The 118,898-nt window shown below is 46.6% G+C and overlaps 2 protein-coding genes across 5 annotated transcripts; both read left to right on the top strand.

The window, feature by feature from the left end:
- The first annotated feature begins 20,327 nt into the window (after positions 1 to 20,327).
- BSND (barttin CLCNK type accessory subunit beta) lies at positions 20,328 to 27,219 on the top strand. The gene is made up of 4 exons (XM_073642619.1): positions 20,328 to 20,809; positions 22,618 to 22,706; positions 24,271 to 24,504; positions 25,757 to 27,219. Exons 1-4 carry the CDS (start codon positions 20,633 to 20,635, stop codon positions 26,175 to 26,177), a joined length of 921 nt encoding a protein of 306 aa, XP_073498720.1. The 5' UTR covers positions 20,328 to 20,632; the 3' UTR covers positions 26,178 to 27,219.
- Positions 27,220 to 29,600: 2,381 nt separating this feature from the next.
- On the top strand, positions 29,601 to 116,753 carry PCSK9 (proprotein convertase subtilisin/kexin type 9). 4 transcript variants are annotated; one of them, XM_073643408.1, is made up of 15 exons: positions 29,602 to 29,760; positions 101,364 to 101,479; positions 101,616 to 101,804; positions 105,154 to 105,345; positions 105,713 to 105,836; positions 107,186 to 107,319; positions 107,482 to 107,623; positions 108,000 to 108,196; positions 109,663 to 109,846; positions 110,408 to 110,578; positions 113,234 to 113,382; positions 113,712 to 113,889; positions 113,979 to 114,160; positions 114,751 to 114,805; positions 115,182 to 115,347. In XM_073643408.1, exons 3-14 carry the CDS (start codon positions 101,625 to 101,627, stop codon positions 114,799 to 114,801), a joined length of 1,884 nt encoding a protein of 627 aa, XP_073499509.1. In that variant the 5' UTR covers positions 29,602 to 29,760; positions 101,364 to 101,479; positions 101,616 to 101,624; the 3' UTR covers positions 114,802 to 114,805; positions 115,182 to 115,347. The 4 variants fall into 4 exon arrangements, with proteins under 4 accessions (XP_073499505.1, XP_073499509.1, XP_073499506.1 ...); XM_073643404.1 differs by lacking the exon at positions 114,751 to 114,805 and having other exon boundaries at positions 29,601 to 29,760; positions 115,182 to 116,753; XM_073643405.1 differs by lacking the exons at positions 29,602 to 29,760; positions 114,751 to 114,805 and adding an exon at positions 95,522 to 95,694 and having other exon boundaries at positions 115,182 to 116,753.
- The last annotated feature ends 2,145 nt before the right edge of the window (positions 116,754 to 118,898 follow it).

The following is a 118,898-nucleotide window of genomic DNA, read 5'->3' as shown; positions in this document are numbered from 1 at the left end:
ATTGTGCTTTTACCTTCTCGTAACAATTATTTTTATATATTGGCTAAAAACAGGCGATTCAGACTAGTATCAGCTTTCTTATTATGTTTTATTTCAAAGTTTTATTTATTTATATTTATTTCATACATTGTGCCCCCCATAAGGTCATAAAAAACCTTTGAGGGGCATTCCATCATTTAAATACGTTTTTATTTTTGCTGAATTCCCCTGTAAATGGGGCCTGTATGTTCGGCCTTAGTTACAGGGAAAACGCAGCCTCCTGCCTTCACTGTAGAGCTGATCCTGGTCTGCTAACACCCAGCAGCTTCTGCTCCTTTCTGGTATCCAGTGGTCATATGATTCCTGGGACCGGAGGAGGAAATTTTGTTGCTCTTCCTAAACTGTATACATAGCAATCGTTCAGCACTGTGCATGCAGGAAGGCAGAGACTATAATAAACCATCTCTGCCCTCTCTGATAGCTGGTTCCCCGCTACTGGAGCTGCTGACATTGCTCTAAAATATCTTTGCAGAGTCATGTGTGGACCGGCACCACGTTTCAAGACATTTTGCGGTCCGCAAGTAATTAGCCAGGTGCACAGTAATAAATACAGCCACAGTGAACCCTAAACAGTGCTAGACGAGAACAACATAACAAAGATAGCTATAGTACCCCCTTAATAGTGTCACCCACGAATACCATAGTAAAGATGGCCAAAGAGTCAAATTGCTCCTTTATGACAGTCACAGGCATTAATTATAACATAAATACAGCCCTAATACCAGAATTTAAAAAAATGCCCCATAAAAAAGACAGTTAAAGTGACCCCATGTTTCAGATTATGCCACATAGTAGAGATTGTCAGAGTGGCGCCATAATAGTGTTAACTAGATGTCCTAAAATGAAGACAAAAATATTCTCCATAACAATGTCAGCTATGTACCCCACCAAAAAAGCCTTGCATTCACCACTAAGAAAGCTACCATTGAGGGTGGCGAAACGCGTGGCTTCTTCTTTCCATATGGTCCAGGTCTACCCCACCTCTCCTTACTCTTAGGGTCATTTATATAAGACAACTGTGTTTGTGCATTGAAGTTTAACTGTTTCACGTGATTGTTCATTTCCACAAATTAACTCTTCTGTAAAAGAAATTATCTGGCAAGTACTCGCTAGGAGAGGTGGCTATGATAAAAGTCAATGTCCGACCCTTATTTAAAAACTTTGCAACATGACCAGGGATAAATGCCAGAAACTCTTCTGCAGACAGCATGTTTCCTGTGTTTGCCCCTCGTCAGTGACCCCTCCTAGGTGGTACTAGTGAAATCATTTCTTTAATTTTGCCAGTGAGCTAATTTGCATAGCGTCTCTAAAGGTATATTCACATTATCTGTTTTTGATTTTTTTAGACAGCTCCTCTAAAAAAAAAAAATAGAGGAAAAAGCGGGTTACAAAATGATCAAAAGAATGGACCTATTCATTGTTATGTAGACATGACTTGCTTTCCATATGTTCAGTCTTTTGAACGTCTTTTAAACGCTCAGGCTCTCAAAGATGCTAAACTGTTTAAAGAAGCGAGCGAAACAGTCTTCAGGAGTTTTCCACTAGGAAGACGCTCAATACTTTGTAGAAACCAATGGGAAAGCTAAAAAGATGGCCGGGCGTCTTTTTGAGCATTTAGTCAGTGTTTTTGCTTAAAAAAAACCCGATAGTGTTTTCTTCATTGTTTAATGGATTTAAAAAAAAAATGATTGGAAAACATAAGTAAAAAGATGGCCAAAAAAATTGCAGGAAAAAATGCTCCCATCCCAGAAAATAGCTGGTGGAAATTTTTTTGAAAAAGCGTTCAGGAAACAACTAAAAATGCTTAAAAAAAGACACTTCAGGTTTACAAAACTCCAGAGAAAAGGAGCGATTTCTGAAGCGTCTTCTGCTTGAAAAACGACCTGAAATAGACACAGTGTGAATAATCCCCTACTCCATACTCAGTTTGTCTCTTTAAAGTGAACCCGTATTCTCCCCATATTTCTACAAGCTTTCACTTTTTGATTATTACTATATTATGGATATTGCTCATTGATACATGTTGTATATAAGCTCAAGTCTTTGTTTTGTTCACATTTTTTGGGGATTTGTGTGGACACATTTATCCACATTAAAGGGGAAGGGGGAGGCAAAATGGGGGATATTCTTATTAGGGCATGCACTCAATGGTGTGTTGGTCATAAATAGTTTTGCGGTTGTTTTTTAATTCTACCTTTTTTGTATATTTTCCTCTATTGTATCACTGCTGTGTAGGGAATTGTTGCCCTATTCACTTGAATGTAGCCACTGCAGCAGTTGGCCGGGACCTCCCTGCACTGAAAAAAACTGTGCAGCACTGAAGTGACACTGTGGCCCCTTCATTGTAAGGATCGGCTGAGAGCTCACACATCGATCCCCTGGCATTCATGCATTATCTAGCTATATGACATCACTCATAGTTGCCAAAATTTGTGTCTTGAGCAGCATTTTAGTTCCTCTTCAGCCCCGGCCAGAAACGCACATTTATCGGCAAGAATTATGTAAACCATTTTCCCTTTGGCCTGATACACTGCAAATTTCCTGGGATTATTTTTGAAAAATCAGGACAATTGGACAAATTCATGATAGTTGGCATATATGCACCTCTTTATAAAATGGAAATAATCCTTAAAGAGAACATGTCCCTTACCATCATTTTTACCTGGTATAAATGCCGCTGTTGTCCTGAATCCGGCACTGTTTTTTTTTTGTTCCTGCTCCTCTCCGTTCCTAAGGTATGGCCCCTTTAGTTTTATTTTCCCTGAAATAATTGCAACAATCCAAATATATATTTATGGTAAGGTCCTCTATAAAGGATCTATGCACAGTCCATAGTGCGGAGGTATACTTTTGAAAAATTTCCCAATGTACTGTTCGTCCTTCATAGTCGAAGATGACCATGACTTCAGGGTTTAGAGGAGGATCAGTGGATTTGGGTCTGGAGGTGACTGATGAGGCCAATCCTGGCTCTGAAGTCTCACCCACATACGTGACCAAAGTAACTAGATGTGATCGGGACAGTAGATACCGCTTGAGCCTTGCGCACAGCTTTCTTTTTGCCTCAAAGATTCTCCTATCTTCAGCTGCACGTGCTCCTGAGGTGATCCTGCCTCACCAAGCTGAACGGTCCAGGGCAAGCTTTTCCCATTCATTGATGTTGCCTCCAAGGTTTTTGAGAGACACTCTAATTCAGTCTTTATAACATTTCTTCTACCCCCCGACTGCTCCCTTTCTCTGACACAGTTACTCGTACAGCAGTTGTTCAGGCTACCGGCTGCCTGGGACCTGGCCAGCCCACCTAGCTTAGGCTTTCAGCAGTAGAGTGTAAACGCTGTAGTGTCCAGATTGTTAGAGGATTGCCGTGTCGGGGACATTGTCTTGCCACCTGATGTGGAGAAGCCTGTGGAGACAGCTCCGGTGAAAGTGATTGAGGTGTTTGGCATGCCCACTGTAGACAGTCCAGGTCTCACTGGCGTAGAGTTGGGTGTCAAGGACCACCGCTCGATGAACCTTCAGCTTAGTGGTAAGGCCCCTTCGCTCCCAGACGTTCTTTCGCAATCTCTCGAAGGCGATGCTGGCTTTAACAATTCTATTGTTGACTTCAGCGTCTATGTTCACTACGCTGGAGAATGTGCTGCCCAGGTAGATGAAGTTGTCAACTGCTTTGAGATTGTGTTCCATAATATGTGGCTGATGGTATGGTTTTCCTGGAGCAGGTTGGTACATAACGTCGGTCTTTTTAGTATTGATAACAAGACTGAAGTTGTCGCAAGCTTGTGAAAATCAGTCCATATCACACTCCATCTACTGCTCTAGGCTGGCGTTGACTGCGCAGACATCAGCAAACAAGAAGTCACGGATGACAGTCTCATGCACCTTTGTAACAGCCTTCAGGTGTCAGGGGTTGAATAGCTTGGAGTCAGTCTTGTACCTGACATGGATTCCCTTTTCGCAGTTGCTAAAGGCGTCTCTCAACATGGCAGAAAATAGCATACTGAACAGGGTCGGGGCAAGTACACAGCTTTGTATTACGCTGTTTGTACCTAGGAAGACCCCTGATTCGTCTCCATCATTCAGGACCTTCACCATCATACCATCATGGACCTTGGGTGGCCAAACTTTGTCATGATTTTCCACTGCTGACTGTGTCAAAAGCCTTGGTCAAGTCGACAAAGGTTATGAAAAGATCGCTACGTTGCTCCTGGCACTTTTCCTGGAGTTGATGCGCAGCAAAGACCATATCTGCTGTCCCATGTTCAGCACGGAAGCCGCACTGGCTTTCGGGTAGTAGACCTTGCTTAAGGTGGTGGAGGAGGCAGTTGAGCAAGAGGCGAGCCAGAATCTTCCCAGCAGTGGACAGAAGGGAGATGCCTCGATGGTTGTTGCAAGCTTGGCAGTTTCGTTTTTTCTTGTAGATACGGATTATGCTGGCATCTTTCAGCTGTTGAGGAACCTGTTCATTTTTTCCACATGCACTGGAATAGTTTAGTCATTATTTGTATCAGTATAGGGCCTCCTGCTTTGTATAACTCGGCAGGTGTAGCATAGTTTCCTGGCACTTTGTCACAAGAGAGTTGTTTTACTGCCTTTCTGGCTTCATCTTTACTGTTAAGAACATCGAGGTCCGTGTTGACATCTATCTGGGGCAGGCGAGCAATGGCCTGCCAAGGTATACTTTTGGAAAATTTCCCAATGTCTACTCCCGACATAAGGTTTCAATGTACAGTGGGTACTGAAAGTATTCAGACCCCTTTAAATTTTTCACTCTTTTTTTCATTGCAGCCATTTGGTAAATTCTAAAAAGTTTTTTTTTTTTCTCATTAAAGTGCACTCTGCGCCCCATCTTGACTGAAAAAAAACAGAAATGTAGAAATTTTTGCAAATTTATTAAAAAAGAAAAACTGAAATATCACATGGTCATAAGTATTCAGACCCTTTGCTCTGACACTCATATTTAAGTCAAATGCTATCCATTTCCTTGTGATCCTCCTTGAAATGGTTCTACTCCTTCATTGGAGTCCAGCTGTGTTTAATTAAACTGATAGGACTTGATTTCGAAAGGCGCACACCTGTCTATATAAGACTTCACAGCTCCCAGTGCATGTCAGACCAAATGAGAATCATGAGCTCAAAGGAACTGCCCAAGGAGCTCAGAGACAGAATTGTGGCAAGTCACAGATCTGGCCAAGGTTACAAAAGAATTTCTGTATTACTCAAGGTTCCTAAGAGCACAGTGGCCTCCATAATCCTTAAATGTAAGAAGTTTGGGACCACCAGAAGTCTTCCTAGACCTGGTCGTCCAGCCAAACTGAGCAATTGTGGGAGAAGAGCCTTGGTGAGAGAGGTAAAGAAGAACCCCAAGATCACTGTGGCTGAGCTCCAGAGATGCAGTAGGGAGATGGGAGAAAGTTTCACAAAGTCAACTATCACTGCAGCCCTCCACCAGCCAGGCCTTTATGGCAGAGTGGCCAGACGGAAGCCTCTCCTCAGTGCAAGACATATGAAAGCCCGCATAGAGTTTGCTCAAAAACACATGAAGGACTCCCAGACTATGAGAAATAAGATTCTCTGGTCTGATTAGACGAAGATAGAACTTTTTGGTGATAATTCTAAGCGGTATGTGTGGAGAAAACCAGGTACTACTCATCACCTGCCCAATACAATCCCAACAGTGAAACATGGTGGTGGCAGCATCATGGTATGGTGGTGTTTTTCAGCTGCAGGGACAGGACGACTGGTTGCAATTGAAGGAAGCATGAATGCAGCCAAGTACAGAGATATCCTTGATGAAAACCTCTTCCAGAGTGCTCTGGACCTCAGACTTGGCCGAAGGTTCACCTTCCAACAAGACAATGACCCTAAGCACACAGCTAACATAACAAAGGAGTGGCTTCAGAACAACTCTGACCATTCTTGACTGGCCCAGCCAGAGCCCTGACCTAAACCCAATTGAGCATCTCTGGAAAGACCTGAAAATGGCTGTCCAGCAACGTTCATCATCCAACCTGACGGAACTAGAGAGGATCTGCAAGGAAGAATGGCAGTGGATCCCCAAATCCAGGTGTGAAAAACTTGTTGCATCATTCCCAAGAAGACTCATGGCTGTACTAGCTGAAAAGGGTGATTCTACTCAATACTGAGCAAAGGGTCTGAATACTTATGACCATTTGATATTTCAGTTTTTATTTTTTAATAAATTTGCAAACATTTCTACATTTCTGTTTTTTTTTTCAGTCGAGATGGGGTGCAGAGTGTACTTTAATGAGAAAAAAAAATGAACTTTTTAGAATTCAACAAATGGCTGCAATGAAACAATGAGTGAAAAATTTAAAGGGGTCAGAATACTTTCCGTACCCACTGTATGTCACTGCATAGGCATGTGTTGCTGACACAAAATTGTAAAACAAGTATATGTATATATATATATATACACCGTATTTTGCGGATTATAAGACGCACCCCAAATTTTGGGGAGGAGAATAGGAAAAACCAGTGCGTGTTATAAGCAGCTTACCTAGGGGCCTGAAGTGTTTGTGGACCAGGGTCCCAGGTGGAAGGGTCGAGGCAGGAGTCGAGAGATCACTGCTGCCGGAAGCTTCTACCTTCCAGCAGAGGCAGGAGTCGGAAGATGATTGCGGTCCCCATACTGCGGTCCCATTGCTTGCAGCCTCCTTGCTTGCGGTCCCCATGCTGCGGTCCCATTGCTTGCGGTCCCCATGCTGCGGTCCCATTGCTTGCGGTCCCCATGCTGCGGTCCCATTGCTTGTGGTCCACTTGCTTGCAGTCCCTTTGCTGCGGTCCTCATGCTGCGGGCCCCTTGCTTGCAGTAGGTGTCCGGTGGTGCAGGGGCTCCGCCGACCTTTTGTAAAAGCCAGATCCCTGCACCTTCCATACTGACCCATGTGGTGGTCTCCGGGAAAATGGTCAGATTGAGATCTCGACACCGAGATCTCATCTCCCGAGATCTCGGCTCCCAAGATCTCAATTTTCCTGTATCTGTAGTGCTTTTGGGTGTGATGGAGTTTGATGGAGAATTATGTTTGGAGAAATAATGAATGGACTATAAAAATATAAAAGGACTTAGATTAGGGAACATGACAGACCGCCCTAAACAGATGTGTTTCTAGGGAGCACCTAAAACTGTGTAAGTTGTGGTTCGTCCTAATTTCTTGGGGTAGAGCATTCCAGAGAATATGTGCAGCTCGGGAGAAGTCTTGGTTCCGGGAGTGGGAGGTACGGATTAGTGCGGATGATAGTCGAAAGTCGCTTGCAGAGCGTAGAGAACGGGTAGGCAGATAAACAGAAATGAGTGAGGAGATGTAGAGGAGTGTGGAGAGCTTTGTGGGTGAGAACAAGCAATTTAAATTGGATCCTATAATGTATGGGCAGCCAGTGAAATGACTGGCACAGAGCGGAAGTGTCTGAGTAACGATTAGCCAGATAGATGACCCTGCCTGCAGCATTAAGGATGGACTGGAGAGGGGAAAGTCAAGTGAGGGGGGGGGGGGCAATTAATAGAGAGTTACAGTAGTCAAGGCGGGAGTGGATCATGGCAACAGTGAAGGTTTTTGTTGTTTCCAAGGTGAGAAAGGGGCGGAATCTAGAGATTTTCTTCAAGTGCAACCGACAAGATCGGGAAAGAGATTGTATATGGAAGGTGAAGGAAAGATTGGTGTCAAACACAATGCCCAGACAGCGCTCCTGCTGGCTCGGAGTTATTGTGGTGCCACATACGGAGAGGGAGACGTCAGATTTAGGGAGGTGAGTAGAAGTTCAGTTTTGGAAAGGTTGAGTTTCAGACAGTGAACGGACTTGATGTTGGAAATTGCGGCCAGACAGTGACTGTATAGCAAAATATATATATATATATATATATATATATATATATATATATATATAGTATTAAATAAGTATTTCAATGTATACCACCATGACAGAGACCAAAAGGATGCTCTTTTGACCTCTATTGGCAATGTGAAGCACTAGGGATACACTTCACCTATATGCCAGGAGATTTGCCTGGAATAAATGTCAAATATTGTGCTGTAGGGGGAGAGAGCCTAAATTCTCTACGCAGCGTGGTGCCTGAACATACATTATCTCACCAGCAGATGGCACTCTTGTGTCAAGCAACCCTATTGTGGTTTTATGTTCTTCTTAGGCTTTGAGTAGAATGAATTTGTCTGTGGAGATCTGTAGAGACCGGTTCTCTCACAATACATGTTGCTTACGCTGAATGACCAGCATAACAGCATAAAGGCCCCGTCACACTTAGCGACGCTACAGCGATCCCGACAACGATACGACCTGTCAGGGATCGTTGCTGCGTCGCTATGTGATCGCTGGTGAGCTGTCAAACAGGCAGGCTCACCAACGATCAGGGGAGCAGCGACATCGTGGAAAGAATCTTTCCACGATGTCCTGCTCCTGGTTACCAGCCTGCTGAAGCAGGAGCAGGCTGGTAACCATGATAAACAGCGGGTTACTAGGTGCGCGTGTGCCCCTAGTAACGCGCTGTTTATCATGGTTACCAGCCTGATCGTTGGTCCCGCTGGTCACACACAGCGATGTGTGCTGACCAGCGGGAGGGCAACGACCAAAAAATGGTCCAGGACATTTTGCAGCGATCAGCGACCTCACAGCAGGGGCCTGATCGCTGCAAAGTGTCACACATAGCGACATCGCTGGTGAGGTCGCTGTTGCGTCACCAAAACCGTGACACAGCAGCGATCTCGCTATGTGAGACGGGGGCTTTATTCTTTATTTTTAACTGGAGCAATTTAATTCAGAACACTCACAAATCCAGCATCTCTTATGCCAAATGAAAATGGAAACAATGCATACAATTTTAAAATACTTGAATGGGTTGTTCCCTACTTTAAAAGTTAGTGGGTACGGGAAATTTATAAAAAAAGCAACAAAAAAATGCTGTACTTACCTCTTGTATGGCTGCTGTCCTCTGCCATCTACTGGCATAAATGGGTAGAGGAGCAGTCCAGAAGATAAGTACAGTTTTTTTTTTAAATTAAATTCCCCATTCTTTATCAGTCAAAGTGGCCTTTCGCCCTGTTAGATACCACATGGTTTCATAGGATGTTTTTTTTTTATAATGGTGGAGATGGCAAAACGTCCCTCCCCATTGTACAGACTTTATAGGAATTAACAGATGTGTGGAATCCATAGATAACTCCTCATATTTCTAGTGGTTTGGGATGGAACATATGATTAGTTCGGAGCTCTGGCATACACATTAGATGGTCGGCCAGCAGGTTTTGCCAACTATACAGAAATTCTTGGACAATCCGTACCAATAGGGCACTTTTTCCCCCTGTCCATAAAAAAATTAGATGCATCCATAATTTTTTGACGCTGGAGAAATCCGTACAGATTATTCTGACTAAACCTAAGATAGAAACAAAGTGAGCATATACCCTGTTGTACGTAAGCAAAACGTAATGGTACATTTAAATAACATAGGGTACTTAGTAAACAATGTTTTTGATGAAAAAAAATCGTAAAAGCCATCCCACTGCATCGAGGTGTATCCAGTCCTATACTGTCTCTAATATTACAACCTTACCATGTGTCAAAAATGACATCAACATGAATAAGGACAAGAGAAGGACTGAGGCCCAAGTATGAACACCCAACCAGGGGACGTTATATAAATGTAATGCCCAGTTTAAAGACAAGGGAGGCCACACCTTTGTTTGTACTGAGCACAAAAACCTAAAGAAAAACCAAAAAAATGAGCTGGAGTATATGTTGGTATGAATGCAACGTACAGGAGCATGTTCACACTTGCCATTAAATAGGCGAGGCTGAGCAGGGACAGAGTTCCTGGAATGAGAGTGCTAGACTGGGCAAGAGCTGCCATTACACTGGAGAAATGAGCACCAGAAAGATTTTACCTTTACTTTGCCGTCTTGCAACAGACTGTGCGGCAAATGCGCTTTATTTCCTCTGCGCCAAATGCTAAAGCTGAGAACCAGCTAACCTTGGCTACATATTATTACGTATGTAAGAATTTGTCTTATGAAACCACCTAGCTTCTGAGCCCAAAGTGACTGTAACCATGCAGCATGCTTCCTTTTTGGAGTAAAGTTTGAGTTCTGAACTATTGGCACAATTTCTCAGGGGGGTGCGCTACAAGTGCCAGTGCCTTGGTTAGCAATCCCTGTCTCAACCACCTTATACCAGCAAGCTTCTTTTTAACTGGAATCCTCCAAGGCTTTTGCATCCCCAGTAGTGATGAGTGAGCGGGGATTGCCCATGTATGGCAGGCAATCCCCGCATGTTTATTGGCTGTCTAACACCTGCGAAACATGCGGGACGGGGACTCGAGCATGGCACTCCAGCACCCGCGATACTCGATGCGTACCCGAGCACCCCAACGTGCGATCGAGTGGCGAGCACGCACGCTCATCATTAATCCCCAGCACTACAGAACCAGATTTTCCAATGAAAGACTGCCATCTGTCTCATACTTTATGAAGCATTCTTACTGGAAACCAGCATTTAGCAGTGTGAATCTTCTTACCCCTGGGACAAGCAGTGTAGAGATCTAGCTGAATATGTACAGTACAGACCAAAAGTTTGGACACACCTTCTCATTTAAAGATTTTTCTGTATTTTCATGACTATGAAAATTGTACATTCACACTTAAGACATCAAAACTATGAATTAACACATGTGGAATTATATACTTAACAAAAAAGTGTGAAACAAATGAAAATATGTCTTATATTCTAGGTTCTTCAAAGTAGCCACCTTTTGCTTTGATGACTGCTTTGCACACTCTTGGCATTCTCTTGATGAGCTTCAAGAGATAGTCACCGGAAATGGTCTTCCAACAATCTTGAAGGAGTTCCCAGAGATTCTTAGCACTTGTTGGCCCTTTTGCCTTCACTCTGCGGTCCAGCTGTCCCCAAACCATCTCGATTGGGTTCAGGTCTGGTGACTGTGGAGACGAGGTCATCTGGCGTAGCACTCCATCACTCTCCTTCTTGGTCAAATAGCCCTTACACAGCCTGGAGGTGTGTTTGGGGTCATTGTCCTGTTGAAAAATAAATGATGGTCTAACTAAACGCAAACCGGATGGAATAGCATGCCGCTGCAAGATGCTGTGGCAGCCATACTTGTTCAGTATACCTTCAATTTTGAATAAATCCACAACAGTGTCACCAGCAAAGCACCCCCACACCATCACACCTCCTCCTCCATGCTTCACGGTGGGAACCAGGCATGTAGAGTCCATCCGTTCACCTTTTCTGCGTCGCACAAAGACATGGTGGTTGGAACCAAAAATCTCAAATTTGGACTCATCAGACCAAAGCACAGATTTCCACTGGTCTAATGTCCATTCCTTGTGTTCTTTAGCTCAAACAAGTCTCTTCTGCTTGTTGCCTGTCCTTAGCAGTGGTTTCCTAGCAGCTATTTTACCATGAAGGTCTGCTGCACAAAGTCTCCTCTTAACAGTTGTTGTAGAGAATGTCTGCTGCTAGAACTCTGTGTGGCATTGACCTGGTCTCTAATCTGAGCTGCTGTTAACCTGCGATTTCTGAGGCTGGTGACTCGGATAAACTTATCCTCAGAAGCAGAGGTGACTCTTGGTCTTCCTTTCCTGGGGCAGTCCTCATGTGAGCCAGTTTCTTTGTAGCGCTTGATGGTTTTTGCAACTGCACTTGGGGACACTTTCAAAGTTTGCCCAATTTTTCGGACTGACTGACCTTCATTTCTTAAAGTAATGATGGCCACTCGTTTTTCTTTACTTAGCTGCTTTTTTCTTGCCATAATACAAATTCTAACAGTCTATTCAGTAGGACTATCAGCTGTGTATCCACCTGACTTCTGCACAACACAACTGATGGTCCCAACCCCATTTATAAGGAAAGAAATCCCTCTTATTAAACCTGACCGGGCACACCTGTGAAGTGAAAACCATTTCCGGTGACTACCTCTTGAAGCTCATCAAGAGAATGCCAAGGGTGTGCAAAGCAGTCATCAAAGCAAAAAGTGGCTACTTTGAAGAACCTAGAATATAAGACATATTTTCAGTTGTTTCACACTTTTTTGTTAAGTATATAATTCCACATGTGTTAATTCATAGTTTTGATGCCTTCAGTGTGAATGTACAATTTTCAAAGTCATGAAAATACAGAAAAATCTTTAAATAAGAAGGTGTGTCCAAACTTTTGGTCTGTACTGTATATTAAGGGTGATATGATGTTGATGGCCAGGTTTTGACTTAGGACCTCTCCAACACTCATCGCCTTCCATTGGGGATGTGACAGCTAAAGGAGTGTCCATGATAATCACCTGTATTTATACTCAATAAATGGGACCTGCTGTCTGCTCCGGACAAAGTGCCGTCATGTTCATTATTTATGGTGACAACAGTGGAGTTATCAGGAAACAAAAGAAAGTGTTCAGGTTAACTGCTCCACACGACGTCAATGTTATGTAATGGTTGTGGCTCAATATATACAGCTTAGTAGGATTTATGCAATAGAAAAATATTATGAGCAACTTTATAATTCCTAATTACGTTTGTTAAAGCTCAGTAAGGATCCTAGCTCCCAAAATAAAGAAGCCAAGAGAAAATCTGTTAAATAAAAATTGGCAAAGTGTTGCATGATATTTGATGCTAAATTTAACACTTCCCTTTAGAGCCGTTTTTCCACTTTTTTACACCTCTTACTGGAGTGAGAATTATTTTAAAAGTTGCAATTAATAGAAATAACTTCTGAACATCCCCTAATTAATGGGACCATAGAAATGAGAAAAATAAAAAAAAATTGATGACCGGCGCTGCTCTTCAATACTGATCAGCAGCAACAAATGGCTTGCATGGAATATGAATACTGCAGCTGATCAGCAGCCGTTGATTGACTACAGCGCTTAGGTGACATCCCCACCAGATATTGATGCAAGGAAACCAATGGGGATGGCGGAAGCGCTGACTACAGAGGAGCCAATCTGGGAGGTTTCAATATTTTTTTTTACTTTCCTTCTAGTAATAAAGGGTTGTACTAAGGTGGACAACCCCTTTACAACCCACTGTAATGGTGGACAACCCCTTGAAAAGTAGCAAAAGAGGTGTAAAATTACAAAAAGTTGCTCATTTTTGTACAAAATAACCGACCAATTTATTTTTTTATGCACCGTTTAGATAAATTGAATGCAATTTGCACCATGTATTATAGCTTTTAAATTCATGGATCCAATATTAATGATAAGTACCCCCTACCATATAATGGAAATCGCCTCCTGATCTACCATAAATTCCTGTTGGCCTTCAGTCCATAGATCGGGCAGCAAATGGCACACATAAACATTACTGTGTAATATGTACAGTTTTGTGTTGTTTTTTGTTTATTCTGTATCCTGTGATATTTCCAATACCAGAAGTCATTATGTGACCACTCAGCCTGATCTAAGTGCCAGGTTGTGGCTGAAGGTCATAAGTTACGGGTGAAGGTCAATACTTGGAAATTCAGAGCATTATCAGAATATTTATGAGTGCGTTTATTCTTCAGGTCACATCACAAGTCCTTATACTATAGCGTTGGGCCACAGAAAATCCTCTAAGAAATATCCAGCAGCAAATTATAATTAAACCCCAGAAACTGAAAAATGGCCAATTGTACTCATGTAGAGTGGACGTCCATCACTGTTGATATGGTGGGTTTGCTGCGGATTATGTATTGGAAATAAAGGACAATAAACTTGGGCATGAACAGTCTTTTCAATTTTAATGGGAATTGTTTAATGTGTCATTGAAATTTAATGCCTTATCTTATTTCCATAGCAATTTTTGTGCCTAGGATGGAGAAAATATTTGCTGTGAGCCTTTTTAGGGTGCGTGCTGACGCACAGACACGGGGAGAAGATATATAAATTTCGTATTCCCCTTACTTAATACCTGTGAATATCACTTTAAGAAAATGTTGTTTGTTTTTCCTTTTTTTATTTGTTTATTTTTTTTAAATATACTGTTGAAGCAGTGTTATTTATGTTATGTATATAAATCCTACAAAAACTCTGAAGCAGTAAGCCATAATATAATAAATTATTTTTTATTTCATCAAATGGACATACGCATACACAAATTCTTTTTTATATTATGGCTTACTGCTCCAGAGTTTTTGTAGGATTTAGATATTGTCGTGGAGTGCCTTCTATTTTCCTTTGTTTAGTTATTTATGTTGTGTTTGTGCAGTGTAACATTGTGCCCTATGTTGATATTGCACCTTTTTTCCTATGTGTAGTACATACCCTGTCAGAGTAGCTGGGCAGCATAAATGTTTTTGGCTGCCTGTTTGCAGGAATAGTGGCCATATCAAGTACGGGTCTAGGAAGAGCCCAGTACTGACATGGCTATAGGCAGATTATAATGTAGGCAATCTGGGCTACAACCCGGGCCCAAGGCTCCAGGGGGGCATGGCTAGATTGCCTTCATTATAATATTTTGTGCCGGGCAGGGACCCTTCCTGCAGTTCCGCTGCTGGCAATAGTGAATGGCAGCCTCTGCACAGCTACAGGGTAGCTCTTGTCGCCTTCTTTCTGACCCATCTGGCGCAGCAGTGGGAGACCACCAGTCAAAAATAAACTTTTTACTGAACGACAACTTGGTGGGGAATTATGTACAACAAGTAGCATGTACACAGCTTGAGAAATATTTCCTTCACAATACGAAGCATTTTTACACACAATCTCAGTTCCTTTCTCCTAACGCACTTGTTTTCTGCCTTCACTGTTTCACCTTCCTTCACCACCACCCAGCACACTACTACAGTCCAGTCTGTGAGAGTCCTATTCTCAATCTGCGATTCTGCGTCTTCTTTCCCCTCAGGGGAACTAGTTGGACGATATGGCCGATGCTTAGCTTCTCTGCTACTGATGCCTTGGAACTCCCTCCAATGGCACTCTCTTCATCTCACATTCTCTGTCCCATTCTGGCCCGTTACCTCTCTGATTCATAAACTTGGGGCTGTACTGCAAGGCGTCCTGTCCCAGGACTGTCTCCGGTTGACCATTCTGTCCTTTTGTCAGTTTTCCTTCCTTTTCACTCTGATTCACGCTAACCACTGTCTTGGTCTCTCACTTCGGGATACCTAGGTCATGAGGAATTGCTTACTGTCCAGACCTTAGGTCTGCTTCTGGCGCACACTGGGCCCTATCTGATGTCCTGACAGGAAACTGTCTCTGTCCCTTCACCTTAGCCCTACTGTTGGACAGAACACAATAACAACACTATTAACACATGTCACAATTCACATTATACACCATAACAGTACTCGTGTCTACAAAGGGGAATGTGGGCAGTATGTCCATCTCCTTGCAAAGTCACTGAGCGATGCAGTGATCTGGGACCATACTCTCATCACGAAGACTATTGGGTGATGCACATTTTTACACAATCATATCAACGGCTAAGTAATTTCATGTGGGAAGTGGCCTAGCAGCCCATATCCTTCATATAGTATAATGCACAGCCCATAGTCATCCATAAAGTATAATACACAGTCCATAGTCCTCCATATAATATAATGCACAGCCCATAGTCCTCCATATAGTTTAATGCACAGCCCATATCCTTCATATAGTATAATGCACCTCCCATAGTCCTCCATATAGTATAATACACAGCCCATAGTCCTACATAAAGTATAATGTACCTCATAGTCATCCATAAAATATAATGCATACTCCATAGTCATCCATAAAGTATAATGCACCTCATAGTCATCCATAAAGTATAATGTACAGTCCATAATCCTCCATAAAGTTTAATGCACAAGCCATAGTCATCCATATAGTATAGTGCATGCCCATAGTCCTTCCCTTCATAAAGTATAAAGCACAGCCCATAGTCCTCCATATAGGATAATGCACAGACCACAGTCCTCCATATAGTATAATACACAGCCCATATCCTTCATATAATATAATGCACCCCCCATAGTCCTCCATATAGTATTTTACACAGCCCATAGTCCTCCATAAAGTATAATGCACCTCATAGTCTTCCATATAGTATAATGCACCTCATAGTCATCCATAAAGTATAAAGCACAGCCCATAGTCATCCATATAGTATAATGCACAGCCCATAGTCCTCCATATAGTATAATGCACCCCCCATAGTCCTCCGTACAGTATAAAGCACTGGCCATATCCTTCATATAATATAATGCACCCCCCATAGTCCTCCATATAGTATTTTACACAGTTCATAGTCTTCCATAAAGTATAATGTACCTCATAGTCATCCATAAAGTATAATGTACAGCCAATAGTTCTCCATAAAGTATAATGCACAGCCCATAGTACTCCATATAGTATAATGCACAGCCCATATCCTTCATATAATATAATGCACCCCCCATAGTCCTCCATAAAGTATAATACAGAACCCATAGTCCTCCATAAAGTATAATGCACCTCATAGTCCTCCATAAAGTATAATGCACCTCATAGTTCTCCACAAAGTATAATGCACAGCCCATAGTCACATAATGTATAATGTTCAGCCCATAGTCCTCCATATAGGATAATGCACAGCCCATAGTCCTCCATATAGTATAATACACAGCCCATATCCTTCATATAATATAATGCACCCCCCATAGTCCTCCATATAGTATTTTACACAGCCCATAGTCCTCCATAAAGTATAATGCACCTCATAGTCTTCCATATAGTATAATGCACCTCATAGTCATCCATAAAGTATAAAGCACAGCCCATAGTCATCCATATAGTATAATGCACAGCCCATAGTCCTCCATATAGTATAATGCACCCCCCATAGTCCTCCGTACAGTATAAAGCACTGGCCATATCCTTCATATAATATAATGCACCCCCCATAGTCCTCCATATAGTATTTTACACAGCTCATAGTCTTCCACAAAGTATAATGTACCTCATAGTCATCCATAAAGTATAATGTACAGCCCATAGTTCTCCATAAAGTATAATGCACAGCCCATAGTACTCCATATAGTATAATGCACAGCCCATATCCTTCATATAATATAATGCACCCCCATAGTCCTCCATAAAGTATAATACAGAACCCATAGTCCTCCATAAAGTATAATGCACCTCATAGTCCTCCATAAAGTATAATGCACCTCATAGTTCTCCACAAAGTATAATGCACAGCCCATAGTCACATAATGTATAATGCGCAGCCCATAGTCCTCCATATAGTATAATACACAGCCCATAGTCCTCCATAAAGTATAATGCACCTCATAGTCATCCATAAAGTATAATGCACAGACCATAGTCCTCCATAAAGTATCATGTACCTCATAATCCTCTATAAGGTATAATGCACAGCCCATAGTCATCCATATAGTATAATGCACAGCCCATAGTCCTTCATAAAGTATAATGCACAGCCCATAGTCCTCTATAAAGTATAATGCACAGCCCATAGTCCTCCATATAGTATAATGCACAGCCCATATCCTTCATATAATATAAGGCACAGCCCATAGTCCTCTATAAAGTATAATGCACCCCCCATAGTCCTCCATAAAGTATAATACAGAACCCATAGTCCCCCATAAAGTATAATGCACATCATAGTCCTCCATTAAGTATAATGCACCTCATAGTCCTCCACAAAGTATAATGCACAGCCCATAGTCATCCATAAAGTATAATGCACAGCCCATAGTCTTCCATATAGTATAATACACAGCCCATAGTCCTCCATAAAGTATAATGTACCTCATAGTCCTCCATATAGTACACTGCTCAAAAAAAATAAAGGGAACACTTAAACAACAGAATATAACTCCAAGTATATCAAACTTCTGTGAAATCAAACTGTCCACTTAGGAAGCAACACTGATTGACAATCAATTTCACATGCTGTTGTGCAAATGGAATAGACAATAGATGGAAATTATTGGCAATTATCAAGACACACTCAATAAAGGAGTGGTTCTGCAAGTGGGGACCACAGATCACATCTCAGCACCAATGCATTCTGGCTGATGTTTTGGTCACTTTTGAATGTTGGTTGTGCTTTCATACTCGTGGTAGCATGAGACGGACTCTACAACCCACAGAAGTTGCTCAGGTAGTGAAGGTCATCCAGGATGGCACATCAATGCGAGCTGTGGCAAGAAGGTTTGCTGTGTCTGTCAGCGTAGTGTCCAGAGGCTGGAGGTGCTACCAGGAGACAGGCCAGTACACCAGGAGACGTGGAGGGGGCTGTAGGACGGAAACAACCCAGCAGCAGGACCGCTACCTCCGCCTTTGTGCAAGGAGGAACAGGAGGAGCACTGCCAGAGCCCTGCAAAATGACCTCCAGCAGGCCACAAATGTGCATGTGTCTGCACAAACGGTTAGAAACCGATTCCATGAGGGTGGTATGAGGGCCCGACGTCCACAGATGGGGGTTGTGCTCACAGCCCAACACCGTGCAGGATGCTTGGCATTTTCCACAGAACACTAGGATTAGCAAAATCGCCACTGGCGCCCTGTGCTCTTCACAGATGAAAGCAGGTTCACACTGAGCACATGTGACAGACGTGACAGAGTCTGGAGACGCCGTGGAGAGCGATCTGCTGCCTGCAACATCCTTCAGCATGACCGGTTTGGCAGTGGGTCAGTAATGGTGTGGGGTGGCATTTCTTTGGAGGGTCGCACAGCCCTCCATGTGCTCGCCAGAGGTAGCCTGACTGCCATTAGGTACCGAGATGAGATCCTCAGACACCTTGTGAGACCATATGCTGGTGCGGTTGGCCCTGGGTTCCTCCTAATGCAGGACAATGGCAGACCTCATGTGGCTGGAGTGTGTCAGCAGTTCCTGCAAGATGAAGGCATTGAAGCTATGGACTGGCCCGCCTGTTCCCCTGACCTGAATCCGATTGAGCACATCTGGGACATCATGTCTCGCTCCATCCACCAACGTCACGTTGCACCACAGACTGTCCAGGAGTTGGCAGATGCTTTAGTCCAGGTCTGGGAGGAGATCTCACAGGAGACCATCCGCAACCTCATCAGGAGCATGCCCAGGTGTTGTAGGGAGGTCATACAGGCACGTGGAGGCCACACACAATACTGAGCCTCATTTTGACTTGTTTTAAGGACATTACATCAAAGTTGGATCAGCCTGTATTTTGGGGGTGACTCCAAATCCAGGCCTCCATTGGTTAATAAATTTGATTTCCATTGATGATTTTTGTGTGATTTTGTTGTCAGCACATTCAATTTTGTACAGAATATAGTTTTCAATGAGAATATTTCATTCATTCAGATCTAGGATGTGTTATTTGAGTGTTCCCTTTATTTTTTTCAGCAGTGTATAATGCACAGCCCATAGTCCTCCATAAAGTATAATGCACCTCATAGTCATCCACAAAGTATAATGCACAGCCCATAGTCCTCCATAAAGTATTATGTACCTAATAATCCTCCATAAGGTATAATGCGCTGCCCATTGTCATCTATATAGTATAATGCACAGCCCATAGTCCTTCATAAAGTATAATGCATAGCCCATAGTCCTCCATAAAATATAATGCACCCCACAGTCATCCACAAAGTATAATGCACCACTTAGTCATCCATAAAGTATAATGCACATCCAATAGTCCTCTATATAGTATAATGCACAGCCCACTGATTTAAAAAAAAATACTCTCCTCCCATCTGCTCCCCCGCCGCACGGCGTCCTCTTGTGGAGCCGGCGGATGACTTCAGCGTGCAAGCAATGGGAGCTCATGACGCCACTGCCATGCGCCCCCAGTCTCGTGCACGCCGATGTCGGCTGCTGGCCTCTGATTGGCTGGCAGCTTATTTTGCAATACACTTCAACATCACACATCCAGTTGAATGCTTCTGCTGGCGCTGGCGGGCCCCCACCCACATGGGCCCAGTTGCAACCTCTGTGACCGCGGTCTTTACACCCCTGCTAGTCACATATTCGCAAAAACCTTAGCGGTCTGCAACATTCACTAGAGGACTGATCAGTATAGGACATGTCTCCATTTTTTTTCGTGTGGACAATTGGTCCCTATCCACAAAAATTACTGACAGCACATGTACCCAAAAAACTGACATGGGAAATTGGCCTTAATGAGATTATTCTAAAAATAAGCCTAGATGGATCTTTGATAAGACAGCAGCATAAAAGCACATACCAATTGATCGCATTGTATACATATATACATATAAAAAAAAAGTGAAAACTCCTGTAAAGATTTACAGAGGTACAATTTAATATGGCAGAGGTGCGCAGTCATTCATTTATATACACAACAGGTTTAGGTGTAGACATTCCTGGGTATTTATACCTCCAGGGAAGGTGAAACAGAGGCGGGCAGCATCGCTGGAGTGGAAATTTCAGGAGACTATTTGCATTCATTTCAATACTTTTTAGAACTGGCTGGATCAACTTTGGTCAGGACCGGTCTAAGTCTGATTGTGGAAACTAACTGTAGATCAGCAAGTACAGCAGGAACGCACTGCCTCTGTGCCTGTCGCTTTAATTCCATCTTTCTTACTTGGACGCCTTCACTTTTAATAACCCCTAGGGAAACTTTTTTTTTTCTTCTGGAGAATATGGCAGAGGATAAAACATTCCGCTACGGGCTCATCGTCCTGGGATTTTTCTTGATAATGATTGGCATGTTCATTATGAGTGTGGATAAACCCCAGATATACATCACATTCTGCTGTGTGGGGGTCCTACTGGTGTCTGTAGGGATCACCTGGAGCATCTGTCAGTGCTACCCCAAGGTAGGAGCACAGTCTCATATACTATTGAGCTCTTGATATTTCTTGTATGTTTAAAGATTTTAGGGATGAGCAGTAATATTAGAAGAGAAGCTTCTTTTTATTTGTAAATATTATAACTTTAGAGACACTTTATACCTTTTTTTGTAGTAAGATAACCTATTAAAGTTTACCTGTCCTTCCAGGTAACTTTTTAGAATAATCTGTTGTGTTTGTGAAAATGGGGAATCCCACCAAGGACAACATCTGCAAGGAGATTGTATGTTCTCCTCCGTGTTTGCGTGGGTTTCCTCTGGTTTCTCCGGTTTCCTCCCACACTCCAAAGGCATACTGATAGGGAATTTAGATTGTGAGCCCTGATGGGGACAGAGATGATGAAGTCTGTAAAGCGCTGTGGAATTAATGGCGCTATATAAGTGAATAAAATAAATAAATAACATTATTTCTGCCCATTGTATGACTTGTATCCAGCATTTGTCACTAGTTTTCCCTTCTGCAGGTTCTACCTCTACAATTATCTCTGATCTAGTGGATGAAGGCTAGCTGTTATGATGTGTCCCGTGAACAAAGTTTGTTGAAATGAGAGTGACCATTTAAAGTCATAATAAGATTCAGAGACCGTTGTGCACATGCACACATAATAACACCAGTTGATTTGTTACAACCAAATCGCCGTATAGTTAAATGTATAAAAATATTTAGAGTTTTTACATTTTAACTTTTCTGTAAATGTTTAAACTTTTAATAAGGTGTGATATCAATTTCCAGTGCGATACAACCTGTTTGTGACACCTGTTAGGTCATCTCTCTAGTTTTTGTTATTCGTGCACATGTTGTAGGTACCAACTTGCATCTGTTTCAGTTGTGTAATATAGGATATGTCTGTCATAGGACCTTATAGATTAATAACTCTTTTTTTTATATAAAGTCACAGTGTTTATAATCAATGTACTGTTACTTTTCTGTGACATTATCCAACTTTTGTGACTGTGCACATAATGTGACATCACTGTGTGCTTTATTACCATACGGTTACATCAGTGTGTGCAGTATTTTCACACTGTGACACCTCTTTGTACAACAACCCCTTTTTTATTTTTATTAACCCTTTTTTTGTGTGACATCACTGGGTGCGCTATCCCCATATTCTGACATCACTGTGTGTATTATCCCCATATTCTGACATCACTGTGTATTATCCCCATATTCTGACATCACTGTGTGTATTATTCCTGTACTGTGACATTACTATGATGCCTATGACTTTTCAAAGTTTATTATCCATGTACTGTGACATCACTGTGTGTTATTCCATATGTTTATTATCGCCATGCTGTGACATCACTGTATCCATAATTCCCATACTGTTAAATTAACTTGTATAATAACCATTTTGTTATCAATGTGCTGTGACATCATTGTTTGTTATTACACTTATGTGACAACATTATCACAGTTCTGTCATGTCTATCCACATAATTTGACATTACTGTGTGCATTATTCCCATTCCATGTCATCACTTTAATACCTATGACTTCGCAGTGTTTGTTACCCAAGCACTGTGATATCATCGTGTCTGTTATTTCTTGCAAGTGACATCATGTTTTGTGTTCTTCTTGTGTTTCCTACCTCGATATTGTGACATCACTGTGTGTATTGTCCACGTGGTGTGACATCATTGTGTGCATGATTTATTAAAGTGCAGTAAAATAATTTTACTACTAGCAAAAAAATGGCTAGACTGCAAATGTTTTAATTTTTTTTTATTTCTATATATGTATATTTTTTTTTTTTCGGAATATTTTTACAGATCACATTTGTCCCAGTGGATATGGAAACTGTCCCTTTCTCACAGAAGTCTCCTGCATTTGCTAATCCTGAAATCCCTCAGAAGCAGTGGTATGTCTCTAGCCGGCTAAATGATGAACTTTACATAATGTATTCCTACAGATTATTCCTCATGTCATTTACTCCAAGGTCAAACATTATTACGACGTGTAAAATGGAAACTATGTAGAAGTTTATCTAGCAGGCACATCATATTAAACCGGGGTGAAAACAAGGAAGTTTATTATCAGAGATAATTCAGGAGAAAGGTGGTGTGTATAGAATAGAAACATGATATGATGACAGCAGAAAATTTCTGCTATTTAAATAGGACCTGTCATTAGGTAAAAAGTGGGCAGTTTTTGCTCTTATTTTATTCCCATTGCTCCCCTGAGTTTTCCATTTTTTACTATTTTATAATCCGCCACACTGTTCCAGAGATATGGAGCTTTTTTATTTAGTGCTAATTTTTATGCCTTTTACAAGAGGACGTGGGTCACCGTCCCAATCATACAGGGAAAGACAGAGATGGACATATCATTGGTGCAACCTGTGCAGCTGCACAGGGGCCCAAGAGGTAATGGGGCACAGTTCAACCTCCAAAATATGTGGAATATGTTAATAGTGTTATGTTCTGCTACCAGAGCTAAGGAAAGAGAGGAGATCTGTCCCTACGATAGAACTCAGCTTAATCCCTACGATGTAACAGGGAACCTGATCCTGCGATCAGACCTGCTAAAGTCCTAAGCTAGTCTGTACGGAGACCTATAGATGTGGGGAAGGAATCCCTACAAGTACTAAGGACTGGGAGGAATATGGGACACCTCCTAACAGAAATAGTAGCAGACAGACGAACAAACAAAATATATAGAACATAGAGGTCAGTAGACCAAGCAAACTAACAGAGCAAGACACAGAGCACAGGCTAGCTAGAAAGTAGATATACAATGAAGTCCAGCAAAGCCAGAAGGGCGGAGCAGGATTAAATAGGCCAACAAGGTCATGTGACCAGCAAAGGAAAAAAAAACCTAAGAGCAAGGTTCTAACAAATAGGGGGTCACATCATCAACATGTGGAGAATGGAGAAAGTCACCATTTATCAATAGCGGCAGAAAATTTATTTATCCGTGGCTAGACTTCAGTCGTAACCTGAAGCTTCTGTCCCCCAATGTAGCATCTGGAACAGGTCCCCATCTACGATACGACATTTATAAGAGTGATGTGTCTTCTCATGTTACTTTAGGGTCACCTTGATCACCAGGACTCTCTTTGCCCCTAATGCTACTGCCCTTAACCACCTATGAGTTAGCAGAAATAAAACAAGCTACTTCAAATTTTGCAATTGCCAGCATAAAAAATTTGGCACCATAGAAACTAGGAACCCCATGGGCTGGTATAAGCATTAGCTAATAGTTTGCACTAATTAATTAGTGCACATATTTTTGTCCAAAATCATTTTCAACCTAGTGAAAAATCTCAGCAATATTTTTTTCCCATTTACCTTAACCTGAATATTCAAAAAAATATGGCTGATTTAGGTCAGTTTTAAAGTTTTGCAATAGGCACATGGTAGTGTTTAAGACATGGGTTATATGATAATGCTCTGGACCATTGTTCTGCATTTATGTCTTATTAGGGCTACCACACCTTACACAAGCAGTAAAGATGCTGCGAAATATGAAGCCTCTCTACCATCATATGAACAAATTAACATCAAAGTGGAGGAGCCCGGAGAAGACGACTTGGTCCAATCAGTTCCTCCATTACTGCTGTCAAAATTGGGGGATTCACAGGCCAAGGTAGAAGCCAAGGTGGAGATACACGGGAACTCAGTCTGCAAAGAGGAGCACGAGATGGTCGAAGCCAACTGGTACGTAGCAACAACTTACTGGAAAGTTACTGGAAAGTGATCATGAACACAAAAATCTCTATTATCATACGTGACAACAAGTACTGACGAATTGAAAAACAGTACGTTTTTTTAAAAACTATTTAAAAATAAAACTTTTCTTTATACACAGATACATTTAAAACATATTTCGTATTGTCACATCCGTAAAAGTCCACTCTATCAACGTATTACTTAACCTGTAGGGTTAATGACATAAAGGAAAAAAAAGAAAACTGGGTAGAAATGTAATTTTCCGATTGCCGCCCCCCCCCCCCAAAAAAAATGCTATAAAAAAACATTGTATCTACCCTGAAGTAGTACTAATAAAAGCGACAGCTCGCCATGCAATAAAGAAGTTATTTCAGAAAATGACACGAAACCAACTTTTTTAACAAAGTTTTGAATTATTCTCACCTCTTAAATAAATAAAACAAAAAAAACTATAAGTTGGGTGTTTATGTCATTGTACAGACCAGGAGAATTATGTCTCTAGGTTATTTCACCCAAACAATAAATGCCGAAATAAAACAAACAAAAAAAAAACAACAACAAGAAAATTTCACTACACTTGAATTTTTTTTCCCTCATTTTAAAGGGATTGTCCAGGGTTGGCACGAAAGTCTTAAGTCACCCTATGTGACTCCAGACTTGGTGCGTTCTGTCAGGATTCTGCAGTTCCAGCGTCGGGAGCGGGCTGTCATGTGATCGCAAGTATGACGTATTCATACTTCCTGCCACATTCGTACTAGTCATGCGCAGCATCGTCTAGTTGTAATGTAACCGGAAGTATGTGTATCTCAAACTCACATGACCACCCACTAACGCTGGCACTGGAGAATCTGTGCATGCTATAAGGATTTGCAAGTCTGCAGTCACATAGAGTGATTGCAGACTTTCATACCAAACCTGGACAACCCCTTTAAGTTACAGCTTTTGGAAGAAGGGAAGGTAAAAACAAAAGTGCAAAAACAAAAATTGGCCACAGCTCGATGGTGTTAATCTGCAATACCAGCACATCCTCTGCTAAAAGAATGGTCTAGCTCACGTTAATAAGGGATCTCAAAAGATTCCATAACTTCCTTTAATCTCAATGAAGGAGTGCACGTGTGATCGACTACATGACTGCGAGGCATTTGTTGAGTTCCCTCACTAGATCCCAGACATAGAAAGACTCTCAGTGATATTTCCTTGTAAGGTCCAATCTTGATTGATTATTTTTTTCTCTCTGTAGCCACTCTGCACCCCTTGTCTGTCTTAAAGAAGACACCAACCTAACAGCATCTGAAGATGGCAGAAGTAGTAATTCATCTCTTCACAGCTGTGATGATTGGCAGAATGACCGGCCGATAATGAGGAACTCTCTGCCTCAGCTACAAGGTCCGATCTCTGGAGAAGGAATCGACCTCATTGATGAACCTGTACCAGAAGGAATCAAAGTCCAATTGTCCCATAAAGTAGTCCATCCCAAGGTGAAACATGAAAGCTATTTATCTCCCCACCATGATGACCATTACATCAGTAAAGAAGAACCAGTAATTGCCTCCTTCATGCCGGGTCCTACCCATGACTCTGAGATTGATGACCTCTACTATGGATTGAAGGATGAGACGGAGAGTTTAGTGCTCGGGGACGAATCAGACTTTGATCATTGATGATGACCAGCTCAATGGACGCCTAGATCATTTTTATTTTCAAAAGTCAGGCTCCCGTCACAACACATGGCAGAATTTATAGGGGGCTTGAGTATTTATTGTATCCACTGTAACTTTTATACACATGACTAATAAGGATCGTAGGCAAGATAATTAGCCAAAGTGGCAAGTATATGACTAGATAATTTATAGGGAATGTGTCATCAGAAAATGACCTATTATATTATTATTACTATTAAATTAGGTTTCTGTGTTATATGCATTAAAAAAAGTCAATATATTTTTTTTTTCTTATCACAAAACAAAATTAGTAATCTTGCAATTTTCACACTGGCCATGGGGGCCTTTTTTAGACTCCTATTGATTCAGGAAGAGTTTTCAGCAGGCTCTTTATGATCACAGGCAGGATTACAATGATAGGTCACACCTCTATATATAGCAGATAACACAGGATCCACCAATCACAATAGGTGATGTCTCAGCTGACCTGCTCCCTTTGCCTTCACAATAACCTTTGCACATCCTCATTAGATGCTTCAATACAAAATATAGGGTTTGAGTCTGTTCATTGTTGCTAATGTGCATGTGCATTTCCATAACAAAGCCCCAGTGGCTAGTGTTTTTTTTTAAATCAGAGATAGAAAACCCCTTTAATTCTCTAATAAGGTATTTGAAGGTGGGTTTTCTAAATTATACAACCCCTTTAAGTCCATGACCTTTATTGTATATATGTTAAACATAACTTTCTTTGTTATTAGCGGAACCACTTTATATAAGGAGATTACTACGCAGATGGCATAAAATGTAATTGTCTGCTTTATAGCCTGAGAGTCATTAAACAAATAATATATATTATAAAATATAATAGTAAAAAAAGTAAGAAAATATGTTGTAGAATTAAAAAAAATAATAAATAATAACTTAGATATAATCAAAAGAAAAGTATGCCCAGGGTGGGACAATTGTTAATGTTAAAGGCTCACAAACTGGAGAAAAATAAAATAAGTCTGTTTGGTCTTTTCTGCTTTTTTTGGATAATTTTAGCCAGATTTTAAAGGTAAACATACTTTCAAGTCACTTTTCAGTATGACTTGTATCCTGCATTTTCACCTCTGCTGCCTCTATCTCTTAAAGGGAATCTGTCACAAGATTTTTGCTACCCATCTGAAAGCTGCATGATGTAGGGGCAGAGACTCTGATTCCAGCAATGTGTCACTTACTTGGTTGCTTGCTGCAGTTTTGATAAAATCAGCTAAGCATGCATGTTTATGGAGAAACACAAAGGATAGTTGTAAAACTTCTGAAAGTTATCAGTATGGCTAGCTTTAAAGTTCTTGATCATGGCAAAATTGTGAGCACGAAGTTACTGTAGGACTACATTTATAGACCCACAGTTTTTTCATCTGCTGCCATATGGTATTCTTACACAATAATTACACACTGACACTATTATCAGCTGAGATTTATCTACTTGTAATGTAGGTAAATTCAATTGAAACTGCATTGCATTGTGGGGGCCTCTCTGGATGACTGAACATCTCTGCAGGAAAAACAAGTGGTGCTGCTCTCATGGGGAAAGGTTTGATGTGAGATAACCTCCACACAACACTTCATTAAATGTGTGTTCATAGTAAACACGGCCCTGACCAAGCTGTGCCCTTCATGTTGGGTGGATGGGACAGTGAAGGTGATGTGACTGGGGCTTGGGTTGAGAAGATATGAATGTTGCAATGCAAAACAAAAATAGCATGTATGATATTATAAAAGATGTTCATCATTATGAGCTATATTCATGTTAGCATTGGCCAGTGTAGTGTAACTATAGGAGGTGCAGAAGTCGCAGCCGTTGATGCCACAGGGGGCCCTTTGGCCCCTCTACCAGTTGTAGATGTCCAGTCCCTAACCATAAATATGTATTTTTTTACCTGTTCTCCTGAATCTGGCAATGTTTCTCTTGGATCCTGCATCTCACTGCTCCTGAAATTTTTCCCTTTCTTCTCTGTATATAATTCTATTCTTTTTTACAAAGAAGGTATATTAATTTATAAATTAATATAATTGGGGGCGCATGTCGTTCCCATGGCAGTGCCACAAATTTGTTAATAAAATATCACATAAATAAAAGTATGTAAAGGAGCTTTCTAAGATGCCAAAAATGTCTTGTCAGTCTTGAAAAACCTCTTTAAAGATTCACATAAATATATGTTGTTGTTTTTTAAATCTAATCTAAATACCACAGTTTTCCTGAATCTGGCATTGTTTATTTTTTTATTGGCTGAGATATGGGTCCATCTTCCCTGTGTGTAAATTTAGTCTTTTTAATGAAGTGGGTGGGGTACTCAAGAAGATGCCCACAGAAAAGAGTTGTGGACCTTGCCTACTTGCGAACATGAGAGGATTTATATACAGGTAATAGGGGGCCATATCTCAGGAATGGATAGGATCAGAAGCAAAACAAAAATAATGCCAGATTCAGGAGAAAAGGTAACAAAAATACATATTATGGCAAACAGCACTATAAATAGCAAAGAAATAAAGATGTGTCATGTGTTGTCTAAAGTCCTGTAAATGGATTGGGGGGGAAATAATTTCTTTGATTTTATTTTTGCTGACTATATAGCCTACGTTATTTCATATATAATCCAAGGTTTTTGGGTAATGAGACATAAAGAATTAATTGGGTATATCTACTTGAGGAACACACAGCCCTGGAGAGTGTATGCCATTTTCCTTGCCGAGATTTGAAAAGAAAGAAAATATGATTGGTTGCTGTGGAACAGGTAAAGGGGTCCCCAGGTTTGGATCTTTATCTTAGAATGATTTCCCAACCCAAAGAAGTGTTGATCTGAGAATGCTTTGCTACTGGGACCCCTTTTCAATCATGTGTTATTTCCCAACAGTAAGTGTCCAACTTCCCTACAGCGCCTCTGCAGGGGAAATGGGGTATTACTTTGTTCTCATTAAAATCAAGAAGTTGTTCATATGCGCATGTGTCTAGTCCTTTGGAGTGAGAGACACTCTTTGTAGGATTTCTTCACTCTCCACTTATTTCACTCAATTTTTTTTCTAATCTGTTTTTTATTTTCTGATGATATGATGATTGCAATATATTAATAGGATAAAAATGTTGTTGAAAGTGCTTCTTTAAGTTAAATTTATTAATCAAATACAATTTTCTATGTTTTTTTGAAAACGCTACAGCATTTTAGAAAAAACAAGGTTTAATAAGTACCCTGGTGTAAAGATGGAGAACATGGCGTAACACCCCTCTGAAGACCTCTGTTGCTTTAATGTGTGCAAAATGTATTGTATTGCATGTTTTTTTCCTCCTAGAGGCTGCAGTTCCTGTTAATCAGGGGTGACAGGGTTAATTGTAAGGCCGGCCCATAGATGGGGAGGAGTAATAGGGAACTGGGTGTTAGTTCCTGGTTGAGAGTCAGTTGATAGTTGGTAGAAAACCACAGAAGATATAGGATTCTCAGAGCTGTATGCGGGTGTGTGCTAAAGATAGCCAATATTGTAGAGAAGTAGCAAGCCTTATCACAAACAAGCAACAGGGATGGCAGAATCACTTCACAGCAAGGCAAGTTGGGGAACCTAATAGAAGAGTCTCAGAGTGCAGGTGAAGTGTTAGCCAGACCTGGAGATCTGCAGTGAAGGCATACGGGGTCAGCCAGGCTGGAGCACGTCAGTAAGGTGGAAGCTAGAGAGAGCTCCCTTACACCTTTTCTTACACATTCCATTTAGGGTGCTGTGGTCACAGCGAGACACATTGACCCTTGTGAACCTGTACCAGGAAGAGGGAGATCCCCAGCGTAGAGTGCTGTACGCCAGCAACGTTCACAAGTTATGTGCCGCTGTCTATAACTGCCATGTACATGCCTCTGTCCTGCGAGACAGAAGAAAATGTATTCAAGAACTGTACTTGTTACTATCTGTATATAGTTCCAACAACTTGTAAAGAAGAGTTTATGTGGCGCCCCTGAGGGTTCGGTCGCCACAGAGGTACTGCATCTCACCCAGAGGTGTGGTATCTCACTCTCAGGTAAGGAAGGAGCACAGCTCGGGACCCTAACACCTGCATCCAACACATACCCACAGTGGGGGTAGGGCGAGATTGCTACTAAGGGAGAGCACAGTCCCGGGTCCCTAGCTGTTGGGAGGGGCTATGTAGTGGGTGTGGGTGGAGGAAGTAGCTTAGGGGAGCACATGAAGAAAGGTATAAATAGAGAAGCCATCTTGTTCAGTAGAGTTCAGTTCAGTTAAGTCCAGTCAGAACAGTCTACAGGAGAGGAGAGGAGCAGGGCTCTGCAGGAGCTCTATTCAGGCAGAGGGCCAGGGGTACGGGCAGTGCTGGAGGCCACCCGTACGCCCAAATCCACCAGGAGGTGGAGGGGTCAGGCCACACAAAGGGGACTGGTCCCTCAACTAGCGGGAGACTGTATGTCTCAACTAGAAACCAGAGGCTGCAGTATTTCAAGTCCTGCAGCCAACAGTCCATATCAGTCTCACCAAGAAGGTAGCCATAGAGGACCCCGGGGATGGAACAGACGTCGCCCGACAAGGCTCGCGGGTACCGGATTGGGACACTTGGTATGAGGTGCAGGGAGATGGCCAGAGAGAGAACACACAGAAGGGGGTTCCGCTAAGTACTCCGGATATATCTGAGGATTGGCTGAACCCCTCCCTGAGTAAGCGCAGCACGACGAGGGAAGTTACATTGGTACCTGTAACTTGGACTGCAAAAACCGTGAGTAAATACCCTGAGGACTGCTCCCCACTGTCTCTGTGATTATTATCTGCGCCATCAGCCTTGCACTACAACGCCCAGCATCACCTATAATAACATCTACACTGCCCTGGAGCTAAGCTCTACCTGTGGAGAGCCACACCAGCTTTGCTGCACTAACATCAGCTCCAGAGGACCTGCTCCGCAGCGGCGGCTCCCTTTAGCCGCATACCACAAGTGGCGTCACGAACTCTGTACATAAATCCCCTATAAATATTCCCCTTTTGATTGACCACCCTGGGTCACGGACCGGGTCACCGCCACTGTGACATCTCCCCTAGCAACGACCGGCCCGGCACCGAGTACCCCACGGCCCAGGGTGCGCGTCATTTATTTTTCTAAAACTGTCTGGTTTATTCTCCAAGAATTTGAAGAGTCCTTAGCTTCACCGTGACACGGCAGAGGTCACCTTGAGAGTGACGTTAAAAGTAAAGAACGTTAGTGGACACACACAGGGATCCATCTGCTTGGAGGTTAGGGCTTCCAAAGAAAACCTCAGCCAGGGAAGTACTTTACACTAGAAGCTGAAGAATAATGATTTGGGTGGGTAATTGATGGCTTCTCCCGTCCTACCTAGTCTAGATTGACAGGTCCCTCTCTATTTGAGTATAGGGAGAGACCTTAGACCTGTCAATCAAGTTGGGTGAGGAGAAGGTGTTACAGGGAGAATGGCATAAAGTCAGGCACACGTCTTTGTAATCTATGACTACATTGTAGTAGTGTTTCATGTCTAAAATCCATGCTGTGCTGGTAAGTAATAGTAATATTTTAAAAATGGTAGAATGAGGAGACAACAGAATAACATGGCTGTGATTTTAGTATAAACATTTCTATTACATGATGGAATCTCTCTGGTGTTTTCCGCAAAACAAGGACTGATTGTAAAACACTGCTTTGTAATATGGAGGAAAAGAATGTCTCTGGACGTGTACCCAAGTGTATATAAAAATATCTTGACCCAATGAAAAGGTAAAACGCCACTTATTAATCATGGGTATAAGTAGAATCTGCGCTGGTCCTAGTGGGGCTCAGTGGTTAGAGGCAAATTGCAAAAAATGAAATGGAGATAGAGGTATGAATTTAAATAAAAACTGTTTATTTATCAGACGATTGGGTGAAAAAACTCTAGGTTAAAAAGTGGAGGCTTGGATACCCTCCTGGTAGGTAACAAGTATGGGGATTCATACCTCTATCTCCATTTCATTTTTTGAAATTTGCCTCTAACCACTGAGTCCCACTAGGACCAGCGCAGATTCTACTTATACCCATGATTAGTAAGTGGCGTTTTACCTTTTCATTGGGTCAAGATATTTTTATATACACTTATACCCATAGCCTTTCCTTCACGCAGCTATTGGTTACTGCCCCTATCCGCAGCAGGTCCAGTGGGCGGATTTCCAGTGCCTCTCTCTATATTACTGCCACTTAATTAATCCAATATCCAATCTGATTCTCAGGAGAATACACTAGGGATAAGGTCCTATAGGAAAGATTAAACTAGTACCCATTATAGTACCAGGTCTTGCCACACAGGACAAAAGTGTCTGCTGTTTGTTTCACCATTTACCTACTAGTCAAGGGTTATTCCTATCTATAAGGGCAGGTGCAGACAGCCGTAGGTTCTCTCATCAGAGAGAATAGAGTTGATTATGCAGAATTTGATCAGAGTGTGAGAATAGAGTGATCCAATTCAAGGGCCGCCATCAGGGCATTACTGCCCTTACTGGCGTATGGGGCACGGTGAGCGGAGGGGCCCGGACGGGGCCCCCCCTCTGCTCACCGGGCTCCAGCGAACTGAACTTGCATCCTCGGACGCAGGTTCACTTTAAATCTATTACAGTTAACAGCCGCCAGCCAATCACAGGTCGGCAGCTGACGTCAGTGCACACATCGCCGGAGTATGACGTCACTGCCGGCCTGTGACTGGCTGGCGTCCACACTTCAGATGACGAAGAAGAATCGCAGTCTAGTTAGAGTCAGGAGTCTGATAGGACACGAAGGAGCAAGGAGCCAGGGACTGGAGCTGGAGTTAGCTCGTCCTGGCCAGTGTACACAGAGGACCGGACACCGGAGTCCGAGGCTATGGGGCCCTTCAGGCCCAGCAGCAGATACCGCAGGGCAGGGGATTGCAGGTCTCCTGGCCCAACAGAAGCCCGGAGGCTCAGCCACACGAAAGGACCAGTACCGCCACAGAGGAGCGAGGAATACACGGGATCCGAGTCACCAGCCATACGGGTGAGCACAGCAAGTCACACTCAGGGACGTGGGCTACAACACAACTATAAGCGGGATAGCCAAAGAGTACAGTCAGAACGGCAGGCCTACAACTCCACCTGGCCAGGGGAATTCTAGGATTGCTCCCAGACTGACCAGGCCTTCATCCCTAGCAAGTACTCCCGTTGGGGCCTATATAATTGCCACCAGTAAAGACCCTAGGACTGCACTGCAAAGACTCCGTGTTATCATTACTGATCCAGACACTATCACCACCATCATCCATACACGCTGCCCTGAAGCTCCACTCTTCCTGTGGGGAGTCACATCACCTTGCTGCACACACCATCAGCTTCAGTGGACTGCTCCGCAGCGGCGGTTCTCAATAAAAGCATCCCACAGGTGGCGTAGTCGGACTATATATAACCGAGACACATAGACTACCCTGGTTTGACCACTCTGGGTCACGGACCGGGTCACCGCCATGATGACTACAACCCCCAGCATCTACAAGGCCCGGCTCCGGGTATCCCCACGGCCCAGGGGGCGCGTCAACTTTGGCGTAGTCGACAGGATTACATGCCCGCTACCACCGGGTACTGCGAGCCTTCACAGACTGTGTCGCATACCGTGGTGATGATTTCCCGCCATCTGTTGCCGTTTTCCCACCATTGTCCGCCATTTTCGGGTCGCCGCGCGTCAAGAAGAGGGTCGTGATCGCTGAAGACGCGCGAAGTCCAAATCCCCGCCCCACGCACTGACGCAGCGCCAGGTCCTGGAAGGAGACACAGCGAACGCTGACGTCAGACGCATGCGACGCCAGGTCCTCAATGGAGATCATCACCTGCGGAACTGCGGCCTACGGAAGAAAAGAGAAGGAAGGTAGGCCACGGTTCACTGGGGAGGAGGAAAACCCCCGATATGGAGGGAACTTCAACCACCGGCGTGGCCGCTGCCACGGTAATGCCATTCACCATGCCTTATATACCGGGAGCAGCGTGGTTGCCCCAGTACTCAGGAGAGTCGTACACCCTGAGTGACTTCAAGGAGAGACTAAGCAGTTTATTTAAAGTATACCCCCTGTCCGAGGAGCAGAAAGTGAGCATCCTTATAGGCCAGTTGATTGGTGCAGCCCAGAGAGAAGTAAATTCCTGGTCAACCAGAGAAAAAGGGACTGTAAAAGAGATACTGGCCCGCCTAAAGGACACTTTTGACACCCGTACTACAGCAGAGATAAAGATGAAGTTTTATGGGTGCAAACAATGGGCACAGGACAGTGTACGGGACTATGCTTTAAACCTGCAGGAGGCGCTGAGGGCCATCAAACAGGTAGACCCTGACAGTGTGCGTGATGAAAACAGACTGTTAACTGAGCAATTTAACATCCGGGTGCTACGAGAACCAGCACCAGGTGGCGCTACAGCTCACCGGCGCCCAGCTATCACCTACCACCAGGAGGTGGCACCCTTTTCCCCGGAGCCTGTAGGAGCTGATGCACAGACTCTGGACAACGCCCCGTCTACAGACCTGCACCTTCAGGTCAAAGAGTTAACTAAAAGTGTAGCTGCGCTAACCAAAACTGTGCAATCCTTGCAGGTGTCTCCCAAAGGAAAGATCCAGCTGGTTTCCAGTCTGGAGGACGTCCCGTGGTGCCGACAGAAGAGGATTCCACCATCCACAGGGAGGAACAGCGACCGCTACGACCAGGACGGACAACCCATCTGCCACCGCTGCAACCAGCCAGGACATTATGCAAGGTACTGTCATTTAAACGGGCAAAACCTGGGGCAGAGGGCCAACCCCCAGGCATAAGACCACCAGGCCCATCAAGCTGGCGAGACAAATATGTGGGAGGACGACCGGTCCTACCTGTCGTGCTGGACGTCTTTCCAATGAGGGCGTTGCTGGACACTGGATCCCAGGTGACCACCATCCCCTACATTCTTTTCAAACGGTACTGGACTGACTCTGACATCACCCGCCGTTCAGATGAACATTTGAGCATTTATGCCAGCAATGGTCAACCCGTACCTCAGGTGGGGTTCAAAGAAGTGACCATAAAGGTTGACAAAGTTGAACAGCCAGCACAAGGACTGATTATTGTCGACATTGATCGCCGAGAAAGTCATCCCATGATAACCTTAGGCACTAATGTCATTGAAAATTGTCTTGCAGAAATAATTGTCTTGTTACAGCAGGTTGCGGAGACCGCCAGTTCCAGCCAGCAGCGGATTCTACAAAGAGAGATCAGAGCCCTGATGAAAAGACAACAGGTAGAACTGTCTGGTGGTGAGATTGGCAGTGTTAGGATGAGTGACCCATTCCCTATTGCCATGCCCCCAAGAATTGAAATGCTGATATGGTGCCGGGCAGCCATCGGTCTAAGGGGTAGAGATTGCCAGGCCCTGGTAGAGCCCGTCTACTCTGACAGTAGGCCCACCATTTTGACAGCCAGGGGGGTGGTTGATGTCCGCCATGGGAGAGTGCCAGTCCGCATCCTGAACATTGGGGAAAAAGAAGTCCATTTGCACCGGTATGCCACCCTAGCCAAGCTTTTCACCGTCAATCAAAATTCTATAAAGACAGTGGAACCCTTACCTCCATCCAAACAGGCGGAGGATAATGGCTCCAAGGGACAGATGGAGGACTGGTGCCAGAAGCTGCATGTGGGCACTGACTCCACCCCTCCACACCAAAAACAAGGAGTATACCGGGTGGTCCAGGAGTATGAGAGGGTCTTCAGTAAACACCCACTCGACTTCGGGCAGGTAAAGGGGGTTCAACACCATATCCCCACGGGAGACCATCCACCCATTAAAGAAAGGTACCGGCCTGTACCGACAGCACACTACCAAAATGCCAAAGGGATGTTACGAGAGATGAAGGAGGCTGGGGTAATAAGAGACTGTTGTAGCCCCTGGGCAGCTCCATTAGTTCTTGTAAAGAAAAAGGATGGCACAATGAGAATGTGTGTAGACTACAGGTAAATTAACTGCATAACTCATAAAGATGCATCCCCGCTACCCAGGATAGAGGAGTCACTAGCTGCATTAAAATCTGCTAATTATTTCTCTACTTTGGATCTTGCTAGTGGGTATTGGCAGGTTCCTGTAGCAGAGGCGGATAAGGAAAAGACCGCATTCACCACCCCGATGGGCCTCAGCGAGTTCAACTGCATGCCATTCGGGCTCTGCAATGCCCCAGGAACCTTCCAGCGGTTGATGGAGTGCTGTCTAGGACATAAGAATTTCGAGACAGTCCTCCTGTACCTGGATGACGTCATAGTATACTCCAAGACATATGAGGATCATCTGAAGCACCTGGCGGAAGTGTTTGAAGCCCTGGCTGGCTTTGGCCTGAAGTTGAAGCCATCAAAGTGCCACCCGCTGAAGCCCAAAGTACAGTACTTAGGACATGTGGTAAGTGCTGACGGTGTAGCAACAGACCCCGACAAGATCACCGTAATCATGGACTGGCCGAGACCTTCCACCATCAAAGAAGTGCGGCAGTTCCTCGGGTTGGTAGGCTACTACTGAAGGTTTATACCTGGCTTCACCAAGATGGCGGCACCTATGCAGGACCTCCTGATAGGCCAGTCCAGAAAGGCCAAGAACCAGAAACCACCATTCAAATGGGACAAGCTGGAAGATGAGTCCTTCACCAGGCTGAAGATGGCTCTCACAGGAGACGAGGTCCTGGCCTACCCTGATTATGGACAGCCCTTCATCCTTCACACAGACGCGAGCAACGTGGGACTGGGAGCGGTGCTGTCCCAGATCCAGCAAGGCAGAGAAAGGGTAATAGCCTACGCCAGCAGGAAGCTCCGACCCACCGAAAGAAACCCAGAAAACTACAGCTCCTTCAAGTTGGAGTTCCTTGCTATCGTCTGGGCCGTGACTGAGCGCTTCAAGCATTATCTCGCCTCCTCCAAATTCACTGTGTACACGGATAATAACCCGCTGACACACCTGGACACTGCAAAACTTGGTGCCCTGGAACAAAGATGGATGGCCTGACTGTCTAATTACGAATTCACCATCAAGTACCGGGCTGGGAACAAGAATGCAAACGCAGATGCGCTGTCCAGAATGCCTAACTTGCCAGACGGGGGAGAAGACCCGGAGGAGCTGGAAGAGATAGAAATCCTGGCGTTCCACCGCCATGGGATAAAGCAGTGCTCCCATTTAGAGATGAGCGCTGTTCTACTCGAACTGTTCGCCAATCTCAAATTCGAGCTGTTTTGGGCGGTGTTCGAGCCGTTCGGCGAACACGAACAATTTGAGAAAAATTCGGCTGTTCGAGGTTATGTTCGATAACTGTTCGTGCACCAAAATCATAACTGGATATTTTCTCAGTAATGATGAAAATTAATGTTAATACGCAGTTTGAGTGTACAGCGGGGCGGGGGGAGGGGCAGGGGATGGATCTCTGCAGGAACAATGAAGATCTCCATTTTTTTTTTCTCTTTCTCGCATTTACAGTGGGGAGGTGCAATCTGTCAGCCTATCAGCAGCGCACACACGGAGCGAAGTGCTTTTTTTCACACAAGCAAGGGCATGTGTCATTGGCAGTGTATGTCACATGTCCTTGCCCTATAAGACCAAGCCATTTTCCCCGTCGCCACCATTTTCTCACTACTGCAGCTGCGTGTTAGACGGCACCGCTGTTGCTGTGTGCGCTATACCTTGTTAATTTCAAGCCAATTTTCGGACAAATCTACAGATAGCTTGGGAGTAGGGAATAGTTGTGATTGCAGTCCTTTTAAGGACTAGATTACAGCATTTCCTACGACTTTTATCAGGCAGGTCTGTGCTCTTAAATAGATAGATTGTGGGAGTAAAGACTAATTGTAATTGGAGTCCTTTTCAGGACTAGGTTACATCAGTTCCTATCAGTTTTTGCCAGGCAGGTCTGTGCCAGTGCTGTGCAAGTTTTTTTCACAGCATTTGGCTGAATCTAGCAAAGCTAATCCTTTTTGGCCTATTGCAGAGTGTGTTAGTCAGTGGAGTAGCCTATCTGTGTTGCAAGATATACCACCTGTGTATAGAATACCAATTTTTTTACTGCACCTAGTGAAGTAAAATCTTTTGGGCATAGCATCATTCTATTAGTCCATCTATACTGACCTCCATCAGGTTGCAAATTGAATATATTTTTTTCTGCATCTACCTCTGAAAAAATATTGGGCTTCTAGCTGTGTGTGGGACTTGTTCTATTAATCCATCTATACAGACCTCCATCAGGTTGCAAACTGAATATATTTTTTTCTGCATCTACCTCTGAAAAAATATGTGGCCTTCTAGCAGTGTGTGGGACTTTCTCTATTAGTCCATCTATACTGACCTCCATCAGGTTGCAAATTGAATATAATTTTTATCTGCATCTAGCTCTGAAAAAATATTTGGCCTTCTAGCAGTGTGTGGGACTTTCTCTATTAGTCCATCTATACTGACCTCCATCAGGTTGCAAATTAAAAATAATTTTTATCTGCATCTACCTCTGAAAAAATATTTGGGCTTCTAGCTGTGTGTGGGACTTGTTCTATTACTCCATCTATACTGATCTCCATCAGGTTGCAAACTGAATATATTTTTTTCTGCATCTACCTCTGAAAAAATATTGGGCTTCTAGCTGTGTGTGGGACTTGTTGTATTAGTCCATCTATACTGACCTCCATCAGGTTGCAAATTAAAAATAATTTTTATCTGCATCTACAGTACCTCTGAAAAAATATTTGGGCTTCTAGCTGTGTGTGGGACTTGTTCTATTAGTCCATCTATACTGACTTCCATCAGGTTGCAAATTGAATATAATTTTTATCTGCATCTAGCTCTGAAAAAAAATTTGGCCTTCTAGCAGTGTGTGGGACTTTCTCTATTAGTCCATCTATACTGACCTCCATCAGGTTGCAAATTAAAAATAATTTTTATCTGCATCTAGCTCTGAAAAAATATTTGACCTTCTAGCAGTGTGTGGGACTTTCTCTATTAGTCCATCTATACTGACCTCCATCAGGTTGCAAATTAAAAATAATTTTTATCTGCATCTACAGTACCTCTGAAAAAATATTTGGGCTTCTAGCTGTGTGTGGGACTTGTTCTATTAGTCCATCTATACTGACCTCCATCAGGTTGCAAATTGAATATAATTTTTATCTGCATCTAGCTCTGAAAAAATATTTGGCCTTCTAGCAGTGTGTGGGACTTTCTCTATTAGTCCATCTATACTGACCTCCATCAGGTTGCAAATTGAATATAATTTTTATCTGCATCTAGCTCTGAAAAAATATTTGGCCTTCTAGCAGTGTGTGGGACTTTCTCTATTAGTCCATCTATACTGACCTCCATCAGGTTGCAAATTAAAAATAATTTTTATCTGCATCTAGCTCTGAAAAAATATTTGGCCTTCTAGCAGTGTGTGGGACTTTCTCTATTAGTCCATCTATACTGACCTCCATCAGGTTGCAAATTAAAAATAATTTTTATCTGCATCTACCTCTGAAAAAATATTTGGGCTTCTAGCTGTGTGTGGGACTTGTTCTATTAATCCATCTATACAGACCTCCATCAGGTTGCAAACTGAATATAATTTTTTTCTGCATCTAGCTCTGAAAAAATATTTGGCCTTCTAGCAGTGTGTGGGACTTGTTCTATTAGTCCACCTATACTGACCTCCATCAGGTTGCAAATTCAAAATAATTTTTTGTCTGCATCTAGCTCTGAAAAAATATTTGGCCTTCTAGCAGTGTGTGGGACTTTCTCTATTAGTCCATCTATACTGACCTCCATCAGGTTGCAAACTGAATATATTTTTTTTCTGCATCTACCTCTGAAAAAATATTGGGCTTGTAGCTGTGTGTGGGACTTGTTCTATTAATCCATCTATACAGACCTCCATCAGGTTGCAAACTGAATAAAAAAATTTTCTGCATCTACCTCTGAAAAAATATTTGGGCTTCTAGCTGTGTGTGGGACTTGTTCTATTAGTCCATCTATACTGACCTCCATCAGGTTGCAAATTGAATATAATTTTTTTCTGCATCTAACCCAGCCAATAGTTTTGGCCTAATACCACAGTTTGGCCACTCAGCTCTGCTCGGTTCCCATCCATTGTTTTTTTGTGCAAACAACTCCAGAGTTGTGAATTAGTTAACCACCAAAATGAGTGGAAAAAGGCCTGCTGCTGGTGGAAAGGGGAATAGGCGTGTTGGGAAGGGGAAAAAAGGTTGTGTCCGTGGGGTAGGTGTTAAAGCAACAGTAACATCTGCAGAAGAAAGACCATCTTCCAGCCAAACTAAAATGTCTACTTCTTTTAGCGGACAATGTGATAAGATCCCTTTCTTACGGCCACGCCAATCGCTACAAATTCCAGATGAGGCACAAAAACAGCAGGTGCTTCAACGGATATCAAGTGCTCCTTTAAGTGGGCTCTCCTCCACATCAACTTCAACATCACAAATACTCCAGTCCTCAAAGGTGTCACCCCAATCGCACTTGCTTCCTCACAGCTCCCAAATCTCCAGCTGCCCGTCTGAGTATGAGGTAGAACAGATGGTTGAGTCTGCAGAGCTGTTTACTCATACTATAGCCTGGGAATCAGAGGTCGACTCCAGCGCTTCTGTGAATCCAGACGAGGAAATGATCTGCACTGATGCCCAGAATCTTTATGAGTCGGACCAGACGCAGAAGGTTCTGACCATAATGTAGACCCTCATTCCCAAACTGTAACTCCTGTTGGTGGAGACAATGAGGAAGACGATGATAAGACTCAAATACCTGATTGGAGCGACAACTTTAGTTTTTTGTCAGGGCAGGAACAGGTTGGCTCTGAGGACGACGGGTGTGATAACGCACAGGGTGATGATGATGAGGTTGGAGATCCCACTTACTGTCAACCCACAGTCAGCCAAGAGATGAGGTCAGCAGAGGAGGTGGAGGAAGATGCTAGTGACGACGAGGTCAGGTTGCGCCTTCCTGGACAGAGACGTAGTACTGGAAGCACGTCAACAACTGCATCCTCAAACACAACTCTGCCTCTCACCACAAGTCGTGGTGGCTCTTCAGGTCGCATGGGTGCTAAGCCTTGCATAGCCTGGGCATTTTTTCAGATCGATAAAGATGACCCAACTCATGTTATCTGTAACATTTGTCAGCAAAAGCTAAGTAGAGGCCAAAAAATACATAGTTTGAGTACTTCATGCATGAACCGGCACATGGACATGAAGCATAAGTTGCAGTGGAAAGCTCAGTGTGCTACAATGCGGCCTAGCCGGCCGGGCCAACCACCGTCTGCCATATCTTTTGCATCCGCGGCCTCTTCATCCTCTGTGACTGGGGAGACAGCAGTCACACCTGTTTTGGGGCGCAGACCTGCCACCTCTTTACCCGCAACAGCCAGCGTGATTGGCAGGTCATCATTTTCTTTGGAGGTGGTTGAGCGCTGTCCGACATCGATAGCACCACTTTGGATCAAGGCAACCTAACATGTCCGCCTGCATCTTCCTCACAGACCGGCAGTTTGCCGGGGACACCCTTATCAACCCCGTCTAAGCACAATAGCCAGCCCTCGGTCCCTCAGATGTGGACAAGTAAAAGACCATTTCCTCCTAGCCATGAGAAAGCTAAGAGGTTGAATTTCACCATCTGCAAGCTCTTGGCTACAGAAATGCTGCCTTTCCGCCTGGTGGACACAGAGGATTTTCGAGACCTTATGTCCGTCGCAGTGCCCCAGTACCAGATGCCCAGTCAGCACTACTTCTCAAAGAAAGGTGTGCCTGCGCTCCACCAGCATGTCGCACACAACATCACCGCTTCTTTGAGAAACTCTGTGTGTGACAGGGTGCATTTCACCACAGACACTTGGACGAGTAGGCATGGACAGGGGCGTTACATGTCGCTGACTGGGCACTGGGTAACTATGGTGACAGCAGGACAAGGGGCTGCTGTCCAAGTCTTGCCGCCCCCACGAGTTGTGCGTCAATCCTCTTTATGTCAAAGTTCCTCCACTGCTTCTGCCTCCTCAACCTCCTCTCGGTCTTCCACCTGCACCCAAAGCCTGTCTGGTCATGCCACAAGCTTTCTAACTGCGCAGAAGGGATCCTGCACACCTCCTTACTATGCTGGCAGTAGGGCTCAACGTCATCAGGCGGTTTTTACATTGAAATGTCTGGGAAATGTGAGTCACACAGCTGAGGAGTTGTGGTCAGCTCTGGAGAACCAATTTCATGAATGGTTGTCTCCACTGGACCTGAAACCAGGGAAGGCTGTGTGCGACAATGCTGCAAACCTGGGTGCGGCCCTTCGCCGGGGCAATGTCACACACGTGCCTTCTATGGCTCACGTGTTGAACCTGGTTGTCCAGCAATTTTTAGCCCACTATCCCAGACTAGATGGCCTTCTGCAGAGGGCACGGTCGCTGTGTGCTCACTTCCGCCGTTCGCATCCCGCAGCTCAGCGACTTACATCTCTACAGAAGTCGTTGGGCCTGCCACTTCACCGGCTAAAATGCGATGTGCCTACCCGGTGGAATTCAACTCTGCACATGTTGCAGCGACTGTGGCAGCACCGACAAGCCCTGGTGCAATACGTTCTGACGTATAGCCTGGGCCAACGAGATCCAGAGGTGGGGCAAATCACGCTGGAGGAGTGGTCTCAGATCAGGGACCTATGCACCCTTCTGCACAGTTTTGAAATGGCGACGAAGATGTTTAGTGCTGACGATGCCATTATCAGCATGACTATTCCGGTGATTTACATGCTGGAGCACATGTTAAACAGAATTCGGAGTCAGGTGGTGGCACAAGAGGAGGTGGAGGAAGTAGAGGAGGAGGAGTTGTATGCGGAAGGGCTAACATCTGCAAGGTCCAGACGGTCGGCAGCACCAAGGCGGCAGGCATGTGAGGGTGGGGGAGATGGTTTTACCAGGGCGCATGGTATCAGCCAAACTAGTGAGGAAGGTGCAGGAGCCCAGGAAGAAGTGGAGGACGAACTGATGGAAGACTCATCAGATGAGGGAGACCTTGATCACATTTCTGTTGTGCGAGGTTGGGGGGAGAGGACAGAGGAAGGAAGCATGATTGTTACCTCGCCACCAACACAACAGGGACTTGGTGCTCCTGGATGCGCAACACACATGAGTGCCTTCTTGCTGCACTACCTGCAACATGACCCTCGAATTGTGAGAATTAGAAATAATCCTGACTACTGGGTTGCCACACTGTTAGATCCCCGGTACAAAAGTAAATTTGCAGAAATTATTCCTGCCATAGAAAGGGATGCACGCATGCAGGAGTATCAGCAGAGACTGTTGCAGAATCTTACATGTGCTTTTCCACAAAATACCAGTGGTGCACGTAGTGAATCTTACAGTTCTAACTTGCCAACCGTGGTCTGTATGGAGTTGTTCAATAAAGGGCCCAAAATTAAGATAACATAGATGGGAGAGGTCTCTATGAATAGGAATTCCTAAGTATTTGATACCCTTTGAGGGCCAGGCAAAGGGAAAGTTGGACTGGATGGAATCCTATATGGATTTGGGGAGGGAGACATCGAGGGCCTCAGACTTCGCTGCATTGATTTTAAAATTTGACCATGTAACAAAGTGATCTATTTCAGCCATAACAGCAGGGATGGATATATGTGATTGAGTGATATATACTAGGACATCATCAGCAAATAGAGAGCACTTGTACTCAGTGCCTCCCACCTCAATCCACCTAATATTGGGGTTATGGCGAATTGATGAGAGCAGGTGCTCCGTCACTAGGATGTATACGAGAGGGGACAGAGAACATCCCTGCCTTGTCCCATTGGTGATTGTGAAAGGTGATGAAAATGTTCTGACGCGCCCCCTGGGCCTTGGGACACCCGGAGCCGGACCCTTTTTGGTGGATGCTGGTGATTGTAGTCTCCGTGGCGGCGACCCGGTTCCGTGGCTCAGGGCGGTCAAACCAGTGGCGGAACTATTTATGTGGTTTTGATGTTTAAATGTCCGACTACGCCACCCGTGGATTGCGGTCAGAGTGAACCGCCGCTCCAGGGCAGACCGCTGAGGCTGGTGTTGTGGGTGCAGCAGAGCGTAGCATAACTCCCCACGGGAGGAGTATAGCCTCAGGGCAGTGTATGCGGAGGATGGGGGTTGTAACATACCTGGCGGCGTCCTTGCATAGTGGTCCATTTCCCACTGTGCAGGAGCGCGCACTTGATCTCCTGTCCGGAATGTCTCTCTGGCTTCCCTCCATGCTGTCTGTTTGTGTCTGTCTCTGCTGCTTAAGGGCGGCGCCCGATCACTTCCTGCTTTTTGTACCTGCTGTGGGTCACTCCCCTTGTGCGTCCTCAGCCTATTGCTGTCTGACACTTGGTATATAGCTCAGCAGCTCCCTTCTATCCCTGCCTGAGCATAAGTGTTTTCCTTCAGTGTGTGCTTGCACTCTGAAGGTGCCAGGTCCCGTCTTTGTTTCCTTGTCTGCCTTTCCTGGAGGCTGTATTTCCAGGCCTGTCTGAACTAAGTCCTGTATTTCTCCTGCTTTGCGGTATTAGTTCCCGTGTCTGAACTAAGTCCTGTATGTCTCCTGCTTTTTGTATCAGTTCCCGTGTCTGAACTGAGTCCTGTATGTCTCCTGCTTTTTGTATCAGTTCCCGTGTCTGAACTGAGTCCTGTATGTCTCCTGCTTCGCGGTATCAGCTCCCGTGTCTGAACTGTGTCCTGTATGTCTCCTGCTTTGCGGTATTAGTTCCCGTGTCTGAACTAAGTCCTGTATGTCTCCTGCTTTGCGGTATTAGTTCCCGTGTCTGAACTGAGTCCTTTCTGTGTTCTCTTGTCTGTCCTGTCTGAACACGCTCCTTGCCTGTTCGTTCCGCCTTCTAGTGGCCGATTTCCTAGACCCGCTCCTGTTTCTGGTCTGTCCTGTCTGAACACGCTCCTTGCCTGTTCGTTCCGCCTCTCTGGGGGCCGTATTCCCAGACCCGCTCCTGTATCCCGCTGCAGTGTCGGTCTCCTCCGTACACTCAGTTCCAGTCTGAACTCTCTCCTGTCCTTTACCTGTTTTGCCTCTATGTCCGTTCCCTTCCTTTTTCTGCAGAGTCTGAACTCGTACCTAACTCCTACTTGTTGCTTCTGCAAGTACTGTGTGAGTATCTGGCTCTGTCTTTCCCTTCCTGTCTGTTCCGTGTGAACAGAGCCCTGTCCTCCCTGCTCAGCCTTGTCTGCACTCTAGCTGTGCTTGCCTGTAACCCTCTGCCTGTATTGTTCCTGAGTCCCGGTGTGTACTGGGTCCTATCCCGCCTGTGTTCCTACCTGCTAGTGCCTCCCTGTCTGCACTCTAGCTGTGCTTGCCTTTACCCCCCTGCCTGCATACCCGCCTGCCTGCATACCAGTCGTGCCTGCCTATACCCTCCAGTCTGTGTGCCAGCCTACCAGCCTGTTCCTGTATTTCCCTGTGTGGGTCAACAGCCGTGTCCGGGGTCTGTCCTGGAGTAGCACCTGGTCCCTCTGCTCGGTTCCTCCTTGGTGCACTGGCGTCGTATGCCGTCGTGCGACCCTGGTCGGATCGGGTGAATACTTAGTCACGCCCCTCCAGGCATTCACTCTCCGGCACGGTCCAGTGGAATCACTACCAATCACACGCACACGCCGCTTAGCCCGGGCGTGTGCATAACAGCATGCTCAGGCCATGGTTCCCGTTGAGCCCCACGGCCTTCGCCCTCTGAGAAGTTTTCCAGCGAATATATGCATTAAAATGAATAAATAATTTTTTTTTCTCTTAGCTGAGTTCCAGGCGAAATTACGCACCGTCCAGATGGATCTATCAGCTCTCGTTCCTGCGGATCCGCCACGTTACTATGGGGATCCAAGACAGTGTCGTGCATTTGTGGAGCAATGCATGCTACACTTTAAGGCCTACCCTCTCTACTTTCCTTCCGATTGGGCTAAAGTGGCCTTTATGATGTCTTACCTGGCGGGTGATGCCTTGGAATGGATCAACCCCCTATATGAAACACAGGATCCGATCCTCCGGGACCTAATGGCCTTCCTGGTGGCCTTTCTAATGGTCTTCGATGATCCTAACCCGGAGGCTCCTGCTGAAGCTTCACCTCCCAATATCCCGGAGCAGCCCCGATGGGTAATGTGTGTGGGTAGCGCAATAGTCCTCCAGCCCAATGAGACTACTGCCCACCCAGAATCCTCACAGGGTGACTACGCTTTCCAGAATACTTCTCTCAACCTCAAGAGGCAGTCCAGACGTGCTAGACGTAGAGGCAAGCCGTCACGCCAGGGTCTGTCCTCCCTGAGACCTCCTGACCCCAACCTTGAAGTCCCTACTGAAGCTTCATCTCCCTGTATCCCGGAGAAACCCCAATGGGTAATGTGCGTGGGTAGTGCACCAGTTCTCCTGCCCGAAGAGACTTCTGCCCATCCAGACTCCACACAGGAGAACTTCCTGCACCCGGCATCAGATGCTTCTCTCTCTTTAACCGGTGTGCATGTCCAAGGATGCTCCAAAGCTGTGGTTACCTCTGAGTCTGTGCACCTCTACTACCTGGCGGAGGATCCCCTGTTGCCTCCTGAATCCTCCGGGATACCACTCGATGACAAATGGAGAGAGACTTCTCTACACCCGGTACTCAATACTTTGTCCGCTTCGTCCTGTGAGCCTGACAATGGGTACCCCAAAGTGGTAGTTACCCCCGAGTCTCTACACCCCTCCGACCAGGCGGAGGATCTCCAGTTGTCTCCTGAACCCTTCGGGGTGCTACCTGGTAGCGAAAGGACAGAGACTCTCCTATACTCTGTACCTGATACCTCGCTCGCTTCGTCCAGTGAGTCCAACCTAGTGTACTCCGAAGCAGAGGTTACTCCCGAGTCTCTACACCCCTCCGACCAGGCGGAGGACCTCCAGTTGTGTTCAGAACCCTTTGGGGTGCCACCTGGTGGTGAAAGGACAGAGACTCTCTTATACTCTGTACCTGATACCTCGCTCGCTTCGTCCAGTGAGTCCAACCTAGTGTACTCCGAAGTAGAGGTTACTCCCGAGTCTCTACACCCCTCCGACCAGGCGGAGGACCTCCAGTTGTGTTCAGAACCCTTCGGGGTGCCACCTGGTGGTGAATGGACAGAGACTTTCCTATACTCTGTACCCGATACCTCGCCTGCTTCCTCCAGTGAGTCCAACCTAGTGTACTCCGAAGCAGAGGTTACTCCCGAGTCTCTACACCCCTCCGACCAGGCGGAGGACCTCCAGTTGTGTTCAGAACCCTTCGGGGTGCCACCTGGTGGTGAATGGACAGAGACTTTCCTATACTCGGTACCCGATACCTCGCCTGCTTCTTCCAGTGAGTCCGACCTAGTGTACTCTGAAGCAGTTGTTTTCTCTGAGCCTCTGCACTCTTCTGACCCGGCGGAGGACCTCCAGTTGTTTCCTGAATCCTCCGGGGTACCACCAGATAACAAAGAGACAGTGACTTTTCCTCATTATGTACCTGATAACCCGTCTATTTTTTCCTGTGAGCTTGACAAGATGTACCTCGAAGCAGAGATTACCCTCAAGTCTCTGTCCCCCTCCAACCCAGTGAACGACTGGTCCTCGAATTCCCTGCGGAAGATTCTGGCAGGTCTGAAGAAGAGGGGGCGTAAGGGGGGAGGTACTGTAACATACCTGGCGGCGTCCTTGCATAGTGGTCCATTTCCCACTGTGCAGGAGCGCGCACTTGATCTCCTGTCCGGAATGTCTCTCTGGCTTCCCTCCATGCTGTCTGTTTGTGTCTGTCTCTGCTGCTTAAGGGCGGCGCCCGATCACTTCCTGCTTTTTGTACCTGCTGTGGGTCACACCCCTTGTGCGTCCTCAGCCTATTGCTGTCTGACACTTGGTATATAGCTCAGCAGCTCCCTTCTATCCCTGCCTGAGCATAAGTGTTTTCCTTCAGTGTGTGCTTGCACTCTGAAGGTGCCAGGTCCCGTCTTTGTTTCCTTGTCTGCCTTTCCTGGAGGCTGTATTTCCAGGCCTGTCTGAACTAAGTCCTGTATTTCTCCTGCTTTGCGGTATTAGTTCCCGTGTCTGAACTAAGTCCTGTATGTCTCCTGCTTTTTGTATCAGTTCCCGTGTCTGAACTGAGTCCTGTATGTCTCCTGCTTTTTGTATCAGTTCCCGTGTCTGAACTGAGTCCTGTATGTCTCCTGCTTCGCGGTATCAGCTCCCGTGTCTGAACTGTGTCCTGTATGTCTCCTGCTTTGCGGTATTAGTTCCCGTGTCTGAACTAAGTCCTGTATGTCTCCTGCTTTGCGGTATTAGTTCCCGTGTCTGAACTGAGTCCTTTCTGTGTTCTCTTGTCTGTCCTGTCTGAACACGCTCCTTGCCTGTTCGTTCCGCCTTCTAGTGGCCGATTTCCTAGACCCGCTCCTGTTTCTGGTCTGTCCTGTCTGAACACGCTCCTTGCCTGTTCGTTCCGCCTCTCTGGGGGCCGTATTCCCAGACCCGCTCCTGTATCCCGCTGCAGTGTCGGTCTCCTCCGTACACTCAGTTCCAGTCTGAACTCTCTCCTGTCCTTTACCTGTTTTGCCTCTATGTCCGTTCCCTTCCTTTTTCTGCAGAGTCTGAACTCGTACCTAACTCCTGCTTGTTGCTTCTGCAAGTACTGTGTGAGTATCTGGCTCTGTCTTTCCCTTCCTGTCTGTTCCGTGTGAACAGAGCCCTGTCCTCCCTGCTCAGCCTTGTCTGCATTCTAGCTGTGCTTGCCTGTAACCCTCTGCCTGTATTGTTCCTGAGTCCCGGTGTGTACTGGGTCCTATCCCGCCTGTGTTCCTACCTGCTAGTGCCTCCCTGTCTGCACTCTAGCTGTGCTTGCCTTTACCCCCCTGCCTGCATACCCGCCTGCCTGCATACCAGTCGTGCCTGCCTATACCCTCCAGTCTGTGTGCCAGCCTACCAGCCTGTTCCTGTATTTCCCTGTGTGGGTCAACAGCCGTGTCCGGGGTCTGTCCTGGAGTAGCACCTGGTCCCTCTGCTCGGTTCCTCCTTGGTGCACTGGCGTCGTATGCCGTCGTGCGACCCTGGTCGGATCGGGTGAATACTTAGTCACGCCCCTCCAGGCATTCACTCTCCGGCACGGTCCAGTGGAATCACTACCAATCACACGCACACGCCGCTTAGCCCGGGCGTGTGCATAACAGGGGTGATGGTGCAGGGCAGCAGCAGTAACGACACGGAGTCAGTGATGCAGTCCAGGGCCTTTACTCACAGTTCTTATTATCCAGACCACGTCTGCAGGTAACGGCTGCCCACGTCGTACTGTGCTCACCAGGTGAGGGGCTCAGACAACTCCCAGATAACTTTGGAGCGCTTCACAGGACCCCCTTTGTGTGTCTTTTGTCTGGCCTTTCTTACCAACCCTTCTGTCCGGCTGCCTCGGGCCTCCTCTTGGTAAACTTGGCGCCAGTTTCCCTGACCCTATGTGGTGCCTTCCTAGCGGGTGTAGCGAGGGGCTGCGCCACATAAAATGTCACAGCCTCCTGTTTCTAGCTGAGGGTCGTTTCCTGCCTCCACTAGTTTCGGGGACCGGTCTCCCCCTTTGGCCTGACCCCTCCACGCAGGTGGATTCGGGCGTGCGGTGGCGACTCGCCCGTCCGCACCCCTGGGATCCCTTCGTTCCTCGTTCCTGGAGCCTTCTCCGCTCCTCTTCCTTCCTTCTCCCTCTTCCAGGCCTGGGCCTCTGTTACTAGGCCCGCCTCCGGAGCAGAGCTCATGCAGAGCCCCTGCTCCCTGCCTCTTCTGCTCAGACTTCTCTGCACTGAACTAAGATGGTGCCCACCTTTTATACTCCCTTCCCAATGCACCCAGGAACTGCTTCCTCCCTGCTCCTGCACTACAGGGTTCCCCTTCCTCAGTGTTCCCTCCCCCCACTCCAGCCAGGGACAGGGACTGTCGTGCCCATCTCAGGGGCATATTGGTCGCCCTGCCCCACGGCAATGTGGTGTAATGCATGCAGGTGTCGGGTCCTGATCCACACTACATCCTTACCTGAGAGTGAGATATCACACCTCTGGGTGAGGTGCAATACCTCTGTAGCAACCGAGCCCTTGGGGTGCTACAGTTCCATTTATCTTCAGCCTAGGTGACGTATTGTGATACAGGGCCGTGATTTTGGCTATAAAAGGGTCCCCTAGACCCCTACCCCAAGCTTTTTAAGAGAATCATATATGGCGTGCCAGGAGACTCTATGGAATGCTTTCTCAGCATCCAACGAGAGTATCTAATTCCAAATTTTTAACTGCATCTAGCCCAGGAAATACTTTGTGCCTAGTAGCAGTGTCTGCTAGTCAGCGGATTATCCCGGCTGTTAAGCAAGCTACACCACCTGTAGTTTGGACACTTAATTTTTTCAAATGAAATGCTTCGGGACCACGGGATACTCAGTGAAGAGCATCAGGAGGCACCCCAAGGCATAGGGGCTGGGACTGGCAGTAGGATGCCTTGCGGTGGACAGCCGAGCTCGATCCTTATAAAAGCTTTTTAACTGCAGCAGCTTTAGTGGACGCTACTGGAGCTGGAATTATGCGGCTGCTGGCATGAGACTTGCCCTCCAATAGATCCTTGTAAATGGATTTAAAGTGTATTCATTCAAATTAGAGAGACAATTTAAATTAAAAAGCTTAGAGCTGCCTCCACCACAGGGGGGCTCGCTCGACCCACCAGCGGACAGGCACCAGTATTGGGAGAGGGGGGCTGGCCGTCAGGGTTCACCGCGGCTCTGGCACAAACCCGGTGACGCGGAGGTGGCACGGGCAGGAGCGGACTGAACATGTCGGCTTCTCACTTTTTGGATTTTAGAAGGGCATGACATGCCTATATCTGTGTCTCCCCCTCCTTTTACTCCTCCACCTCTTTTCTTTTCGCATGACTATATGTACTTGTCACTTTTCCATGTGTTAGTTGTGTCTTCTGAGCAGTTTGTCAGCTTTTGGACACCTTTGAAGGTGTTTTCTATGTGTTTCTATGTGTTTTTGTTTGCCTGCCATTGGTTTTAACGGTGTTCGAAGGTGTTCGACGAACCGAACCGAACTCGAACACTACGGGGGTGGCTCAACACTACTCCCATTGTGTGAAGAACAGGTGCTCTGCCAACAGAGAAGCCACGTTCAATCCATTGCCCCACCATGGATGGGCAGAAACACAAGACAGTGACCTGGCTGTCCGCCTAGTCAAAGACTTGCTGACACAAGCTGACTCATACCCTGATTCAGATGCTCCAGAAGAGACCAAACAGCTGTGGAAAGAAAAGAGCAAGCTGTTCATCTATGAAGGGAAGCTGTGTCGAAGAACTGTCAACTCCCGGACACATGAGCTGGTCTGGCAGGTGGTAGTCCCGAGGCGGGATGCATCTATGGTCTTGAAAGCGTACCACGATGGAGCAGGATACTTCGGATGGAAGAAGCTGGAAGTCCTGCTACGTGAACAGTTCTATTGGGCTGGCATGAGGAAATCAATCGAGAGGTGGTGTCGAGAATGCGGACCGTGCAACCTGAGAAGAAAAGACCGTGACAGCCAGAGGGCTCCCCTGCAGCCCATCATCACCAAGCAGCCACTCGAACTGGTAGCCCTGGACCATGTGAAGCTATCCCTGAGCAGGTCAGGCTATGTCTACGCTCTCACCATTGTAGACCACTACTCCCGGTTCCTGGTAGTAGTGCCAGTCAAGGACCAAACGGCTCAGACAGCAGCCAGAGCTTTCCAACATCACTTCTGCCGCCCGCATGGTTACCCAGAATGTGTGCTAACTGACCAAGGTCCGGCATTCGAAGCAGAAGTGACGCGCCCCCTGGGCCGTGTGTGGGAGAATACCCGGAGCCGGGTCTCTGTGTAATGCTGGGGGTTGAAGTCTCCGTGGCGGCGACCCGGTCCCATGGCTCAGGGTGGTCAAACCAGTGGCGGATCTGTTTCTTTGGTTTAGTAAGGTTTAAATGTCCGACTACGCCACCCGTGGATTGCGGTCACTGAGAACCGCCGCTGCGGGCAGACCGCTGAGGCTGATGTTGTGTGCGCAGCAGGGGGTAGTATAACTCCCCACGGGAGGAGTATGGCCTCAGGGCAGTGAGTGCAGATGGTGAGGGTTGTGATGCACGGCCGCAGCAGAAATGACTTAGAGTCCGTGCAGTGCAGTTCAGGATCTTTACTGTTGGTAGTGAAGAAAGCCCTGCCGGGAGTACTGGCTAACATTAGAGGCCTGGTCAGTCTGTGAGCGAACAAGAGTCCCCCTGGCCAGGTGGAGGTATAGGCCTTCCCGTCTGACTGCACTCTTCCTGGCTACCCTGCTGTAGTCATATAGTAGCCCACGTCCCTGAGTGTACCGTGTGGTGCTCACCCGTAAGGCTGGTGACTTGGAGCCTTTGGTGCCTTCCACTCCTCGATGGCGGTGCCGGTCCCTTGCTTGTGACTGAGCCTCCGGGCTTTCTATGGCCAGAGGACCTGAAATCCCCTGACAGGAGGTTTCTGCTGCTGGATGTATAATCCTCACTACCTCGCCCTCCGATGTCCGGTTCTCTGCATCTTTCTGCCAGGACGAGCTCCGCTCCAGTCCCTGGTCTTCAGCTTCTGGCTCCTACAGAGCTCCTTGCCGCTGCTCTGTCCCTTTCCCTGGAACTAGACTTCTCTGCTAACCCCGCCCCAGATCCAGTTTATAAAGGGCAGGTTCCTCCCCTCCCTGGACTGGGGCAGGAGGCGTTGCATGCAAATGTACTCCTGACCAGGAAAACCTATGCTCGCTCTCAGACATGGTATTTCTACCACTGTGGCAACCAGGCCCCTGGGGTGCCACAGAAGTATTCCAGGAATTCTGCAGCCTGTACGGCTGCAATAAGATCAGGACAACCCCTTATCACCCCCAAACCAATGGGATGTGTGAAAAGATGAACCAGGTGGTGATAGACCTACTGAAGACATTGCCCCTGGAGGAACGCAGTCTGTGGCCAGAAAAGTTGCCAGACATGGTGGACTTCTACAATCATATCCCAGTGAATTCCACCAACTGCACACCTGCTTACCTGATGAGAGCAAGACCTGGTAAGCTGCCCATCGACCAAGATATGGGAGTCTTAACACCAGAGACCGTCCCACCAGATGCAGATTGGGATACTGAGCGGCAGCAGCAATACCGCAAGGTACAGGAAAATGTTGAAAGAAGTCTGTCTCAAGCAAGACAAAGGCAGGAGAAGACTTACAATCAACATGCACCTGCTGTTCCCCTGTCACCTGGAGAGCAAGTCCTAAAGAGGAAGAGGCGACTCCACAAGTTGGATGACCAGTGGGAGGAAGAGCCGTACACCGTTCTACCCTCAAACCATGATAACACCAAGGTGTGCTTCATAAGTAAGGACGGAGGTGAGACAACAGCAACAGTTTCCAGAGACCACCTGAAGAAATGTCCCGAGCAGTTGCAACACGCTAAAGAAGACCAAGATATCCCTCAACCCGCAGAGGAAGTGGAAGAAATGGTCAGCACAGTACTCGGAGAATTTCCACGGTCGTGGACACAAGTAAATAATGCAATAGTTGTGCCAGTCCTTACATTTCTCCAATGAGCCCCTGAAGAAGCTGTAGAAGTCCCAGTAGAGTTGGAAGAACCATTGGCCCCGGAGACAGAAGATTCCTCATCAGCAGATCAGGAGAGTCTACCCTCTGCTAGTAGCGAACCTGTCGTGCCCACGGTAAGCCAAAGGATCCGTAAGAAGCTGCCCAACCTACCAGAGACACCTCCAAACACCTGTAGTGAGGTGAACATTGAGCCCACCACACCAGGGGTAAATACAGGGGACCAAGGTAGAACACAGACAGTGTGTTACGTAGGTCTACCAGAATCACCAGAGGTCAGATCCCTGCTCATTGGAGAATTTAAAGTGTAATGTATAGCTGTATTATTGCAAATGTTGTATATGTGTGTATTAAATATGTTCTTCCAGTTACCCGACAGGGTCCAAAAAGACTTTCAGGTTATGGACAATGGATAACCAAAAACTTTACCTTGTAAATAGTTGCACCTGTAAAGTGCCCCCCTTTGTGCCAGACCACAGAACAAAAACCCGTCGAGGTGGCCGAAGACGTGGTCCAACATCCGGATCATCAATGCCCTGTAGCCACCCCAGGGCCCCCGTGGAGGGTTTGGGATGGGTCCCTCAAATTACATCTTCAGTGGAATGGACACCTGGTTACGGATGATACCGTGACCTATAAAGACTGTAATGTTTATAATATTCTAATGTACCTTGTTTATTTTTACCTGTTATTTTTGCAAAATATGTTCAGTCCCGGAGTACTGAAATTTACTAGGGGGGAATGTGGCACCCCAGAGGGTTTGGTTGCCACAGTGGTAGTAATACCATGTCTGGGAGCAAAACGGGAGTTTCCTGGTCAGGAACACACATTACATGCAACACCTCCTGCTCCAGACCAGAAAGGGGAGGATCCTGCCCTTTATAACTGGGTCTGGAGGTGGGGTTAGTGAGTCTAGTGAGAGTCTAAGTCGCAGTCTAGTTAGTGTCAGGAGTCTGATAGGACACGAAGGAGCAAGGAGCCAGGGACTGGAGCTGGAGTTAGCTCGTCCTGGCCAGTGTACACAGAGGACCGGACACCGGAGTCCGAGGCTGTGGGACCCTTCAGGCCCAGCAGCAGAGCAGGGGATTGCAGGTCTCCTGTCCCAACAGAAGCCTGGAGGCTCAGCCGCACGAAAGGACCAGTACCGCCACAGAGGAGCGAGGAATACACGGGATCCGAGTCGCCAGCCATACGGGTGAGCACAGCACGTTACACTCAGGGACGTGGGCTACAACACAACTATAAGCGGGATAGTCAAAGAGTACAGTCAGAACGGCAGGCCTACAACTCCACCTGGCCAGGGGAATTCTAGGATTGCTCCCAGACTGACCAGGCCTTCATCCCTAGCAAGTGCTCCCGTTGGGGCCTATAAAATTGCCACCAGTAAAGACCCTAGGACTGCACTGCAAAGATTCCGTGTTATCATTACTGATCCAGGCACTATCATCACCATCATCCATACACGCTGCCCTGAAGCTCCACTCTTCCTGTGCGGAGTCACATCACCTTGCTGCACACACCATCAGCTTCAGTGGACTGCTCCGCAGCGGCGGTTCCCAATAACCGCATCCCACAGGTGGCGTAGTCGGACTATATATAACCGAGACACATAGACTACTCTGGTTTGACCGACGTGGGTCACGGACCGGGTCACCACCACGATGACTACAACCCCCAGCATCTACAAGGCCCGGCTCCGGGCATCCTCACGGCCCAGGGGGCGCGTCATGTGCATGTCTGCATACTGTGTGTGTGTGCATGTCTGCGTACTGTGTGCATGTGCGTCTGTATGTCTGCGTACCGTGTGTGTGTGTATGTCTGCGTACCGTGTGTGTGTGTATGTCTGTGTACTGTGTGCATGTGTGTCTGCGTACCGTGTGCGAGTGCATGTCTGCGTACTGTGTGCATGTGTGTTTGCATGTCTGCGTACTGTGTGCATGTGTGTCTGTATGTCTGTGTAAGTTGTGTGTGTGTATGTCTGCGTACCGTGTGTGTGTATGTTTGCATATGTGAAGGATGAGGGGGCAGCCTGGGCTCTGTGTTGTACAGCTATATTTCTCCGCTGTATCTGTGCATCATGAATGGTGGTATGTGTTAAAGTGGCCCACTGAGACTCTTTCGCCCGGGACCCATGAAAACCTGGAGCTGGCCCTGAATATACACTGTATACTATGTATAGAGCTCCTGTGTATAATGGCATTTATGGTAATATTAGTATTGTGTTTTTTTTTATTAATGATCAGTAATGTAGTATTCAGTCACTATGTGATGGTAATATGTGGTCTGGCCATGGTGTGGAGGTATTTGTTCCTTGAATGTGGTATTATTCAGTCACTAAGTGGTGGTAATATGTGGTCTAGTCATGGTGAGTTGGTATGTGTTCCTTGTATGTGTTATTATTGGTAATTTTTTAAAAATTTATGTGACACATTCCCATAAACAAAAATATATCAAAAAGAGTATTGGGCATTTTAAGAAATGTTTAATAGGGTATAGTAAGGCCCAGCAAGAAGAGTCTCCTTGTCGTGGTGGCGGTCTTTTGGCCAAAACAAAAGCTGATGGCTATGTATATGATGTGGTGTTCAATGGGAACTGTTAATGTGTGATTGGTGAGAATGCAGTGCATACCTGCGTACCGTGTGTGCCCATGTCTGCGTACTGTGCATGTGTGCCTGTCTGCGTACCATGTGTGTGTGTATGTCAGCGTACCGTGTGTGCATGTTTGCGTACTGTGTGCATGTGTGTTTGCATGTCTGCGTACTGTGCATGTGTGCATGTCTGCGTACCATGTGTGTGTGTGTATGTCTGCGTACCGTGTGCATGTCTGTGTACTGTGTGCATGTCTGCATGTCTACATACCGTGTGCGTGTGCATGTTTGTGTACTGTATGTGTGCATGTCTGCGTACTGTGTGGATGTGTGCGTGCATGTCTTCGTACCGTGTGTGTATGTCTGCGTAATGTGTGTGTGCATGTCTGTGTACCGTGTGTGTGCATGTCTGCATACCGTGTGTGTAGATGTCTTGCGTACTGTGTACATGTGTGTCTGCATGTCTGCATACCGTGTGCATGTCTGTGTACTGTGTGTGTGCATGTCTGCGTACTGTGTGGATGTGTGCGTGCATGTCTGCGTACCGTGTGTGTATGTCTGCGTACTGTGTGTGTGCATGTCTGTGTACCGTGTGTGTGCATGTCTGCATACTGTGAGTGTGCTTGTGCATGTCTGCGTACTGTGTACACGTGTATCTGCATGTCTGTGTACCATGTGTGTGTATGTCTGCGTACTGTGTGCATGTGTGTCTGCATGTCTGTGTACCGTGTGTGTGTGTATGTCTGCGTACCGTGTGTGTGTGCATATCTGTGTACTGTGTGCATGTGTGCGTGCATGTCTGTATATCGTGTGTGTATGTCTGCGTACTGTGTGTGCGTGCATGTCTGCGTACTGCGTGCATGTCTGCGTACTGTGTGTGTGCGTGTGCATATCTGTGTACTGTGTATGTGCATGTCTGCGTACGTATTGCGTGCGTGCATGTCAGCGTACCGTGTGTGTATGTCTGCATACTGTATGTGTGTGCATGTCTGCATACCGTGTGTGTGCATGTCTGTGTATTGTGTGTGCATGTCTGCGTACCATGTGCATGTCTGCGTACTATGTGTGCGTGTGTATGTCTGCGTACTGTGTGTGCATGTCTGTGTACTGTGTGCATGTGTGTGTATGTCTGCGTACCGTGTGTATGTCTGCATACCGTGTGTGTGTGTATGTCTGCGTACCGTGTGTGCATGTTTGCGTACTATGTGCATGTGTGTTTGCATGTCTGCGTACTGTGCATGTGTGCATGTCTGCGTACCATGTGTGTGTGTATGTCTGCGTACCGTGTGTGCATGTCTGAGTACTGTGTGCATGTGTGCATGTCTGTGTACTGTGTGCATGTGTGTCTGCATGTCTGCATACCGTGTGCGTGTGCATGTTTGTGTACTGTGTGTGTTCATGTCTGTGTACTGTGCGCATGTGTGCGTGCATGTCTGTATATCGTGTGTGTATGTCTGCGTATTGTGTGCGCGTGCATGTCTGCGTACTGCGTGCATGTCTGCGTACTGTGTGTGTGCATGTCTGTGTACTGTGTATGTGCATGTCTGCGTACGTACTGTGTGTGTGCATGTCTGCGTACCGTGTGTGTATGTCTGCATACTGTATGTGTGTGCATATCTGCGTACCGTGTGTGTGCATGTCTGTGTATTGTGTGTGCATGTCTGCGTACCATGTGCATGTCTGCGTACTATGTGTGCGTGTGCATGTCTGCGTACTGTGTGTGCATGTGTGTGTATGTCTGCGTACCGTGTGTATGTCTGCATACCGTGTGTGTGTGCATGTCTGCGTACTCTGTGTGTGCGTGTACATGTTCGTGTACTGTGTGCATGTGTGTCTGCATGTCTGTGTACCGTGTGTGTATGTCTGCGTACTGTGTGTGCGTGCATGTCTGCGTACTGCGTGCATGTCTGCGTACTGTATGTGTGCGTGTGCATGTCTGTGTACTGTGTATGTGCATGTCTGTGTACGTACCATGTGTGTGTATGTCTGCGTACTGTGTGTGTGCATGTCTGCGTACTGTGTGTGCGCATGTCTGCATACTGTGTGTGCGCATGTCTGCGTACTGTGTGCATGTGTGTTTGCATGTCTGCGTACCGTGTGCATAGGCATGTCTGCATACTGTGTGTATGCAAGTGCATGTCTGTGTACTGTGTGCATGTGTGTCTGCATGACTGCATACCGTGTGCATGTCTGTGTACTGTGTGTGTGCATGTCTGCGTACTGTGTGGATGTGTGCGTGCATGTCTGCGTACCGTGTGTGCATGTCTGCGTACCGTGTGTGCATGTCTGTGTACCGTGTGTGTGCATGTCTGCATACTGTGAGTGTGCATGTCTGCCTACTGTGTGCATGTGTGTCTGTATGTCTGTGTACCGTGTGTGTGTATGTCTGCGTACCGTGTGTGTGTACATATCTGTGTACTGTGTGCCTGTGTGCGGGCATGTCTGCATACCGTGTGTGTATGTCTGCGTACTGTGTGTGGGTGCAGGTCTGAATACTGCGTACATGTCTGCGTACTGTGTGTGTGTGCATGTCTGTGTACTGTGTATGTCTGCGTATGTACTGTGTGCGTGCATGTCTGCGTACTGTGTGTGTATGTCTGCATACTGTATGTGTGTGCATGTCTGCGTACCGTGTGTGTGCATGTCTGTGTACTGTGTGTGCATGTCTGCGTACTATGTGCATGTCTGCGTACTATGTGTGCGTGTGCATGTCTGCGTACTGTGTGTGCATGTCTGCGTACTGTGTGCATGTGTGTGTATGTCTGCGTACCGTGTGTATGTCTGCGTACCGTGTGTGTGTGCATGTCTGCACACTCTGTGTGTGCGTGTACATGTTTGTGTACTGTGTGCATGTGTGTCTGCATGTCTGTGTACCGTGTGTGTATGTCTGTGACGCGCCCCCTGGGCCGTGGGGTACTCGGTGCCGGGCCGGTCGTTACTCGGGGATATGTCACAGTGGCGGTGACCAGGTCCGTGACCCAGGGCGGTCATTCAACAGGGGAATTATTTACAGGGGATTTATGTACAAAATTCGTGACACCACCTGTGGTATGCGGCTATGTGGAGCCGCCGCTGCTGTGCAGAACCTCTGGAGCTGGTATTAGTGAAGCAGGGTTGGTTCAGCTCTCCACAGGTAGATCTTAGCTCCAGGGCAGTGTAGATGGTATAGATGATGCTGGGCGTTGTAGTGCAGGGTTTGATGGTGCAGCAATAATCACGGAGACAATGGGATGCAGTCCTCAGGGTCTTTACTCACGGTTATTGCAGTCCAAGTTACAGGTACCAGTGTAACTTCCCTCGTCGTGCTGCACTTACTCAGGGAGGGGTTCGGGCAACCCTCAGATAGCTTCAGAGTACTTAACGGGACCCCCTTCTGTGTCCTCTCTCTGGCCGTCTCCCTGCACCTCATTCCAAGTGTCCCAATCCGGTACCTGCGGGCCTTGTCGGGCGACGTCTGTTCCGTCCTCTGGGTCCTCTATAGCTACCTTCTTGGTGAGACTGATATGGACTGTTGGCTGCAGGACTTGAAATACTGCAGCCTCCGGTTTCTAGTTGAGACATAAGGTGCTCCGCTAGTTGAGGGACTTGTCCCTTTTGTGTGGCCTGACCCCTCAACCTCCCGGTAGATTCAGGTGTACGGGTGGCCTCCAGCACTGCCCGTACCCCTGGGGTCCATTCCTTCGTTCCTGGCGCCCTTCCCGCTCCTCTCCTTCTCCTTCAGTCCTGGGCCTCTTCTCAGGTCCTCCGCCTGAGCAGAGCTCCTGCAGAGCCCTGCTCCACTCCTCTCACTGTAGACTGCTCTCACTTCTCCCCTCAGACTGAACTGACTAAACAAGATGGCTTCTCTATATATACCTTCCTCTCATGTGCTCCCCTAACTACGTCCTCCACGCACACCCACTACATAGCTCCTCCCAACATCTAGGGACCCGGGACTGTGCTCTCCCTTTGGAGCAATCTCGCCCTACCCCCACTGCTGGTATGTGTTGGATGCAGGTGTTAGGGTCCTGAGCTGTGCTCCTTCCTTACCTGAGAGTGAGATACCACACCTCTGGGTGAGATGCAGTACCTCTGTGGCGACTGAACCCTCAGGGGCGCCACATACCCCCCTGGTAAAACACAGCACATCCACGGGCTGGAACAGAGTAAAAACAGGGTATGTTACAGACATGCAAATTTTTAGATGCATTACATAGAAGATCATAAACATAACATCTTATCTTCCCTTTATGGGAGGCACTTTTTCTTGAACGTTACTGGTTACGTTTTTTATCAAAACATTATGAGACTTTTTAACAAACACATTTTTCTTTACACTTATAAAACATTTCTTCACATAAAACATTTTTCAGATAAAACTTACAGGTTACAGCATAATCTGCAACCGGGTGTTCATTTTCTTTATTAAGGTGCAAACCTGCAACCATGAGCATGAGGGACCCGTCCGAAAACCCTCAATGTCGGCCCTGGGTGTGGCTGCAGGGCATAAGTGATCCTGGTGTTGGACCACGTCTTCGGCCACGCCAAACGGGTTTTTGTTCTGAGGTCAACTTTGTATATATAAAACCAATAAGGGGCACTTTAAGAAGCGCAACTATTTACAATGAAGAGTTTTTGGCTGCTCACAGTACTCAGCCTACAAGTTCTGGTACCCTTACCGGGTAACTAAATGAACACACATAAATCAGTCAAACTTGCAGTGTCTCTGCCATACCTTTCCAGGTAACTATGTACAAGCAGCTTTTAGAGAAAACAGTTCAGCAGTGAGGTTCCCTCCAGGGAGGAAATTCCTGATTTCTGCAGGCTGACCCAGCCGGGTCTTCAGTGTGGGGCTGCGGGGGCATGTCTCTTTTCTTTGCCACTCGGTACACTTGAAGGGCATACCAACCGTGCTCGCCCTTGTGACGGGTAAATGTGACATATTCACCTGGTAGAGGTTTCGGCCAGGATGCCCCTGTTGGAGGTGGGGTTCTACATCCCGCCGGTTCACGAACACATCTCTGTCGGTGTGCGGTTCCCTCACAAAGCCCCACCCGGCGTCTAGATCGAATTTGACAACTATCCCCTCCAGACGGGGACTAGGGGTGGCAGCTCTTGCTTGGCGGGCCCGGGTTTTGGCCGCCATGTTCCGGCCTTCATCCGTTCCCACCGCACCTGTCGGTCGTGACGTTCCCGCTCCAGCTGCAGGAGCTCCCTCCTGCAGTGCTCTTCCCTCCGGAGGGCCTGCGTCTCCCACGGGAACCCCATGAGGTCCCCTTCCCGGTTATCCCACCGGAACTCTTCTCCTCCTGGGCAGGTAACCGGGGGTGCAGGCGCAGGTGCTAGCGGGGGTCCTTGCTGGTCCTCATATCGGGCGGACCCAGTCGTAGGTTGTATTTCCATAGACCTACTCGGGTGCGGGGGCAGGTGGCTCCGGTAGGGGGCCCAGGAGCAGGTCGGTGGAGCAAGCACCTGGGAACGGGGTTTCCGCCAGAGGGTCTGGGAGCCAGTCAGAGAAGCAAGTGCCCGGGATGGGAGATTCCGCCTGGAGACTGGGGAGCAGATCAGCAGAGCAGGCGCCTGGGGTTGAAGGTTCCGCCAGGGGGCCCAGGGGTAGGTCAGTGGAGCAGGCGCCCCGGATCGGAGGTTCCGCCAGGAAGCCCAGGAGCAGGCTAGCACTCTCAGCGCCCGGGACAGGGAGTCTCTCCTTACCTGCTCCCTCTGCCTCCTGGCTCCGTTCAGGTTCCTCCGGGGCTGGGGCGCTACTGGTGGAGTGCAGCGCTGGCTGCTGCCGGATCATCAGCTTCTCCAGCAGCTCCTTTTTCCAGCCGGAGACGGCATCCTGCTGGGCCCGCTCCATCCTCTGGCCCAGCTCCTGAATTTCCGCCTGGAGGAATTCAGTATCCTCCAGGGATAGCTCTGCCATGGCCTCCTCCAAGGTAAGAGGCCCTGCTGTCTGTTGCGGACCATGGATGGGAGCTGGCTCCTGACTCTCCATCCTGCCCTCCGGGTGCGGTCTGTCTGGACTCCTGGAGACTCCGCCCTGTCTCCCAGGTTTCTTCTCTCCTCTCCCCTTTCAGGGGCGGGTCCATGGCAACTTGCTGTCGGACACACCTTGGGGCGGCCCCCCCAGCTTGATAGACACATCCACATACATGGTCACTGTTGCTCGGGGTGGGCCTCGCTTTTAGCGCCATTCTGGAACCCGGCCCACAATGGGAGGCGACTCCTTGTTGTCTTTTGGCTCGCACATAATGGCGCCCGTTCTTCTGGGGCGGGCGCCACATTCAGTATAAAACACAGTCTCTAGGCGCACAATACCCGATGATAACGGGTGGGTTTGACGCGCCCCCTAGGCCTGAGTTGTGCAGGGGAACCCGGAACCGGGCCTGTTGTAGAATGCTGGGGGTTGTAGTCTCCGTGTGGCGGTGACCCGGTCCTTGCCCAGGGTGGTCAAACCAGTGGCAGTCTTAATGTATAGCAAATGTCCGACTACGCCACCCGTGGATTGCGGTCAGTGGGGACCGCCGCTGCGCTGCCGACCGCTGAGGCTGATGTTGTTTGCGCAGCCGAGTATGGGATAACTCCCCACGGGAGAAGTATTGCCTCAGGGCAGCTAATGTGAGAGATGATGGGAATGATGGTGTGAGGGTCCCAGTGCTAATGGTGCTGGTGCGGCAAGGAATCACAGAGACGTGAGGTGCAGTTCAGGGTCTTTACTGATGGTACAAGGCAGACCCTCCCGGGAGTACTGGCTAGTATAAGGGGCCTGGTCAGTCTGCGAGCAAGCAGGAGTTCCCCTGGCCAGGTGGAGTTGTAGGCCTCCCCGTTTATCTGCACTCTTCCTGGCTACCTTGCTGTCAGCGGTTACAAGTAGCCCACGTCCCTGAGTATACCGTGTGGTGCTCACCCGTATGGCTGGTGACTTGGGGCCATCTGTTAGCCTCCGCTCCTGGATGGCGGCGCTGGTCCCTTCTTTGTGACTGAGCCTCCGGGCTTCTATGGCCAGAGGACCTGGAATCCCCTGCCGGCTGGTTTCTGCTGCTGGGTATATATCAGTCCCAAAGGCCTCGGACTCCTGTGTCCCGTTTTAGTAACTTCAGCCAGGGCGAGCTATATCTCTGCTCACAGCCCCTGGCCTTCAGCTGTTGCTCCTACAGAGCTCCTGTTCTCACTTTCCCTCTCCAGGCTCTGACTGCTCTGCTTGTTCTGCAGGCTCTGTCTCTCTCTAATCCCGCCCCAGACCCAGTTTATAAGGGCAGATTCCTCCCCTCCCAGGTCTGGGTGGGCCGTGTTGCATGCTTAGGGCTCCTGACCAGAGAAACCTCCCACTTGCTCTCAGACATAATATCTCTATTACTGTGGCAACCAGACCCCTGGGGTGTCACAGGTTCATATCCTGTTCGTGACGCCAAAGATGAGGCGCCCCCTGGGCCGTGGGGTACTCGGTGCCGGGCCGATCGTTACTCGGGGATATGTCACAGTGGCGGTGACCCGGTCCGTGACCGAGGGCAGTCTTTCAACAGGGGAATAATTTACAGGGGATTTATGTACAAAGTTCGTGACGCCACCTGTGGTATGCGGCTATGTGGAGCCGCCGCTGCTGTGCAGAACCTCTGGAGCTGGTATTAGTGAAGCAGGGTTTGTTCAGCTCTCCACAGGTAGAGCTTAGCTCCAGGGCAGTGTAGATGGTATAGGTGATGCTGGGCGTTGTAGTGCAGGGTTTGATGGTGCAGCAATAATCAGGGAGACAATGGGATGCAGTCCTCAGGGTCTTTACTCACGGTTATTGCAGTCCAAGTTACAGGTACCAGTGTAACTTCCCTCGTCGTGCTGTGCTTACTCAGGGAGGGGTTCGGGCAACCCTCAGTTAGCTCCGGAGTACTTAACGGGACCCCCTTCTGTGTCCTCTCTCTGGCCGTCTCCTTGCACCTCATACCAAGTGTCCCAATCCGGTACCTGCGGGACTTGTCGGGCGACGTATGTTCCGTCCCCTGGGTCCTCTATAGCTACCTTCTTGGTGAGACTGATATGGACTGTTGGCTGCAGGACTTGAAATACTGCAGCCTCCGGTTTCTAGTTGAGACATAAAGTGCTCTGCTAGTTGAGGGACCGGTCCCCTTTGTGTGGCCTGACCCCTCCACCTCCCGGTAGATTCAGGCGTACGGGTGGCCTCCAGCACTGCCCATGCCCCTTCGGTCCCTTCCTTCGTTCCTGGAGCCCTTCTTGCTCCTCTCCTTCTCCTTCAGTCCTGGGCCTCTCCTCAGGCCCTCTGCCTGAGCAGAGCTCCTGCAGAGCCCTGCTCCACTCCTCTCACTGTAGACCGCAGCGTAAACGCTTGGGAAAAGCTTGGTAAACCTTCCCCCATGGTCTCCAATGCAATTCCGCACTTTCAATGCCCATGCTGTGGATTTTTCAGCAGCGTTTATGCTGCGCTCAAAAATCCGCAGCATGTCCATTAATTTTGCGGAAGCGCTGCGTTTTTGCCGCCATTGCCTTGCATTAGAACGCGCCAATTCCGCAAGACTGCATTTGTACTTGCGTAATTGGCGCGTTCTAATGTGCGGATGGTACCCGGGTGTGGAGGACAGGAGACTCTCCTCCGGACCCAGGTACCATAAAAAAAAGAATAAAATAAAAAATAAAGATAATATTCACCTTCCGACGGTCCCCGGACTCCTTCTCTTCGCTTGCTGACAGATCGCGCAGGACTGAAGGACCTGCGCTGACGTCATAGTCATGTGACGGCAGGTCTTTTCAGCACAGCGTACTGCGATCTGCTGGCAGCCAGCACAGGAGCGCAGCAAGCCTGCAGGGGCCATCGGAAGATAAGTATTGGTTTATTTTTTTATTTTTAACCACTCTCTCGGGTCACACTATATAAATCCATGCTATTTGTATGGATTTATATAGTGTGACCTAGTTGTCACAAGCACTTTCCAAGTGATGCTAATCGCTTGGAAAGCGCTTGTCAACCTGCATGCGGAAATGGCAGTGAATAACGCTTCATTTCCGCATGTCCCTGGCAGGAAAACACATGTACAATCCGCATGCGTTTTTTTCTGCCAGGGAGATGCAGAAACCCTCAGGAAAAAATCCTGAGCATTTCTGCATCGTGGGCACATAGCCTTAGGGTCCCAAGCTGTACTCCTTCCTTACCTGAGAGTGAGATACCACACCTCTGGGTGAGATGCAGTACCTCTGTGGCGATTGAACCCTCAGGGGCGCCACATCTGCGTACTGTGTGTGTGTGTGTGCATGTCTGTGTACTGTGTATGTGTGTGGCACCCCAGGGGGTCTGGTTGCCACAGTGGTAGTAATACCATGTCTGGGAGCAAAACAGGAGTTTCCTGGTCAGGAACACACAACATGCAACACCAGAACAGAAAAGGGGAGGATCCTGCCCTTTATAACTGGGTCTGGAGGCGGGGTTAGTGAGTCTAGTGTCAGGAGTCAAGCAGGACACTGAGGAGCAAGAAGCCAGGGACTGGAGCTGTGCAGAGCTCGTCCTGGCCAGTGTACACAGAGAACCGGACACCGGAGTCCGAGGCTCTGGGACCCTTCAAGCCCAGCAGCAGATACCGCAAGGCAGGAGATTGCAGGTCTCCTGGCCCCCAGAAGCCCGAAGGCTCAGCCACACGAAAGGACCAGTACCGCCACAGAGGAGCGAGGAATACACGGGATCCGAGTCGCCAGCCATACGGGTGAGCAGCACGTTACACTCAGGGACGTGGGCTACAACACGACTATAAGCGAGATAGCCAAAAGAGTACAGTCAGAACGGCAGGCCTACAACTCCACCTGGCCAGGGGACATCTAGGATTGCTCCCAGACTGACCAGGCCCTCATCCCTAGCAAGTACTCCCATCGGGGCCTATATACTTGTCACAAGTAAAGACCCCAGGACTGCACGGCAAAGACTCTGTGTCATTATTACTGATCCAGGTACTATCACCACCATCATCCTTACACGCTGCCCTGAAGCTACACTCCACCTGTGGGGAGTTACATCACCCTGCTGCGCACTCCACCAGCTTCAGTGGACTGCCTCGCAGCGGCGGTTACCAATAACCGCAATCCACAGGTGGCGTAGTCGGACTATTTAAACCAGATACACATAGACTACCCTGGTTTGACCGCCCTGGGTCACGGACCGGGTCACTTCCACGGTGACTACAACTCTCAGCATCTACAAGGCCCGGCTCCGGGTATCCCCATGCCCAGGGGGCGCGTCAACTTTGGCGTAGTCGGCAGGATTGCGTGCCCGCTACCACCTTGTACTTCACAGACTGTGTTGCATACTGTGGTGAAGATTTCCCGCTATCTGCTGCCGTTTTCCCGCCGTTGTCCGCCATCTTCGGGTCGCCGCGCGGGAAGAAGAGGGGCGGAACCGCTGAAAACGCGCAAAGTCCAAAGCCCCGCCCCACGCACTGACGCAGCGCCAGGTCCTGGAAGGAGCCACAGCGCGCGCTGACGTCAAACGCGTGCGACGCCAGGTCCTACAAGGAACTGCGGCTTACGGAGGAAAAGAGGAAGAAGGTAGGCCACGGTTCACTAGGGGGGAGGAAGACGCCGGATATGGAGGGAACTTCCACCGCCAGTGCGGCCGCTGCCGCAGTGATGCCATTCACAATGCCCTATATCCCAGGGGCGGCGTGGCTGCCCCAGTACTCAGGAGAGTCGCACACCCTGAGTGACTTCAAAGAGAGACTAAGCAGCCTGTTTAAGGTATATCCCCTGTCCGAGGAGCAGAAAGTGAGCATCCTTATAGGCCAGTTGATTGGTGCAGCCCAGAGAGAGGTAAAGTCCTGGTCAGCCAGAGAAAAAGGGACTGTAAAGGAGATACTGGCCCGCCTAAAGGACACTTTTGACACCCGCACCACCGCAGAGATAAAAATGAAGTTCTATGGGTGCAAACAACGGGCACAGGACAGTGTACGGGACTATACTTTAAACCTGCAGGAGGCGCTGAGGGCCATCAAACAGGTAGACCCTGACAGTGTGCGTGATGAAAACAGACTGTTAACTGAACAATTTATTGAGGGTTTACTGCCCAGCACCCACCGAACCCAGCTGCGCATAATGGCTCTGCAAAACCCTGACTTGGACTTTGCTCAGTTTAAGGACAGGGCCATCCGGGTGCTACGAGAACCAGCACCAGGAGGTGCTACAGCTAACCGGCGTCCAGCTATCACCTACCACCAGGAGGTGGCACCCTTTTCCCCGGAGCCTGTAGGAGCCGATGCGCAAACTCTGGACAGTGCCCCGTCAACAGACCTGCACCATCAGGTCCAAGAGCTAACTAAAAGTGTAGCAGCACTAACCAAAACTGTGCAGTCCTTGCAGGTGTCCCACAAAGGAAGGATCCAGCTGGCTTCCAGTCCGGAGGATGTCCCGTGGCGCCGACAGAAGAGGATTCCACCATCGAGAGGGAGGAACAGCGACCGCTACGACCAGGATGGACAACCCATCTGCCGCCGCTGCAAACAGCCAGGACATTATGCAAGGTACTGTCATTTAAACGGGCAAAACCTGGGGCAGAGGGCCAACCCCCAGGCATAAAACCACCAGGCCCACCAAGCTGGCGAGACAAATATGTGGGAGGACGACCGGTCCTACCTGTCGTGCTGGACAGCTTTCCAATGAGCGCGTTGCTGGACACTGGATCCCAGGTGACCACCATCCCCTACATTCTTTTCAAGCGGTTCTGGACTGACTCTGATATCACCCGCTGTCCAGATGAACATTTGAGCATTTATGCCAGCAATGGTCAACCCGTGCCTCAGGTGGGGTTCAAAGAAGTGACCATAAAGGTTGGCAAAGTCGAACAGCCAGCACAAGAACTGATTATTGTCGACATTGATCGCCGAGAAAGTCATCCCATGATAACCTTAGGCACTAATGTCATTGAAAATTGTCTTGCAGAGATAATTGTCTTATTGCAGCAGGTTGCGGAAACCGCCAGTTCCAGCCAGCAGCGGGTTCTACAGAGGGAGGTCAGAGCCCTGATGAAAAGACAACAGGTAGAACTGTCTGGTGGTGAAATTGGTAGTGTTAGGATGAGTGACCCATTCCCAATTGCCATGCCCCCAAAAAGTGAAATGATGATATGGTGCCGGGCAGCTATTGGTCTAAGGGGTAGAGACTACCAGGCCTTGGTAGAGCCCGTCTACTCTGACAGTAGGCCCACCATTTTGACAGCCCGGGGGGTGGTTGATGTCCGCCATGGGAGGGTACCCGTCCGCATCCTAAACATTGGGGAGAGAGAAGTCTATTTGCCCCGGTATGCCACCCTAGCCAAACTGTTCACTGTCAACCAGAATTCTATAAAGACAGTGGAACCCTTGCCTCCATCCCAACAGGCGGAGGATAACGGCTCCAAGGGACAAATGGAGGACTGGTGCCAGAAGCTGCATGTGGGCACTGACTCCACCCCTCCACACCAAAAACAAGGAGTGTACTGGGTGGTACAAGAATACGAAAGGGTCTTCAGTAAACATCCACTTGACTTCGGGCAGGTAAAAGGGGTTCGACACCATATCTCCACGGGAGACCATCCACCCATTAAAGAAAGGTACCGGCCTGTACCCCCTGCACACTACCAAAATGCCAAAGGGATGTTGCGAGAAATGAAGGAGGCTGGGGTAATAAGAGACAGTTGTAGCCCCTGGGCAGCTCCATTAGTTCTTGTAAAGAAAAAGGATGGCACTATGAGAATGTGTGTAGACTACAGGAAAATCAACCGCATAACACACAAAGATGCATACCCGCTACCCAGGATAGAGGAGTCACTAGCTGCGTTAAAATCTGCTAACTATTTCTCTACTTTGGATCTTACTAGTGGGTATTGGCAGGTTCCTGTAGCAGAGGCGGATAAGGAGAAGACCCCATTCACCACCCCTATGGGCCTCAGCGAGTTCAACTGTATGCCATTCGGGCTCTGCAACACCCCAGGAACCTTCCAGCGGTTGATGGAGTGCTGTCTGGGACATAAGAATTTCGAGACGGTCCTGCTGTACCTGGATAACGTCATTGTTTACTCCCAGACGTATGAGGACTATCTGAAGCACCTGGCGGAAGTGTTTGACGCCCTGGTTGGCTTTGGTCTAAAGGTGAAGCCCTCAAAATGTCATCTGCTGAAGCCCAAGGTACAGTACCTGGGGCACGTGGTGAGCGCTGACGGTGTAGCTCCAGACCCCGATAAAATCACAGTAATCAAGGACTGGCCAAGACCCTCCACCATAAGGGAAGTGCGGCAGTTCCTCGGGTTGGTAGGCTACTATCGAAGACTTATTCCAGGCTTCACAAAGATGGCGGCACCCATGCAGGACCTCGTGATAGGCCAGTCCAGGAAGGCCAAGAACCAGAAGCCGCCATTCAAATGGGACAAGCTGGAAGATGAGTCCTTCCACCAGCTGAAAATGGCCCTCACGGTGGGCGAGATCCTGGCTTACCCTGATTATGGCCAGCCCTTCATCCTCCACACGGACGCAAGCAACGTGGGACTGGGAGCGGTGCTGTCCCAGATCCAGCAGGGCAGAGAACGGGTAATCGCTTATGCCAGCAGGAAGCTCCGGCCCACAGAAAGGAACCCTGAAAATTACAGCTCCTTCAAGCTAGAGTTCCTCGCAGTGGTATGGGCAGTGACAGAGCACTTTAAGCATTACCTCGCCTCTTCCAAGTTCACAGTATTCACGGACAACAACCCGCTGACAGACCTGGACACTGCAAAACTTGGTGCCCTGGAGCAGAGATGGATGGCCCGACTCTTCAATTATGAATTCACCATCAAGTACCGGGCTGGCCGCAAGAATGCCAATGCAGATGCATGATCCAGGATGCCTAACTTGCCAGATGGGGGAGAAGACCCAGAAGAACTGGAAGAGATAGAAATCCCCGCTTTCAACCGTCATGGGATAACTCAGTGCTCCCACTGTGTGAAAGACAGGTACTCTGCCACCAAAGAGGCCACGTTCAATCCCTTGCCCCACCACGGCTGGGCAGAAACACAAGACAGTGACCCGGCCATCCACCTAGTCAAAGAGTTGCTGACACGAGCCGACTCATACCCTGACCCAGATGCTCCAGAGGAGACCAAACAGCTGTGGAAAGAGAAGAGTAAGCTGTTCATCTATGAAGGGAAGCTGTGTCGAAGAACTGTCAACTCCCGAACGCACAAGCTGGTCTGGCAGGTGGTAGTCCCGAGGCGGGATGCGTCAATGGTCTTAGAAGCGTACCACGATGGAGCAGGACACTTCGGGTGGAAGAAGTTGGAAGTCCTGCTACGTGAGCGATTCTACTGGACTGGCATGAGGAAAGCAATCGAGAGATAGTGTCGAGAATGTGGTCCATGCATCCTGAGAAGAAAAGACCGTGACAGCCAGAGGGCTCCCCTGCAGCCCATCATCACCAAACAGCCACTAGAACTGGTAGCCTTGGACCACGTGAAGCTAGCCCCAAGCCGGTCAGGCTATGTCTACTCTCTCACCATAGTAGACCACTACTCCAGGTTCATGGTAGTAGTGCCAGTGAAAGACCAGACGGCTCAGATGGCAGCTAAAGCATTCCAACAGCACTTTTGTCGCCTGCACGGTTACCCTGAACGGGTGCTTACCGACCAAGGTCCAGCCTTTGAACCAGAGGTGTTCCAGGAATTCTGTAACTTGTACGGCTGCAAGAAAATAAGGACCATAGGCGGATTATAATGAGGGCAATTCGGGCTACCGCCCGGGGCCCGTGAGTTCAGGGGGCCCATGAATTGCCCCCATTATAATTCGCAATTGCATGTTTGTTGTCACCGCCGCAGCCACATATAGTTTAATCCTGGGCCCGCCCTGCCACGTTTCAATTGTCACCGCCGCGGCCGCAGGTGCTTTGATGCTGGGCCCGCCCTGCTGAATGACGTCTGGCAGGATCCAGCATACATAGCGCGGGCGCGTCTGACATTAGCTGTAGTCACGCCTACCGTCACTCACGGTCTGCCGAAGAGGAGCTTCATGGTGGTGCTTGCCGGTTTCCACCTTGCACCACTCGCACACACGCCTGTGCTGAGAAGAGTGAAGACTGAACAAGTTGCCGCACCTGCATAGTCTCCTGGCTCCCTCAGTTCTACTCCTCTCCTCAACTGTCTCTGGAGTCTGGCTGCACTGGATGAGGGTCTGACTGTTACACTATAACCTAATTTCCTAGAAAGTACAGGCAGTGGTTCTAGGAAGCAGTATTAATCAAATTTTTAAAATGTGTGTGAGTGTATATAATGAAGAGTATGGGAGCGCATTGAAACTACATGAGACAAATGCTCCTGCACACTCTGTTTCCCTCAACCTTGAGATGGAGGGTCGCATAGTGTGCAGGAGCATTTGTTTCATGTACTTTTAGTTTACTCCCATCCCCCACATAAGCCACATTTTATGCACAACAAGAAAAAGCCCCTTGCCCCTAGGCCTCTTTCACACGTCCGGATATTTCCGGTACTGGAAAAAACAGTACCGGAGATATCAGTGTCCGTGTGCCATACGTGTGACATCTGTGTGTCATCAGTGTTACACGTACCGGCGCCTGGGAATCAGTGTACAGCTAGCGTTGTTCCCAAGCGCCGGGTGCTGGAGGCAGCTCTCATCATTGCCCCAGCTTGCGCTGTGATCAGCACTAACATGGGACAATGTTGAGAGTAGTATTCTGTTCTTGCTGTCTCCAAAACCTGTAAAAATAAGAATAAAATTGAATGACTCGCTGCAGCGAGTGGGCCCCTGACCTGTGCTGAGCTCATGGAGTGGTGTCCTGTCAGTCACTGAGCTCAGTGGAGGACAGGGGCCCGCTCGCTGCAGCAAGTCATTCTCCTTTTCTCCTCAGTGTGTGCGGATACCTCAAACCAGATGAGTATAATGTTTTTTTTATTTTATTCTTATTTTTACAGGTTTTGGAGACATCGGGAGATGAATACTACTCTCAATATTGTCCCTTGCTGATTGCAACGCAGCCAGGGAACAATGATGAGGGCAGTGTTCGGTACCCGGCACTTGGAAACAGCGCTATCTGTACACTAATTCCCAGCCACTGTTACATGTCACACGAATGACACACAGATGTTATCCGAGTGTCATCAGTGTGCACGTGTGTGGGGCGTTTTGCATCCCGTGCAGCGTGTAAAAAATGGTCAGTGGAAACACACTGATATGTGCACAGACCCATTCATTTGAATGGGTTTACAATTGTGTTAGTGTCTACGGTACGTGTGGAAACTGTCACCACATGTTCTGGAGCCACTGTCGTGTGAAAGAGGCCTAAGATACAGAGCACCGCTGCAATTTCTGCTTCTAAGCATTTCTACTACTGTCACTATTTCACAGTCTCTAGTGCTGGGGCGTGCACAGTGTACAGCCAGGATCTATCTCGCGCAACCGTGGATGGAACTGAGTTCCGGCTGCTGTTAATTCCTTAAAGGGGTTTTCCACTACTCAGACAACCCCATCTTAGTCCGTATGTTAGTTTCCCCCTTGTAAAATATCAACACTTTTACTTACCGCCAGTGCTGTACCAACGGTGCCGCTAGTATGGCAGCGGCAGTGAGAAAAACTGTTATTTTTACAAGGGGGAAACATATGAATTGAGATGGAGTTGTAAGAGTAGTAGACAACCCCTTTAAAGGGAACCTGTCATGTCGAATAACGCTACTAACCTGCAGATGTAGGGATAATCTGCAGGTTAATAGTGTTAGATAGGTGCCTGATGGCTCTACTGAAAGTGCAGCTCATGGGGAAAAAAAATGGACTTTATTCATCACAGGAACCGCCGGCTTTCAGTCATTTAGGTGTACAAAGCATCTACAATTGCCGTCCTAACACTATTAACCTACAGATTTTCCCTGGGGCGGTCCTCATGTGAGCCAGTTTCTTTGTAGCGCTTGATGGTTTTTGCAACTGCACTTGGGGACACTTTCAAAGTTTTCCCAATTTTTCGCACTGACTGACCTTCATTTCTTAAAGTAATGATGGCCACTCGTTTTTCTTTACTTAGCTGCTTTTTTCTTGCCATAATACAAATTCTAACAGTCTATTCAGTAGGACTATCAGCTGTGTATCCACCAGACTTCTGCACAACACAACTGATGGTCCCAACCCCATTTATAAGGCAAGAAATCCCACTTATTAAACCTGACAGGGCACACATGTGAAGTGAAAACCATTTCCGGTGACTACCTCTTGAAGCTCATCAAGAGAATGCCAAGAGTGTGCAAAGCAATCATCAAAGCAAAAGGTGGCTACTTTGAAGAACCAAGAATATAAGACATATTTTCAGTTGTTTCACACTTTTTTGTTAAGTATATAATTCCTCATAGTTTTGATGCCTTCAGTGTGAATGTACAATTTTCATAGTCATGAAAATACAGAAAAAGCTTTAAATGAGAAGGTGTGTCCAAACTTTTGGTCTGTACTATATATATATACACACTAGATGGTGGCTCGATTCTAACGCATCGGGTATTCTAGAATATGTATGCGGCCGACCGGGCGCGACTAATCAGCGAAGCAGTATTTAAATGGGTTGTGCACTACTTTAAATTAACCCCCCAATGTATCCCCCTGGGGCCCCTAATGAATTTTGTAATTACGTCATGTTGTCAATACTGCTTGTGACAACATTGCTGACCAGGCACAGCCAGCACGTAATACCCCGGCTGCAGCCGGCTCTTGCTTCCGCTTACATCACGACCAATCAGCAGAGCGGTGTTTAAATTTGGCGCCAATATCGCTGATTAGTCACGGCCGCCGGCCGTGACCAATCAGCGAACCATGTTAGTGAGGACCGGGGAGCGGCGCTGCCTGTGCGGGTACTTCCGCTGCGAGCAGCCGGGAGATGACCGGCTAGCACCGGTCATCTCCCAGCTGCATCGCCGCTGACCTTCGTGCGGTAGATGAGCCGCTAACGACCGCCATCTTGTTCTGAAATCCCGCGTCGCTGATTGGCCGCGGCCAGACCAATCAGCAACGTGGGATTTCCTGGACAGACAGACAGACGGGATAAGCCGATTATATAGTAGATATATGTGTATATATATATATATATATATATATATATATATATATGTATATATATATATATATATATATATATATATGTACTAGATGGTGGCCCGATTCGAACGCATCGGGTATTCTAGAATAGGTATGCGGCCGACGGGGCGCAATTAGCAGAGCAGCGCTTAAATTTGGCACCCAAATCGCTGATTGGTCGCGTTAGGCAACCGCGACCAATCAGCAAAGCGGTGTTTAAATTTGGCGGCAATATCGGTGATTGGTCGAGGGCGGCGGCCGCGACCAATCTGCGAACCGTGTTAGTGAGGACTGGAGAGCGTGTTTAAATTTGGCACCAAAATCGCTGATTAGTCGCGACCAATCAGCAGAGCGGTGTTTAAATTTGGCGCCAATACTGCTGATTGGTCGCGGCCGCCGACCGCGACCAATCAGCAGAGCGATACAGAGCGGGGTTTAAATTTGGCACCAAAATCGCTGATTGGTCGCCGGCCGCGACCAATCAGCAGAGCGGTGTTTAAATTTGGCGCCAAAATCGCTGATTGGTCGAGGCCGCCGGCCGCGACCAATCAGCGATTTTGGCGCAAAATTTAAACAACGCTCTGCTGATTGGTCGCGGCCGTCAGACGCGACTAATCAGCGACTTTGGGGCCAAATTTAAACCCCGCTCTGCATCGCTCTGCCGATTGGTCGCGGTCGCTGGCCGCGACCAATCAGCAGAGCGGTGTTTAAATTTGGCGCCAAAATTGCTGATTGGTCGCGGGCGGCGGCCGCGACCAATCAGCGAACCGTGTTAGTGAGGAATGGAGAGCGTGTTTAAATTTGGCACCAAAATCGCTGATTAGTCGCAACCGCGACCAATCAGCAAAGAGGTGTTTAAATTTGGCGACAATACTGCTGATTGGTCACGGCCGGCGACCGCGACCAATCAGCAGAGCGATGCAGAGCGGGGTTTAAATTTGGCGCCAAAATCTCTGATTGGTCGCCGGCCGCGAACAATCAGCGGAGCGGTGTTTAAATTTGGCGCCAAAATCGCTGATTAGTTGCGGATGACGGCCGCGACAAATCAGCAGAGCGTTGTTTAAATTTTGCGCCAATACTGCTGATTGATCTCGGCCAGCGACCGCGATCAATCAGCAGAGCGTTGTTTAAATTTGGCGCCAATCTCGCTGATTGGACGCGTCTGGCGCCCGCGACCAATCAGCAGAGCGTTGTTTAAATTTGGCACCAAGCTCGCTGATTGGTCGCGGCTGGCGTCCGCGACCAATTAGCACAGCAGTGTTTAAATGTGGCGGCAAGATCGGTGATTGGTCGCGGCCGCTATTTAAATGTGGCACCCAAATCGGTGATTGGTCGCGGGCAGCGGCTGCGACCAATCAGCAGAACGGTGTTTAACTTTAGCGCCAAGATCACTGATTTGTCGCGTGCGGAGAGCACGACCAATCAGCGAATCGTATTGGTGAGGAGCGGAATCGTATTAGTGAGGACCGGGGAGCGCCGCTGCCTGTGCCCGGGACATGAGCGGGCGCTCGCAGCAGAAGTATCCCGACCCGCAGCGCCGCTCCCCGGTCCTCCCTTCACACCCTAGCCGCTGATCTTCCCACAGTATCTGCATGGTGTTACAAAGGTCCGGACATTTGTGTTAAAAATCGCTGATTGGTCGCTGGCGCTGCCCGCGACCAATCACCGATTTGGGCGCCAAATTTAAATATCGGCCGCGACCAATCACCGATCTTGGCTCCACATTTAAACACCGCTGTGCTGATTGGTCGCCGACGCTGGGCGCGACCAATCACCGATTTTGGCGCCACATTTAAATAGCGTCCGCGACCAATCAGTACAGCGGTGTTTAAATGTGGAGGCAAGATCGGTGATTGGTCGCGTCCAATATTTAAATTTGGCGCCCAAATCGGTGATTGGTCGCGGGCAGCGCCAGCGACCAATCAGCGATTTTTAACACAAATGTCCGGACCTTTGTAACACCATGCTGATAATGTGGGGACATCAGCGTCTAGGGAGTGAAGGGAGGACCGGGGAGCGGCGCTGCGGGTTGGGATACTTCTGCTGCGAGCGCCCGCTCATGTCCCTGGTTCTCGCAGCGGAAGTATCCGCACAGGCAGCGCCGCTCCCCGGTCCTCCCTTCACACCCTAGCCGCTGATGTCCCCACAATATCCGCTGCCCGCGACCAATCACCGATTTGGGCTCCAAATTTAAATATCGGACGCGACCAATCACCGATCTTGGCTCCAGATTTAAACACCGCTGTGCTAATTGGTCGCGGCGATATTTAAATTTGGCGCCCAAATCGGTGATTGGTCGCGGGCAGCGCCAGCGACCAATCAGCGATTTTTAACACAAATGTCCGGATCTTTGTAACACCATGCGGATACTGTGGGGACATCAGCGGCTAGGGAGTGAAGGGAGGACCGGGGAGCGGCGCTGCGGGTCGGGATACTTCTGCTGCGAGCAGTCGCTCATCTCCAGGCTTCTCGCAGTGGAAGTATCCGCACAGGCAGCGGCGCTCCCCGGTCCTCACTAATACGATTCCGCTCCCCGCTCCTCACCAATACGATTCGCTGATTGGTCGCGCTCTCCGCACGTGAACAATCAGTGATCTTGGCGCTAAAGTTAAACACCGCTCTGCTGATTGGTCGCGGCCGCTGCCCGCGACCAATCACCGATTTGGGCGCCACATTTAAATAGCGGCCGCGACCAATCAGTACAGCGGTGTTTAAATGTGGAGCCAAGATCGGTGATTGGTCGCGGCCGATATTTAAATTTGGCGCCCAAATCGGTGATTGGTCGCGGGCACCGCCAGCGACCAATCAGCGATTTTTAACACAAATGTCCGGATCTTTGTAACACCATGCGGATACTGTGGGGACATCAGCGGCTAGGGTGTGAAGGGAGGACCGGGGAGCGGCGCTGCGGGTCGCGATACTTCTGCTGCGAGCGCCCGCTCATGTCCCGGGTTCTCGCAGCGGAAGTATCCGCACAGGCAGCGCCGCTGACATCCATGCGGCAAGGGTGTGAAGGGAGGACCGGGGAGAGGCGCTGACATCCAATTGGTCGCGGCCGCTATTTAAATGTGCCGCACAAATCGGTGATTGGTCGCGGTCTTGGCCCGCGACCAATCACTGATCTTGCGGCTAAAGTTAACCACTACTGTGCTGATTGGTCGCGGCCGATATTTAAATTTGGCGCCCAAATTGGTGATTGGTCGCGGGCAGCGTCCGCGACCAATCAGCACAGCGGTATTTAACTTTTGCGCTAAGATCAGTGATTGGTCAGGTCCGAAGACCGCGACCAATCATCGAATCGTCTTGGTGAGGACCGGGGAGCGGCGCTGCCTGTGCGGCTACTTCCACTGCGAGAACCCAGGACATGAGTGGGCGCTCGCAGCAGAAGTATCCCGACCCACAGCGCCGCTCCCCGGTCCTCCCTTCCGCATGGAGGTCAGAGACGCCAGCGGTGCTTCCGCTGCTGCCGGCCGGGACATGAGCGCCTCGTAGAAGATTACCCAGCCTACCAGTGCTACCTCAGACTACCTGTAGTGTAGTTCACACTGAACCCACCACACCAGGGGTAGACACTAAGGACCAGGGTAGGACAGTGACAACAGATGTACTACGTAGGTCAACCCGGAGTACTAAAGGTCAGCTCCCTGCTCGCTGGAGAAACTAAAGTATAAAGTATAAGAGAACTAAAATGTATGTTGTATATAGTTGTACCCGTTAAATAGTCTTGGAAAAGTATAATTGTTGAATTTATGGACAATTGGACCATTGGACTAGGTGTGGTCAGGACAATATTGGATATAGTTACTAATCGGCCTAGAAAATAAACCGCAGGCGTGACTGAAGACCAGGCCCAACGAAAGAGTGCCCTGAAGACGATGCACAAAGTGGGTTGATGCAGTTCCCACCAGCCAAATTTCAGTTATCCGGGAAAAAACAATCTCTGGATTGTGGCGTAAAGACTAAGCACCGCAGTGACTGCTTTCAATTTTTGTTGGTTTTTTGTAATTTTTGACCTTGTAACCTGTTTGTAATGTGAATTGTTATTTGTTAATTTTAAAAGGTATCCTCAGTCCGGGAGTACTGAAGTTAACTAGGGGGAAATGTGGCACCCCAGGGGTCCGGTTGCCACAGTGGTATTGCCTCCTTCACAAGAGGTGATGCCATGCCTGGAAGCAAGCAGTGGTCCCCTAATCATGCAACACTTTCCTGGCTCCAGACCAGTAAGGGGAGTTCCTCCCCTTGGCAACTGGGATCTGAGGGCGGGGTTAGTTAGACTTAGTGTGAGGAGTTGAAGTCATGATGTCAAGGAGAGAGGAGCTGGGGACTGGAGCTGCGCGGCAGCTCACCCCGGAAGGAACCAACACAGAGGAAACGAACACGGGAATCCGGGGCTGTGGAGCACTGAAGACCCAGCCGCAGAAACCGGAGGGCAGGAGACTGCAGGTCTCCTGGCCCCATCAGACAACCGGAGGCTCAGCAGCACAGAGGGCCCAGCACCGCCACGTGGGAGCGACGCACCAGCAAGGCCCGAGCTGCCTGCCATACGGGTGAGCACAGAAACGTTGCAATCAGGGACGAGGGTCACCGCACAGCTACAAGCAGCGGGGCCAAAGAGATTAGTGGAAAGGGAAGGCCTCCAACTTCACCTGGCAAGGAGGATACTTTACTTGCTTCCAGGCTGCCCGGACTTCCACTTCTAACCAGTACCCTAGTCCCGGCTTGTCTAATCAGCACCAGTAAAGCTAAGAGGAAACCGCCATTAAGTTGTGGACTGATTATTGCTGCGCCATCAATCCCTGCACTACAACGCCCAGCACGACCTATCCCATCTGCACTGCCCTGGAGCTAAGCTCTACCTGTAGAGAGCCACACCATCTTTGCTGCACTGACATCAGCTCCAGAGGAACTGCTCCGCAGCGGCGGCTCCACATAGCCGCATACTACAGGTGGTGTCACGAACTGTATACAAACACTATAAATCCCCTATAAATAAACCCCTGTTATTGACCGCCCTGGGTTACGAACTGGGTCACCGCCACTGTGACATCCCCCAGTATCTTCCGGCCCGGCACCGGGTACCCCACGGCCCAGGGGGCGCGTCACATGTGTGCGTGCATGTCGCATACCGTGTGTGAATGTCTGTGTACTGTGTGTGCATGTCTGTGTATTGTGTGCATTTGATTTTGCATGTCTGCATACTGCGTGCATGTCTGCGTACTGTGTGTGCGTGTGCATATCTGTGTACTGTGTGTGTGCATGTCTGCGTACTGTGTGCGTGCATGTCTGCGTACCGTGTGTATGTTTGTAAACTGTGTGTGTGTGCATGTCTGCGTACCATGTGTGTGTATGTCTGTGTACCGTGTGTGTCTGCATGTCTGCGTACCATGTGCATGTCTGCGTACTATGTGTGCTTGTGCATGTCTGCGTACTGTGTGTGCATGTTTGCGCACTGTGTGCATGTGTGTGTATGTCTGTGTTCCGTGTGTGTGTATGTCTGAGTACCTTGTGTGTGTGTGTGGCACCCCAGGTCTGGTCGCCACAGTGGCAGCAATGTCATGTCTGAGAGCAGGTGGGAGGTTCCCTGGTTGGGGACAATTAGCATGCAGCACCTCCTGCCTCAGTCCAGGGAGGGGAGAAACCTGCCCTTTATAAACTGGATCTGGGGCGGGGTTAGAGAGACAAGCCAGAGACAAGTTCCAGACAAGTTGCAGATAGGGACAGGTCAGCAGCAGGCTGAGGAGTCCCTGTAGGCAGAGGAGGAACACAAGGCCAGGAGGGGAGCTAGCAGAGCTCATCCTGGCTAGAGACCTACAAAGCCGGACACTGGAGTCCGAGGCTGTGAGGGTTATAAGCCCAGCAGCAGAAAACCACCACGCAGGGGACTTCAAGTCCTCTGGCCCAAGGGAGCCCGGAGGCTCAGCCACACGAGAGGGACCACTACTGCCCCGGAGGGGTGAGAAGTACGGAAGGCCCGAGTCGCCAGTCATACGGGTGAGAACAACACGGTACACTCAGAGACGTGGGCTACCTCCACACTACAGCGGGATAGCCAAGAAAGAGTGAAGTCAGCACGGTAGGCCTACAAACTCCCCCTGACCAGCGGGATTTCCCAGTTGCTCTCACACTGACCAGGCCTCCATTGTTAACCTGTATTCCGGATGGGTCCCTTAATACCATCAACAGTAAAGACCCTGAATTGCATGACAGACTCCGTGTGGTTACTGCTGCTCCCGCGCACCATCACCCCCAACTTCCCTACTCACTGCCCTGAGGCTATACTGCTCCCGTGGGGAGTTATACTATTCTCTGCTGCATTCCCAATACCAGCCTCAGCGGTCTGCCCTGCAGCGGCGGTTCATCCTGACCGCAATCCACGGGTGGCGTAGTCGGACATTCAGCATATATACTGCCATTTAGTTTGACCACCCTGAGCCACGGGACCGGGTCACCACCACGGTGACTACAACCCCCAGCATCTACAAAAAGGCCCGGTTCCGGGTTCCCCACGCGGCCCAGGGAGCGCGTCATGTGCTTGTCTGCTTACTGTGTGCATGTGTGCCTGTGACTCGCCCCCTGGGCCGTGGGGCACTCGGAACCGGGAAATAGGGAGACGATGGGGGTAGTAGTGGCGACCCGGTCCCGTGGCTCAGGGTGGTCAGACCAGTGGCAGTCTTTTAGATGTTTTAGATAATGTCCGACTACACCACCCGTGGATTGTGGTTATTAGGAACTGCCGCTGCAGGGCAGACCGCTGGGGCCGATGGTGGGTGCAGCTGGGATGGTGTGACTCCCCACGGGAAGAGTGCGGCCCCAGGGCAGTGTAGTTGATGGTGGGAGTGATGGTGGTGAGAGTCCCAGTACCGTTAGTGCTGGAGGAGCGAAAGAGCACACAGACAACGTACTGCAGTCCAATGTCTTTTACTCACAGTTCAGGTGCTCCGGGTCACTTCTGCGCAAGCAGTGACCACCCAAGCCGTGCAGTGTCCACCAGGTGAGGGGCTCGGTCAACTCCCAGGCAGCTCAGGAATATGGCACAGGACCCCCTCCTTTCCTTTCTCTGGCCTGCCTCACCAGTGACCCACTTTTGTCCAGCTGCCGCGGACTTGTGCGGGTAAACATGGGCCCCGTTCTCTGCTGTCCTATATGGTGCCTTCCTAGCAGGTTTGATGAGGTGTCGTCTTTGGCTGAGGGTTGTTTCTCCTCCACCAACTTGGGATCCGGTACCCTTAATCTGCCTGACCCTGCACCCTGGATTCTCGTGGGTTCTTAGGGTCCCTTCCACCTTCTTGTTCCTGAGCCCTTCTGTTCCTCTGTCTCTTCTTCTCCTTTTCTGTTCTGTCTTCTCCTCCTTCCCTTGGCCTCTTCTCCAGGCCCACTTCTCCTTCTCCTCTCAGGCTCTGGCCTTTTCTCTAGGCCTGCCTCTGAGCAGAGCTCCTACAGAGCCTCTGCTCCCTGTCTTCTCCTCTCTCTGCACAGACTGAACTTCACTTCTCCCAGAGCTAAGATGGTGCCCACCTTTTATACCTCCCTCTGACCATGAGCCCAGGTGACCAGCAACCAATGGGCTCCTTCCTACGCTCAGGAACCAACCCCTATCTGCCCCTACAGCACTGGGTGTTCCACCCCCCTCCCCACTCCAGGCAGGGACATAGTCGGTCGTGCCTGCACTTCTGTCTAGTGGGAGCACCATTGAGCTGTCCCTCGGAAATGGGGTGTGTGTGCTGTATGCAGCTAACTGAGCCCTGGTCCATACTCCATCCTTACCCGGGAATGGAATACCACACCTCTGGCAGAGGTGCAATACCCCTGTAGCGGCCGAACCCTCGGGGCTCTACACCTGCATGTCTGTTTACTGTGTGTGTGTATGTCTGCGTACCGTGTGTGCATGCATGTCTGCGTACCGTGTGTGCATGCGCATGTCTGCGTATTGTGTGTGTGTGCATGTCTGCGTACTGTGTGTGTGCATGCATGTTTGCATATGTGAAGGATGAGGGGGCAGCCAGGGCCCTGTGTTGTATACCTATATTTCTCCACCTTATCTGTGCATTATGAATGGTGGTATGTGTTAAAGGGGTCCACTGAGACTCTTTCGCCTGGGACCCATGAAAACCTGGAGCCGACGCTGAATATACACTGTATACTATGTATAGAGCTCCTGTGTATAATGTCATTTCTGGTAATATTAGTAGTTGTTTTTTTTATTAATGATCAGTATTGTAGTATTCAGTCACTATGTGATTGTAATATGTGGTCTGGACATGGTGTGGAGGTATTTGTTCCTTGTATGTGGTATTATTCAGTCACTAAGTGGTGGTAATATGTGGTCTAGTCATGGTGTGTCGGTATGTGTTCCTTGTATGTGTTATTATTCAGTCACTATGTGGTGGTAATATGTGGTCTAGTCATGGTGTGACGGTATTTGTTCCTTGTATGTGGTATTATTCAGTCACTAAGTGGTGGTAATATGTGGTCTAGTCATGGTGTGTCGGTATGTATTCCTTGTATGTGTTATTATTCAGTCACTATGTGGTGGTAATATGTGGTCTAGTCATGGTGTGACGGTATTTGTTCCTTGTATGTGGTATTATTCAGTCACTAAGTGGTGGTAATATGTGGTCTAGTCATGGTGTGTCGGTATGTGTTCCTTGTATGTGTTATTGTTCGGTCACTATGTGGTGGTAATATGTGGTCTACTCATGGTGTAACGGTATTTGTTCCTGGTATGTGGTATTATTGGTCATTTTTTAAAGATTTATGTGACACATTCCGATAAAGAAAAATATATCAAAAAGAGTATTGGGTATTATAAGAAATGTTTAATAGGGTATAGTAAGGCCCGGCAAGAAGAGTCTCCTTGTCGTGGTGGCAGTTTAAAAAATCTTTTGGCCAAAACAAAAGCTGATGGCTATGTATATGATGTGGTGTTCAATGGGAACTGTTAATGTGTGATTGGTGAGGACATAGTTCAGAAGTGGAGTTTTTCCAAGAATGGGTGGTGACACTGTGGAAGGTTCGCTGGGTGGAGGCGGAGCTGGGGTGGAGCCTGGGCGGAGTCTCAAGGGGGCCCGAAAATTCTGCCAGTATGAGGCCCTGAAATTCCTGGTGGCAGCCCTCTGATTCTCTCGGGTGAGGAGAAGATGGAGAAAAATGTCATCCGAGTGCAGTTTGATGGTTTCCATGAACTCATTGATTTGCATTGATGAGTATGATCTATATATCGGATTAAATTGGAGCATGGAACGATTTATTCCTCGGACTGGTTTTGTCTGAGACAATAATTGGACATGTGCACGGCACCATTAGACCGAGTGTAATCCAATGTTTTGTTGGATCGAACGCAGATTAAAAATATGGTCATCTGCACCTGCCCTAAAAGTCATCCCCTATCTACAGTGGTTGGTAATCCGACTGCTGCGATACCCAACCAATCCCGAGAACAGGGGTTCGGAAAAGACCATCTGAGTGAATCATTGGCTGGGCATGTGCACCACCGCTCCATTCATTCTCCATGGTACTGCTGAAAAATGCTGAGCTCTGTACTATGTTTTCTCTGAAAGTCCCATAGAGAATGAATAGAGCGGTGGTGCACATGCCCAACCAATGCTCCATTCAGACGGGGTAGCCAGATTATTATGCTGCAGCAACTTTGACAAACGAGGGGCGAACCTTCTGAGTGGGCCCCTAACCAGGTAACCCTGATTACAACTATGGTGACGCACCCTAATAGTGGATGTAGGAGAACCTCACCAGATAACTGCGCTGTTATTAAAATAAATCTCCATGCAAAGACCAACACTGATATTACTGCCATATGGTCACCATATAGTGGTAGATACCAGTCTTGCAGAACGTATAAGAGATTGCAGTACAGGTACAGATAGTGACTTACAGTGGTGGCCAAAAGTATTGGCACCCCTGCAATTCTGTCAGATAATACTCAGTTTCTTCCTGAAAATGATTGCAATCACAAATTCTTTGGTATTATTATCTTCATTTAATTTGTCTTCAATGAAAAAACACAAAAAGAATTGTCCTAAAGCCAAATTGGATATAATTCCACACCAAACCTAAAAAAGGGGGTGGACAAAAGTATTGGCACTGTTTGAAAAATCATGTGATGCTTCTCTAATTCGTGTAATTAACAGCACCTGTAACTTACCTGTGGCACCTAACAGGTGTTGGCAATAACTAAATCACACTTGCAGCCAGTTAACATGGATTAAAGTTGACTCAACCTCTGTCCTGTGTCCTTGTGTGTACCACATTGAGCATGGAGAAAAGAAAGAAGACCAAAGAACTGTCTGAGGACTTGAGAAACCAAATTGTGAGGAAGCATGAGCAATCTCAAGGCAACAAGTCCATCTCCAAAGACCTGAATGTTCCTGTGTCTTCCGTGTGCAGTGTCATCAAGAAGTTTAAAGCCCATGGCACTGTGGCTAACCTCCCTAGATGTGGACGGAAAAGAAAAATTGATGAGAGATTTCAACGCAAGATTGTGCGGATGGTGGATAAAGAACCTCGACTAACATCCAAACAAGTTCAAGCTGTCCTGCAGTCCGAGGGTATAACAGTGTCAACCCGTACTATCCATCGGCGTCTGAATGTAAAGGGACTGTATGGTAGGATACCCAGGAAGACCCCACTTCTTACCCCGAGACATAAAAAAGCCAGGCTGGAGTTTGCCAAAACTTACCTGAGAAAGCCTAAAACGTTTTGGAAGAATGTTCTCTGGTCAGATGAGACAAAAGTAGAGCTTTTTGGGAAAAAGCATCAACATAGAGTGTACAGGAAAAAAAAAGAGGCATTCAAAGAAAAGAACACGGTCCCTACAGTCAAACATGGCGCAGGTTCCCTGATGTTTTGGGGTTGCTTTGGTGCCTCTGGCACTGGACTGCTTGACCGTGTGCATGGCATTATGAAGTCTGAAGACTACCAACAAATTTTGCAGCATAATGTAGGGCCCAGTGTGAGAAAGCTGGGTCTCCCTCAGAGGTCATGGGTCTTCCAGCAGGACAATAACCCAAAACACACTTCCAAAAGCACTATAAAATGGTTTGAGAGAAAGCACTGGAGACTTCTATGGTGGCCAGCAATGAGTCCAGACCTGAATCCCATAGAACACCTGTGGAGAGATCTCAAAATGGCAGTTTGGAGAAGGCACCCTTCAAATATCAGGGACCTGTAGCAGTTTGCCAAAGAAGAATGGTCTACGATTCCAGCAGAGCATTGTAAGAAACTCATTGATGGTTACCGGAAGCGGTTGTTCGCAGTTATTTTGGCTAAAGGTTGTGCAACCAAGTATTAGGCTGAGGGTGCCAATACTTTTGTCTGGCCCTTTTTTGGAGTTTTGTGTGAAATGATCAATGATTTGATTTTTGCTTCATTCTCTTTTGTGTTTTTTTCCTTGCAAGCAAATTAAATGAAGATAATAAGACCAAAGAATTTGTGATTGCAATCATTTTCAGGAAGAAACTGAGTATTATCTGACAGAATTGCAGGGGTGCCAATACTTTTGGCCACCACTGTACATCTTGCCCAGACCGACATGACAATTTCTCCCAACCAGGACTCGTTTGCACAGATTACAACAAAGATGCAAAGACAATGTATGATGGCACCCACACTGTATAAAGTCCCCACATTAGCTCCCACACTGTATGATGGCCCCCTTACCGTATGATGGCCCTCACAGTAGTTCCCACACTGTATAATGTTCTCTTCAGTAGCCCCCACACTGTATGATGACCCCCTCACTGTTTAATGGCCCCTTAAGTAGCCCCCACTCTGTATCATGGCTCTTCACTAGCCCCTACACTGTCATGACACCATTAGCCACCCTCACACTGTATAATGACTCCCTCAGTTACCCCCACTCTGTATCATGGCCACTTTAGTAGCCCCCACACTGTATCATGGCCCCCTTAGTAGCCCCCACACTGTGTCATGGCCCTCTTAGTAGATCCCACACTGTATCATGGCCCCCTTAGTAGCCCCTACACTATGTTATGGCCCTCTTAGCAGACCCCACACTGTGTCATGGCCCCCTTAGTAGCCCCCACACTGTCATGGCCCCCTTAGTAACCCCTACACTCTATGATAGCCCCCTTAGTAGCCCCCACTGTACAGTGGGTGCGGAAAGTATTCAGACCCCTTTACATTTTTCACTCTTTGTTTCATTGCAGCCATTTGGTAAATTCTAAAAAGTTCATTTTTTTCTCATTAAAGTACACCATGCACCCCATCTTGACTGAAAAAAAAAACAGAAATGTATACATTTTTGCACATTTATTAAAAAATAAAAACTGAACTATCACATGGTCATAAGTATTCAGACCCTTTGCTCAGACACTCATATTTAAGTCACATGCTGTCCATTTCCTTGTGATCCTCCTTGAGATGGTTCTACTCCTTCAATGGAGTCCAGCTGTGTTTAATTAAACTGATAGGACTTGATTTGGAAAGGCACACACCTGTCTATATAAGACCTCACAGTTCACAGTGCATGTCAGATCAAATGAGAATCATGAGCTCAAAGGAGCTGCCCAAGGAGCTCAGAGTCAGAATTGTGACAAGGCACAGATGTGGCCAAGGCATTACTCAAGGTTCCTAAGAGCACATTGGCCTCCATACAGTGGCGTACCGCCAATGGCAGCAGACCACGCCACTGCTATGGGGCCCGTGGCCGGAGGGGGCCCGTGAGGGCCCCAAGCAGCGTGGGAACGAGGAGGATAGGTGAGTAGGAGGTTGCGGCGGCAGAGGAGCGGGTTGCGCAGTGGACGAGCGGTGCACATGCAGTAGCCGGCAGCTGCAGCCACCACGTGTCCCCGCTGCTAAAGGCACATGAATATTCCCTCTTCTCCACTCCCATGGGCGTGGAGAAGACGGAATATTCATTCTCTTTAGTAGCGGGCACGGAGGAGCGCTGAGCCCCAGCTCCTGCTGTCAGTGCAGAGGAGTGAATGTGCCGATGCCAACATGAGCTGCAGCAGACAGATGCAGCGCTGGAGCAGAGGTGAGGAAGGAAGGTGAGTATAAGTGTTTATTGTTTTGTGTGCAGTGATTGGGGGGTTGAGGAGGCCACACATACCAGGATACTTGGATTGAGGAGGCCACACATACCAGGAATGGGGGATTGAGGAGGCCACACATACCAGGAATGAGGGATTGAGGAGGCCACACATACCAGGATACTTGGATTGAGAAGGCCACACATACCAGGAATGGGGGATTGAGGAGGCCACACATACCAGGAATGGGGGATTGAGGAGGCCACACTTACCAGGATTTGGGGATTGAGGAGGCCACACATACCAGGGATTAGGGGATTGAGGAGGCCACACATACCACGATACTTGGATTGAGGAGGCCACACATACCAGGAATGGGGGATTGAGGAGGCCACACATACCAGGAATGGGGGATTGAGGAGGCCACACATACCAGGATTTGGGGGTTAAGTAGGCCACACATACCAGGAATGGGGTATTGAGAAGGCCACACATACCAGGATTGGGGGATTGAGGAGGCCACACATACCAGGATTGGGGGATTGAGGAGGCCACACATACCAGGAATGGGGGATTGAGGAGGCCACACATACCAGGATACTTGGATTGGGGAGGCCACACATACCAGGAATGGGGGATTGAGGAGGCCACACATACCAGGAATGGGGGATTGAGGAGGCCACACATACCAGGAATGGGGGATTGAGGAGGCCACACATACCAGGAATGGGGGACTGAGGAGGCCACACTTACCAGGATTTGGGGATTGAGGAGGCCACACATACCAGGGATTAGGGGATTGAGGAGGCCACACATACCAGGATTGGGGGATTGAGGAGGCCACACATACCAGGAATGGGGGATTGAGGAGGCCACACATACCAGGATTGGGGGATTGAGGAGGCCACTGTTAGAACTCTCCTGTTTCTCCTTTGACTGCTACTATTTCTGCTAGGAGGTGTCCAAACTTATCCCAGTCCCTAGTTCTTGTAGGGATCCCTCCCTCACATCTATAGGTCTTCGTTCAGACTAGCCGAGGACTTTAGCGGGTCTGATTGCAGGATCAGGTTCCCCGTTACATCGTAGGGATCTAGTTTAGTTCTATTGTAGGGACAGTTCTCCTGTCTTTCCTTAGTCCCTGTAGCAGATCACAACAGTAAGTCCAGCCCTAAAAGAAAAAAAAAAAAAATTCTCTAAGGAAAGACCTCCAGTTTTCCATCATGGTCTCGGTTCAAGATTTGGCTCAACGCTTGCAGGGACTCTCTCTGGAGGTGGCCAAGCTCCAACAACACGTGAGTAGCTGTTCTGGAGCACATTTTGTGGAACCAAAGGTACGTCTGCCTGATTTATTTTTTGGCGAACAACAAGATTTTTTTTCTTTTAAAAATGCTTGTTTATTGTATTTTCGTTTGAGACCCGGATCCTCTGGTGATGAATCACAGCGCATAGGGTTCATAATGTCACTTTTGCGCAAAGATCCTCAGGGATGGGCCTTCTCTCTCCAACCTAGTGATCCGTGCTTTAGATCAGTGGATAGTTTTTTTTCTGCTTTGGGTTTGTTGTACGATGATCCTGATCGTGTCTCATCTGCTGAGTCTGAATTGAGACGTTTGAGGCAGGGATCAGGTAATGTGGAAAAATATTGTTCTCACTTCCGTCGGTGGTCTGCCCAGGTGGGGTGGAACGATTCAGCTTTGAAAAGCTTGTTTCTTGCAGGGCTAGGTGAAAGGGTTAAGGATTTACTGATTGCTTATCCCACACCTGGAAACTTGCAGGAGGCAATGCAATTAGCTATACGGGTGGACAGGAGACTGCGTGCAAGGGTTAATGAGAGCAAATCCTCTGCTATGTCAGCTCCGAGTCTTGAGAGGGTCTGTGCTGACAATGGAGAGCCGATGGAGATTGGGGTGATGGCACCCCGCTCTTAGGAAAAAGATTGCAGGCTTTCCGGAGGTTTGTGTTTCTATTGCGGAAATTCTGGTCATTTTATTAAGAACTGTGTGCTTCGTTTGAAGAAAGAAAAAAAAATGGTCAGTTATGCCCGTATTGCCTGTTTAAATTCTAAGGGAGTATTCCTATCTGCTACTACCGCTGCTCAGGATGAATTAATTGAATTTCGGGTATTTGTGGATTGTGGTTCTACTCTGAATGTGATTGATGGGGGATTCTTGGAAAAACTTAGATTAGAACCTAAAACTTTGTCATCCCCTATTGCTGTGGTTTCTGTTGATGGCTCTCCCTTTAAGAGTGTTACTCATAAGGTCTGTGAATTTCCCCTCACTATTAATGGTATTCACCAAGAAAATTTGGATTTGGTGGTATTGGATAATTTGCCTTCTCCAGTAATATTGGGGTTACCCTGGTTAAAATTGCACAATCCTGTACTGGATTGGTCTACCAATGAAATTAAGTCCTGGAGCCCTAAGTGTTATGACAAGTGTTGTAACGGACGTATTGCTGCTGTGGATAAAGGGGAATTGCCTGTACCTATTCAGGATTTTTGGAGCGTTTTTTCTGAGGAGGAGTCACAAATTTTGCCTCCCCATAGAGACTATGATTGTACCATTGAATTTGTCCCTGGAGCGACTCTTCCTAAAAGTCGTTTATTTAATCTGACTATTCCTGAGAGAAAGGCTTTGGAGGAATACATACAGACAAGCTTGGCCGCCGGTCACATTAGGCCTTCCAAGTCTCCTGTGGCTGTTGGATTTTTTTTTTGTAAAAAAAAAAAGATGGCGGTTTACGTCCTTGTCTGGAATTTCGTGAGATTAATAAAATTACTGTACGCAATCCTTACCCACTGCCATTGATTCCTGATTTATTTAACCAGTTAGTGGGGGCCAAGTGGTTCTCTAAAATTGATCTCTGGGGGGCATACAATCTGTTGCACATGAAGGAGGGTGATGAATGGAAGACTGCTTTTAACACTCCTGTGGGTCATTTTGAGAATCTGGTTATGCCTTTTGGTCTTACCAATGCTCCAGCATTTTTTCAGAATCTTATTAATGACATCCTTAGACCTTTGATCGGCAAAAATGTGGTTGTGTATTTGGATGACATTTTGATTTATTCGCCGGATCTGGAGTCTCATTGGCGGAGCGTGCGTGAGGTATTACAGTTATTAATGGACAATTCGCTTTTTGCTAAGCTGGAGAAATGTGAGTTCGCTGTACAGAGAATTAGTTTTTTGGGCTACATTATCTCCAGCGAGGGCTTTGAGATGGACCCGGTTAAAGTTCAAGCTGTGCAGGAATGGCCTAGGCCTATTGGTTTGAAATCGATACAGAGGTTTTTAGGTTTCGCCAATTATTACAGAAAATTCATAAAAAATTTTCTATTATTGTCAAACCACTGACCGATCTCACCAGGAAAGGTGCTAATGCTGTTCAGTGGACTTCTGACGCCATTGAAGCTTTTGTGTTTCTAAAGGAGAGGTTCAGCTCTGCTCCCATCCTTATGCAGCCTGATGTGACTAAGCCGTTTTTGGTTGAGGTTGATGCTTCTTCGGTGGGGGTCGGTGCGGTGTTGTCTCAGGAAAACAAGGATGGAGTACATCCCTGTGCTTTTTTTTCAAAAAAGTTTTCTGAGACTGAACTTAATTACGATATTGGTAATCGGGAATTGCTGGCGATTAAACTCGCATTTGAACACTGGCGTCATCTCTTGGAAGGTGCTGAATTTCCCATTCAGGTTTTCACTGATCATAAAAATCTGATCTATCTTGATGCTGCCAAGCGCTTGAATGCCAGTCAGGCTAGGTGAGGGGTCGCTCACTGGTCTATTCGGGTGCTCTGAAGAAAAGAGTAATCTCAATAGCAAAAAGAACTTCGGCACTCCATACATGAAAATATAAGAAATATTGTATCTAGACTAATGTCATTTTGAAAAATGAAGGTTTTTTGCGCATAATTTGGCCAATTTATGTGTGCCCATCAACCACGACAAGGTCACCTTCGTATGATGGGAAACTACGCTATGCTACCACTGGATATGCCACTCTTGGGCTGTAAGCCTGTATGGACAATATGTCTCTGCTTGACAAGGTGACCTTGTCATGGTTGATGGGCACACATAAATTGGCCAAATTATGCGCAAAAAACCTTAATTTTTCAAAATGACATTAGTCTAGATACAATATTTCTTATATTTTCATGTATGGAGTGCCGAAGTTCTTTTTGCTATTGAGATTACTCTTTTCTTCAGAGCACCCGAATAGACCAGTGAGCGACCCCTCTCTTTTTTCTATTAATCATTTTTGGGATCCCGCTCCTGGAGCATTGCAGCAGGTACGTGTTCACACTATTAGAAGTTTGACAGCCTTTTTTCTGACCATGTGTCCCTCCCATTCAGTCACAGGTGGTTTTAACTAGCTCTACCAGCCCATACATTGTAGGTTAAAAGCCCAAGCAGAGACATATTGTCCATACAGGCTTACAGCCCAAGAGTGGCATATCCAGTGGTAGCATAGCGTAGTTTCCCATCATACGAAGGTGACCTTGTCGTGGTTGATGGGCACACATAAATTGGCCAAATTATGCGCAAAAAAACTTCATTTTTCAAAATGACATTAGTCTAGATACAATATTTCTTATATTTTCATGTATGGAGTGCCGAAGTTCTTTTTGCTAGTCAGGCTAGGTGGGCACTTTTTTTCTCGCGGTTTAATTTTTCCGTTACTTACATCCCGGGTACCAAGAATGTTAAAGCGGATGCTTTGTCTCGCAGCTTTTCTCCCATGGTCGGTGTTGAGGAGGAAGAGGAGAGCATTTTACAAGAAGGTGTTGTGATTGCTGCTTTGGACTCCGTTTTGGAGGATGAGATTCTTAAAGCTCAGGAGAATGCCCCATCTAACACTCCCCATGGGAGGTTGTTTGTGCCTAGGACCTTTAGGAGAGATTTGTTTGTTGAGTGTCATGAGTCTCGGTTGGCACGTCATCCAGGAATTTCTGAGACCAAGAGACTTGTGGGTCGCAGTTTTTGGTGGCCTGGATGGCAGAAGGAAGTCATTAAGTGGGTGCGCCAATGTACTGTGTGTGCTAGATCCAAGTCTTCGCATGCTCCTGCTGCGGGGTTGCTTTGCCCTCTGGAGGTTCCTAGTGCACCTTGGACACATCTGGCTATGGACTTTATAACTGACCTTCCCCCCTCTGAAGGTTTCACGGTCATCTGGGTGGTCGTGGACCGTTTTAGCAAGATGTGTCACTTGGTTCCCTTCATCAAACTGCCTTGCGCTAAGACACTCGCTAAGGCCTTTGTCAAGGAAATTGTCAGACTACATGGTGTTCCTACTGACATTGTTTCTGATAGGGGACCTCAGTTCGTGGCTCGTTTTTGGCGTGCCTTTTGTGACAGGTTGGGAGTTCATTTGTCGTTTTCATCTGGATATCATCCTGAGTCTAATGGCCAGACAGAAAGGAAGAACCAGGATGTTGAGCAGTTCTTGCGTTGTTTTGTGGCAGACAATCAAGAGGGGTGGTCTGAGTTTCTGCCACTTGCTGAATTTGCTCTTAACAACCATACATCCTCTTCTGCTGGGTGTTCTCCTTTTTTTTGTTGTTCTGGGAGACATCCGTCTTTTGGGTCATTCTCCAAATTGGTTTCGGCTGTGCCTGAGGAGGAGAGTTTTTCCGGTGATTTGGAGAGAGTTTGGACGGATGTGCGTGGTAATCTTCAGGAGGCTAACAAAAAATCTAAGAGGTACTTTGATAGGAAACGGCAAGAGGTTTTGTTTGCTGTTGGTGACATGGTTTGGTTGTCCTCTAAGAATCTGCGATTGAGGATTCCTTCTAAAAAATTGGGTCCCAGGTTCGTAGGGCCCTTTAAGGTGCTTCAGATAGTTAACCAATCTGCTGTTAGGTTGGAGGTTCCTACGTCCTGGAAGATTAACCCGGTGTTTCATGTTTCTCTGTTGAAAAAAGCTGATGTGTCTGATGGTGACGCCTCTGCCACTGTTCCTCCGGTGGTGGAGGACGGGGAATATGAAATTTCCCGCATCCTAAATTCTAGACGGTATAGAGGGAGTTTGCAGTATCTCGTCGCTTGGAAGGGTTTCGGACCTGAGGATAACTCATGGGTGAGGGCGGATGATGTTTCTGCTTCCAGACTTGTCAGAGCGTTTCACAGGAGGTTTCCTGGTAAGCCTGGGCCTAGGGGATCCGGAGGATCCTCTTAGAAGAGGGGGTACTGTTAGAACTCTCCTGTTAGTTTTTTTTTAGTTTGCTGGTCACATGACCATTTTTGCCTATTTAATCCGGCTCCGCCCTCCTGGTCTTGCTGGACTTCATTGTATTTACTACTCTTGAGCTAGCTTGGTGCTCTGTTGCCGTTCTCTGTTAGTTTTGCTAGGTCTTCTGACCTCTATGCTTTTTGTTGTGTGTTTGTCTTTGACTGCTACTATTTCTGCTAGGAGGTGTCCAAACTTATCCCAGTCCCTAGTTCTTGTAGGGATCCCTCCCTCACATCTATAGGTCTTCGTTCAGACTAGCCGAGGACTTTAGCGGGTCTGACCGCAGGATCAGGTTCCCCGTTACATCGTAGGGATCTAGTTTAGTTCTATTGTAGGGACAGTTCTCCTGTCTTTCCTTAGTCCCTGTAGCAGATCATAACAGCCACACATACCAGGATTGGGGGATTGAGGAGGCCACACATACCAGGATTGGGGGATTGAGGAGGCCACACATACCAGGATTGGGGGATTGAGGAGGCCACACATACCAGGATTGGGGGATTGAGGAGGCCACACATACCAGGATTGGGGGATTGAGGAGGCCACACATACCAGGATTAGGGGATTGAGGAGGCCACACATACCAGGAATGGGGGATTGAGGAGGCCACACATACCAGGATACTTGGATTGAGGAGGCCACACATACCAGGATACTTGGATTGAGGAGGCCACACTTACCAGGATTTGGGGATTGAGGAGGCCACACATACCAGGGATTAGGGGATTGAGGAGGCCACACATACCAGGAATGGGGGATTGAGGAGGCCACACATACCAGGATTGGGGGATTGAGGAGGCCACACATACCAGGATTGGGGGATTGAGGAGGCCACACATACCAGGAATGGGGGATTGAGGAGGCCACACATACCAGGAATGGGGGATTGAGGAGGCCACACATACCAGAATTGGGGGATTGAGGAGGCCACACATACCAGGATTTGGGGATTGTGGGGGCCGCACTTACCAGGGATTGTGGGGGCCACACATACCAGGGATTGTGGGATTGAGGGGGCCACACATACGAGGATGGGGAAATTTACCAGTAGCTGCTGCACTTCCCACCCTAGGCTTATACTCAAGTCAATAGGTTTTCCCATTTTTATGTGGTAAAATTAGGGGCCTCGGCTTATATTCGCGTCGGCTTATTTAAAATATACGGTATTTTAAAATCAGTGAGTACGTGGTGCCCATAATACCGCAGGACTGTGGCGTGCATTATACTATATGGGGGCTGCATTTTACCCTATGGGGTGTGTAATATACTGTATGGAGGACTATGGGGAGTGAATTATATTCTATGGAGGACCATGGGAAGTTCATTATACTATATGGAGGATTATGGGGGGTGGATTATACTATATGGAGGTTTATGTGGGGAGCATTATACCATATGGAGGATTATGGGGGCGCATTATACTATATGATAGATTATTGGTGGTGCATTATGCTATATGGAAGGCTATTTGGGGCCATTATAATATTTTGAGGGCTATGTGGGGGGCCATTATACTGCATGAAAGCAATTATACAGTGTGAATGTTTATGTGGGGTCATTATACTGTTTGGAGGGCTGTGTAGGGGCCATTATACTGTTTGGAGGGCTGTGTGGGGCCATGAGAGTGTATGGAGGGCTCTGTGGGGTTCACAGTTGGGGGATTATACTGTGTTAGGGTCACCATACTTTGCCGTGGGAGTTGAAGTGGGGTACAATAGTGTTATTATACTGTGCATGTGGAGGAATGCACCATAGGGGTATCATACTGTTTGGGGGGCACTTTTGTTGGCATCATACTTTATGGGGGCAATGAAGGAGGGATCTACGACTTCAGAAGGAGGTAAATTACTATGTAAAGGCTGGAAAGTTATGAGTTCTGCTCTTCTGTGACACTGACAAATATTTTTTTTTTGTAGGGGGGGGGGGGGCAATTAGAGCTTCTGCTATGGGCCCCATGACTTCTATGTATGCCCCTGCCTCCATAATACTTAAATGTAAGAAGTTTGGGACCACGAGAAGTCTTCCTAGACCTGGCCGTCCAGCCAAACTGAGCAATTGCGGGAGAAGAGCCTTGGTGAGAGAGGTAAAGAAGAACCCCAAGATCATTGTGTCTGAGCTCCAGAGATGCAGTAGGGAGATGGGAGAAAGTTCCACAAAGTCAGCTATCACTGCAGCCCTCTACCAGTTGGGCCTTTATGGCAGAGTGGCCCGACGGAAGCCTCTCCTCAGTGCAAGACATATTAGAGCCCGCATACAGCTTGCTCAAAAACGCATGAAGGACTCCCAGACTATGAGAAATAAGATTCTCTGGTCTGATGAGACGAAGATTGAACTTTTTGGTGATAATTCTAAGCGGTATGTGTGGAGAAAACCAGGCACTGCTCATCACCTGCCCAATACAATACCAACAGTGAAACATGGTGGTGGCAGCATCATGCTATGGGGGTGTTTTTCAGCTTCAGGGACAGGACGATTGGTTGCAATTTCAGGAAACATGAATGAGGCCAGGTACAGAGATATCCTGGATCAACATGTTAGGCTATGGGTTGAACTAGATGGACTTAGTCTTCCTTCAACCTTAAAACCTATGTTACTATGTTACTATGAAAGCCTCTTCCAGAGTGCTCCGGACCTCAGACTTGGCCGAAGGTTCACCTTCCAGCAAGACAATGACCCTAAGCACACATCTAAAATAACAAAGAAGTGGCTTCAGAACAACTCTGCGACCATTCTTGACTGGCGCAGCCAGAGCCCTGTCCTAAACTCAATTGAGCATCTCTGGAGAGACCTGAAGATGGCTGTCCACCAACGTTCACCATCCAACCTGACTGTATATGATAGCCCACCCTTCGTAGCCACACTATTTATGGGGGCCCCCTTAGTAGCCCCTACTATTTATGGGTGATCCCTTAGTAGCCCCCACTATTTATGGAGGCCCCGTTAGTAGCCCCCACTATTTTTGTGGGGCCCCCACACTTTATGGTCATAACACAATTTTAAAAGAAAAAAAATAAATATCATATACTCACCTTACCCCAGTGAGTCCAGTAGCAGACAGTGCCAGGTTCCGGGCAGAATGCGGGGATGTCATTGCTCTGGGACTCACATCCTCGCATCGCTCAGCTCTGGACCTGCCGTTCTGTAGACTGCAGGGAAATCGTGTCTCTCTGCTCTGCCGCAGTGCTTAACTGTATTGGTGCCCTGCGTGTGCCGATGCAGTTAAAAGTAGCGTAGCTCTGGGTGGGCGGGCCTGAGCACGGGGCCTGGGACGACCACACCCGCTGCCCCCCTGGTAGCTAATGTATGCTACTGAGGATAGCCCATCCATATAAGATTGGTGGAGGTGCAATTCTTAACAACTCTGTCAATCAGCTGTTAGAAGGGTCCACATTACTCTGTTTATCTATGTAGTAGCGACTGTGCTGGAAATTGGATTGTCGTTCCATTCACTTCAATGGGAAGCTGTTGCAATACCCAGCACAGTCGCCAGTGTGTTGATGGTGTGCAGGTAAACAAGGCAATTAAATTATTAAAGGGACTCTGTCAGCACAGAATGAATGTTTAAACGAAGTCCCGCCGCTCAGTTCTTCATGGCGGAGCCAATAATTTAATTGCACCTTCCCACCTGATTGTTTTCCCTCTATGTCCACCCCTCCTCATCTTTGATTGACAGCTCTGGCTTAATAGAGTCATAAAAGAGTGGAGATAGAGGAAAAATAATGACTGGGAAGGTGCATTTAAATGATTGGCGCTGCCGTGAAGAACCGAGCACCTGTACTTGCTTTGAACAGTTGTTCTATGCTGACAGAGTCCCGTTATGAGTCTGCAGAGCATGGTAAGTGTTGGTGCCTCTTCAGTGATTACAGTCATTCGTTTATAGGGATCACAGTCCCTTCAAATATCTGATTGATGCGGATACCAAGAGTTGGACCTCCACTAATATAATATTGATGGACTATCCTAAAAATAAGCAACCAGTTTTCTGATCCCAGAAAACCCCTTTAAGAATCTATATTTCTAATTTCCCATAGGAACAAGGGCACATTGAGGAAACCTACACAAAAGCAAAGAAACATTAAACCCCATTGCAGATTTTACTTTTTGCCAGATCCAAACCCTAATTGTTTAATTCCCTAGAAAGTTAATTTGTGCTACTCATAATATCCCTTTAAATGTGAACAGATCAAAATTGGATAGGAGAATGTACATATTAAATTCACTTACTGGTCCCCGAAGTTTTTTTTTTTATATTACTAATGATTTCATATGTAATTTTTACAAAGCTAATTGCTGTGATCTCTTTAGACTGGCATGTTTTTTTGTATATATTAAAAGCCAAGAGAAAATGTATTAAGGGAACAGTGCCACCCAGTGGTCAAATAATCATTACAACTATAGAAGTGTGGTGAAGGCTGTATTGCAATGTAAGGTTGTGGATGTTGTCTCTTTGGACTTTTATAACAGTGGTTAGACCAGGGGTCAGAACTGGGCCCTCTTCTTTTTAATATATTTATTAGCGACCTTGTTAATAGAAGATTTTCAATATTTTCAGATGATACTAAGCTCTGCAAGGAAATCAACACGGAGGAGTATAATTTAATATGACAGAGGAATTTAGGAAATCTGAAGGTGTGGATCATTAAATAGTGATTGAAGTTTAATTTAGATAAATGTAAGGTTATGCACTTGGACCAAGAAAACAAAATGTACAATTATGTTCTAAATAGTACAACAGTGGATAAAACTCACTGAAATAAGAAAAAGATTTGGGTGTATAGGTGGACAACAAATTCAACTCTAGTGACCAGTGCCAGGCAGCTGCTGCCAAGGCAAATAAAAAAAATAGGATGCATTAAAAGATGCTTAGACGCTTATGACAAGAACATAGTTTTCCTCCATGAAGGTCACTAGTGCGGCCACATTTAAATACTGTGTACAATTTTGGTCTCCAGTGTAACAGAAGGACATCGCTGAACTATAGAGGGAGCAGAGAAGAGCGACCAAGGTTGTTAAGGGAATGGGTGAACTGTAATACCAAGACCAGCTATCAAACTTGGGGTTATGCAGTTACAGTGGGAAAAATAAAAAATAAGTATTTGATACACTGCTGATTTTGCAAGTTTTCCCACCTACAAAAAATGGAGAGGTCTGTATTTTTTTTTATCGTAGGTACACTTTAACTATGAGGGACAGAATCTTAAAAAAAATCCAGAAAATCACATTGTATGATTTTTTACATAATTAATTTGCATTTTATTGCATGAAATAAGTATTTGATACAATAGAAAAACAGAACTTAATATTTGGTACAGAAACCTTTGTTTGCAATTAGGGAGGTCAGTTGTTTCCTGTAGTTCTTGACCAGGTTTGCACACAATGCAGCAGGGATTTTTGGCCCACTCCTCCATATTGATCTTCTCCAGATCTTTCAGGTTCGGACCTGTCGCTGGTCAACATTGAGTTTCAGCTTCCTCCAAAGATTTTCTATTGGGTTCGGGCCTGCAGACTGGCTAGGCCACTCCAGGACCTTGAAATGCTTCTTACGGAGCCACTCCTTAGTTGCCCTGGCTGTGTGTTTAGAGTCATTGTCATGCTGGAAGACCCAGTCACGACCCATCTTCAATGCTCTTACTGAGGGAAGGAGGTTATTGACCAAAATCTCGCGATACACGAACCCATCCATCCTCACTTCAATACGGTACAGTTGTCCTGTCCCCTTTGCAGAAAATCACCCTCAAAGTATGATGTTTCCCCACCATGCTTCACAGTTGGGACGGAGTTCTTGGGTTTGTACTTATCCTTCTTCTTCCTCCAAACACTGCGAGTGGAGTTGATAACAAAAAGTTCTAATTTGGTCTCATCTGATCACATGACCTTCTCCCATGCCTCCTCTGGATCATTCAGATGGTCATTGGCAAACTTCAAACAGGCCTGTACATGTGCTGGTGTGAGCCGTGGGAGCTTGCGTGCCCTGCAGGATTTTTATCCATGACGGTGTAGTGTGTTACTAATAGTAATGTTTGAGACAGTGGTCCCAGCTCTCTTCAGGTCATTGACTAGGTCCTCCCGTGTAGTTCTGGGCTAATTCCTGACCTTTCTCAGAATCATCCTTTCCCCACGAGGTGAGATCTTGCATGGAGCTCCAGACCGAAGAAAATTGACAGTCATCTTGTGTTTCTTCCATCTTCTAATAAATGTGCCAACAGTTGTTGAATTCTCACCAAGCTGATTGCCTATTGTGCTGTAGCCCATCCCAGCCTTGTGGAGGTCTACAATTTTGTCCCTGGTGTCCTTAGACAGCTCTTTGGTTTTGGCCATAATGGAGAGATTGGAGTGTGATTGATTGAGTGTGGAAAGGTGTTTCTTATACAGGTTCAAACAGGTGCAATTAATACCGGTAATGAGTGCAGAGTTGGTAGGTGATCAAATACTTATTTCATGAAATAAAATACAATTTAATTATGCAAAAAATCATACAATGTGATTTTCTGTTTTTTTTTTTTATTTTTAGATTCTGTCCCTCACAGGTGAAGTGTACCTACGATAAAAAATACAGACCTCTCCATTCTTTGTAGGTGGGAACACTTGCAAAATCGGCAGTGTATGAAATACTTATGTTCCCCACTGTATAAGAAACAAAGGTTTAGGGGCAATTTTATTACAATGTACAAATATATGAAGGGACAGTACAGAGATCTTTATAATGATCTTTTTACACCTAGGACGGCAATGGTGACAAGGGGGGGGGGGGGGCATCCTCTACGTCTAGAGGAAGGAAGGTTTAATCATCGTCCCAGATGACAATTCTTTAAAATGCTGGCAGTGGGACTAAGGATTCTTTACTATAAGAGCAGTGAAATTATGGATTCTTTGCTGTAAGAGCAGTGAGATTATGGATTCTTTACTGTAAGAGCAGTGAGATTATGAAACTCCGTGCCATACGATGTTGTAATGGTTGATTCACCCCAAAAAAAAGTTTACGGGGGGCCTGGATGCCTGTTTTGAAAAATACAATATGACAGGTTCTGAATACAATATAGGTCAATTAGCATCTGCCTCCTGGGGTTTTGCCTTCCTCTGGATCATCAAGTTAGGTTCTAGGGATTTTTGCCTTCTTTCAACCTTAAAACTATGAAACTATAATTAAAATATACTAGTGGCGCATACTCTAACAGAATAAAACATATGGAACAAAAACATGAAATAAATAAGACAAATAATTTCTCCCTTCCAGTTACATAATCTGTCAGTACAGCATGCCCATGTCTTTAGGATGCACAGCTTGCGGCAGAAGTGTCAGGGGAAAGGACAAAACAAGAATTTAGTGCGGTTAGAGAATCATCTAGCGCTACAAAATTAACATTTGCAGAGATTTAGAGATCAAAGGCAAAGCTTTAAAAAATTAGCTTCGGAGGATATGCAAAATGATTCCTAAAATAGCACAAATGATAAGCAGTGGGCAAGGGAGATAATTGGAGATTGAATTAAAAAAGGGGGCAGGGAACTGAGAAATTTTGCTAGCAATGCCCAAAATGTGAGGGGTGAAGATATAGTGGTATCAGAGGGCAGATGTTCTGTGTGTGTGGGAGTGGGAGTGAGCCGTCACATACACTAGATGCATCCAGCTTGTGTTTGAACATGATTTTTGGTGGGAGTGGAGGGGCACTGCATGCTCAGTCCTGTGCCTGTCCTATGAGGGGGTGGCATTAAACCCTAAACATACAACCTTTCTCTTTTGTAATTTGACTCTAGGAATGAGGTTCAGCGAAACCAGGTAATCAGTAACCAGACTGGATCATCCGATGAAACAAGAGGTGGTGTGATTCTGCTTTTCCCCTCCCAAAACCAGGCTGCAGACTGAAAACTTAGTGAGTACTTTTTCAGTATTTACTATCTTGGCATTGGTTTTATTCCAATATCACATTGTTATAATATTCTATTTTTTTTTTTTTGCACCTGCAAAGGTTTGGATATTTCATATCTGTATCCATTGTTCTTGTCCAGGGTGGCACCATGATCCTAAGTGTCTCCGTCCTGCTTTGGGCATTCTGTTTGCTGCTCGGTCCGGTCAAAACTGCAGCAGACGAAGGCGATTACGGAGAAGAAATCGTTCACACACTTGCCCTAGAAGAAGAGGCCAATGTAGAGATGGAGAAGAAGACAACTCCAGGGGTTTTCCTCTGGAGCAATAGGGTAAGTTTTCTATTTAGTATTTGTAATTTTTTCGTATTAGGCTCAATGGAAAATGTTTTAATATATATATAGATTATTTTTTTAAATATTTTATATTTATTTAATTAATTAATTTATATTTAATTTAATTTTATATTTTTTTATTTTAATATATATATTTAATATATATATACATATATATGTATGCACACCCCTAACCCCCCCCAAAATATATATACACTATATATATATATATATATATATATATATATATATATATTCACTGGAGGCAGAAATGCAAAAAGAGGCGCAGTAAGGGTCTCTTGAAGACCTGTAAAATTCATTATTTATTATGTAATATTCAACCTATACATTGGAAAAATATCCAATTTTTTGTTAGGTTTGCTTGCTTGACTAACTGGACCAAGCACCATGTGGCCACTTCCTGGACCATTTCCATCCTGGAGTTCTGATGTGAAAACTGCATGTTAACGCACCTTTTAGAAAAATTTAATGTCACTCAATGTTGTTTGTGGGGCGGCAATTTTGGAAAGCCAGAGGCTATAGGTATCAGAACCGAATCCAAATGGTTTTGGGTCAATGTAACATTTAGTGAACTGGAAAATAAATTCTGTTTATTTGGGGGTGATCTTACAAAGTGTTCTTGCAGGAGCATAGGGTAACCAATACCATATATCTTATTTCATATCTCTAAAAAATCTAAAATATAATCCAATCCAGTTAGAAATTATCATGAATTGAATTGATCAAGGCACCGTGCCATTCAACTAATATACCAAAGTTGTCTTTGAAGTAATATAGTGGCCACTTGTATGAATGCAGAACTAGGGGATCGGTTACAATAAAATTCTAAACCATATTTAATATTTAAAATGATGGGTTCTCTTGCTCAAATAAAGGGGCAGGAGCACAAAATAGAGTTGTGTACAAATCCAAATATTTTCTATTGACCCCATACGACGCTCTAGGATAATCTGAACAATTCAGTCCCGTGGTTTGAGTCAAGGATGGGGTTCTCAGGACCTTGATTGCCAGTGTCGGACTAGGGTGCTATGGCCCATCAGTAACCAGCTCCAGGGCCCCACTTTTCAGCTTCATGCAAATGTGACATTATTCTCAATCACAAATTTATATAACAGTGAACTGGGTAGATTGTTAAATGAATAAGATGCTGCCTTTGTCTGTACATAGGGATTCACGTATATAGTGCCAAGTACTGCTCATATAAGAGGGTGGTGGGGCCCACCAGAGGATTCACCTGTTCTCCTGTGGGCCAGTCCAAGCCTGAATCATCACTACTGAAAAGGGCTATAATATATATAAAAAATGTTCATTTCCCCTTTAAACGCTAATTTAACAAAATTATATTCCCAATCCAACATAACCCCTTGCTCTCTGCTGGTTACTACATTTTTTCCCACTAGTTCCAGCAGAAAGATCCATAATTTAGCTCGGAATTGGCAGACATTTTCCATAACTGCTTTTGACTACATGGATGGAGCCTCCTCTCCTTGTTCCCTCCCATACACCTTTCTAATAATTATCTGTGACCATCACAGTTAGTTATAGAACACTAGACTCCATCGTCACTAAGACAAGGAGGGTTAGGGTGATGGGTGGGTTCCCCTATAAAACTAGGACAGTTGCATAGCAACATAATTTGGAGGTGTCGGCTTTACTCAACACGATGGCAGATACTGTGTGTATTGGCTGCAGACACTTTAAAAGGCACAATAGACTAAGTGGTTTCAACATTCACATGAGGGACAAACATTGCTAAATAAACCAAACCGAAGGAACCCAGGACAATTTGTACAACCATCTTTATCGGGTCTCTGTTTTTCTCATAGGGACCAGAACAACACCGTGTTACTTCACTCAGTCTCACACCAAAATCGCAACCACCCTTGTAGGTTCAGAATCACTATCATTCCCTCGCAGAGACCCTACTACTCTCTATGGCTCTGTCTCCTTCACACACAGACCCTGCTCTCTAGGACCCTCTCTCCTTCACACAGACCCTGCTCTATAGGATTCTCTCTCCTACACACAGACCTTTCTCTCTAGGACTCTGTCTCCTTCACACAAACCCTTCTCTCTAGGACTCTGTCTCATTTACACAGACCCTGCTCTTTAAGACTCTGTCTCCTTCACACAGACCTTGATCACTAGGACTCTGTCTAATTCACACAGAACCTGCTCTCTAGGACTCTGTCTCCTTCACACAGAACCTGCTCTCTAGGACCCTGTCTCCTTCACAGAGAACCTGCTCTCTAGGACCCAGTCTCCTTCACACAGTCCCTGCTCTCTATGGCTCTGTCTCCTTCACACAGACCCTGCTCTCTATGGCTCTTTCTCCTTCACAAAGACCCTGCTCTATATGACTCTGTCTCCTTCACACACACCCTACTCTGTAGGGCTCTGTCTCCTTCACACTTCTCTCAGCAGCGCTTGACACACAGTACTTGCTGGACCACCTCTTACACGACTAGACCCTATAAGCTGTACACTGGTCTCCCCGCCACTATGCCTGACCTCCAGTTTATCACCTTTATAGCCATAGGTTTACGTCTCCTTTGTTTCGCCACAAAGAAACAATTTTGCTTCTTCAGGTGACCAGGTCCTGGCCTAAAACTGCACATAGCGTTAACAGTCAGGCCTTAGTGCTCATGCACTTAGTCTGTACGCTCCCAAAATGGCACCAAACCTTCTCCTCATGTGGGCTCTCCTCTGCGAAGCATATCAACGCCAACATGCTCTACCTTTGGCCAATAAAAACCCCTTCCTGGACCTCGCCAATCTGCCTGGCCACTATCACCCAGATGACTTCTCATTCAGTCACAGCATCCGACATTCAATGTCGCCACATGGCACAGCGCCTCGTGCTCCAGCAAAACATATAAACAGTGCAACATGACAAAGGCTGCAAATAAATAGGGGTCCCAAAGTTTACCATCCTTACAGATGTGCTTTGAAGCTGAATGGGGGCATCACACAGGAAACAGAACCCACCTTTCAACAAATTTGGCACAATTTGACCTCTCAAGAAGACAGAAAATTCAGTCTACATTTGCTGTCAACAAGAATAAAAATTCCCTACAGATTTGACCCTTTTACTCAATTTACTAAATATATATTACTTAATGTATCTTTGGAGGTCACGTCCATTTTTCTTGTCACTTTTCAAATTCAATAAGTTCCTTCAAATTCTGGAACAATTTTTTGCAGATCACATTTGCTTTTGCATCCTGTTACATTTTACATACAAAGATTAAAAAAAAATATTCTGGCCTCTACTTGTTTTACTTTGTCTTTTGCCATCCAATGACCAGAGACTATTGCTTTTTAGGAAGCCTGGAGAATGTCCGGCCAGTATGTGGTGGTCTTAAAAGAAAACGTTCACAAGTCCCAGACAGAAAGAGTAATCCGTCGTTTGCAGACCAGAGCGGCAAAGCATGGCTACCTAACCAAAATTATCTATACTTTCCATGAACTGTTTTGTGGGTTTGTAGTAAGGATGAGCAGTGATCTCCTGGAGATGGTAAGTGGCCGATATTCATCATTCCATTCATTATGTTTAACTTGGACAAAAAAAAACAGTAAAAGAAAAAAAAAACTACTCTGAATTTGGTCACAAATCAGCAATGAATCCACGTGTTACTTGTAAATTTTGTTGCAGATTTGGCTGTGGATTTCACCTTACTCCATTACAAAACATTGAATAGGGTGAAATCCGGCATGAAAATCCGTACATGAATGACCATGTTGCAGATTTGATGCTTTCATTTTGTGTCTATTTATTTGTATTGTGCTGTGAATTGCTGCAAATCAGCTCAGCAAATCTGAAGAAATTCCTGAATGTGTGAACATAGACTAACAGTAAAATATAACCACTTTCTTCCCCTTAGGCCCTGAAGCTGCCACATGTAGACTATATTGAGGAGGATTCCTATGTGTTTGGCCAGACTGTGCCATGGAACCTTGACAGGATTGTGCCCGCTCCACATGTCGCCAACCACTTCAACCCCCCAAGTAGGATATTTCTTTATTTTTTATGCGGCACAAGCCAATACTGATTATAATATATGGATTAGGCTTCATTTAGACTTCCGTTTTTTTATGTACCCATTATACTCGGTGGGGCTGTTCACATGTCCATGCTCAATATCTGCAAAAACTTCACTCCTCTAAAAAATAGAGACATGTCCATTTTTGAGCAGTCATGGATCAAACTAGCCCATTTAAATAAAAATAAAAAAGCAGCAGCACACCGATACCATCCGTGTGTCATCAAGTGCTGTCTATTTCTTTCTGTTTAGTGGATAGGAAACACTCGGAAAAAAAATTCTGCATACAAGAAAAATGGATGGTAAATATAGACCAAAAATTGATGAAAATTGGATCCAACACATGAAAAAAGGTACATTTTTTTCATGTAAAAGCAAAATGAGGCCTACGAAGACACATTACCAAGAAGATCGAAAGCTCAAAGGATCCACCTTATGATGCAAAATATCAGCTGGGCTTACAATTCTGCATCTCACTTTCTCCATCGTGGTAGTGCAATGCTCCCAGTTGAGCTACCCACTCATGAGGGCCTTCAGACGTTGGTTTTCTGAACGACTAGTTGTATTTGGTTGGTCAGTGAAGGGTGTTGTTTTGGCTGATAATGCCATAAGATAAAATGAGAAGCTTCATCCCTACCGTGGCAGAAGTAGTTCTGTTGTTCGACATGAACAATTTTTTATATACAACGACTGAAAAAATCCGGCAAATTAAAGGGTTTATCCGGCGCCATTAAATAACATATTGGAGGTGAGCGGTGCCGATGATATTACAACCCCGCATGCCAGCTAAGATGAGTGAATGATTAGCAGGTATTGTGCACATGTTCAGCCCATTACACGATACCTACTGATTATGAAAGCATCTTGGCAGGTGTGTGGGGTCATAAAGTCACCGGCACTGCTTTTCTATGATGCTGAAGTGAGTGGTGCTGGATATCCTTTAACATTTAGATATCGGCCTACAATTTGGCAACTTTCTTGGACTTTCATGGCACTTATGGTCTTCAGGATAAGTAAGAACAAAAGGACAGGCCTACAAAATCATCTATCTGGTGAAAGATGAGAAGCCTCCATCCATATAAGATGCTTGGACAGTTGTGCCGAAATCGACCTCCTCGGCTATGCTAATGTTCAAAACTACAAGACTTACGACTCCTGTCAGTATTGTATTCACTGCCCTGAGGAGTAAATAATTCTGGGAAGCTGGGAAGAAAGAAGTGGCGTACAACGAAACCCACACACCATTATCTGTTTTTTTTTATTCAGTCACCATTCCTTTATATTCTGTAAGTTTGCTTTCTGTCTTCTCCTTAGACACAGGGGAGTCAGTGAACGTGTATCTGTTGGACACCAGCATTCAGAGCAACCATAGAGAAATCGAAGGGAAGGTTCTCGTTACGGAATTTGAGAATGTTCCCGAGGAAGATGGGACCAGATTCTATCGTCAGGTTGGTTGTAGTCTGGGCAAGGTGATTACACAGAATAATTGATGATGGACATGTTGGTGGTGCATGATGACCACTTGGCTCCACCATTTCTCAAACGAAGGGGTCCTTTAATGGTAATATATGAAATTCAGTCTTGTTTTCCACTTTTTCTTTTTCTGGTAGGCCAGTAAATGTGAGAGCCATGGGACCCACTTGGCCGGTGTGCTGAATGGAAGAGACGCCGGTGTTGCCAAAGGTGTAAATCTGCGCAGCTTAAGAGTATTGAACTGTCAGGGTAAAGGGACAGTGAGCGGAAGTCTGATGGGTACGTCCTCTACTAGTCATTGTAATGTTTGAGACTAGCGTTGTATGTCGGATTATTTCCCAACTCTTACGTATGGTACTGTATAGGCGTAAAGAGACTTGCACCATAAGTAAAACATACAGTATAATGGTGCATTTGGAGGTGATGATTTCGACCCACCAATGCACCTTAACGAGTCCATAGGGTAAGTCGTTTACTGCTCATTTACCGGCCTATTTACAAAAGAAGACACACAATGATGGGGACAGAACGATCATTAATATCCAGAGCTACCATATCAGACACAGTCCATTGACAAAAGCTGTGCCGTTTCTAAAAAAAACTCTAAAAAACAACGAGTTCTAATCGTTTCTATATCTTTGTGGATTTGTTGCAGGTCTGGAGTACATAAAGAAAGCAGTGACTGAGCAGCCATACAGTCCCATGATTATTCTCATTCCCTTTGTTGGAGGGTATAGCCAAACACTCAATATGGCCAGTCGGATTCTTATTAATTCTGGGGTCATAATTATTGCCGCTGCCGGGAATTACAAGGATGATGCTTGTCTGTACTCACCAGCTTCAGAACCAGAGGTTAGTGTACCTGTATGGTGGTCAAACCAGTATTTTCTTGGTAATGGGCCCTTTTGAAAAGACAAAAAGTTAAACGATAACCTTCAGTCCATCATCAGCCACCACAAGGAGGAGCTGTGAAGGTTAGTGGGAGCTGCAGGCTGACAGAGTTATATCATTTAAATTGTAACTTGCAGAGAATGTCTGTCTCTGCCTCTAGCTCCTCTCTAGAATGCCTGTGTCTGCCTCTAGCTCCTCCCTAAAATAGGTGTATGCCACAGGCTCCTCCCTAGAATATCTGTCTGCCTCTAGCTCTTCCCTAGAATGTTTGTGTCTGCCTCTATCTCCTCCCTAGAATGTCTAGGTCTGCCTCTAGCTCCTCCCTAGAATGTCTGTGTCTGCCTCTAGCTCCTCCCTAGAATATCTGTGTCTGACTCTAGCTCCTCCCTAGAATATCTGTGTCTGCCTCTAGCTCCTCCCTAGAATGTCTGTGTCTGACTCTAGCTCCTCCCTAGAATATCTGTGTCTGCCTCTAGCTTCTCCCTAGAATATCTGTGTCTGCCTCTAGCTCCTCCCTAGAATATCTGTGTCTGCCTCTAGCTTCTCCCTAGAATATCTGTGTCTGCCTCTAGCTCCTCCCTAGAATGTCTGTGTCGGCCTCTAGCTCCTCCCTAGAATGTCTGTGTCGGCCTCTAGCTCCTCCCTAGAATGTCTGTGTCTGCCTCTAGCTCCTCCCTAGAATGTCTGTGTCGGCCTCTAGCTCCTCCCTAGAATGTCTGTGTCTGCCTCTAGCTCCTCCCTAGAATGTCTGTCTCTGCCTCTAGCTCCTCCCTAAAATGGCTGGGTCTGCCTCTAGCTTCTCCCTAGAATGTCTGTGTCTGCCTTTAGCTGCTCCCTAGAATGTCTGTGTCTGCCTCTAGCTCCTCCCTAGAATGGCTGTGTCTGCCTCTAGCTCCTCCCTAGAATGGCTGTGTCTGCCTCTAGCTCCTCCCTAGAATGGCTGTGTCTGCCTCTAGCTCCTCCCTAGAATGGCTGTGTCTGCCTCTAGCTCCTCCCTAGAATGTCTGTGTCTGCCTTTAGCTCCTCCCTACAATGTCTGTGTCTGCCTCTAGATCCTCCTTAGAATGTCTATGTCTGCCTCTAGCTCCTCCCTAGAATGTCTGTATCTGCCTCTAGCTCCTCCCTAGAATGTCTGTGTCTGCCTCTAGCTCCTCCCTAGAATGTCTAGGTCTGCTTCTAGCTCCTCCCTCCACCTTACAATCTTATGAACACCAACTGTCATCTCCTATCTCAGTAATGGGAAAATCTGTGTTCACTAAAGACAGAATTTACAGATTTTCACCATGAACTAAGAGTGAAAGATCAGTCCAGTGGGAGAAAGAAGCAGATTTCTCTGATAGGATATACAAAGTTGCATATTTATAAGAGCCTTAACCCTACAGTTAGAGTACGTACATCATGATATTGTGGATCTCTTCTATTTACAGGTTATAACAGTTGGAGCCACCAACTATGAAGACCAACCAGTCACAATGGGAGCACTTGGCACTAATTTTGGCAATTGTGTTGATATGTTTGCCCCTGGAGATGATATCATCGGTGCATCTAGTGACTGCAGTACCTGTTTTACATCTAAGAGTGGAACATCTCAAGCAGCTGCGCACGTGGCAGGTATGGGGGTCGACCTTTACGGAAGATAAGGGCTTGGAAGTAATGCTTATCTTTGGGAGTCAGAATTCCTAACAGTATCATAGCACTGCTCTTGTCTCACTGTTTCCTAATGACCCTTGTTTTAAGGGAGTCTATCAGCAGAAAATTACTATTCACACAAAGCACAAGCGCTTGGTGCACCCTTGGTATGGCCGAGTTTCGTACCACTCACTTCCCACCCACTTATTTTCTACCTATTCTCACCCTTTTCTTCTTTGACAGCTCTGACTTTACAGGAGACATAGAAGATCAGCGATAGGAAAACAAGTAGGTGCACTGAACTACTAGGCCACGACAAGGGTGCACTGAGTGCATGTGATTGGTTTGAACAGTCATTTTGTGCTGACAGACTCCTTTTATGATCTTAGGGTATTTAAGATCATTTTAAGACCCTCATTTCCTGACTGCCCCTGTTCACTTGGTTCTACACCCTACACCTTTATGCTGGTTGCTGCCCATCAATGTCGCTTCGTAGTAATTCTCTGGATGTCGCTGAACAGGGTATCAATCATTCTGTTTCAGGTATTGCAGCAATGATACTTAACGGTAAACCCGATATGTCGGTGACAGAACTGAGGCAGAGACTCATAAACTTTTCTACTAAGAACGCCATTAATGAAGCCTGGTTTCCGGACGATCAGCGGCTCATCACTCCTAACCGGGTGGCTGGATTACCTGTTCAACTCAATAACGGCAAGTTACTTAATCCATTGTATACTTCCCAATTTAGGTATTGGCTTTTATTTTTTTTATCTAGTCTGCTATAGATCAGACACTGTAATAAAATCAGTGTATTAGGAGTATTTAGACCAGGGACTATGTATTGCCGTGAAGCATCAGTGACTGTGAAAGCTGCTGTAGAGTCCTCTACTCAGCCACATTGGATCAGCAGCTTCAAGGAGTAAACCCACCATAAACAAGGGATAGGTGACAAAAGTGTGATCAGTGGGGGTCCAACCACTGGGACTTTCTCCAATCACATGAACGGGGGGTTATAGAGTGGAAAGTGGTAGTCATGCATGCTCCCTACTGCACCATTTACATGGGACTCATGTCTTCTGGATCTTTGGAGTTGGACACCAATGATCATCTATTTATCATCTGGTGGATAAATGTAGTTCATGATATAACCTAGGAGAAAGCTCCAGCATACATACAAAAGAGTGTTGTGACCAATTTGTAACCTATATATGTTTATATCTGGCCACCGGCAGAGCTGAGAAGAGCTGATCAGCGGGGGGTGCCGAGTGTGAAAGCCCACCGATTTGGCATTGATGACCTATTTTAGGGATACAACGGTGGCCAAAAGTATTGGCACCCCTGCAATTCTGTCAGATAATACTCAGTTTCTTCCTGAAAATGATTGCAATCACAAATTCTTAGGTATTATTATCTTCATTTAATTTGTCTTCAATGAAAAAACACAAAAAGAATTGTCCTAAAGCCAAATTGGATACAATTCCACACCAAACCTAAAAAAGGGGGTGGACAAAAGTATTGGCACTGTTTGAAAAATCATGTGATGCTTCTCTAATTCGTGTAATTAACAGCACCTGTAACTTACCTGTGGCACCTAACAGGTGTTGGCAATAACTAAATCACACTTGCAGCCAGTTAACATGGATTAAAGTTTACTCAACCTCTGTCCTGTGTCCTTGTGTGTACCACATTGAGCATGGAGAAAAGAAAGAAGACCAAAGAACTGTCTGAGGACTTGAGAAACCAAATTGTGAGGAAGCATGAGCAATCTCAAGGCTACAAGTCCATCGCCAAAGACCTGAATGTTCCTGTTTTTTCCGTGCGCAGTGTCATCAAGAAGTTTAAAGCCCATGGCACTGTGGCTAACCTCCCTAGATGTGGACGGAAAAGAAAAATTGACAAGAGATTTCAATGCAAGATTGTGCGGATGGTGGATAAAGAACCTCGACTAACATCCAAACAAGTTCAAGCTGCCCTGCAGTCCGAGGGTACAACAGTGTCAACCCGTACTATCCGTCGGCATCTGAATGAAAAGGGACTGTATGGTAGGATACCCAGGAAGACCCCACTTCTTACCCCGAGACATAAAAAAGCCAGGCTGGAGTTTGCCAAAACTTACCTGAGAAAGCCTAAAACGTTTTGGAAGAATGTTCTCTGGTCAGTTGAAACAAAAGTAGAGTTTTTTGGCAAAAAGCATCAACATAGAGTATACAGGAAAATAAAAGAGGCATTCAAAGAAAAGAACACGGTCCTTACAGTCAAACATGGCGGAAGTTCCCTGATGTCTTGGGGTTGCTTTGCTGCCTCTGGCACTGGACTGCTTGACTGTGTGCATGGCATTATGAAGTCTGAATACTACCAACAAATTTTGCAGCATAATGTAGGGCCCAGTGTGAGAAAGCTGGGTCTCCCTCAGAGGTCATGGGTCTTCCAGCAGGACAATGACCCAAAACACACTTCCAAAAGCACTATAAAATGGTTTGAGAGAAAGCACTGGAGACTTCTAAGGTGGCCAGCAATGAGTCCAGACCTGAATCCCATAGAACACCTGTGGAGAGATCTCAAAATGGCAGTTTGGAGAAGGCACCCTTCAAATATCAGGGACCTGGAGCAGTTTGCCAAAGAAGAATGGTCTACAATTCCAGCAGAGCATTGTAAGAAACTCATTGATGGTTACCGTAAGCGGTTGTTCGCAGTTATTTTGGCTAAAGGTTGTGCAACCAAGTATTAGGCTGAGGGTGCCAATACTTTTGTCTGGCCCATTTTTGGAGTTTTGTGTGAAATGATCAATGATTTGATTTTTGCTTCATTCTCTTTTGTGTTTTTTCCTTGCAAGCAAATTAAATGAAGAGAATAAGACCAAAGAATTTGTGATTGCAATCATTTTCAGGAAGAAACTGAGTATTATCTGACAGAATTGCAGGGGTGCCAATACTTTTGGCCACCACTGTAGGTCATCAATACCGCAGTCCTTTAATGTTAAGGTAATTTTTATTGAATTTTGTAAGCATCTACAGGGGCTGATCCCTGACGCGGCCAAAAGGTGCTTCCGCCACATAAGACACCAGTATTATAAATGGTACAGTAGAGGCCTAGGAGCTTCACCATACACCTCTGTATCATGGCCACTGGATATTGCTTCTGTAGAAGGTTAATAAAGTCCTATGAAAATACAAAAAAAGCTGCTGTCTTCCAGAAAACGGCGCCTCTCTTGTCTATGGAATGGTTCTGGTATTGCAACTCAGACCTATATTCGGGATAAGGTGCAATACCAGAAATAGCCCACGGACAAGTGTTTCTCCAAGAGGACAACCATGTTTTTCTAATTTTATGAGCATATCCCTAATATGCTCCTGTTTCTCCTCTCAGATGAGCAGCTTTTATGTCGAACAGTTTGGTCAAAACCTTCAGGCTTCGCTCGTACAGCAACAACATCGGTGAAGTGCTCCGGAAATGAGGAAATGTTCAGCTGCTCCAGTTTTTCAAGGAATGGTAAAAGAAAAGGGGAACAGGTGGAGGTAGGTAATGAAAATTCGTACAATAAAATATAGATTAGGCCTGGAAATTTTTTAAAGATTTTTCATATGGCTGAATTTTAATTAAAGGGAACCTGTTAGCTCTTGTGACTTGTCTGTTCTAGTAAATAAATGTGTTCCACGTCATATAACAATTCTCAAACATCTTAATTTAGAACTTTGTGTTGAGTTGTTACTTTGTTTCTCTTCCTCGTAATGTATGGATAGGTTGACAGCTGTGTTTTAGCAGTTGGGGGCATGTTCCCGTTCACGCTACCCAAGCCGCTATTTACAAATGATGCATTCATAATAATCTTTATTTAATTATTCAGGATAAAGATGGTAAGAAAATCTGCACTGCACACAACGCCTTTGGTGGAGACGGAGTTTATGCAATTGCTCGATGCTGTGTTTGGCCTAAAGTGAGCTGCAGTGTTAATGCAAGTACCGCCGACGATGCAAACGCAATGTCCGCTGCCAGCTGCTCGCAGGAGGACCATGTTCTGACCGGTATCTGCACTTATTATTCTGCAATACACAGTCACACACATCAGTTGTTTTATATATCACAAGTGACTCTTTACTTTTCTGGTTCGCAGGCTGCAGTTCCCATTCTTTAAGTGGCCATTTCAGTGATCATGTGAGGCCCGTACACGGCAGTGGGGACAGGGATCCCGTGTGCATGGGGAAAAGTGAGGTCACTTCTCACGCCTTGTGTTGTCACGCTCCAAGCATCTCCTGCAAAGTTAAAGAACACGCTCCAGTGGGTTTCACAGATAAGGTATAGACTCAAGCATATTAGTGTTTTACATATATAATCCAAAAATTGAGGGTAGCACTCCAAACTCAGATGATGAAAATATGGATTTTAATTAGCCCATGCAATGTTTTGGTGCAAAATTTCAGAGCCTTTTTCAAGCCTTGGCTTGATAAAATTTGAGATCACAATTATAAACTTGACTAAAAAGACTTGATTTTTACACAGGGAGATGGGCCCATATATCTGGCACTCTGGCACATGAAGAAAAAATAAACACCAGATTCAGGAAAGCAGCAGTATTTAGATCTGGTTAAAAAAATCACATATTTATGAGAAGTGACAGGGACTCTTTAAAGAGCTTTTCCAAGATTCACAAGAAATGTTTAGGCAACTCAGAAAACCTCTTTACATAGTTTTTTTTTATATGATATTTTAGTAAACTTGTGGCACCGCCATGGGAACAACATGCGCCCCCAAATATACTAATTAATGAATAAAATAAGGTGAGGATTTACCTTGGAAATACACACAAAAGAAGTTTTTGTTTTGGATTTTAAAATTACAATTGATGGTAAATTGAAAACACAAAGTTTTTTTTTTTAAACCCATAGATACTAACATTTTGCTACGTTGGCAAAGTTGACATCCACCATCTTAAATAACTCAGTAAGTTATTGTATCCTAAGATTAATATTTTGAAAGGCTCTGCTTATAAGGGCACCACTGTATTTAATGATTCAGGAGTTTTGGTAACTACAATTGTTTGTCCCCATTTCAGAATGTGTTGCTTACAATTAGTTTTAGGCTGCATTAAAGGGGTAATCAGCCTACAAACAAACTCATGCTTACAACGGGAAATTATCGGGAACATATGACATTTTTTTGTGATGATTATTGGCCTGTGTAAAAAGCTTTTCTTGGTGTTTACCAGATTACCAGTATAGGTCATCACCATGACTTATAATTAACAAGTCTCACTGTGGTCTGAAGTTGCTTTTACACTTTACATTTAAATAAAACTTTTTCCTTTTTTGCATTTTAGGTGACAGTCTCATGTGACGATGGCTGGACTCTGACTGGTTGTAACGCGTATTCCCGTGGATCGAACACTTTAGGATCTTATCCCATTGATGATACTTGCGTTGTATTAAATCCAAAAGGTGGTAAAGGGGCAGCAGCCATTGCCATCTGCTGCAAGAATGCGAATACGGAAAATAGTCAAAATTCTAACTATAGGTAGTCACTTCACGGCCAGCATGCTTACATCACCTTATGTACTGCATCATATATTGTTTTTTTTATACTAACACTATGTATATTTCAGAGTCCAGTTTGTTACAGTATCCTGAAATCAGTATCTTGCAGAGAATTGTAGATTTCGACTAGCCATGAAGTTATGGCTTGCGATACTTTTTTATTTTATGCATTTTTTTTTCCATTTACATAGGTGGTGAACATTTGTATTTCCATTGTTGAGAACTTTGTCGAAAGCAATTGTAAAAGACGAGGTTTGGAAATGAATGGCAGCGGCTATAGTACCACTTTTTCTTTGCAGCAGTTTTTAATTTTCCACGTTTACCAATGCACAGAAGAGTTCATAGACTATTTCACTGTCAAAATGATTAAATAAATTTAGAGAACCTGGCAGTAGATTCATGGTGCCTGAACCACAGTCAGTATGATTTATACACTGGCCGTTTGTTTCACTCTGAAATGCTGCAGCGAAAAAACATTCGGCCAAGCACCATGCATCTCAGATGAGTAGTCCATGGTCGCTCCCCTAGACGGACAGATCTCTGCCTTTACATAAGGACAGATCTAGAGTAGCGGGGCAGGGGGAAGCCATCAGGACCTGCCTTGGACTAGTCATTCAAAATGCATAGTCTCCAGCCACAGTAGATTGTTTCTGAAATGCTGCAGCGATCGGGCTGCATGAATCTCATGTCAGGTAAAGATCCTACGCTATATGCAAAGTCAAATAATAATGGCACAAAATGAGCTATTACGTGAACGCCATAGGTGAGCACTGTACATACCGCCGAGCTTACAAATTTAATGGGTTGGAGCGTTGTAATGGTGTCACAATAGTGCAAAAGTGGAGTTTTCCTTTTAATGTCAAGTCTCACCATTTGTACCTTTTAAAATAATGCAGAACTCATGACCCCTGGGGTTTCCTAGACTGGATATGTGATAAATTGCTGATTGTTGGGGTTTAGACTGCTGGTACCCCAGCAATCCTGAGAATGGGGCCCTAATATGCTCCATTTATTGTTCATGGGACTGTTGGAGAGCGAGCGCTGTACTATGCCGTCTCCAACAGCCTCATAGAGAATAAGCACACGTGTGACCACAACTCCATTCTAAAAGGGGCATTTCATATCTCTGTGACAGCGATCAGCAAGTTATCACTTATCCTAGCCATACACTTTAGGCACCGGGTGAGGGACGGCACTTATATTGAAATGTATTTTTATATAGAAGATGCACGAAAAGTGACTCCATTTAATGCAATAATTATCTGCTTGCACTGTCTACAGAAGCATGCATTTCATAGTCTTTTTACGCGGTATCTAACAAGTCTTTTTTGTACGTTTCATATTTATTTGCAGCAAATTTGTAAAAAAATTGGATTTACAATTAAAAACTAAACAAAAAAAAACAAAAAAAACCTGTGTGGATGTATTACATATTATATATCAGATGTGGATCCTGAAACTCTTCACACGCAATCAGTATAATGACAATTGTTTTATTAAGGAGAATATATAGGAGAGCAACTGAGAGGGCAGACACTTGAGGACAGCAGATCTAAAGTGCAGATATGGCTTCCATGTTTCAGGGTTACTCGGCCCACAGCATCTCTGCCAAATACTAAGGCCACCATCACATTTTGCAGCAGTAATTGTGGATCCGAAACATGGGAAAGGTAGACATTTTCTGGTTTTGGCTTACAAATGCTAATGCAAAAAAAAAAATCATGTTGTGTAAAAGTCCAAACTCTGCAGACTTTCTCCTTTTTAATATTTCATGGAGTTTTTCCAATTTTAGTGCAGCTTGTAATGGGTAAAAGTTGAGTTGCATATCCAAGACGAATCCTTAACATCTAACATGCTGTGGATTAGAAAAAAAAAATTAGCATCATGCCCTGAATTCCATGTGGATTATTTCTGACACAAGTGGCTTGGGTAGGGGGTAGAGCCTGGTTTAATCATATTGATTACTTACCGGTAATCGTGTTTTATGGAGTCCACGACAGCACCTACTTGAGAGAGGGGATCCGTCCATAGGGACAGGAAACCTACAGATAAAAAGGGCCGGTCCCCCTCGCCTCCTCAGTTTGTTTTACAGAGCATGAGAGGAACCGCTAAGTTAACATAATCTTCATAATCAACATTTACTATACATATAAACACAACCACCACTAATAGTGAATCACACTCAAGGTACACCAGAAGTCTGTGTAAAGTAAGGGAGGGAAGTGAGTGGGTGCTGTCGTGGACTCCATAAAACATGATTACCGGTAAGTAATCTAGTCTTTTCTCCTCGCCACCGCAGCACCCACTTGAGAAATTTTCAGAGAACCATTACTTGGGAGGGACCACCATTTTGAGGACAGATCTCCCGAAAACCAAGTCAGAGTCAGGGGACAAGTCAAGTCTATAGTGGTAGTAAAAAGTGGATGGTGAAGACCATGTAGCTGCCTTACATATCAAGTCGATTGGGATGTCTGCCTTCTCAGCCCAGGAGGAAGCTATGGCCCGTGCTGAATGGGCCCTCACGCCCTCTGGGGAACTTCCACCTTTTGCCGAGTAGGCCAGACATATGGCATCCCTGATCCATCGAGACAAGGTGCTCTTTGTAACTGCAGACCCCTTCCTGTGGCCATGAAAGGACATGAACAGAGCCCCACTCTGCCTCCAGGACTGGGTTCTGTCTATGTAATGTAGGACTGACCTCCTAACGTCTAAAGTGTGAAACTTGTGTTCTTCAGGAGTAGAAGGGTCGGGAAAAAAAGGAAGAAAGATTTCCTGACTTCTATGAAACCTGGTAGCAACTTTAGGAAGGTAAGATGGATCAGGTTTCAGGACTATCCTATCTGGAAAGACCGACCAAATGGTGGACCTATGAGGGCCTCAAGGGCAAGATTTAAGCCCCAGGGAGGTAAACCGGCTATGTGGACAGGGGTGCTACGCTCACATGTTGCAATGAAACGAGAGACCCATCTATCACCCACGATATTATAGCTGCATAATGCCCCTAGAGCTGATGTGTGAACCTTCAAGGTTCTAACTGAAAGACCCAGCGCTCAACCCTTCTGAAGAAACTCCAGGATTGCTAGTATTGGTACCTCATTGGAGAAAGGGGCAGCATGAAATTCTAGGAATTTCCTCCACACTCTACTGTATAATCTGGTTGTGGAGTCTTTCCTACTTTGGAGTAGGGTGTTGATCAGGTTGTCTGAAAACTCTCAACTTTAATAACTGCCTCTCAAGCTCCATGCCCTCAAGTGGAGACCCCTCACCCGAGGATGACGGAATGGGCCCTGAGATAGCAGGCCCGGCCCAGATGGTAGGATCCAGGGGTCTGACACAGACATGGTTCTGAGCCATGAAAACCACGGTCTTCTGGGCAAAAAGGGAGCGATGAGGATTACCCTCGCTCCTTCCTCCCTGATAACTACTGGAAGCAGGTTTATCGGTGGAAACGCATAAGCGAGATGAAAGTCCCAAGGAGTCTGGAGAGAGTCGACCATCTCCAG

The sequence above is a fragment of the Phyllobates terribilis genome, unplaced genomic scaffold, assembly GCF_046119375.1.
Source record: "Phyllobates terribilis strain yellow unplaced genomic scaffold, ASM4611937v1 Scaffold_8__6_contigs__length_399053987, whole genome shotgun sequence".
NCBI lineage: Eukaryota > Metazoa > Chordata > Amphibia > Anura > Dendrobatidae > Phyllobates > Phyllobates terribilis.
The sequence above is the reverse complement of the archived record's forward strand: the minus strand, read 5'-3'. Positions and strand labels throughout refer to the sequence as shown.

Bases quoted from the DNA above. Each gene is read 5' to 3' on its own strand.
- BSND (XM_073642619.1), top strand. From the start codon at position 20,633: ATGGCAGAGGATAAAACATTCCGCTACGGGCTCATCGTCCTGGGATTT. The intron at 20,810-22,617 runs GTAGGAGCACAG...ATATTTTTACAG, and splicing joins TCTGTCAGTGCTACCCCAAG to ATCACATTTGTCCCAGTGGA. The intron at 22,707-24,270 runs GTATGTCTCTAG...ATGTCTTATTAG, and splicing joins GAAATCCCTCAGAAGCAGTG to GGCTACCACACCTTACACAA.
- PCSK9 (XM_073643404.1), top strand. From the start codon at position 101,625: ATGATCCTAAGTGTCTCCGTCCTGCTTTGGGCATTCTGTTTGCTGCTC. The intron at 105,837-107,185 runs GTAGGATATTTC...TCTTCTCCTTAG, and splicing joins CAACCACTTCAACCCCCCAA to ACACAGGGGAGTCAGTGAAC. The intron at 108,197-109,662 runs GTTAGTGTACCT...TTCTATTTACAG, and splicing joins CACCAGCTTCAGAACCAGAG to GTTATAACAGTTGGAGCCAC.